Genomic DNA, 137,954 nt, shown 5'->3' with positions numbered 1-137,954 from the left:
ACAGCTTTCCCACCGTTGTCACACTCCCCAGTAGTGACGCCAGTTTCCCATCATGCTTTGATCTGTAGTTTTAAGTTTGCAGTGAAGTTTGCTGTTTTATGTTCCAAAATGCAAATGGCCTTTTGGTCAGTGTTTTTAATGTGTCTGTTAAGAATATGGTGGTTTATGCTAATGTTAATGTCATCTTTGTGTTAGTTTGTAGTTTACACTATAAGTGAGTTGGCTGTCATTTTTCATAATTTTTGCTGTTTTGTATTCAACTCTGACTTTAAGTTCTTCGACATTATGTAACTTATATCCACTCATGCTGCCCCTAAACTTGGATTGCCTGGTCAGAAGTAGTTGTTGTATAAGTAGCTATTAACCTTCCCAACAGTGACACTACACATACTCACATTTCCATTCTTAAACCCCTCACTTCAGTCACTGTCAGACATTTACATTTTCTAACCTCTATATGTAAAGCCAAACAGTGAGAGGAGCTGAATGTTGCCTCCTTATGGTGCGGCCCGGTTTAAGCCATTCAAATTCAGCCTGTGGAGGTGCAGGGCTTTGCATATTCCTCAGTCCTCAGAGACCTCAGCACAGGCAGGCATATCTTTGTCTGCACCTCAGCCTGTGGACCTCAGGGAGTTCTTTGCTCTGATCAGGCCTCAATTTAAACAAGTGAAACAAAAACAGCATTTAAACCAACCAGGTTCCCTCCGTCAGAGATTTATTTGCAAGCTGTTGCCCTTCTGCTCGTGGTTCAGTGGTAAATGCTAATTCCTTAGGTCTACATTATTTCCCAATCTACGCTTTTACCACAAAAAAATCATCCAGTTTACCTGCATTGTAAGTTGTAAAATTAAGAATGTCCTGATCATGTTTTTTTGCCCCCAATCCGGTTGGTTTTATATTGAAAATCTGCCAATAGTGACTCCAGATCCAATACTTATGTTTTCCTAGAACATACAGCTGCACATTGCATACTGTAAGAAGGCCTCTTTCAAGTTATTTTAAAAATACCTGCATCCAAGCTGTTCCTTGATGTTTTTTAGTAGCCTTTTATTTATGTATCTGACAAAATTAAGTTAAAATGACAAACCCTCCCTTTAATCTTGTTGGCCTCCTCACTCTCTCAGGAGAGTATCTTTGTCCGTGTTTGTTTCTGCAGTGCAGCCTGTGTCTTAGTACCTGAATGCACTGTATTCTGTTGACTGTTTATTTTCAGCGTCTGCACGTCTTTTGGGGTGGATTAACCTTCATTAATAAATAAGCCATGTTGCTCGCAGGGCTTTTGTTTCACTTCGCAGTGGTGAGTGTGGCTGCAGATCTCTGCTCCGGTCTCCTCTGCTCTCTTCCTCAAAACAGGGCAGAGTAACACCATGCGTTATAGCGAAAGCTACTTTCACACTAAATAACATAAATAAACATTCTCTTACTGCATTTTCATTTATGGCATGTGGTGTTTCACGGCAGGCGGGGCTTGGCTGCTCTTCTTAAGTTCAGCAGAGGGCAAAGACAGACATCTTAGTGGGACAGAGGTGACAAGGGTTGCGCTCCACGTTGCTCTGCATGAAAGTAAAAACATCTGTATGACAGCTGTCTATAACCTAAGTATTCCCCATCAGTCAAAAATGCCTTGATCAACCAATGTTTGAGATCAGATCGGGACATCCCTATTTAAAATCAAACTCTGCATGGTGCAACACTGAATCTGAATTTCTTTATTGGGGAAAAGTAGGCCAACTGATTACTTGTTTTTTTTCTCCATCTGTTATTTTCTTTTTAATGACACATTCAGGCACTTCAAAAATCTTCGTCAACAATAGATCTAATATAGGCTACCCTCCAGCCCTCTCCCTCACCTCTGTTTCAATCGTCTCACACCCTTCTGAGGAACTATGGGTAAATTAGCCTGCTTAGAAATGGAGAAGTACCTTAATTAAAACTTCATCCTCTCTCCAAATCCCCCCCTCTCCACTTTATCCTTCTCTTCTCATCCTCTTCCCTCCGCCATCTCATCCAGCAGACAGAAGGGAGACGTCGTTGACTTGCACGCTGAGGCCTTCACTTGTTTGCCTGCCTCAATGGAAACTTGCCGTTAGATACAATGACCTTGCAAATTAAAGGGATGACTATCCAAATTAAATCAAGCAAGGCAGCCCCATGCAGGCTCTCAGACTGAGCTTAGCCTGCTCCCTGCTCCCCCCTTCCAACCCTTCAGTCTTTTTCATAAGCAAGAGGTGAGCAGAGAGCGTGAATGGAGGTTTTCTTCGCAGTCCTCCTTGAGATGCTACTTCTTGCTAATTAACTGGTGCTCTTTGTCATCTCCTCTGTGAGTATGAAGCACCTCGGGGAGATTGAATAGAGCTTTTTCAACTGGCAACCCTTGCCAACTGTCTCTTGCTCTCATGCACTCATCATTCTTCTCTCTTTGTCAGATGTTGCAATAGCGATTTAATTGACGGTGCTTTTATTAATTAGGTTTTTTTTTGCTTGCTGTTGATGCCTTTATCGTTGTGAATGTTTTGGAGGGAAACGGATGATTGTGATTGACATTTTTGTGCTTGCCGGTCATTAAAAATGAATTTTCATATGAAAGAGGAGTAAAAACATTAACTTCAAAGTGCGTGTGAGTGTGTTTAACTGTGTGCGTGTGTGTTTAGTCTCTTTGCATGTGAATGCCGCCATGATCCCTGGACTCAGGAGACAGCCTATCACCGCCTGTTATCTCTAATCCTTGAAATATTGTCTCAGTTCAGTGAATGGTGTAAAATTGGAACATATGTGTCATTATTCTGTAAATTTTTCATTATACCCGTGATCGCCTTTTGTCGTCTCATCCAAGCCTCCCTTCACAGAGCATTTCTCACAAGCTGCAAACGTCCCGTATAAAAGTAATTGCAAATTATGTCACTTTTTCAGCAATCATGTAGACATTTCTCAAATTGCATGAATGATCACTGCAGATTTACTTCAAGGAGATGCATGAGTCAAACTATGTATCTCCCTCTACAACAAAAGGTAGTTCTAATTTCCCATCCATCTGCAGGGATCTCGGAGATTGTCAGAGATCCCGCCAGGCTGTGCTGGTTTGGACACACGTCGTAAAGTTAACAGGGTTGGACTCCCAGACTGTGACAGTGAGATTTGCTTCTCCCTTGATCAATTAGTCTCCGCTTGTCCCACTGTATCTGCCTCAGAGGATCTATCAAACCGTAGCCACAAAGGCAAAACGATGGGAAAACATTCCAGGAGAAGCATGGCCATGAAAATAGCTGGAATCACACTGTCCCATGAAAACTAGAGAGTGAAACAACTGGAACCAAAAGCTCTGTCTCTGTGTGTGGCAGGGAAAATAATAGGTCACTCTTTCATAGTTTTCATATCTTGAATATTCCCTTAACCAGTGATACTCAACTTAGGGCACGCGGGCCAAATCTGGCCCCCAATAGAGTGCTGGGTGGCCCCCAACCATTTTCTGCTTTCCAAAAAAAACTCATTGATTCACACTGAGCTTTTTCTTTTCTTTTTTTTCCTCTTTGATGCTCATTTTTACCATACATAAGTTGCCAGTGTGCATAAAACAGCATCAAAATAGAGCTTTTTTTTTTTTAAAAGTGCCAGTGGAGGATCCCCTGTACCCCCAAACAGAGGTCCTAGCTAAGCCCCTAATGCCCATAGTCTTAAAATCCTGAGAAATGTCCTGAAATCCTAGAAATGGCCCTAGAATCCTGGAGATATCCTAAAATCTTAGCATCCTGAAATCCTAGAAATGTCAGGAAATCCTTGAAATACCCTACAATTCAAGAAACATCTTAAATTCTTAGAAATAACCTAAAATCCTAAAAATTACCTAAAATCCAAGAAACTTTTTTAAATCCGAGAAATGTCCTAAAATCATCGAAATGTCCTAAAATGCAAGAAACATCCTAAAATCCTAGAAAGTTCCTAAAATCCTAGAAATGTCCTGAAATCCTAGAAACATTTTAAAATCCTAGCAACATGTATGGGGCTGCTGTGACTAGCCCCCGGCCTCTTGTCATTTTTGGAAAAGTGGTCCCCAAACAAAACAAGTTGAGGATCCCTGCCCTAAACTGAAGGCAAGCTAAAAGAGCAGGTTTAGCTCCTTCCATCCTTAATCCGGTTCATATTTTACCAAATGAAAGTTCTCTTCTCGAAGCTTTACCTCAAGTGATTTTCTGAAACCAAGTGAAAGTTTCGAATTCCTGCTCTGCGGCTTGTTGTCTTTGGAGTGGACTTTCTCTCCAGCCATTGTGCTCTCCTTGACCTTAAGTGTCTTATCATTTGGCCCTGCAGAGCAGAGGTCATTGTGCAATAGGTGACCCTTCCCCCTGCCCGCTCCATTCGACTTTTCTACAAGTACAAGAGGTCTCTAGGAAGACTCTCCAGCTAAAGATAATATACAAAGTGCTCTGAGATAGATCCCAATGCAGCTTTAAGCAACCAGGAATGGAAAAGTTGAAGATTGAAGATTCAAATTTAGAGCATGATTTACATGATTTTACAGATCGTTTGTGGTGGACTGGCTTAACCCCACATCCTGGTCAGAGTGGCCATTTGCAATCCTGGTGTCTTTTTGTTCAGTCAGCTGATAGCGAGGAGAAAAAACTTGAAAGTACTCTTAAGTCTCGCCTGGTCTCTGATCTGGATAAACTTTGTCATTTCTCGCTCATTAAGCTGAAACGGCTCTGCGCTCAACACGGCTTCTAAAACTGAGGAGAGAGGAGGCGTGAAGGAGAAGAAAGGGGGAAATGGACTGCAGGAGATGGTGAAAGGGATAGACGAGTGATGGTTTGGAGAACTGACAGGCAGAAAAGGAGAGTTTAAGACCTGTTGGAGCGGAGGTCACCTCACCTAGGGCCTATTAGATTCCCCATAATGCAATGATAGGATCAATTACAGGCCACACTGGGGCTGAGATCTAGCACAGGCCAATGGCTCCAAATGGATGTATGTGACTTTGAGATGCAGGACTTTGACTGCTCCAGGAATCAGACCTGGGGGGTCTGCTGTGTGGAAAGTCAGTCAGACCAAATTATGTCTGTCTATATGACCAAAGAACCTGACCATGCTGATGGTCATCATGCCTCACAGAGTTTCAACAGGGTAAATGGACCGGCTGATGGTCCACATCCGGGTTGAAGGGAACTGCAGTGACTCTGTTAGCTGCAGCTGCTGGCCGCCAGCAAACTGCCTCCTAATACTGTGGCGTGTCAATCTTTGTGGCTGCTGTCATGGCTTCATCACTGGATGTTTAACATCTTCACTCAAATATATCACAAACTTTGTATGACTAGATTATTGTACGACAAATATAGACAACGAGATAAGGATATGTAGGGAATTCAAAAAGTATGTGGATATTTTCATATTTTCTTTATGTTTTTGCCTGTACAGCAGTACACTGTAAGGATGTCCCGATCGGAAAACGAGGATCAGTATAGGGCAAGTAAATGCATTTTTAACTGATTGGGATCAGTTATTTTGAGCATGCATCGTCCGCCATCACACAGGTGTTGTAAAAGTTGTTGTTTTGGTTTTAGTGGAATGCTCAGACTCCCATAAGTAGAAACTGAATTTTTTCATGTTCACCTTTTGCTGCTGCACCACTTAAAGTGCAATTTTATTGTTTGTTGTTTATTTTTAGTGAACTAGTTTAACTATAATGGTGTAATAAGCAGAGTTGTGACAGATTTTCATTTGTTGTGACTGGAAATGTTAACGTTTAGATCAGGTATAACACTACTACTAAGTGGAATTGTGATTTTATTACTCAGTTATAGAGCTCTGTGCTTTATTAAAATGCTTCACTAGGTAGATTTAAGAGCAATTTCTGAAGACACATTTTAGATGTCTACTGTGTTATTTTATATTAAACTAACAAATGCTGCACCAAGTGGAATTGTGATGAGAGCCATATAACAATATTTTTGTTTGTTTACTTTGTTATTTTGTAAAAAAATAAAAGGATGCAGACATTTTTTCTTGTATTGCATTGCAGAACTGTCAAGCATACATTGAATTGATTTCAATAACTTTGAAGTACTTGAAGTGTGCATTGTGCCGTTGTATTATCCAGGTAAATACAAGTATTGGAGTATTGATAGATACTCAGTATCAAATAACTCTGACATCCCAAGTACATTTGATACGAAATTAAATAATCATAATGATGCCATGCTAGCTCTCAGCTAGGGCTGAAACTGATTCACTCTCAATCTGTTGATTATTCATTTTATTCAATAAGTTCTGGCCATCATAAGTTTCCAGAGCCCAATGTGACCTTTTCATATTACTTTTTTGTCCGACCAACAGTCTAAAGCCAAAGACTTTTAAAGGAATACTTCACCCATAAAATTATCATTTGTATATTTACTAGTAGGGATGTCCAGATAATGTTTTTTTGCCCCTTGATCTTGAATCTTGATCTCAATATTAAGTATCTATGCTGAGTCCTGCTCCAATAATTTTGTTTTCCTGGAACATACAGCTGCACAGTGCACGCTTTAAGAAGGCCTCTTTGAAGTTGTTAATTCAAAGTTAATTAATTGTTTAATTATTTTTTATTTATCAGCCTATTATTATTATTTATTTAGTTATTTTATGAAATTAAGTATAAAATGAAAAAGCCTCCCTTTAATCTTGTTGGCCTCCTCACTGTCTCAAGGGATGTCTCTGTTCCAGTCCAGAGTTTGTTTGCAGCCTGTGTCTCAGTAACCTGAATGATCTGAGTCCTTTTCAGTTTATTTTTGTCATCTGCACATCTTTTTGGGCATATTACCCTTCATTAATAAATAAGGCATGATGGCTTTTTGCTCGTGGAGCTCCCACACTTGCATTGGTGAGATAGGTTGTTGTAAGCTCTTCCCACCTGTCTCTCCTCCGAGCAGGGCAAAGAAACACCATACGCTAGCTGAAAGCAAATCTGAGACTCTTACACTGAGCTGAAATGAAACGAGCACTAATAACTTTAGTAAACAATGTAGATAGACAGTTTAACATTGCGTTTTTGTTTATGGTGTGTGGTGTTTTGTGGTGGGCGGGGCTCAGCTGCTGCTCCTAAGTTCAGCAGAAGGCAGAGACAGAGACAGTTTAGCGGAGAAGAGGTGACGAAGACTGCTCTCTGAAAATATATCATCAGAAAGACTCCAATTATAAACTCTCCTTGAAACTTTTCAAATGAAATCCACACACTCTGAAGGTCGGCAGTCTTTTCTTTGGTCATGTTCATTCATGACAACATAAACACTGAACTCTTGCACCCAGCTCTGTTTTTTTTTCCTCATCGTGAAAGACGATGAGTGAAAAAAGCTAAATGTTCTGTCGTTTTGTTGTTGATCTTCGATTAATCATGAGAGGCCAAGTGCAAGAACCATGTCCAGCCTTGTTTATGCAGGGCTCAGCTAGGGCCTTTTCAAACACACACACACACACACACACACACACACACACACACACACACACACACACACACACACACACACACACACACACAGTGCCTCATGCAAACACACACTTGTGCAGCAGGAGCAGCAGCAGCACTGAAAAGATCACTGGTTTCCTCCTGTTATGCAAATGCATCAAAACGCTTGAGTGAGAATTATATATGAATCCAATGAGGCTTTTTCTCTCTTTTAGAAATGCTTAGCCACAAGTACTGAGAGCCCTCAATGGCAAGCGTCCGCTTCACTCCCTGGCCATGCGTATTATTCAGCTTGACGAGACGCAAACTGACATAAGCACCCAGGCTCACTTTCACCCAATGGCAATCCGATTATATGGCCAACACGGCATCAATGCTGCAGGGCCAACAGGCAGTGAAGTCCGTCAAGCATCCCCTCCTCCACCCAAGCCCCTTCTTTCCCCATTCATACCTTCTTCTTCTTCAACTGCTCTGCACAACGACCCCTCCCACTTACATACACACTTCTTCAAGCTTCCAGCCCCAGTAAACAACAAACCTCCAGGCCAGGCATCAAAATAGAAAGTTTTATCCCAAACAAAACTTCTCTGGGAAATATTTAAATTTTAATTGTTCCTTTTAATGCATGTGTGTGATTAAAACAAGCTTTTTTCCTCATTAAATCATCACTTATGGTGCACATACCTGAAAAAAAATCCAGCAACCGAGCATTTATTGCATTTTTCATCTATCTCAAGCTCGTCCTTGCCGGCTGTGCAGCTCCGCAGAGCACAAAGACAGTATTAAGCAGCTGCATGTGGTGGCCTTCTGAACCCTGTCTAGTGCCTGTTCATTCCATAATAATCAGATATTAGCGGCTATATCTATATCAAACAAGTGCTGCAGGTCGTCCCGACCGGGAGAGTCACCACTAATGTCACGACGGGACTCCTAAGCTAAACCGGTGTTGACAACCACACAGCCTGGCCTTCTTTTCCGTGCTGCGCGGTGACGCTTGGGTCCTCGGACGGGGCACCCGTTGAAGCAGTGGGTGTTTACATGACGCTACCCGAAAAGACTGCCAGGTGCTCAGGGGGGTTGGAGCAGAGAGGCTCCTCTTGCAAATCGCCACCGCATCCGTGAAACCGATGTAGAGATGAGATTAAACTCGCAGAGAGATACATTTGCAATTGATTAACGCTGAGCCACTGTGACAAATTGTATATACTTTTGAGGGAGTGTGTGCGAGTCTTTGTGTGTGTGTGTGTGTGTGTGTGTGTGTGTGTGTGTGTGTGGACTTACTACAATAATGATGCCAGATTATTGGTAAATCTAGATATGTTAGATAAACAACTACTTTTACACCTCATTCATAGTATTTTTGAGCACCAGATGTTTTTTGTCAGAAACCACAGTTAAAGCATTTAGATTTTGAATACATTGTAATGATTTCAGGTAGAGTTTAATGAGCCAGTGGAGGATGTTCCACCTGCCGGCCTGCCCCTTTTAAAACAAGGATTTAGAGGACTACTGTGCTTCCTCTGCACCCCTCTGTTTTGTCTGGTATTAATGAGCAATTAACTTTGCATACAAGGTCACAGACAATAGTATTGGTTGTCAGATTATGCTAATGCCGTTGGCTGTGGCTGCACTAAAGGAGGACAGGGAATCCCTGTGAATAGAGAGGGTTGTGGCCTTTCTCTGAGATGAGAAAATGATATGCAAACTGTACCAACATGCGCTTTAAGAGGATTAGGACACCACTCGACATCCATACTGACAACTGCTAGTAAATGAGCAGCAAAAAGGGAAGGCAAGTGTCCCACCCTGGCGCAGAAAGAGCAATTCTGCTCTGAAACTTTCTTCAGTTGGTAGTAGGACTTGTGTTGTTTGAATTTGGGCAGTTAATGAAAATGTAAATGTGAAACGCTCGTTGTTAATGACTTGATGAGTTGTGAATGTGGGGGGTGAAGATGAGATCAGGAATGATGACAAAAGCCCAACTGAAAGAATTCAGTGTGGGGTGAATCAGCCGAAAGAAAGCGCCCGGGGTGAAACTAAGAAGTTGAACTCCCATGGTCGAGTGAGAGGGAACAGGTGCAGCCAGAGTTCATACAGAGCGCTTTGTGCACTGATATGGCTCTAGTCCATTTTTGGGGAAGAAGGAGGGGCCCATGTTTAATACAAAGTTAATATCGATTTAATGCTTGTCACCGCTCCTCTGAATCTTGTGGCATTGCTAATTCGCTCAGTGTCGAGCAGGGCTTTTGCGCAGCCCGCGCCAGATGCCGCGGGGACCTTCAGTGCCGCCGGCGAGCTGAGGTGAAGCTGCGGCCAAAACACCCCAAGTGGGAGCCACTGCTGAGGTTGAGCCCGGTCACAAACTGAATCCGCTGAAATAGATGTTTGGTTAACTTCACATGGCAGGAGCGAGGATTCATTATACGAACTGTGACATTTTACGGTTTGATGGTCTCAAGACTGAAATAGGCTGGCAAATAATGAACAATTACGCAGAGGTTTTCAGAGATGACTGTAGGTAACTTTATTTTATCTTTCTGTCATATTTCCTGAAACTGTTGCCATATCATGACAGTAGCACACGAGACCAGCCCGTTCTCATTCCCAAATTGTCAATACCACGGCATGGTCAGTGATTTTGGCATCGGGCATTGATGCAAAAATGCAGCTTTGGCAGTGGTAAGATATGCAGCCAGGTGGAGTCAGTTCATACCAAAATATCTTTAAAATATCTTTTTTATAATAATTAATAATATTGCAATAATTGCAATATTTAGTTGCATGTTTTTAATTCCATTATTTCACATTACTAAACAGATATGAAGTACCATATTGATAAGGTAAAGCATGTCTAACCAGTCTGTTAAAGAGAGACTCATGGGTACCCACAGAACCCATTTTCATTCAGACATCTTGGGGTCAGAGGTCAAGGGACCCCTGTTAAATGGCCATGCCAATCTTCCATCACCAAAATTTAGCCTAACTTTGCGGCGTTATCCTGCCCTCTTCGTGAGAAGCTAGCATGACTTGGTTACCACTGGATTCCTCAGGTCTTATGTGATACCAGTATCATCACTCCAGCTGTCAAACTTGGTCCGGTACAGCCTCTTAAAGACCAGAGTGTCGGCCAGCGATTAATGTGATTAAAAAACCGTGTGATCGTTATTAACACATTAAAGCTTACAGCCCTAGTTTATACCTTTTGGAGCAATACGATAAATGGTCGGGTAGCGTCAGTTAGAAACGCTTCCTGTTACGATGTAACGGGAGCTGGAAAGTCTCTATAGGTTGGTTGGAAGGAGAAGACAAGCAGACTCTCACCCAGGAGCCCGCTCTTTGCATCCCACATGAATGCTGAGCCAAACTATTATGTTTTTCCTAAACCTAACCATGTGCTTTAGGAGATAAATGTCAATACCAGGAGTTTTGAGAATGAGTGGTTATATGCACATCGCGTAGGTGCAAAGTTTTTGGAAAACCTGAATGAAAAAAAACAATTGGGATGGAAACGTTGTCTTGAATAAATTTGTGTGGCATGGAGTAAGTGTGCAGGCGTTACCTTCTTTTTTCAATACAAGGAGTTTTACCAACGTATTAAGTTTATTTTGGAAAAGACTTTATGCATCTAACAAGCAGCAACTGTTTATTTTCTGTGAAAACAGAGGTGTGTTTTGATTGGATACAATGCATGTAACAGGTGTAAATTGACACAGCGTCACAGAACGTCAACAACAGGACGATACCTAATGTGTCATATGTAGACACGAAAGTTCACTGACCAAGCGGCAATATTTGATGAGTTGGGATGAGACTGTGTTGATAATACTGATAAACTGGGAAGAAAAAAATAATGGTAAGCACAAAAAAAAGAAAAAATCTACCCCGCCTGAATGTAAACATCCAAACAGAGAAGACGCCCATCTTCTTTTGTGGAAGTTAGTTAAAAACAGGCTTTTTGGCATTGTTCTTCTCCTGTTTACTTGTCTTTGCCATGTATGCTTGTTGTTGCACTAGTTTATGCACAAGTGATTTACACCTGCGTGAGACTCCTCCTGGCTCTGATTGGTTGTTTCGTTCAGGCGCAGCGGATTCTTGTAAATGCCATTAGGAGCACTACCAGAAGCCAAAGGAACATGCTTTTTTGTTTAAGGATATAATGAGAATTTCAGTGCATGTGACAAAGTTATTTTTAAAATAAAAGTTACATGTACTGAACCTTTAAAGCAAAACAAGGACAGAACAATGCTTCATTAGAAGTAGAGGTCTTACTGTCCTATAGGTGCAACAGTTATATTAGCAGCAAGTATCAAAGGGGAAATGCAGCAGGGCACCTTTCTAAGTGCCTTTTTTGATAGTATTGGCTTATTTTTAATGATGTGTTGATAAATAAGCATTGTTTTAATGTAGCCAGTTGCGGTTGAGCAAAGTTTTTATGTACTATTGAATCTATAACAATGCATCATGTTTTGTATGTAAAATATTTATCTATAATGAGTACAGCTTCAAAATAAGTAAATACTAAACTATAAAATTGAAATCTTTAAAGTGCAAATACCATAAAACAGTACTTGACCAATAATTTTCCAGAATTGTTAGTTTATGCAATTTGTCTCACTCAAATTCAACTTTATTTACATAGAAACTTCTGCTTAAGTCTCTTTAATAGCAATATTTACAATTTGACAATATATCTCCAAACTTAAGTGTGGCCAGCCTAACCCTAACCCTAACCCTAACCCTTTATTATTATTTGCAGATATAGATTATATGTGATATCCAAAAACTGTCTCAGTTTTTTTTTATGATATCCAAAAATGCATTGAAAGACAACAGTCTGTATGTGGCAAACATGTAGTGCAACAGAAAACGGTAGAAATCTGTCAGGCTTGACGCGTTAAGTGAAATAAATCGTCCCATTTACCAAACCCTGATGGGGCTGGATGCGGTCTGAAAGGCTGCAGGGGGCTGAGATGGATGGACGGGTGACTGGTGTCATATACGAGGCTGCGACCAGTCAGCACAATCTGTTCACCCCCGGGTTCAGTGAAAAGACGGGGAGTTCCCCTCTCCTCGGTGCGTCCACGTCACCGATAAATAATGAGGGAATAATAAACAGTTAACCACCTGTCGGACCCGCGGTACAATGGGACGGCCCATAGTGAGCCTCTCATGCATGGGTAACATATTTACTCAGCCCCTTTCACTTAACGAAGCAGAAAGAGAGCCGAGACAATAGTTAAGTTCATCTATTTGGTAAACGGGCATGGTCCTGACTGAAAAAATACTACAATCCAATAATATTCGGATATATTCAATAACTGTTTATTATGCAAAATAGTGTGACTATCTGTAAAATCAATAAAATGGTGTCCAGATGAAAATTATAGGTTTATAAGATGTTAAAATACGACATTAAATGTCGTTAAAAAATACAATTATTAATACACACGAGCTGGTACTATAATAGATAAACTCACAAATGCAGCAGAATTGGAAAAAAATGTAAATAATAAATAAATAAATAAAAATGTATTAGACATGGATGATGCACTGTAAAATCTGACCAGCTGATTTTACTATAAACAATTCTAGGAAACAGATAATGAAAAATGTAAGTGAATAGTCTTATTTAATGTTTACTTTTAAGTGTTGAGTTTAGCTGTAATTTAGTTACATTTACTTAATTGTGTGAAGTTGTTGCTACTTAAAAATGACAAGTTTAAATCAATCTTTCTAAGTTTTAGAAACTACAGTAAACCAAGTTTACTGTGCTATTCATCTGTATTCTGCTGGTTGCAAAATGGTCACTAACAGTTGTATTTTCATAAACATATTAAGAAAACAGAATTTGCAGATCTCCTAACTTGGCAAAATCCTCTTTATCATAATCAAGTTCAGTCAGAAAAACTTGGTTTACTGAAGTTGCCAATACTCAGAAAGGTAATTTAACTTGTCATTTGTCAGTTGCAGCAACTTCACACATTAAGATAAATGTAAACTTTAAGTAACTCAACAGTTATACATTATATTTACTTTACTTTTTCAATGCAAACAGTTTCCAAGATTATTGAAAGTAAGATCAATTTGTCAGATTTTACAGTGTGGGCTAGAAAATACCACAAATGCCATGTAAACATTTCTTGAGTCCTATAGGATATTTATGATAAAGTGATGGGACTTTAGTGGGCTCTGACGAGGAGGAGGGGGGGGGGGGGGGTTGGTGGTAATATTTCAGAGATGTGCTTTTAATGGCCTTAATTCAGCCGCAGCCAGCTGTTTTTACTCGGCCTGGTAAAAGAGCGGGGGACGTGGCAAGCTTGCAAAGCTCGTCGAAATTAGTCTCGGTCAGCCAGAGCAGCCTATGCTTCCTGCTAACCATCTGCTTACCGCTCACAAAAGGAGGATTTCGGGCAGCCGAGTAAAGGAATATGGGCTCATAAAAAAGCTTTGAAGGTCTCGTTACTTAGCGGAGGTGTAGCTGCGGTGCCGGCGCGCTGTGTTAACGCCTGTTTGTGCGTCTCCTCATAAAGGAGACGCACCTCTGATAAGCGTTGACTCTCCGCAAAGGGTCATTTCACGGAGGCGTTCCCTTTTAATTATCGGATTGTGGCCAGTTTATATTAGATTGATGTCGAAGCACTTATTTGAGCTGATCCTAAATGACGCAAACTGACTGGCTGGTTTACTGAAGACAGAAATGTCACTCAGGGAATAAAGCTGACAGACTAATGTGGGCAAACAGGTGCCGTGAATAATTCGTCTTTAAATTGAGTTAAAAGTTTGTTTACACGCACTTTTAATAAACTGAGCCCGTTCTGTGTAGGTTCTTTATTGACTGTTATATATAGCCTAAAATGAAATTGAAATCAGTCATGAAATATAATATGATTTTTTAAAAATAATAATAATAATTTTAATATCAGGAGTAGACATGAACAATGAGACTCGCCATAAATTCTTAATACAGTGATATTCCATTTATTTATTATTAAGTCAAAAAGAGTGAAAATTAAAAAAATATATATTTTAGGTGGAGAAACTTGTAGTAATTTAAACTCGTGAATGGAATGAAAGGGTGTGAAATGTGCTGTTGGTCGTTATGTTTGTATATGGGTTTAAAAAAAAAAATGTAACATTTTTAACATTTGAAAAAAAAAGTCGGACGTGTGTCTTGCAATTAACAATTGTACGGTCAATAACATGATTCGAGGTCTGTTTAAATAAACCTATTTAATAAATACAAAATACCAACTCCAGAGCCGTGCTATATATAAAAATAAAATGCATACATTTTTTAATTTAAGAAAATTTAAATACAATTTAGTCAAATAATTTTTAAACATTTCTATTTCTTTTGTTATTTGAATTGTCTGAAACACAAATCAAACTTTTTCTTCAGACTGTTTAATTGTATTACCTTTAATTAGGGTTCAAACTGGCAAAAAATAGGCGTTTTTTCCCCTCTACATGTCTGCAATGCATTTTCGCCTGATTGCTTTGCTTAAACGGGTTTTCAGGGGCAAAGCTGACAGAACACGACTATCAGGCTCCAAGTCGCTTTAATAAGAGTTTTATATGGGGGTCTCAGTGTCCACTCATATGAATGCGTTTTAAATCAAATCACAGATGCACTTTTATTCAGCCGGTTAAAATAGCAGAACAAAACCGTCTTTAGAAATAAAGCTTTTTTTATTCCTCCAGGCTTTTTTTTGAAGCGGGGAGAGGGAAGGAGAGAAAGGCCGAGGGGCGCCTCCTCCGCAGCTGAGGGTGACAGTTAGTTCATGGTTAACAGGATCATGAGCGCACGGCTCAGGCCGCACACTTCTCCTGTGCGCACTGAGCTGCGGCTCCGCGCACTGAATGAAGCCTGTTCAAAAAGAGTGATATTTAACACATCTGTTAAAGCGTTTTGATAGCAGAAATCCGTTTAAGACATTATTCCATGACGAGGGCCAGATTGAGTGTTGAGAATCCTATGAAACCTTAAAACTGATTTACATTTGAGATGCTGTGCAGCGTCTGCAACTAGAATTGACAATAAATATACTTGGTTATTCTAGTGTCATCGTAACAGTGTATAAAAAAACAGTTTAAATCCTACTTTTTAATCCATGGATGTTTTTTCTGTGCAAAAGTCCTTGGCCGCCATAGATTTAATAGTCAAAGTTGTAATGAGGATTTTTTTCCCCCTCAGTCTCTTTATTAAGAAACAAAGAAAACAGAGAACATGTACAATGCATTAAAACACTCAGGAGAAATGGCTTCTATAGACTGAAGTCAATATTTAGTGTGAAACACTGAATCATTCAAACATGACAAAGGATAGTAGATAATCAATATTTAGCTTCAGGCATGTCTTGAATGCAAGCTGGTGTAAATATACCAAAATATTAGTTTTGTAAATCTCATATTGTCTGCCCAAGAGAGTTTAAGATAAGTGGAAAGCGAGGTCAAACTAAACACTCGCAACTTAAGCCTGTTGAAGTTGTTTTATTCTGAAATATTTGCGTTTGATACTGTATATATTTCCTGTGGTTGTATTTTTAGTAAAGAGGTTACTGAGAAATAAATATATGTGATCAATCCAAAATCAAGTTTAAGGTGGAGTCAGACTTTTGCACAGAACTGAATAAAAGAATAATTTTACATTTTAACGAGTATATTTTAGATCCTGCAGAACAGAAAGACAGCCTGAGTGGACAAGAATAAAGTGTCCTTTATAAAGTGCTCATTAAAAGTCCGCATATAATGACCGAATCTGTAAAGATTGCTCTTTAATTAGGCCGCTTGCCTCTGCCAAACAAAACAAATTGAAAGGAAAGTGGTCAACATGCAAAATTGATGACTGAGCCTTCTTTTGTGGTGGGGACATTGTGTGTTGCTTGCTTATGAAGTCTAATGCAATCATAAATTGCGTCCCCCGGCCAATCAGCGGCCCGGGGGATGCTGCATGAAAGCGACCCATGTGGAGAACTTTGTTGAGTCCTATTGTTGAGTCTGTCAGCCCTGAGCGGAGGGCCGGAGGGGGGGCAGGCTGCTATAAAACTCCTCTCCCCAGAGTGAGGAAACCAGAGGAGTTAGCAGCCATTCACACGACTGATTCTCTCCCAGCTGACACGAGGAGTATCTCACATTTCACTTTTTTTTAACCGGGACCATGATGATCCCAAGCGTGATCGCGCCTCCCGCCTTCTACCCGGGGCTGTACCGGCCCGCCGCTGCTCTGCCGCTTCACCAGACGCTGCCGTCCGCCTTTCAAAGTCACTCCAGCTTTCTAGTGGAGGACCTGCTGCGGATAAGCCGCCCCGCCGCCTTCGGTAACCGGACTGTCCCATCGGTGTGCGCCTCGGTGCCCACAGCCACCACCACCTTGTCGTTCAGCGGCGCGCCCGCGGAGCGCGCGGTGGCCACTACCGCGGTAACGCGCGAATCGTGCTCGCCGAAAACGTCAGTGTCGAGCAGCAAGGACCCAACTTTTCTCAAGTTTGGAGTGAGCGCCATCCTCGCCCCTTCACCAAAGACAGGTGAGTAGTCAGACTGCGTGTTTCTGCCTTCACTTTGAGATTTATTTTTTTTTAACTCATGAATGATTTTTAACACGTGTCGTGTTTCTTTATAGCGTCGTCACCTCCTGCACTCCACAGCCTGCACTCCAAAACCTTCCCCATCCCTTGCTTTGACGGAACCTTTCACCCCATATTCAGGACGCCTTATTTACCAGGTAGGTGCAACTTTTACTCACTTCTCCTAAACAGATCAATCTATCCTCAGCCTTTTGAAATCTGTACGGACTAATTGCATTTACATGTAAAACACTCGCACCCTCATATAATTTTTTTTAACCACAAAAGAAGAAATCACTGTCTCATTAATGGGGAGCTCTGGCCCCTGCCCGTACCCACCCACCCCCTAATTAACCAATTATCCCAAATCGTCACGCTCTAAATTTGAGGCGGGGTGGCGAGTTATAGTCCCCCCTGCTTCCCATTGGGGGCGTTTTGGCATTTCCCTGGCCCCGCGTTTTCCCACAGAGCCCGGGGGGCCACCGGGCCGCTGTGACGGGCAACAAAGCCTACAGCACCGTGACCAATTTGGTCAGCTCCCACCGGGCGAACCACCCACACACCCCGGAGAGTGACTTTTACCAGGGGGGGCAAAGGCGTGAACCAGTCATGCACTAATTTCCCTATTAGGCGCTATTGAGAGTTTTCAATATTCTCACAAGACCACATAGCGCGTCGTTGTTCCTGATTCTTCTGCGGCCACAGGGCAGCTACTGTCAGGAGGGAAGTCCAGTTAGCAGGACGTATACAGGAATGTTGGAGCTGAAGTAAACGGAGTTTCAACTGTGTCCAAAATGTCCCAGCTGGAGAAAGTTTGTCCCTGTATGCCGCGCGGCCCATAGGATAAGTTACCACTGACTTCCAGTCCTCACTCCTCTCTGTGCCCTAAACGTTTATTCTCCACGCGGGCCAATCAGCGAGTTGAGATAAAGAATAATCTCTTAGAAAAGTCTATAAAGTCGCTAGTCCGTGCTTTCATTCAGCCAAATCATAATGGAGATGGAGTCTTTTCATGGGCTCAGCTGAATGCCTCAACAAAACAACTCCAGCGTCCTGAATAGCTTTTCGTGTTCATTTAATGAAAATGATTTGAAGGCACGAAGAAGAGAAAAAAAAAAGCGCCATTCCCCTCCACTCTTTACTCCCCCCCTCCGGGCATCAGTATTCTGGTATGCAGTTGTGTTTAGTTTGAAAGTGTAAATCTCCTTTTGTTGCGATAATATATGGCCTTCGCCGCCTGTCCAGAGTCTTTTCTGCGTTAGTTCATTACTACACAATTACCGTTCACGGTTTATTAACTCCTCTATCCGCCCTCACAGGGTTCCTTAAAGGATATGCCACCTCTTTACCATACCAATGCGGTTGGGGACCGGCCAATGTGCTAATTAGTCACCTCGTGCCATTTCACTCAAAACGGAGACGTATTGCACAGATCCAAAAGGGATAAAACTTTCAATAATTACGAGGAGTAAAGAGAAATCATTATGTTCTTGTTTATATTTAAAAAGCGATAATTTCCACATGGTCTTGGCTAAGGAGCATTTCTTCTCTGCTAACATTTTTACCAGAGATCTGCCTAAATAAAACAAAGGTAAAAAGTTCAAATTTCTGTTATGTGTTTTTTATTGTAGCATCTTCATCCGTTGTTCCCATTCCGGGGACTTTTTCGTGGCCCCTGGCCGCCAGAGGGAAACCCCGGAGAGGGATGCTGAGGAGGGCGGTGTTCTCCGATGTGCAGCGCAAAGCTTTGGAGAAAATGTTCCAGAAACAGAAATACATCAGCAAACCCGACAGGAAGAAGCTGGCCTCTAAGCTGGGCCTAAAAGACTCACAGGTAAAAACTCACAAGTGCTTTAAATGTTGAATATGTCGTGCGTAATTTGTGCGTAAAGACGGCGTTGCGCATTTTGCTCTACTCGGACTTTTTTCACTCACCATTTTCAATCCGTCAACAGGTGAAAATCTGGTTCCAAAACAGGCGGATGAAGTGGAGGAACTCAAAGGAACGAGAGCTGTTGTCGTCCGGAGGCTGCCGCGAGCAGACGCTGCCCACCAAAGCCAACCCGCACCCGGATCTCAGCGACGTGGGCAAGAAATCCTCAGCTGAAGAGGAAGATGAGGAGGAAGAGTTCGGTAGAGAGAGAATGAGGGCGGGGTCCAGCATCTCCTCTCCGTCTCTTTCCAGTAAGCACTCGGACTTCTCAGAGTCAGACGAAGAAGAAATAACAGTATCTTAATTTATTTTTTAAAATATAGAGAATATAACCCAACGTTTTGTTTTTATATGAGACTGTGACCAGATCTGTAAGAAGCCGTCGACGTTAAAGAGGACCCCATAAATGTTCAGAAAACAAGTTTCACTCCAGTATTTTGCTTCGACTGCGCACGCGCACTCTACAGGATCTGCTTCTTAGACACAATTTGCTGTTTTGCACAGCTTTGTTTAATTGTACAGTATTTTGTACAATTTTGTATGGAAATTTTATGCCAAGAATATTGAGTTACTTTTACCCTGAATAGAGTTGTTTATTGAAAAATGTAGCTATTTCGTTAATAATTTATATGAATTTGTTTAATAAGTATGTTGTATTATGTGCTGTATATATGTTTATTTCACACGTTTTGTAAAAATACCAAATAAAATTGTAAACAATTCCAAGTAAAGTGTATGTCTTTTTTTGTTTGTTTTTGTTTTATTTGTAGGAATGATTTTGCAAAATTCATTCATAAATAATCATTAATGTTATTGAATCACAATAACTTAAGACTAGTACAGTGATATCAGATTTAATTCTCCGAGCCCTGGACAGACCAGTGATGACAAACTGCATCAATCTGCTCTGATGTAAAGAGACTGTTTCATTGAGTTTGTGAAACTGACAGACAAATGCTTCGACAACATCCACACATCTCAGAGCAGGCGAACAGAGAATCAGTCTCTTTGTGCTTACAAGGACCATAGCAGGAGAGCCTCTATAAACTACACACACACACACACACGAACAAAGAACATGAGCCACAAAACTGAAAAGTCCTCACAGATCTGGTTCCACACTGTACGTCTCAACAGTGCTGACAACCACACACGGGGGCGACAAAATATACGTTCAGCTTTTGGCTTCTGCTTGGAGATCTGAATGAATGTTGCATAGGATCAAAAACACTGAAAGCACAGCCATTTACAGCCATTTAGATAAATAAAGAATCGGCTAATGCACATAGTCTGTTTAGAAAAAGAGTAAGGCATTGTTTGTTACAGTTCAGTCCAGCACCAAGAGACATTTGTGCTACAACAGCCTGTTTGGGCCAATGTGTATGAAGATTTCAAAGGACTGTGAGTCAAAGCAAGAACGTAGAGGTGTAAAATGTGAAGTCACGCAGAAAGTTACAACAAAGATGGCAAACATTAAAGCATAAATCTAGCTTAGGTGAATGTTCCCAGTTGTCGCCCTTTCCTCCTGAAAGGCTGTTTATTTGTGATAACTAGGACTCTTTAAGGGATTTTGTCCCTCCATTGCTTTGTAAAATCAGTCATAAATGTTGGTGTTGACAAATAAAATGTATGCACTTATTTTGGTTTTCTGCTCCATTTCAAAGGTATGTCTTTCTGGTGGAACAACGGTTTCTCAGCTTTGAGGCCAGATATAACCTCCGAGGACCTTGATGAAAAGTACCACATGATGTGTCAGCTCCAAAAGAAGCAAGGATTTTGGTAAGATATATTTTTGTTAAATTGGTTAAGACTGACTCACCAAGCCAATGGTTGGCCACCAGTGCATGTCTGTTAGCCTTTTTTTTTTTTTTTTTTTTTGGTGTGTTCTGCACCATTGGCACCATACAGCTTTTATTCCATCCAATTCAGCATGTTGAATTTTTTTTTAGGCAATATTATTTTTTCAGTTGAGGTAAAATGATTTTACTCACATCACATATCACAATCAAAAAACAGCTTGCATTGATGAAAAAAGTAGCACTTGCACATTCAGAATTTGTCAGTTTTTTTCATTTTTTTTTAACCTGACAAAGATCCAAGTAAGATTTAAACAGTGTCTTCATTAAACTTGTGTGGCGTGGAGTAAGCAGGGCTCCCGCACATTTTCATGGTCAAAATTTCGAAAGTTTTTCATTACTTTAAGGGCTTACATTTAAAATTTCCATGTCCATTTACAATTTTTAACACAACCATTTCTCCAGCTGCATTTTAAAGGTAGTAGTGGGGCACAGCATAAGAAAGGAAAATTGAGGGTTCATGAGCCGACATGTTAATTTACACTGTCACTATTTTGTTTTTCTATTATTAAAACATGCCAGATTCAAACTGTATTCAAACTTAATTTCAGCTGGTTGGAGGGAGAGATGAAACGCTGGGAGTAAGTAACGAAACATACGTGATATTAAAATGTTGTCAGGTTAACTGTCAATCTTAGAGCTTCATTATGTCAACAGCTACAAAAATACATTTTCCATGACATTACATCACGTGGAACATTTCCCACAGAAGATTAAGGTGAAACAAAGTATTTATCACAAAACAAAATTACATGACTTTCCCCAAACTTTTAATATATATTTTTTTAATAATTCTGTGATTTTCCCTGAAAAATATGATTATATGATATTGATATGATATTAATTATGAAGTTACTTGACTTTTCCTCAAGATTATTTTTTAACCTTTCAGCTCTTTAGCACGAACAGTTAATAACTGTTTGTGTTATTGTTTGCTAGCGCACTGAAAATATCATTTGTTGTTTTAACATTGGATCGTGTTTTTAATGTGCCAACTGGCTAACTAATATCTTGAATCCATCCTGTCTGACTTCTAGCTTCTCGTTTTTAATGACCAGTACAGACGACTGCTGCATGCTGGTGTTGAGGGTTATTTCCTCTCACACAGGTGCAGAACATGCTGGTTGGGTATTGGCTGTAGACTTTGTGATGTTCAGGTGCAACTCTGCATGTGCACTGTGCCCTTCTCGCAGATCTTCGCAGTGCAGTGGCAGGTGGGGAGTTTGACTGGGGCGGCACACCTTGCAAACAGTAACGCAGGTGTCCTACGGCAAGCTCATGGAGGACAGAAACCTTCTGTGGAGCAAAAGGGAAAAAAATCGCTTAATCTTGATTTTCAGACTACAGACAATGAATGTTACCACAGGGATAACTGGCTTGTGGTGGCCAAATGTTCATAGTGACATCCCTTTTTGATCCTTCAATGTCGCCGATTACTATCACTGTGTAGCAAAATTCACCAAGCGTTATGTGTTCAGCCACGAATTGGGAACATGAGCTGAGTTTAGACCGTCGTGAGACAGGTTATTTTTACTCTGTTGATGATGTTGCAATTTTAATCCTGCTCAGTACAAGAGACACCGCAAGTTCAGATATTTGGTGTATGTTCTTGGCTTAGGAGCCAATAATGTGAAGCTACTGTTTGAGGGATTATGACTGAACGCCTCAAAGTCAGAATTTCACCTTAGATGTGACAATACCATAGCAGTTGGCCCCGGATAACCAGCCACAGTCGGTGGGCAGAGCCCTTCGTGATAGTGCTGGGGTGCGGCCAGATGATAGTTGCCTCTCCCTCGCTGTGATCTATTGAAAGTCAGCCCTTGATCCAAGCATGTGACAGCCGTGGCCGCAGGCCCCACTGACTACCTGACTTCCTGCTGCTCTGCAAGAATACCAGGGGCGCAAACCCAGTTTCCAAGAAAATGACAAAGTGCCAATGCCCAGGCACCAGGGGGTGTCTTAGCCACGGCGGAGTCAAACTGCAGGTGCCTGGCGTGGGCTGGGGCTGCAGCCTGGGTCCCCTCCACACTCCTGGTACTCTAGCTGAGCACCAGGGGCACAAACTTGGAAAACTATGATAAAGTCCCAAAACCTAAGAGAAGTGCCTGGAAATGGAGGGAGGCCGGCTGTGGGTCACTGGCTGAAGAGGGGTGTAAGGGAGTGGAGGGAGGCTGGCTTGGCCATGGCGGAGTCGGACTGTGGGCTTCTAGAGCAGGCCAGGGCCACAGCCTGGCACCCGTCCACACTCCTGTGCCTAATTGTTACCGCAAGTCTGGCCTGTCCACGAGAATTTTGTTAGAAGCTCTGCAGTATTAAACTGTTTTTGGCTGCATAGTACTATGATTTGTGTACTGAACCACCAGTCATTGGGGTTTGAGAAGTTTCAGTTGGTGTCAGATGGTGTTGCATGAAATCAACAAAGTAAATGAGCACCTTAAAAGAAAAGAAAATGCCTTTTTTTTCTTTTCTTTTTTTTAAAACTAGAAACAAGATGAAGCTAAGGAGCAGCGTTCAAGCATTTGAGGACATTTGGGGCTTAGCCCAGACCTCAGTAGCAGGATATGCAGTTTAAATACTTTTTATGAACTGAAACTGAAACTTTTTTTAAATGTCAATTTTCAAGATTAATTATCAGTTGTGATCTTAAACATAGTAGTTTTAGTTGGTGGTTAGCATTGACTCTAAACAGAACACTTTACAACTGCTGTGCATTGGTTGGTTATGAAAAAATGTTAAATGCATATATTTATTATTATAATATCACATTTATTATACAATTACTTATAAAAAATAATTGATTATTATAAAAAAAATCAGTATAACTGTATTATTCAAGTAAAGTATGGACATAATGACAGATTATTTGATCAGGTCCTTTTTATTATTATTTTTTTTATTGTTACCTATTGTCAACATATATATAGCCTATATATTTAGACCCAGGGCTACTTATATATATTTGGGGTTGAAGCCTCGGATGCCAAGAGCTAATGACGTTACTGAAGCTATGATTAAAACCACTTTTGTGAGATTTAACAATGCATTTTTTCTTTATTAAACTTTACCAGCAGCCATCACCTGCTCATCCCACCCTCCAGACTACATACAGAACTATTATTATTATTATTAATATTACCACTACTACTATTATTATTATTATTTCTTCATTCATAAGTGTGGGTGGTTCAGGTTAGCAGATATTATTAATATCTTGAAAGTGTGTGGAGTGTGAGATCAGTAGTGTGCAGCCCTCAGATGAAGTACGTGAGCTCAGCTGTGTCATGTATTGAGTTTTGGCGACACCTCGTGGTGATGATGTGGAAGTGCATCTCGTGGTTACGCGCGGTCCGGCCCCTTCTTTACGTCGCCATACGTCATCAGGAAGTCCACTGAAACCAAGGCGACATCATGGCAGAATACACAGACCCACGTGAGTGTTGTAAATAGCAAATTGAAACCCCCCAAACTGTAGCTGATAAAAATGTAAGCGCTTATTTTAGCCAGTGAGCAGTTCTGTCGTGTATATATTTAATAAATGTTGTATTTAGTTGTGTCACACGGCGCGTTAGCAGCCTTTTGCCGAGCTGTACCGTTAACGGCTACCTGCAGAAAGTAACAAACGTTAGTTAGTTTACTTTAACACCGCGAAAGTGACTGTGGGAATGCAGCTGTAATGAGTTTTTCCTTTGGCAGGCGATGAGGGAGCTGCTGAGGACATGCCCGAGCTCTCTGACGGTGATGAGGATGAGGTTGATGATGAAGAGCAGTGGCAGTGGATGGAGGAGGACAGTCAGCCAGTTACCTGTCTGTTCTGCGACAGGTGAGATGACTTTGCACTGCCGGATTTACCAAACTGCAGACTTTTATCACAGACATCATTCTTTAGAAGGCAAGGCAAGTTTACTGAGATAGACTCAGAAACAAAGAGCTTTACTGGGGCAATCAATCAATAATTAAGAAAAATTGCAAAAAAAACCAATTTAAAAGATAGTCATTTTTTTTAAAGCAAAAGCAAAAGCCAGAAAGTATAAAGTTGCAAATTTTAAAAACGGTAATGCTACAAGAAAGTCACAATGAACAATAATGTATCAAGTTATCAGTCTGTTTTGCGACAGGTTAAATGACTTTGCATCGCTGGAGGACACTGACTGCAGACATTAATCACAGACATAATTTTTGGAAGGCAAGGCAAGTTTATTTAGATAGCACCACCCAAGTGCTTTACAGGGTCTATATATCTATCTAAGAAACCATGCAAAAAAACTATTTAAAAGACAATGAATAAATGAATTGAAAAAGGAGAGGGGAAAAAAAAACATGAAAAAATCAAAAGCCAGCAAATAAAAGTTGCATAGTTTACAAAAAAAGTTATGTTAATGTGGAGCCACATTGAACAGTAATGTATGAAGCCCTGATTAATGGAGTTTGTTGAGCATAGAAACTAAAAGCTGCCTCACAGTCTGAAAGTGATCTTTTTTTGCTAAGGACATTTTTATATTATTTTATAATATAGCAAATCATGAAATTTCATGCTTTGGGACTTTAAAAACAGTGCACTAGTGTAATTATAGTAAACAGCCTTATATCAGAAAAAAATCAGGTCTAGAAAGGAATTTCCTGGTGCACCGAGTAGCTTAGTTGGAAGAGCGGGCACCCCATGTACAGAGGCTACTTCCCCGCTACGGCGGCCACGGGTTCAATTCCGGCTTCGCTTGCATGTCAATCCCCTCTCTCTCCCCCTTTCACACTTAAGCTTTCCTATCAAATAAAGATTTAATGCCCCCCAAAAAATCTAAAAAAGTGCGTTTTGAAATGGAATTTCCTATAAAGTTTCACTTCACCAACATGATGATCAGATTTTTTTATATAACAATGCAATTAATCTGAGAGTGTGTTTTTCATTTTCATTTTAGTTTTCATTTAACATGTGTTTACACATTAATCAAAGAGATTTTTTTGACTGTGTGATTTGTGTAATTTTGTAATTTTGATTTTTAGGTCGCTGAGCTCTGTGGCTGCCACCCTGCAGCACTGCACGGCTGAGCACCAGATCAGCCTCGTAGACGTGATAAGAAAACACAGTAAGTAGATGCAGATACTCGCTGCTTTGCTGAAACACCAGCGGATCGTTCAGTTTTGTTAAAATGATTAAAATGACCCTTCTTTTCCTCATCAGATTTAGACGACTACGGTTACATAAAGATGATCAACTTCATTCGGTCAACAGTAAGTACTGTCTGTAATATGATCTGAGTTAATGTTCGCACCCTTTACTTGTACATGCACTTAATGTTTTTGTGCTGGACATGTATATTTTGATGTTTGCACTTTTTATTCATCTCTTGTGTTCATGGGGATTGTTCATACTTGAATTTTTTCTTTTTTGTAATAATCAAATCTGTTTATAGAAATGTGGTGCCTCCTGTCTGACGGGGCTGCCGGATGCTCCTCTACCCTGGGAGAGTGAAGACTTCCTGCGACCGGTCCTACAGGACGACCCCCTGCTGCAGACAGGTACAGCAGCTCCTTTAACTTTCATTACACATATTTTAGTTTTTAATTTTTGCGCAACTGACTGCAGTCGGACCTACATGATATTTGTATTTGAGATGTGAAGATAAGTTGTCACTCACAAACTCTCATGCTTACATTTTGGGTCTCTGCTCTGATCCAGATGAAAGAGGTGAAAAGGGTTCGGCGCACTTCAAATAAACTAGCTTGTACAAAGTGGCATCCAAACAATATAAAGCAGAAGTCTTATTTGCTCTGAATGGTCACAGTGGAAGGCAGGGAGAAAAGTGTGTTGTGACAGGAGGGGCGAGAAATGGGGACAAGAGCGCACACTTTTGGACAGTCTTTACCAGAAGTTATTCATGGTGTTGCACTCAGTTGTATTTGCAAAAAGTGACAGTCGTAGTTGTGTAAAGAGAGCTGGAAAGAGAAGTTTAGACCAGTATAGTTCACAAAATAATTTGTTGTGGAATTTTGTAGATGTCATCTTTGTGGTGTAGCTGTTGTAATGCCTCTGCGCCGGTGACAGCCGTGGCTGGAGGCTTTAGTTTCGGGTCTCTCTGTGTCTCATTCTTGTGAACGCAATACCTCAAGAAAGCCTCACAGGGATTTCCATAAATCTGGATGATGAACTGATTAGATTTAGGTGGTCAAAGGTCACTGTGACCTCACAAAAGATGTTTTCGTCCATAACTCAATAATGCATACGGTAATTATGACAATTTTGCACAAATGTCAAATGATGACATGGGGTCAGATACTGAATTGGTGACTTTAATCTTGGGTGTCCACCTTGAAACTGTTGAAAATTTGTGTGAGGCTGGCATATTTTAGAATGCGTACCTTGTTTGCAGTAACATCCATATTTGATACATTGTTTAGTGTTTTAGCTACGTATGAGTCTGGACAGACATGGATGTAAACTGCAACTTCACTGTTGGGCGAAGGCATACAACTTCAAGGTGGTAATTCTAGTTTACTTATACTACAGTAAATATATATTTTGCTACATCCACTTAAAAAACTCTCAGAGAAGTAGCAGGATTCAGTTTTGTGTTAAGGTGCAGAGTGAGCATTTGTAGAGTGAAGTGACAGATATTCTGGTTGAGAAAATGCAAGCGTGACGTAGAGATCTGTCTCTGTCACCTGTGTCAGTCACTGTGTTGACCCTTTGTGTTCAGCCTATATGGTTTACATCTCTGTTTGTCTCCCGCTCTCTGTGTTTCTTGAAGACCCTGAGGAGCTCTGTGAGGGGTTGAGCCCGTCAGCCTGCCCCTCATCGGGGGCCGAGTCCCATGATGCTCTGCGGCAGAGGGCACAAGCCGCTGAGGAAAGAGCCCGAAGCTCAGAGGAGGCGCTTGCCAGAGCCATGGATGACCTGCACAAACTCAAGTCAGTGACATTTCTGCGATTTTTTAGCATCCATAGGTGTAGGGATGGGGATCGAAGCCGGGTTCTGTTGAAGACCCGGCTCCACTTTTTTGAAAACCCGTAAATGAACAACATTTGAGCTAATCAATACTGCTATCGAGTCCTGCGGGTCCTGCAGTGTAACATTACAACTCGAGCAGAGTCACGATATTTAAATCCAGTCACTGGTTCACATACATTGATTGTCCAATGAAGTTTTTTAACTGCCAGCCAACAGGTATTAAACCAAGCGAGAAGAAATCTGTTGGTCAGTTACTTTCAAGGATGGTTGAAAATGCAGAGAGGTCTAATATTTGGCTACATTTTACAATTTTTGTTGGAAAGTAATTTATTTAATAAACTTTGTAGCAAGTCTCGTCAGTTAAAAATAATGATCCAATGTTGGAATCCGAGTTGAAATCCGCAGGAAAAATAAATAAACAAGGTGCCATGAGGTTTCACCGTGATGTGTTCAAGGTCGGCTCAGTAAACTGACAATTAGGCAAAAGTAAATAAAACGTCATCAAGATGTGTTCAAATGTAGCATCAAGAAAAAGAAATTTGGTGTTTTGGCAGGAAACTTGAATAAAACAGTTGTTTGGGTGAGATGTTTGTTTTAACAGCATTATAAAATGGATAGTAGAGATGCAATTACAACCTGTTAACTGTCCTATCATGAGCTCTAACCATTATATATTACATAATTAAAACTACTGATGCAGAGATTTTTAAATATTTTGATAAATATTTAAATTAAAATTAAAATACAATTATTTGTTTCCTAATTACTAAAAACATGACTGAAAGTGACAGTAGACATTAACCAACGCTTAAAATGAAATAATATTAGTTCTGCTAAAACGTATTTTTGCCTCGTCTTTACACCAAATAATAGAAAAGTATCAAGGGTGGTATTGATAAAAACTCGGATTGTTAAGGAGTCTTGATAATGGTATCAATATCAATAAAAATTAACGATCCCCATCCCTACCTAGACATGATAACGTTTATTTCATGTCAATACAGAGTAGATTTTTTTACTTAGCAATGATCACGAGATGCAGTGTGTTGCTCTACTTCTGCACTACCCTCCAGGGGCCAGCAGGGGGACACAATGAACCCAGTATTGCAGAAACACCAACTAGCGTACCTTGTGGAAGAAGTTTGGAGTAAGGGGAAAGATTTAAAAAAAAAAGGGGGGAAGGGAAAATTCCACTGCAGCATGGAGGTTAAAGTGAGGAGGGGAGGTAGGAAGGGGGGCAATAAGGGAAAATTACAGAAAGAGTGAGGGTGGTGGGAGGCGGGTGGAGGGTTGTTGGAAGAGAGTTGGAAAGATTAATGCCTCCCATCTCCTCCATTTACTGCTACGTCCTGCATGAAGGTTGTGTGTGCTTTCTGCTTTCTGGCTGCTGCTTTTGTCCCATGTCCTAATACGAGAAGTGAAACGCAGATCTGTCTGGTGTTCTCTCAGGCTGCTGGCTCAAGGTTTGGTGCTGAACGCAGAAACCCGCAAATCTGGTAACCTGGGTGCTGTGGCCGAGCTCCGAGAGGACGAGGACGAGGCCTACTTCAGCTCCTACGGCCATTATAGCATCCATGAGGAAATGCTGAAGGTCTGAGTTGTGCAAACACACACGTATAACACACGCACGCACGCACGCACACACATTGACAAGGCCTGCAGGTTTCATTACAGTCTTGTGAGCCCCCCCCCCGCCACGGGCACAGCAGTCTCTGCAGAGGAAAAGTGGGTTCATCAGCGTACGTCTTGGCTGAAAGATTTCCATGTAGCACATAAATGAAAATGATCATCTTTATGCACACATTGATACTGAGGACAAGACATTTTCTCAAAAGTGACACATCAGCAATAAGCGCTGAGCTCTCATGTGAGACGCCAGCAGTGCCGCTGCATGGCGGATGCTGGAAACGTGGAAATAAATTTTTACTCTGCTCAAGCGCCGAAACCTGAAAGTGTCAGCAAGCTGAGGGGTGTGTGTCTGTGTTTGTGTGTGCTTGTGTGTGCTTGTGTGTGTGCGGGGGGGTCAGCTCTGTCTCCTCCCTCCTTGTTCTACTTACCGCAGTGCTTAGACATATTCCCGTTGGCTTTCCTGATTGGTGCTAAGCACTGTTAAGTTTTGCGTCATGTGTTTGTACGTCAGGCTGTAAACTCCGTCAAAGCCTCAGGAGGGGCAGCGAACACGTGACGGGGGGCTTTGCAGTAGAATGTGGCCAACTCTTTTGCAGGTCGTCGTGGAGTGCATCACCTATGACGCACTCTGTATGTGTGTGTATGTGAAACTATGACGTGACATTGACGTTTGCCACTGATGTCAAAAATTAAGTTGTCACTGATTAATAAAAAATGTACAGTGGCCAGTCAGTGAGACATGAAGGATAATCTTTTCAAAGTAAACCTGCCTCACCTCGCTTGTTTTTGAGTTTGTGGTTTCACATAGTGATAAAATTGAGGCTGAAATTTTAACTGTTTTTACACATAAAATTTGGATTTGATGACCAATTTTCAGCAGTTATAGCCTTCATTTTACACAACATTAACTTAAGCAACAGGGGCAAGTTTTTGGTTTAAAACAACGGCACATTGCAGCACATGGCAATATTCGTTATTGGTTCCTGTAATCTTTTCCCCCTAACACGATCCTGATGTAAGAGATGGGAGACAAAATCCTAAGTTGTTGTTCTTTGCAAACATGCATTCAAAAGTACAGTTCAGACAGCCGCAGCCTGAGTTGGAATGGAGGGATGGACACGAAGAACAATCAGAGCGGCAATAACTTTCTCAATGCACATAAGGGCATGTATGTATTGTATTTTGATACATTTGAACCTGTATCTGCCAACATGCCTTAACTGCCTGCAGACAGCTTTGACAAATCAGAAGCTCCTCATCTGTTCTTTACAACGGAACTCTGTGATGTTCAGAGACTCGTGAGGCAATGCCACGAACTTCCAACATTTGATGTGCAGCTGCAGTGTTGGTCAGAAAAACAGCAATTAAATGTTTTCCCCAAATCATTCAAACCTAAGTTCAAATGCTTTTCAAGTTTTTTTCTGCAGTATAAATTCAGAGAGTATTAGGGTTGGAGGATGTATTGACTATATTGACTAAAACAAGATAATCGAGATAAAATGATTGTTATGCCACAGTCAGTTTTGGAGTGATGCTGTCGTTTTGCCTTGTGTTATAAATCCAGCACACCTCTTTCTTTTTAAACAATGCGCTCAGTGTTGCCAACTTGGTGACTTCATTGCTAAATTTTTCCATTTTTCAAACCCTCTCAGTGACTTTATTTCTAAAACACAACTAGCAAAACATTTAGCAATTTAATCAGACTTTCCGGGGAAAAATAAGAAATGTGTTCAAATATTTTATACTGTAATTTATTCCCAGGTATGCTGCTAAGAATAATCCGCTTGTGCCATTTTTGTATTTATATAATATATATTATTCATTTGAATTTTTCTAATTTTTCATTCATTTTTTATTTGTTTTTCTGTGGAATTACTTTTAAACTTCAATAAAATCCATTGTTAAAAAGACAGTTACAAAAAAGTTCAATAAATGCATGATGTTTCTGACGAGTAATCTCGTTAAATAACTGTGATTTCAGTATTCACCAAAAATAATGACAATGATTTTTGCCATAATTAAACAGCCATAAATGACAAAAATATCGGGGCTTATTCGACTGTTGCAGCTGAGTCAGTCTTTGCTCATAATATTCACATCTCTTCAGGATTTCATAATAGAAAACTTTTTTATGTAAATATCTTCCAAGAGCTCAGTATTAAATAAAACTTCCTCATTTCTGCTGTGCCTTCCACTAAAGCATGTTACTGTCATTTCAACGGATTCCGTAGCTTTTGCTCCAGAGACGAGTCGCCGGGGTTTGTGGGTAGATTTGATTGGCAGGTTAATTAGCAAGTCTTGACCTGACCTCCGCTAGAAATTTCAGGCTCTCTCCCAGTCGTTTAAATCACAGAGATTTGCTCTGAAATTTCCAAGAATCCCCCCACAGTGTGTTTTGATATACTGTTATCTGCACCTGTGTAGAAGAAGCTTTGCATGCCATGCTCTGAGAGTTTTTTTTCCTTGGGGGCTGATAAGACCGATGTTAAATTCGACTTTATATCACAATGTAAGCATGGTAGTACAAGCAGTTGTAGAAGTAAAAAAAAAAAAAATATCGCTATTTATCTGCAAAGGGTTAGATTCCCTCAGCCCTTAGAAGCTGTGAAGTGATTTCAAATTATTTTTACCAACTTTAACTGTAATACGAGATCCAGCCGGCCACCATTGTTTCACACAAAGCACTCATTATTAAGTCATTCACCGGCGGGAGTGTAGCATTGTGATAGTTGTTGGTTTTCACCTCATGAGCAAACGCACCCTTTTTCTGTGTTTTCTCTGGTCATGTAGCACCAATTTCAAAAGCATCTTTCTGCTGCATAGACGGCCTAGTTTTATGTGAGGGCCTTCTTTACATCTGTGTAATATTTATTAAATTGTTTCACTGAAGAATCATTGGTGTGTACTTTTCCTAATTCTCAACTGTTCTCTCTGTAGGATAAGGTGCGCACAGAGAGTTACCGCGACTTCATGTACCGCAACCCTGAGGTGTTCAAAGACAAGGTGAGTCTACTGAACAAATGCAAACAGATATTAATGTGTGTGTACAGTATGTGCAGGACAGCTGGTTTAGTGTACAGCCGAGCCTGTTAACAGAAACAGGCGTGTGCATTTTGCAGGCAAGACATTAATAAGGCGATGGTGTCTGATTTAAAACACAGTGTGATTTTATTAGCGCCATGACCGTCGACTGCAGAGCGCTGATAACAGACACATGCAATCCACCACCAAACCCATAACAACATCCCCCCCTTCGAAACAAAAAACCCCTTCCAACTCGCCCCCACCTCTCTCTTTGCCATCGCCTGTAGTTGCAGGAAGCAGCGGCCTGTATCATGACCATCCATTATACGGGCGGCTGCTGGTTAGTGCCGGGATGAGACTGTAGAGGAGGGAGGCAGGTTTTGTTGATGGGAACGTACATTATCCCTGTCACAGCGAAACATTCAGCAGAGAGGGGAAGTGTCACCTTCTACAGGAAGTTCTAGATAGAGAACAAAACAGGATATTCTTGTTTCAGTACTGTTGGGGGGGGGGGTGTTACAGAAAGATGGAGAAAGGAGTGAGGAGCTGTGTCATGTTGTGTCAGTACTGTGTTGGCGACCCTCTGTGAATCCATAAAGGCAGCGGGATGCTTACAGCGAAGCTAAAGTCGCCTTAAATAGAGACACGTATAAACACAGCGTTACATATAGAGGCGGGTATAGTCACTACAGCTGTGCCTCGGCCATTTAACACCAGTCAGGGGGAAAGATGAGCAAATTAAGTGTAACCTATGGGAACCTGAAATAGAAGTGACTCAACAACAATGGCTAAAGTGGAAAAAGTTACTTGGGGACTTGAGCATTCAGAAGCAATTTCATCAGTAGAGATGCTGGGGACTTGGACCGAGCTCAGCGTGCTGAATACACAGACTATTGATTTGGATGACTTGAGCTCCAGGTATTAGTACAAGGCTGCAAGCCAAAGCATCTAGAGATCATCAGGGCTGTGTGTTAGCCAGAATCTGGCTCTATAATAGTTATCATGATAGAAAGGTGACAGTTCAAAATGTTGTGAAACGCTATAATATTGTAAGCCGGGTCATGGGTCCATTCTGAATGGACAGCAACTGACCTGTGAATGTGTCAGGCTTGTCAAAAAAACCAAAAAAACCCTCACATTTATTTTGAAAGAAGGAACGCAGAATGATTACAAAGTGACAAACACTGTAATTTTTTTTTTTTTTTAATTGCTGATCATCTCCCCCCGTCAGCTACCACCACACATAGTAGCGTCTAATTCTGTGGGAAACACTTTAATGTGCAAGTGTTGCAGCTCTTCCTAAAAATGTAAAAATGAATGGCAACCCTGTTTACACTACAACTAAAGCCAACAGTTTAGTTTCATCCTAATAAAGCCACTTAAATTAATTTTCAAATTAATTTGAGCACTTTTTTTGTCAGTGGTCATTTCTTAACCCTCACCCCGACCTCCTTCACCTCCCGTCCTGCAGGTGGTGCTCGATGTGGGCTGTGGGACCGGCATACTGTCCATGTTCGCTGTCAGAGCTGGGGCCAAGAAGGTCATCGCAGTGGACCAATCAGCAATCATCTATCAGGCCATGGACATAGTCAGGTGAGACACAGACTACAGTCAGTCACCTTTTACAGATATGTGTATAAATCTGTGTTTTCTTTCACTGGGATACACTGGAGCTTGATGAAATTCAGTTTATGGAGCTCACAGCATTAAAAAACTCAACTCGTATTTTAATCAGCAGTTAACATGCTAGCAGATTAGCCCAGTGGCAGTAGTGCTAGCTTGGACCCTCGCCTTGCATGCCGTAGCGGCCCTGAGGGCCAAGAGAGTAGCTGGATCTCCTTTCCTTTTTGTGTGCAGCAGAGGATTATGGGAATGGAGGTCTGTGTGACCTCCAGCCACCTTTTCATTTGTTGCAGCTGGTTGACTTCAATAGAGCTGCTGTCAGTCCCGTGGCCATAATGCACATAATTTACACCTACGGTCTGACTCATTCACCCCTCGCCTCTTCTCCCCTGCAGTACAGTCTGAGGCCTGCAGACACACACACACACACACACACACACACACACACACACACACACACACACACACACACACACACACAAACATGTAGATGACCCCCCGTTGGCATCTTTAATACAGTCGTCAGTCCAATTTCAGGTGCTGTGAGTTTCCAGTTTTCTAGCAGCTTGCTCTCCACAGTGGAGTCATTTAACCTCTACCTGAGCCTCCACTGTCCCCACATCTGCCTGCAACCAACCAGTGCCTCCATCACACCCCTGCCTCTAAAATGCATTTTTGAGTTAGGGCCCATTATGACTGCTATTATTACCGTTATGTAAGAGAGTGTCGTATAAGCAAAACAACGGGGTTTGCTGAAGGAAAAGGACGTTTTAATTTTACAGCCCACTGACTCGCTGTTGGAGTGTGTGCTGGCATGCAGGCTGCATCGCAGGTTTGCCAGCGGTGAAGATTCAGCTAAAGAAAGATGTGTAACCCCGCCCCCACTCCTACACACTCACACGTACACACGAATACACACTAACATACAGAAACGCACACAGACGTTTGCCCTTGGCTCCCTTTACTTCTACTGTTCAGTTGGTTTGTGATTTTAAAGCTTTTAGTTTTGTGTGTGTGTGTGTGTGTGTGTGGCCTCTGTGTGTCCGCCACTTCCCTCTTGATGTTAATATCAGGATTGTAATTAAAGTGGCTCCTGTTGGTTGGGCAGGAGCATCCATCTCCTGTCTCCACTCCGTCGCCGAAGTTTAAATGAAAAGCTCGATGTGACTTCCTTCCTTCACAGTCACTTCCTTAATGGATAATGTCTAAATACGTTTTTTTAATGGCTCGAACTGATGGATTATCCAATAGAATGCTTTGAATTGTGACAACAAAGTGGAAAAAACAGGACATGTTAGGTAGATGAGTGAAATCAAACTTTTGATTTAAACTAAAGATAGACAGATTATCAGTTTGGATGTTTATCAGCCGATATTTGACTTAGGTTGAATGATGCTGATCAGCATTTTACCAGCCAGTTGCGTTCTCGCCTTTCCCACTGCACAAAACACCCATTCACACCTGCCAGCATCTGGCTTTTGTATGTAACAGGAAAGGTTATAAATGGCATTGACTCCCAGGACAAGTGACTCTGCAGTAGTCATAGGTATTTATCAGCTCCAGCTCTGGTCAGCTTCAAATCAGCGTTAATGGAAATACAACATATGGATGGATGCGCTAATTTCAGCCCCTTTGCTGGCACCATGCAGTGACAGGCTGCCACAAAAACACTGTCTGTCTCCGTCCAAGCAGCGCTTGAACGATGTTTCACACTAGTCAGCACTGAGTTGGGGAGAGACTGAACTAACCACCATAACATTTTCACTTGTCTCCATGCTGTTTTCAGCTGTTTACTAACCTGTTTAACGGGCCGTCCGTGAAGTGACACACCAGTAAAGAAAAAGAAAGAAAACAACTCAAAGGCATACCACTGCATAAACGTGCTAATTTTGTCAGGAGAGGGGTACATAAATGCATGTAATTCAGAACAACCTAGCAAACTGGGGTTCTCACGATGTACTAGTATTGACAATTATCATTTTATTTAAAAACAAAATACAGATATCATATTAATTAACATATATATGATAATATCATGTAAATAATCCAGTGCCTTTTAAATCATTTTCGTTTCTTTCGGTTTTCGTTTTGTCTCCCTCCTGCAATTACATCTGGTTTGTCCGCTGCAGCTGTCCTATCTAACAGAGGCAAAAAGCAAAGAAAAACACACAAAAAACTTTGAAAAAGAGATGAATTTAGATGAATTTCACTGATAGTGTGGGCATTTTTTTTCTTGTCAGATTTTCTCAAGATTTGCGGATAAAATTGTTATTTTGAACTCCACAATAATTTTGAAGTGAAAATCTGATATCAAACCAGCCCTCGTTCAAATGTTAGTATTATTTTATTCCCAAAAATGGGATAAAGATTAAATGTGATGATAATATAATATTAAAATAAAAATGAAATAAAATAAAAAAAAATTTATGTCAAAAGGTTATAGAGCTATTTAACAGGTCAGTTTTTTTCTCTGATGTAACAGTTTCTGTTTAAGTAATTAAAAAATCATTCTTTAAATCTTATTTTTTTATTGTATATTGCATCAAGAATTTTGATTTTTTTAAATCTTTTAATAAAAACAAATGCCTGAATTCTGAGAAAAAGCAAATTTGTGTGATAAAAGATAGATTCACAGTAATTATTTGTAAACACTGATTTACCTTTGATGAAATGTACAACCTGTCTCTCTCTCTCTCTCACACACACACACACACACACACACACACACACACACACACACACACACACACACACACACACACAAAGCCACACAGATACTGACTCTCTCCCCAGAGTCCTGACATTGTCCTCTAAATTACCCCAATAATGAGATTACAGTGTTTCCCTCTCGTGAAAGGTGTAGGAGGTGGGGGTTGTGGGTGAGGGGTGCAGGTGGGGGGTGGGGGAGTTGGATCCTGGGAGGCGGTGATAGCAGCGGTAGCAGAGCAGCAGAGAGGGGAGAGACAGTTCAAGATAAGGATCGCTGCCACAGAAATGCACTCTGGGCCGCTGTGAGTAATTGTTCTGTCCTCGGTAACATTAGCTGTCATGATAATGGAATATTCACAGAGATTGATACCCAGACTGGCCGGTCTGAAAGGAAGGATCATTTAAACAGCAGCGCTGATCTCACCGTCCCTACCTGAGCCTGACACCTCTGCAGACCGACAGTTACCATTTTCTCCCTTTCACACTCCCAACATGGCCCAGGAAAGACTGCAAATATGCTGTACTTGACAAGTTTGAAAAATTGCCCATATATGTATGTAAATTGATTGCTGCCGTGTGGATATGCTGTATATCTCGATGTATACCATTTTATCACCCATTTTGTAAAGTTTGTAGTTAATGTGACTCTGACTGAATGTTACACTAACAAAGGGTCAAATGACTACACGTAATGTAAAAGGGGTCGTGAACCTTTAGAGCCTGCAGTTCCCCTCAGCTCTACAGAGCATTTTCAGCATCTTTTAGCTCATTGTTTTGGTTCACTCTTATTGTCCTCACCAACCTTCTGGAACGTCCTCCCTCCAAACATCCGCAGCTCAGACTCACTCCACTAATTTCAAAATCAACTCAAAACCCAACTTTTCAAAAAAGCCTACAAAAGCTGTCTCCCACTGCATCTTAAAATCTGAACGGTCATATCCTCTATATGTTGTATTTGTTTTCTGTTCTTTGTATTTTTCATGTAAGCGTATTTCAGTGTTGTTCAGCGTCTTTGGATACTTAGAAAAGTGCCATATAAGTCCTATCTACTATTATTAGAATTTATAATAATAAAAAGTTCAGATAAAACCACTGTTTGCTACCTGTCCTCCACCAGATACCAGGCAGACAAAGTTTACAACTGGCAGGTGAACCTGGTAGAGCGTTTTGCATCTAAAAAAGCATATGCTTACCTCAGAAGTAGCTAAAGACCAGCTCCAAAAATTAGAGACAATATTGCACTTAAAATCAACAATTGACCTGAAGCACTGAATGCTAATGTTCTTTTGAAAAATCATTGAAATAATATAATAACTGGGAATCACAGCCTGCTACTGAACCATCGATTTGTTGTCATGTTTTTAAGTCCTCTGACTCTTCCATGTTTCCCGCAGATCCAACCAGCTGGAGGACAAGATCACTCTGATCAAAGGCCGCATAGAGGACATCACACTGCCTGTGGAGAAGGTGGACATCATCATCTCAGAATGGATGGTCAGTACTTGTTAACACACACATGTGCATACTGTGGCAGGTAAATTTTTGCCTTTTACTCCTAAAGCTTTGTAAAATCTAGGGCTGCCCCGCGAGAGTTGGAGATTCAAATAATTAGTCAGATGACCCACAGTGGACTTAGATTCTTCAAGTCAAGCCCTCAGGGGTCTTTTTTATGTTTTTTTGTCAGTCATCGTGCATTGTACGTCTTTGATCCCCATATTTTGCAGCAGAGCGAGTGCTCCTTACTTTGATGCTCCTGTATGGTAGCGGAAGTTGTGTACATGGAGGCTTTTTTATGACATTGTTGGAGTATACAGTGGGCAGCATAGGTGTTTGGATGAATGGTTTGGAAGGGGAATAGTGTATGAAAAGTGTGTGAATAAACATATACAGAGTGGCCAGTTGTTAATATTCACGAATAGCTATAGCCTGGACATCATCACACTTCAAACCCAGAATACATCGACAGTCATCGGAGATGTTTTACTTGTCATAGCACGAACATTATAGTTTTAAGTAGTAACATTATAGTCTAATAAGTAATTGAAAGAATTAATGGCAACTTTAAAAACTTTTTTTAAAAAATTTGTTTAATTTTAATTTCATTTTATTTCATTTATTTTATTTATAAGGACAACACACATTAGTCAACATTTCTCTAAATGTGCCAGTATTGGCCATCAGGCTAATTTTCAACTGTAGTTCTTTGGCAAGATGTTTCTAAACCTATAAAATGATAGAATTCATATAACAACGGCAGCAGGACACCATAAAGAGAGCAACAGCTACAACAAACAGGAAGTCCTAAGACAGAACACGAGCCATGCAGAGTAACAAGAAACAGCAGAACACCAGTACAAAACAACAGCACAGCAACAATGTATAGCTTTTTAGCACAAATAGATACACAACTAAGCATAACATACAGAGCAGCAGTAGCCACAAGAAACAGCAATGGACAGAAGCAAAGATAAAATACAAGAGTCATAACGCAGACATTAATAAAATGTTAAAAGATGCAGTTACAGGTAAACAATATGTTTGTGTGCACTTAAACGCAGGCAGGCCATGCAACACAAAGTTAGGCAGGTTGTCAATAAAATAGATATTTCATACATACATATTACTACTATTACCAATAATAATAATAATAATAATAGCCACTTAGATGCCAAAAGTGACAAGCATTAGTATACAAAATCAGATAAAACAACGAAAAATAAAAGCATATTAAAAGTAATAAAAAATAAGAGCTTGAAAGCAAGTATAGCAACCTGCAACAAGTTACTTAAAAGTCATAATTATTCCTAAAAAGGAAAGTACTTTTTTTATCCACGCAAAGCTGGCCACCTGGAAACGGGCAGAAGACATAAAGGCAACTCAACAGCAGGTTAGCCAGTATAACAACAGTAGTGTTTTAATAAACAGTTCACAGTTTTAGTAGGTCTCTACAAAAAAAGCTTAAAAAAAACTTTTTGTCAGTATAGCTACAGACACATCTACTTTTTTGCTTACACGAGTGCTATGAAAATACCTTGGAACCCAGCAGTCTTAAAACTGTACCAAAAAATGAAGACGCTCACCTTCCTCGTCGAGCTGGTCCTTCAGCAGCCAATGAGGGCGCCAGCAGCAGTGACGCATGTTTTAAACATGGCTTAAACAGGGGCTAAACTCGACCATGAGCTCCTCTGAATACCTAACCAGGAAGAGCAGTCTTCCTTCCCTTTGATGCCCATTTATCAGGGAGATTCTCTGTGGCGATACAGGCGGGACGGCCAAAGTTGAACGCACCGCTGAAGTCATCCCTAATTCATGAGCATCCCGTATCTGTCCCCCCTCCACCTCCCCCATCCATCGTGAAACCCCAGGGTCACGAGCAGGGGTCGCCAGCCAGAGCCTTCCCATCCTCTCAGTAGGGAAATTGAAATTCGGTGGTTGACGTGCCGGTGGAGCGGTGAAGGATAGGGGGCGTAATCTCTGATGACACTGGCTCACAGAGCTCTAATAAATCTAAGAATCCTCCAGTCACTTCTCATCATGGTGCCGATGGCAGATGTTTCTCAGAGTGGCCAGAACCTCAAAAGCTGCCCTCTGTTGTCACAGGTGAAGATATTCTGGCCACTGTAAATGACCTTCGACTGGTTTATCTTATAGCCAGGTAGTGTCTTATTACCACAGGGAGATACTGGAGATGTCGTGTGTAATTTCTTTTTTTTTCGCTTCTGATACCTTGTTTTCAGAATGTATCATATAAATCACTTTTCTTGTCATAATTCTAAGTGAATTTTCTCCATCACTGAATTTATCCATTTTTAACCCTTTCATACATGAAAATCTCTCTCTCTCTCTCTCTCTCTCTCTCTGTCTCTCTGTCTCTCTCTCTCTCTCTACACACATATATATAGCTGCAATGAGCTGCAGCACTAAATATGATCAAAAGGACAATTGTTAGGTAACTTTTTAATTAAAAAAATGTACCTTTGTTGCTGCGCTGGAAATGGATATACCAGTTGCTCTTTTTTAATGCATGCCGAATCTAACCTCTGCTCAAAATGCACGCACATGCACACCCACTACACATACACAGACTGGAGGCTGGCCAAGGCCTCCAACAGAGAATGGCCAAATTGGGTCAAAACAACGGCAGAAATGCACAAGGGGGAATTGTGTAACTCAGAATAGATGAACGTCCTGTGTTACTTAGGTGCAGAGAGGTTACAGACTTTGTATTCGATCCAGAAGTTTCTTGGAGTCTGCGTTTGACAAAATACTAACGAAAATGAGAAGGGAAAAACTCAATTGGAAGATAAGATGTGAAAACTAAGAACCTTTCACACAGCTACACTGTTAGTCTAGGTAGAAAATGTAATGTAATGGTCTGGTGAGTTTGTTTGTCAGTGAACAGTGTGATTAATCAGAAATTTGTAGTATGAATAGGTCTACAAGTCCGTGCTCTGTGGATCATGAGAAAGAGCCCCGGGCTTACTTTGGCAAAGAAAAGCATCACTCCTTAAAAAAAAAAAAAGCAAAACTCATCTATCATCACGTGTGTTGTGATTGAAAATGTTGTTCTCTGGCCCGGAAAGTAGTATATATTGAGTGGAAGACATTCAGTGAAAAATGTTTGGAGCTTTTGAAAGGTATTAATTTCAGAGAGACTGGGGACAAATGCAGCACAGAATTAAGCGTGGTGCATTAACTTTACAGTATTTGAATTAGGGATGTTCATGATTAATTGACCAACATTACACCATAGGGCTACTAAACTCCACAGGTAACCTTGTTAACAAGTTGAACCTATGCGTTTTTGGATACAATTGGCACCATCACATACCTCCCTTTGCCTAACCTGGAGGGTATAAATAGTGTTAAATTTGTTGTCTGGTATTGAAAGAATACTCTTAACAATTTGCTTACTTTGTATTTTCCTCTGAGGTAAATGAGAAAAGCACCCTCCAACAATTAACAAATCCAACGTATATATACTTCTATATGTGTATTCAACGTGTTTGGTTGGAAAATGGGACACTGTGTTTTTGCTTTACCAAGCAGTTGGTTTTTTGTTGGTTGGTAATTTTTTTGAATAACAGCTGGACTCAGTGACTGCACCCAGCGTCCTTGAAGTCCTGACTCGATTGTAAACATTTTTGTAAACCTAAACAAATCTTGGTGACATTTGGACATTTTGTTAACCAGTTTTCAAGCTGAAAGAGCTGGTGAGTAAACAAGACAGTTTTGTTTCCCCATCTTCAGACTGACATCATGTCCTCTCGAGTGGTTTTCAGTGTTCCCTTACCAAACATATCTGCTTGAATCTAATGTCATTTTAAGTTCACACCGATGCGTAGCCTTGCCACCATACTGGTTTTTCCGGGGTTTAAAAAGTGGAGCAGCACAAAGTTAAACTAAACAGCCTCCATAGCACTGTCCATCTCGTCTGTAGTGCTCGCCGTTGTTGTCATTGCTCCTAATTGGTTACGGTGCATCACTAAACAACAGCTTGGCACTGATTGGCTAATGGAGTCCCACCAAGGCACTCATTGATTGTTCTTTCTGAGAACTCACTGTTACATGTCATGATGCCAGACAGATTGATCAGCTGAATTAAAGATCTGAACCTCGGCAAGTAGTCCAGAACAGGAATCGTTCATTGGCATATTATTTTGAAGTTTTACAGTAGGCCCCTCCTTTTAGTCTTTGTGCTGAACTACATGTCGCATACCTTAAAGTGACACCAATAGAGTACTTTACCTGATATCTTTGTCCTACTTTATTCCATCCACCATGTGAATGGAAGCACCCAGTGGCATAAAATGCCACCAGACACCACAGGTGTGTAGTAAAGCCATACTTTTGCAGTGTTGGTTGCATCACAGCTTGCTGGACTGCCAACTCAGTCAAATACACTATGCTCGACTTCACAACACCATTGACTGTATGGGCTGTAGCTGCTGTGGCAGTTGGTCAATCACGCCACATGAAACTGAAGAACACTTGCGGTTATTGGCTGCGAGTAAAAACATAGAAATAGTCTTTTTTTCTAGATCTGTGTACAGAAAGGATCAATTGCAGTTATTGTTTGACTGGAGGAGTTTCAATACCACTTAACTTCATAGGTTATTTCATTTGATACCATAAAGGTATCGAGTACCGATAGCAGCTCTAGTTACCTCTCCCTTGAATGCAGAGATGTTTTTGTTTTTTTAGCTAAGATCCTGATTGCAATGACGCTTAATGATTTTATATGATTTAATCAGCCATCTTTACTACTGCAGTTTTCAGATTCACAAAACTTAATTGTCTCTCTCAAAGTGCAAAACAAACACACACAAAGGGTGTCCGGTGGCTTAGTGGATAAAGCAGGCGCCCAATGAATAATGGCACTGTCCATGCCACAGCGGGTGCAGGTTCGAGTCCAGCTCACAGCCCTTTGCTGCATGTCATTCCCCCTCTCTCCCCCTTTCACACTCCTGATCTGTCTTATCTAATAAGGCAAAAATGCCAAAAAATGATCTTTAAAAAAAAAACCTCACATAATAAACATAAAGCAGGTGTTCCTAAAAACAGAATAAATAACTAATATGAATAATTTAGGCAGAATAAAAATTATAATATACTACTGTGTGCAAAGCGGCATAGTGTTCATGTAGATGTGTGGATGATTACCACTGATATAAGATGTTTATGGCAGTGGGAAGGAACTCTCTCATGTTGCAATAGATATTTATAATCTGTAATTATGGACAAGTATTGACATCTGTATTACTCACATTTTATTGGTGCTTTAAAATTGGCCATCAGATATTTATTTGTTTGAAAAATGTCATCATAACCAATAGAAATTGAGCTATAAACAACAGATGTCAGAAATAATGATAAAAAATGGTTTAAGAAGGGAAGAGTACACTATCCATATATAATCAAATTGAAGCTTTAAAGACATAACCTCGCATGTTTTATTATGAAGTAACAAGTTACGTTCCTGATAATTAAGGTTGTTATGCAGGAGAAACGAAAGATTATATCACTGAAGTCCAGCTGTCAGAACTGTTGGAGTGAGCAGACAGACAGTGGTTACAGGGCTAATAGACAGAGATGGGTGATGAATGTGGTGTATCTGTGGTGGTGGAGGTGGTGGAGGAGAGGCAAGCAAATGAGTGTCTGTCTGCCGTGGCAGTGTTTGAGAGACTGCCTTTAGCAGCACCACTGTCATTTCATAACTCAAAACATTGATCGGTTCTGTTTCTCAGCACACCGAAAAACAAACAGTCCAGAGCAGATAAGAGAGTGGGGGGCTGACGGGGGGGAGGAAGGCTCAGTCTCCCAAAGGCTAAATAAAGATTGTCACTCCAAGATAAATCACAGGTGATGGGCCTGGTAGCCTGATAGTGTTTAATGGCATGGACGCACAAATACAAAGTACATGAGAGTAGACTGTCAAGAGAAGAGTAAGCTTTAACAAACTTTCGTTACATAGTACAAGACATCAAATGCTATTGACAAACTATAAACAAGACGATTACATTAATTGTCCTTTGCATTTAATGGAAAAGGCTGTCCTAAATGCGTTAACGTGGACACAACTACGCATTTCTGAGTCCATTTTAGTAGTAGAGAATTTATTTTCCAAATGTGGATAACTTTAATAATGTAGACAACATGATGTCTATTAGATCTAGGTGGTAAAATGAAGTTTAGATAGTGGGACATATTTTAGCAGTGTTTTCTATGCACACTCTCTGCACACAGGCGGAGTCTTGATGGCTGTCAGCTGGTCTGTGTTCACTCAGTGGCATACGTCATTGTCCTTCTTCCTAGTTTTGTATTTCAACTCTCCAGAAAAGCAATAATTTTATCACATTGACATTAACTAATGGGCCTCAATGTGCACCAGTCAAATGACCTGACACAGCCCATTTGTGTTGCACTTAAGTGTCCAATGTTGGTGCCGTGGTCTAAAATTTAGGGAGTAATTAATTAGGGAGAAATCAAAGAAGAGAAATCCCAGATACCACTAGGAGAGGGAAAAAAGGTAAATACAGCCCAGAGACATGCAGTTTTTTGAGAAGGTTTGTGTCATGTCATCTAATATTTAAATTCTGAACCTTCTTGAAACCGTCTTGAAATTAAGTTATACCCCATGCATATGAAATTTTCAATCCCACACTTTCACAAAACAACTTATATGCATACCTTATACGATAAGCTTGCTGTCTTTCTTACGAGTCCTCCCATCCTTTCTCTTTTCTTTGTGTTCTAAAATCTCTCGGACAACTTGTTATCTCAAGCCAAAAAAGTATTGGCTACATCCTGAATCAACTTTTTTTTTTCCATTTCTGCTGTTGATCAAACCTGCAAGTATTATCAGCTTGTTGTCTCATTGTAGTGGCCTTTTTTGTCCTTTCCTGAGCATTTTCGACTTGCTTAAAAGTAGAGACAGTCTTGTATAAAAAAATATGCAGCATTTTATAAAGTTTCATCATTTTGAGGGAACTTTATAAAATGCTGCAGTAGCCCCTATAATGCCAGCTTCCCACTGCAAGGTACGGCTCGACTCTACTCAACTCGCCTTTTTTGCCTTTTCATTAGCAAAAGTTGTGGATAGTAACGGTAACTTTTCTTGGTACCCCTTCAGTTGAACTTCCAAGTGAGCTGAGCTGATACTAGAAGGTGGACTCCACTGATCATCATTAGAACCATCATACGCACAATACGGGACAGCCTGCACAAACCTGCCACTTTTAAATAGCCAAGCTGCCGTCAACAGCGATTGCAATTTTTGGAATCACTTGACACAGGTTATTTGTGTCAAAAATGGCAGCTCACAAAACTATACAATACACTATGCCTTGCACTGTGCACACTATGCAGTACAATTGATGAAGTGCGGGTGTTTTGGTTGCTGATGAAAGGATTAAGTGAGTGTCATGTTAAGATGATGCTATGGCAGTTTAATGTGGCATTGCTAAGTTGGATAGGCTGGGAATTCTACTTACTCTAATGGGCTACTATCTGCAGTGGAAAATGAAATAGAGAAAAGGACCTTATACCAAAAGCGAGTCGAGTTGAGTTAAGTCAAATCCAGACAAATGTAGAGTGAGTCATAAGTCTGCAGGCATAACACTGAGGATTTGGACTTAAAGGGATACTTAAACCAATTTTCAGCCAGTTCTGTGTCACCTCCATGTGGGGAGTGTGTGCAGGTGAACGGTGTTAAGTTACTCCACATGCTGGCAGGACCTTGAACTCCTTTCCTGTTCCATGAGCAAAAATCTGCTATCTTCTGGCTTTTGGTTTGGATCTCCAGGAGCTGGCAACAAGAGGGCCAACTTAGCACCATTTATCTCCCCACACTCACCAAACCAATGTGACAAAGAGCTGGCTGAAAATCTGCAAAGTATCCCTTTAAATATTCGGTCCAAGTGTGAAATTGCCTTTATAATTCCTCATTATTTTGAACACAAACTGCTAAAACAGAAAAGTATGATAGAAACAAATTGTTGACTTTTCCTTGAAATAGTATGTAGTCTTTTACTGTAGATGCTGACCCTGCATCATATATGGTCTTCTTGATAACAGTTTACAGAGGCAAGGCCAGTGTCCCTGAGTTTTTGAGGTATGTACTGTGGTAACTCACCTTGAAGAAACTCTCCCAGAATGTCAGATTGTTTTCAGCAACAGTGAGTCTGTTTCATTAAAATGTGAAAGGAACCCTGAACATGAAAAGTTTCAAAGAGCTCTCTTAAACTCCTCTGCTTCTGAGGATTTCTTTGTGCCCACATCTGTGATATTCTACCTTGAGGTGAATGTAGTTTGAGTGCAAAACAAGTATCAGCGGCACACACTTATAAATACACACACAAAGTCCGAATCACTGTGTGCGGTAGAGGTGTGAAGTCAAATTAATGGCAGCCCTTCCTCTTTAGCCTCATTATCAGTTCTGGGAGACTCACCTGCCCAAGAAGAGGGCGGTAGTCATCAGTCATCCTGTCCTTCAGTGTGACTGACTGTCAGTCACACACACAAACACACAGGAAAGCACACACACACACACACACACACACACACACACACACACACACACACACACACACACTCTCACACTCTCACACAAAAACACACGCACACAACAACACAAAGACGAAGTACAGCAAGCTGTCTTTGTAACTAAACATCTGATGCATCTAAATGAGCAGGGAATATAATGAAAGTTATTTTCATTTTTGATGGACTTTCATTTGCTTCTCTAAAATAAATCAAGGGTATTTTTTTGGTAAGTTTGGTAAGATTTTTAGAAAATATTAGGTGTTTCAGTTGGGGGGGTCATTAACTGACCAAGCAGGATAGCTTACAGAAACATTGTGCACTAGTCCACCTTCCACCCTCTCTTCACCTTTCTCTGTCTCATTGTTTCACTTACTTTTTGTATACAGTTGTTGACCAAGAAAATCTGATTATGTCTGACATATTTAAATCATTCCAATCCTAATGTTTTCCTTTGAGAATATGTAAGTCCAACACTGTGTCCTAAAAGTACAAAAGCAAGCGTCTCTTTTGGGTTGGGCTTCAAAAAGAAACTTGACCCATGCAGCACTTCCACAAACAGGAACAACTCATCTTCCAGTTAGGTGAAACTCATCTTCCAGTTAGATGAAACAAGGCAGCCATTAGGTGCTGATTATTTTAGTGAATGAAAACACAAGAAATGGTTAAAGCACAGAGAAAAAAATGCAAATGTTACCTGGTAATGTATTTTTTAAATCCAGTGATTCATTGGTTATCCACATCACAGGCTTATATAACAAGTCAGAGAGATGTGTTTCCTGTTCCTGCACCACCACTCTGTTTTTATGCGACTTTATTTTTTTCTCCCTTTGCGCCCAGTGAGGCATAGGCATATGGTCATAAAGGCAGCCATTTACTGTGAGCAAGGTGGTATATAAAGACCCATAATGCAATTCAGCACAATATCTACTGTATGTATCCTTAATACAATGTTGCATTTCACTCAAAACATGTGAAGGAAAGGGGTAACTCCTCTCTGGTTTGAATAACTCTGCTGCAGCACATGCAGAACCTGAACCAGATGACCTGAAATATCCCTCAAACAGACATTCTCATAAACCCAAACCCATAATCCTGCACTGCTCAGTTGACATTGTTTTTGTGGAGAGAAATGGCCTCCATGTTCCCTCAAAATGATGAATTTAATAACAGCTTGTGAATGCTTGGACAAGTACACAGCCAAATACAAGTATATTAGGATTTTTATAGTGTATGTGTCAATTCACAGCTATAACTTTTTATTACTCAGAGGCAGACATTATTTTAGTTTTATGCTGCTGACTTAGACTATGACCTTAAAACCAAATGAGATTTCATCTTAAGGTGCCTTTTCCAAAATTCAAACAGTAAGTCAATGTGATGTGTGCCTGTGTTTAATATCAGATGATCTGGTCTTGACATCTACTGCTTCGTCCCTCATTACCGCCATGAACAGCCTATAACTAGATTTTTATTCGTGTTATGCTGTTTTTATTCATTAATTGGTTCATTAGTATTTAGTTAAAGACTTTAAGGAACCTAAAATAAACGGAGATCTTGAAGAGTAACTTTACTGGTTTTAACAGACTACATCACATCACCCCAGTTCTGGCTTCTCTCAGCTGGCTCCATGTTCATTTTACAATTGGTTTTAAAATTAAACTGATCGCTTTTAAAGCTTGGCAGGGTCTGACCAAAAGCTACATAGCAGAAATATTGACCCCAGATGAGCCAGTTCAGGCCTTAGATCTTCGGGCGGGGCCCATCTAGCAGCTCCAAAGTGGAGGCTTAAATCTAAAGGTGATCGTGCCTTTGTCATCAGGGCCCCTCGGCTTTTGAACGACCTGCCTGAGGAGATAAGGCTTAGTGACCTCTTTTAAATCACTTCTCAAAGCCCATCTTCATAGGCTTGTTTATATCTGATGTTGTCTTTTTACTCTTTTTATTGGTATTCATTTGTATTGACATATTGCGCCTTGCATTTTGCATTTTTTTCTGTCTTGTTTCGATTTAATTGTTGTCTCACTCAAGTGGCAATATCGTATCAATACACAGACGCCAAGTATTGATTTTTTTTGTTTCAGAAATGATTAATATTACAATTACAAATAAAAATTTTGGTAGCCTACTACAGTTTTTTCTTCAGTCCAATAGATACAATTTACTGCAATAACAATGAGTGAAGTGAAGATGGAACATACCAAGAACTTTGTCTTAATAGATAAAACATGTTTTACTTTGGAGACATAATTTGCAGTTAAAAGGAGTAATAAATCACAATATTTTGCAATGTTATTGCAATGCTCTGTATATTGCAACATGTTTAAAATCACAATAATATTGTATCATGACTTGAGTATTGTGATAATATCGTATCGTGGGGCCTCTGGTGATTCAACCCTACCTGTTTCTGCCTTTGCATTATCTGTTAAAGCACTTGGTAAACTCTTTTAAAGGTGCAACAAAACTAATGTTATTATTATTATTATTATTATTATTTCACTGCCCTCTGTGGTTGAAAGTTTCCCTTCTGTCCATTAAGTCAAAGACACAACTGCATGAGCTGCACAGCCAGTGTCTGTCTGACAAGATGAAATTTGGGAAATAAAGATCTCGTACCTTGAAACTGGATGAAAGATGAAGATAATGGATGCATCCACATCCTAGTAAATTTCTGACATTTTCTTTCAATTCTATTATGTCTTGAAATATTTATATACTTGATTGAAATGTTTTCCCACCATGGAAACCTTGTACCATCATCTAAAATCACATGATGATCGTAGTGATTTCAGACAAGCCCTTTCTAATAACCTTGTAGCAAATTACTCTGCTGTTACACGGCTGTATCTCTCCCCTCTACCTCTCATTTGCATGCCTTTAAATGGAAATTAGGCTGATATTGGAACCTGCGTAATGTACACTCTCCCAGCATTAACACACGGAAATCTATTACTCGGATGTGTGTGATATGTTTATGCTAATTTGGAGCCACCTGACTATAGACTTGTACAGAGGAGGCTTGTTGACGAAGAGGCGCTGCCTTCAGTACTCGGCGAAGCGTGGAAGTAATCCCAGGAACACACACATTCATGCATGCACACCATCTCCTTTATTTTGCCTCGGCTCTCCGGGGACTGGAAGTGATGATGATCTGCAGTAATTGAGGAAGACGTATGTTGAATGCAGTAGGAGAGAGGAGGTACTGGAGGGCGGAGGAAAGTGTAAACTGCTGATGCAGATTTTGTACCAAAACGCCTCTTGGTACCTATAATTGACAGGCACTCTGTCTCCTGTGGGTTGATGGACATGAAAATCTGTAGCTTGTAGCACACTAAGCCCTCTAAACACTCTGCCTCCAGCAACTTAAGACAGGAAAACATTCAGGAATAATTATAAAAGTTATCTGTGTAGAGTTTATAAAGAAAACTCAGACTTTATTGCGTTTGTGCTAAGTTTAACTCTGTGACAACTCTTTGAAAAAGCTTAAATTCTATACTCAAGTAACACAGCTGTAAAAGTGTATTTGCGATTTTTCTTTGTGTGTGTTTGTATTGGTGCATATGTAGATGTGTATGTGAGTGTGTGTGGTGGCCCACTCAGGGGAATGTGTTTTATATGCTAATTTTGTTAATGTGTATAAGCTGCTCCAGCCCATTCTCATTAGGTTTTCATTAGTCTCTTTTATGGAAATGCACAGTGACTATACTGCGGAGCATCGCCTGCACCAGCCGGCCTGCCTGACAGTAAAGCTGAGCTGCGTCCTCACGCTCACACCATGGCCCGTCTGTGTCATCAAGCCCATAGACAGGCAGATCGACTTGAGGAAATGGTATCAAAGAAGTTAGTAAATCAGTCTAGTGTTCAGATTTAATCTTGTTTTTGTGAATAAAGATAAAAAGGAGTGAGATTAATGAGAAAGTTGGGCAGCTGTAGTCTTCTTTTTTGTAGCAATTTTCACCTGGAAAAAACACTTCTAAACCAGGTGGATCAGTCAACTTTGATTTATTGGTATTAATCAACCAACATGTCGACAGCAGATGCATCGAGATGCTTTTGTGATACAGAGCAAATGAATGGCACAGACCTTAACATTAACTTTAAGATTTTTCAATATTTCGTGCTTTTTTACTGAAAAAGATGATGATCAGTATTAGTTCCAGCTGTATAGAGATACCCACTTTTAATCCTTTTTGTGCGGGGGGTCTGGCGACGGAGTTAGCAGTTTAACATAAGATGCTGTCATATTGTGTGAAATTATGTTTATTTTTACTAACCCCTGTGGCCACACGTTTTGACAAATAAATGCAGGTGCCAATTAAATAATCTAGTTCATTTTTAGAACAGTTCTTTGGTTATAATACCTCATCAAGCCCCAAAGTCCTTGGCTATCCGCTTGAGTAAAGAGAGTTAGCTACCAAATTGGGCATACAAATAAAAATGTTTACATTTTTGTCAACGGACATGCTACACATTGTTAGCTTGGCTAGATTCTCCATAATTCAATCGTTGCTCATTTTACTAAAACCATAAGCATCCAGGTGTAATTAATTTAAAATTACAGGCATTGTGGTGGTGACTCCCTACCTTTAAAGAGGTCATAGAAATTTAATTTAATTATTTATGTGTCTTTACATTTCTTTAGTCCGCAAGGGTCCACTGATCAAAAGAACTGAAATGGGGGCGCAAACTGTACAAAAAGTGTTTTTTTTGTTGTGTTTTTTTTTTTTTTTTCTTGATCTGGGTACAAAAGTTTGACTTGAGAATGTTTCGATGCTATTTAGTATTGGTTATTGATTGTTATACTTACTTTAAAGGCACTGAGTACCCATCCTCTGCCCTGTCATTACATTTGGAAACTTTTTACTATCTTACTGAAAGTCAGAGTACTCTTTTAGGACTCACTGCAACATTATATGAAATGGCTAGCTTTTGTGTCGCAACAGGCCCAGTTGTCTTGTTATACATCATTAACCCCTCTTGTAGGCTGGCAAACCTACACCAAACTAGTCTTTAGATGGAAGTTTGGCATTAAAACTTTGGCATGTCGAGGTGTATGTTGTCCATTACAATGTCTTTATCTCTTATGCAGGAAGCCAATCTAGATTCTATAACAGAGTCCAAAATATTGAATCACTTAAATCACAAACTTCACTGGTCAGACATGAAACTTGAAGTAATGACTCATCTTTGCTCTGTCCTGCAGCTTTTTGTTGAATTCGTAGTCTCAGTAGAAATTATCATAAAACTTGAACTTTTAATTAAAGTGCTGAGACACTGTCGGTGTGAGTGCAGTGAAACTGTGAGAGATATTACTTTTGAGCGCCGTGTTCTCGTCATTGTAATATCAGCACTGACTGGCCTGAGGGATGCCTGTGTGACTGCAACACCTTACTCGTACAGTAGGTGTGACTTAAACAACATGTAGACATCTAGCCATCTGTGCTCTGATTGTCTACACAGATACTGCCCAAAAGTGCTACATCATCCAGTTTTGATTCAACTTTTAACCCCTTTAACACAACACACACTCGTATTGCTCTGCACACAGAATGTGCTTTTAAAAATCAAGCTTTAAAAAATATCATACATTAATATTCTTTTCTACTTTCATTGAACGTACTTTTTTAACTGAACGGTATTGAGTATTGATTTTGTTTACACAGTGTATTTTAGACTTATTGTAGGAACTGAGCTGGAAATTCCACATTTACACAAAAACACACAATCTTGCCAAAATGTATGCCACATGCATGAAGACAGCCAAAATTATCAAAAAATGAACAATGAAAAGTGCCTGAAATGCACCAAACAGCCCCTAAGTGTTAAGGATGACACCGGATTACCTGCATTGTTCAGGAGAGACAACATGTTCACTGATCGATTCTTGCTGCTGATTATTTATGTAGAGCGTGAAGTATTCTGGCAAGATTTAATCAAACTTCAGTACTTCAGTACTTTTGCTTCAGTTCCAGGCCTCCTTACATCCTAGCGGCTCAGCAGTGGGTCTACATTTCTGTGTTTTTGGGTAATTAACATTGCAGATATATAAATTAGGGGGATGTGGTACATGCTACTGGGAGGACATTGAAGGCAGCAGGGAAGGCAGTGATCCTGGAGCAGTGTTGATGATAAAAGTAAGGTGTGACTCTGCTTTCGGGCATCTCTCTCATATCCTCTTCCCTTCAAGAGAAGCAGTGTCCCGTGAAATTGGGATCTAAATTACGAGGCTGGTGTTCTCTGTGTGAGGGTTTTAAAAACGACCCACTCGGCTGCTAAGGACATAGACTGGACCACAACAGTCAGCAGCACCGAAATTCGCGGGCCTGACTTTGGTGCGAGACCAGTCCACCGTCGATAAACAGAGAGAATGTTTCCCTTTATCGCCTCTCGGAGGATGAGTCCGTTATATCAGCTTCATCGCTGTCATCATTATCAGCTCAGGCCCATGACAGAGATGGTGACGATTTTGGAGTTGGCGATAAATCAGGACTGTTTCTCCTGTTTGTCTGCCACGTGCTCTCCTCTCCTTTCTCCAATAAAAGGTTGTCTTTATTTGAATAATAAGGCTCTTATCTCAGTGAATTACTATTCTGCTGGCCACTGCATCCTCTCTACATCACTCTGTCTCGCTCTTCCTCTCTCCTTCTCCTCTACTTTCTCTTCATCATACAAACACCCCCCTCACACACACACACACACACACACACACACACACACACACGTCTCTTCATTTAGTCTTTATCTTTTGTCCTGGCTCTCACCTCTCCTTGTCTCTCTTTTCTCCACACTGAAGAGAAAGTAGAGATACTTGGGCCATTTTGTTTTCTTATTTTTCACATTTATTGTTCACACTACAAACTTAATCAGTTGCGTCACTGTAGAGCGGCTTACATTTTTGCTTGGATGGGTCTGGTGCTCCAAAATAGCAAACCTGTGCTTAATCTGCTTATCGGAGGTGTGCTGGTTAAAGGATTGGAGAAATGACGAGAAGGGGCCAGCGGGCCGATTGGCAGCTTGAGAGCTGTGTGTTGGGTTGCCATCTTTTTTTTTGCCAGTTTTATTTTGAGGTCCTTTAAGCCTTTTGTGTTCATATTCTTGACTAGTTAATATGTTCCTTAATTTTGCTTATACTTCAGTTCCCTTCATTCTTTGCCCAGGTCTTTTCTGCTGCAGTGAGGACATGGCTTCTGTACATGGGGCACCCACTCTACCAACTGAGCTAATGGGCGCCCCTGCCCAGGTTTATTTAGTTATTAGTTACCTACCTTACTCCCTAGACTTAATGTGATAATGTGACAGTGGTAGAAGGACATTTCCTAACAACTAAACTTCCCAGAAATGATAAAAAAAAAAACACAATACCACTAGTTAAGTGTTTTGTTATCATATTAAGTTGTTTGCTCTGTCATTAAATATTTTAGTTAAAAAGTAGTCATAAATTATTTTTTTCACTACTTAGAGTCATGCCCTAAAAAAAGCAAAACATTCTTATTTATTTTCGCATCATTCACAAACCATATAAATGCTCTTTAAACTCTATCATATAGTCTTAAGCAAAGACATTTCTGTCTTTGATTTACTTTAATTTGGGCTTTACTTCTATAGCTAAGACCATCAGTTTCACAGGTTGCATTAATATTGTACTAAAAAAAATGCTGTGATCTTGAAACAAGGTGAGAAGAAATATTTAACTCACTGGCAAAACTGGGCTGTCAAGGCAGTAGAAATACCAAAATACTTCGGAAATTGGTCCTACACACACGCATACACACACACACACACACACACACACACACACACACACACACACACACACACACACACACACACACACATATATATATACACACGTATATATTGAACTTAATGATACCATAACTCTGGAAAAAGGTTGCAGACAGGCCAGAGGTGGAAAAGAAATAAAAGACATAAAAATATAAAAGAAAAACAGAAAAAGCACATAAAAAACACAAAACACATTTTTTAAGAAATAACAACCAATAAACCAGGTGGAATTAATTAAAAGCAAGAGCATAGAAATGGGTCTTGAGCCGCTTCTTAAAACTATCTACAGAGGTTGCTTTGCTTATATGTGTGGGCAGTCTGTTCCAGACCATCGGTGCATTAAAAAAACAGCTCTTTTGAACATTATTGTTTCACTACAAAAAAGTGGTTTAGGTAATCTGATGACACTATTTTTAAAGATGTTGCCATGTTCTGAGAGGTTTGGTGGATACCTTATCGTTACCAGTAAAACCTGATAGTCTGAGCTCTTCCTCCCTTGAACACCTTCTCTCTCCTCTATACTGAACCTGTACAGCTGCAAAATACAGATTAATGAACATTGTCAGGTCATGGGTGAACTGATGATTAAGCACTAATGTGATTTATTCCAGAATGAATGTCAGTATCAAAAAGCCCATCAGAGCTGCACCAGAAATCCATATCAAGGCATGTAAGGCTTCATAAATTTATAGTCAACATGAGGACAAATTCATCATAGTGATGGAAAATGATGGGGACGAAATATCCAGACTGAAAACTGAGGGAGTTGTACTTAAGTCATTATTTCCTAATGCTTTTGTTTTAATGCTAAAACACAGAAAGCACTGACGGATGTTTTTGTTCCCGAAGGAGCAGTCAGTCAGTGTTGTCACAGCTTAGAAAGGACAGACATGGGTCATCAGTTACAGTGCAAAATGCACATGTAGTGATTTTGCTCCACCTCCTTGTCCCAGATGGAGATATGCCCTCCCATATCTTTGAACCCATCCAAATATTGTGCACATAAAAACTAAAGTGAAGGGGCCGGCGTTGCAGCGCGGGCTGATCTGATTGGTTTATCTGCTGGTCGGAGGGGTAGGAGGTTGAAAAAGCCATTCGTCAGCAGTACCTGCCACTCAGGTCGAAGCCAACAAGATGTGGACAAAACTCAATTTCAGCTTTAATGGAATAATACCACGGTTAATGTGCCGTCTGCTGGAGCGGAACAGGAAGTCAACCCAGGGTCAAACCTCTGGATGTCGGGTGGCGGACCACGTGGGCACATCACTCAGTTTACCCTCACGGTTAATTCAGATTTCCACCATAGGGATGTTGAATTTAGAAATAATTGAGTAGTCCAGCTGTTCTGTCGTCTGCATGCAACCTGCTTTGAACTGCCAAAAAAAACAGCAAATGATCTAATAGCAGCTTTGTCCTTTTCTCAGTGAACGTGTTCCTGAAGATAATGTGTATTTCTTTTCTTTCCAGGGTTACTTCTTGCTGTTTGAGTCCATGTTGGACTCCGTCCTGTATGCCAGAGACCTCTACCTGGCTGACGGTGGCTCACGTAAGTTCTATCTTCTCCTCATCACAAAATAAAGCATCATGGATAAGTACATCAAAGTTGGTGATTGTCTCTGAGGTGCAGTACTCTCAGGCATCCTTTAATTCCTCCATAATGTATTTGTGAATGAGTGCTTCATTTTAAGAGTAATGAAACACTGCCTTCCAAACCGTCCCTGTGTACTACATGTATTTGAAAAGTAGCTGAGTGGGTATGGGGAAGTGGGAGGAGTGTCAAGAGTGTTAAGTGTCTGCTCTGTTAACACTACAGTGACACAGTAAGCCCACTTGCCACTGTTTAGGGGCATAAACATCTTTTTGTACAGTTGGTCAGACTACATTTAATTTTTATTTTATATATATATATATATATTTATTTATTTTCATTTTTTATTAGTGAGTGCAAAACAACAGAATAACAAAACAGAGTATTTGATAGGGAACACATACATGGTGGTAGATGGAGACAGAAATATACACAAGACTGGACAAGACAGAACAAAACAGGACAAACAAACAAGCAAACAAACAATAACGAACATACAAAGAAAGGATCTGGCATGGTGGTATCCTTTCTGTTATTAATATGCAAACCAGTTTTTTCACTATGCAATGGGTGGGTCGTGAGGTCACTTGTGTATATGTGTTTAGGTGCATGTGTGTCTGCAGCTAAGAAAGAAGAGAGAAGATGGACAGAGCAAATAATAATCATTGGGAAATCTAGGATTTGGGATATATATGTGTGTGTATATGTATATATATATAATATTGCATATACATAATAGTGAATATAATAATAACATTTTTAAAAAGGAGAAAAAATAAAATAAAAAAAATTGGTAAACTAAAAAGGTAAACTAAAAATAAATTACTTAAGAGGGAAAATAAAAAAAACAGAGGAGTTGGCATCCCTTGTCACTCTCTAGGTCAGACAGCTCTGAAGCCTGCTTGTGCTGAATCAAAGGCTCAGTGCAGCAAGTAAACATAATACCATGTAATGGCACTGTAAACAATACAGACTAACAAACACATCTTTCACCTGGAAAAAGTGCTGCACTGTCTCTTCCAACACTCAAACACTGCGAAAAGACTAAAGTAAGGTTTACCACAGCATCTCCTCTACCTGCTGCTGTTTAATTATCAGCTGATAGAGATTTAACGCCAGGCTGCCGCTTCATGTATCACCTGCACTCCATTTAAGTGACTTTCCCTGCACTTACCACTGCATAACAAGCAGCAGGCTTCCTAACTGAATGGAGAACATCTCCTGAAGATCTGTTGTGATCACATTTTTGGCAGGTCAGCTTTTTAGCAGCGATTACATTTCCAAATAAGGAAAGACATCTAACTTTTCTTTAAAACTTTTATACCAACAATCAAATTCTCAACATGAACACTTTAAAAGCTTAAAAGAATCTACTGCTGCTGAAGAGTTGCACTGGTGCAGTTTGATACTCAGGTCAGATTTACTCTAAATTTCATTTATCAGCTGGGTGTCAAATTGTACACATGTCAATACAAGCAGCAAACACTGCAGTACTTCCCTCAGTATATACAGTACAATCAAAGTTTATATGATCTACGAAACATGAGAAAAGCCTGAAACCTAAGGAAGAGATTGGAAGATTTTACTCTCAAACACAAACTTTTTTTAAATGAATTTTTTTTTAATGTTTGTGGGTTTTTGTTTTGTTTTTTTTAGACCAGACCAAATTGAAGTTGAGATTTAGTCTTGAACCTCACGGGTCTATCAATGGCTGTAGATCAAAATGCCATTGGACGCAACTGTATAAACCTACAACCAATAAGAGCAACAAAACATGACATAGGTGTGAGTGATGGATGAATGTAAACAGACTACAGCATGCAGAGATGAGCTCTGATGGTGCTGCAGCAATATCAGTGTTGCTGTTTTTGAACGTAGTACTTTACCATAAAGTTCCACATCAGCTGTGGCCATCTTGGTTGTTTTCAAAAATGCTTCCTCAGTGCTCGTCTTTGCTAAACTAGGTTTATGCTTACTAGAGCATCGCAGCGTGAGGGTGTGAGAGCCAAAAACTATGTAATCAAGTATCTTAAGTTTCAGCATTAAAGCTCTGCAAGTCTTCAGTCATTGTCTCAAACACGCCCCATATTATACGAACAGCCGTAATTGGGCCCTCCTGGGCCAGTCAGAGCCAGAGCAAATCAAATATGAGGCCACGGATTTGTTTGATTCCAAGGTTATGGAGAGGCGGTTTCAGCCTTCTAATCAGAGCGATACTCAGTGGTGATGTAACAAACAGCTCAGGGGGAGCAGTTCAATCAGCTGGGAGGCTCAGCGGCTCGCCTCAACCTGACACACAGCTGTTTTTAAGACATCATGTCCCAGTATGGCTGGCCTGAAGGATGGGCAGAGGGGGGAAACCTGCACACTGCAGTCGAGTTTTGGCTTTGTCTTTGCAGTTTTTGCATGGTGGTTTTGATTTGAACTCATTTGCTGCTCAGAATTTAGTTTTGAAACCTATTTGACAATGAAAATGTCATTTTAAGCTGTACAGTAATTCACATTTTACAATTCCAACAAAAAGCATTTAAAAAAAATGACAAAACAGAAGCAAAATATATAAAATTAATATAATATAAACTTGATTTTAAAGTTTGAGAGTCAAATTGAACAGATAACAGTTTTCACACATATGCAAAGATCGTTTGCTTTAGTAGGGACGTGCCTCTGGACGTGCCTCTCTGTGTGTGTGTGTGTGTGTGTGTGTGTGTGTGTGTGTGTGTGTGTGTGTGTGTGTGAGGGAGAGAGAGAGTGTGTGTGTGTGAGGGAGAGAGAGAGTGTGTGCATGTGTGTGTGTGTGTGTGTGTGTCTGTGTCAGTGTCCTGGGTCATCCCAACCCCACCACTGACCAGATTTAATGGCTTGTGCCAAATGTGACCCAACTATGGAGCGGTTCCACCACACTGCCTTTAGTGGCTCCTTGGGACATGAGGGAGAGGTCACACACGCAGATTGACAGCCAGAATGACCCCACCTATAAGGACAGATGTGTTAGCACGGGAGATTGGACAGGCGAAGGTGTGATCAGACTGAGGCAGAAAGTGACAGGTCAGAGGACACCGTATGGTTCGTCACAAGCCTTTAACCCTGATGCTCCCAGAACGAGCTGTTCTCTCTGGACCTGCTGCCACTCAAAACCAGGATAGATGTCTGGCAGCCCCATCAACGTCAGCCGGTGGAGCTGCTATGATATGGGAACATAAAATCAAAATTGGGACAGTTTTTTTATGCTCTAAACACTAAATTTAAAAGGCCTGGACAAATGAAAAGTCCCACCATGATGGCGTCTTCTTTTTATATTATGTTAAAATATGTTTAAAGAGAAAATTGAAATTTAGTTGGCCAATTTTTATATGCATTATTTACCATGTTAAGCAGGTTTCTGCTCTGTGGTCCCTACCCGTGTTTAATTATTATTTTTGAAAAAGTTGAGTGACATTAATGAGCCTTGATGATAATAATAATAATATCTTTTTCAACATGAGGATGTTCAGCCTATGACTGTCTGTCCCAGAATCTCTGGAACAAAAACCCTCCACATTCATGTCAATAATGATAGAAATGTTTTTAATACAATAGTGTGCACTTTTTTCTTAAGTCAGCTTACTTCTGATTGGTTTGTGCTGACAGACCCGCTCTCACTTCCAATTTGTCAAATACTGACGTTTGGTCAGTGACCCTCTCCATCAGACACAGATGAACAGAGGCACCCTTTAGCGTCATTATGAGACACACTGGGTGTTGGCGTTTTTTGAACACAGCATAAAAAATGAGAATGCAAAGGGCAGATGTGAGGAGAAGTGGATGGGTCAGACTCTGGACTTCCACCTTGGAGCAGCTGTTTGACTGAATGTCAGTCAACTTATTTCAGTAACAGAGCAGTGTGCTAGTATGTGTAGCATACGCTAGAGACATATGCCACAAGACATTATATTACATCAGGAAGAAACAGCCAAACCATGTTTTTTCCAAACCTAACCGTGTGCTTTTGCTGCCTAGGTCTAAGGATGTAACCCTAAAAACAAACCTCTTTACCTACATTTTAGGTTTATTTTGAGTGCATGCAATTAACAAGTAGAAACTGTACTTTTTTGTAAAAAATGTTTATTTTGGAAAAAGACAGCATGTAATGAGCATAAATTGACATACCGTCTCAGAACGTCTAAAGCCGATGCAGGAGTCTTTAAGGTGTCATAATTTGATGTGGGGGGCCACTGACCAGCTGTTGCCATTTGATGAGTTAGGAGCTGTCTTGACTGGACTGTGAACTGATTAGTTGGATTTCTGTTTTCATGTCATTGGTTGTTGCTGCTGTTCTCAGTATAATTATATAAAACAGATAGAATTCTTCTAATAATCCTATTTATAATCATAACTCAGTCAGAGACTCATTATTTCACTAATTTGATTTGTTCAGTTTACTCCCCATACCTAACTCACACACATGGTGCCAGGGACTTAAAAGAGGTTAGTTACCTGTGGTAATACTTTGAGCGGAGGCTCCTCCATGTTGTTGTTTTTCTTCAGAAGTTAACATGCCCACGGCAGTATTTATGTGCAAATCTGCGAAGCAAATACTCCTGCTTTTCAGTCCAGCCACACTGCACCTTAATGCAATAACCAAAACAAAGGTACAAACCTTAACTCTAATTTATTGCTTGTTGATCCTGATAATCTTATTGTGTCACATTAGATTTAAGTTTATTTTTTGATTTTGAGTGTGTGTGTGCATATGGCCGGCTCTGCCGCACTGCTACTTATGTGTGTTTAAGCTACATTAGAAGAGAGTTACAGCGGCTCCCTCATTCTCCCCACTACATTAACCTCCCCTTCATCCTTAAATGTGTCCCCGCATGCCTGGCACAGCACAGCGTCCAGGGAAAAGGGATCTGTTTTGTCCCATGCCCCCTCCCACTGCCGTCTTTCCCTCTTTCACAGCCGACCAATGTGGGAGATGGAGAGAGCAAGAGAGGGGTGGGGGGGCATGACAAACGGGCTGTGAGCAGCGAGTCGAGAAGGACGCAGATGTCAAAGCCATGAATCTGGGGACACCCGTGTGCCCCCCCCCCCTCCTCGTCTTTTCCCTCTCCATCCACACCACAGCCCCCCCCACTCGTCTCTCTGTGTCAGTTTTTCCGTGTGTCTCTTAAACGGGCTTGTCCCGATTCTGCCCACTCAGCAGCTCCTCTTCTCACCTGGCCCTCATAATTACTCACTCGGTTCAATAATCAGAGTAAAATGAAATGACAAATCTGCTGTTTACGTGCATTTTTGTGTGTAAATATGTGTGTGCGCAGTCATTAGGTATGGTGACACTCACAGGGTCACAAGCAGGCTTCAGCCAATAATGAGAGGCCATGAGTTGCCCATCACTGAGCTGTCGCCATCCATTCACACATTTTATGACCCCATGTGTCGAAGGTTATGTGAGCACTAACACACATGCCAGGTAAAATAAATAAAATGTGCTCAGTGGAAGGCTTATATTTTTCAAAACTATAAAAAATGTCTGTAAAAAAAGTTTTTAGTTTGTTGGTTTGGGCCAAGTTAGTGTTACAGCCGCTGAAATGGATTCAGTTATCTTGATAATTCTATAATTCTTCTATCCCCCTCTTCTTCTTCTTCTTCTTGTAAAAACACTTCACAAGTGCTACATAAATGAGGTTTTTTGGTTTTATGGCAGAAATTTCTCAAACCAATCATGCATTATGCTTTATTGCTGCTGCTAACCTGTTAATGTTGTTGTGTTCCTTGATGCTAACAGTTTGTTATGGCAGTCCACTTAACTGTTTAATATTTTTTAATCTGCTATTGCTGCTGTTAAGTACTTCTGCAGCTTTATGCTCATATCATCTGCCTGGTTTCTTTACCTTAATTTTTGCTCCCTTTCTTACCCTGTAAATTATTACAGTATTAAAGTATTTGTATTGCCTGTTGAAATCAGTATCTGCTGCTAACAGCCTATTAACTCCAATTAGCAGCTATCACAGCAAAACGTTTGTTGTTACTGTTGACTATGGATGTTGGTAACTACTATTGCTGTTGCTAATGGCTGCTACTCAGATTGATGATTTAATGTTAGGCTATATACCCGTATTTTAACCCTCTTATATGTTGTCTTGAGTATGGATGAGGGATGCCTTAATGATTTTCAAGCAGTTTTGTATTATAACATGGTGGGCAGTATGTGTCAGTGAACTGTGGTAAACGTCCCTCCATCTTACCAGCAGCCACATCTCCCTGCTCATATTCTCACTACCTCTAGGGCTGTTGCTCGAATTATAGATTGTACCTCCCTGTTTTCATATGCCCGCCACCATGGACACAAAGAGTATAGAGGCAGATCAAGACAAACGTTCCTGTCGTTCTCTCTCTCTCAAACTCAGGCCAATTGATTTAACTGTAAAACTAGGCAGTGCTGATCAAAATGGAAAATGGCTGTAACATGACAATCTGTTAACAAATGGTGGCGCCATACGGTTTCCTCTATTGTAAAACCTGAGAGTGTTAATGGTCAAGCTAGATTCAACCTGTTTGCACTAGCGAGGATGCCTCGCTCTAAATTTTCTCCCTAGAAGTTATCATAAAGCGACAGTTAGGTATGTTTGACATATCAGTAAACTATGCAGATTATTCTTTTCAACTGTTCTGTTATGAGTGTCTCTAATTGGAATATATTATTACAATACTAGGCCTACTTTTGGCAGTGAGTTTTATGGTAAAATATTAAGCTAGACATATCCTCATGAGGGTGTTCTGAACTCTGGTTTAGGCCCTAGGCCCTTGTGTTGGCTAATGTTACTTCACAGTAGGGATACCAGTGGCTTCAAGCATTTCAGCTCTGACTTAATCACCAAGCATATTAACCATACAAAGGAATCTATTCAAATGTGAAAAAACAATGAAAAGGACATTAAGACTCACGTTTAATGCTCATTTAAGACAGGGATAATGTTTATTCAATGGACAGTGTTATATAATACGAGGAGCTATAGTAATCATTGGCCATGCTCAGTCTTCAAAGCTTTGAAAAATGAAAGTAGAAACGCAGTTCTTCAGGGACTGATGGACATCTTCTGTCTTCAAAGAAAAATAGTTTTTCTGAGGCTGCAGGTTCAGTCGGCTAAAAAACAATCAGAGGCTTGTTTGACCAAAATACAGCCAGGTGATTTTCAGCAGCAGTCATTTCTCTAAGGTGATAGAGACACTGTCAACTGTGAAACCGTGTGTTTAACTGTTCTGGCCACTGGCAAAAGCTTCAAACCCCTCAAAATGAATCTGTATCATGTGTTTCACAAACAACTCAGAAACTCTTCCATCCCAAGTAATGACTGTGTTTGGGGGAATAACATCATTTTTTATTTACCACAAAGCAAAGTTATCAGTGTTGCTGGTAAATAAGAAAAAGAGCTCAAGTGCAGGCAGAGTAACATTATTATTGATGGTGTGCTACTTTCATTAGCACGCCTACCTGAAGTAATGAAGGGGATAATGGACAAAAGGGTGTCTGTGGTTGCCCTTGTCTTTGTGTTTGCTCGAAAAAGAAAATGAGGCGGCCATTTTTTATCTCCCCTGTGGTAATGTAATTTGTGCAGCAGAGAAAGTTGACTCATTCAACTTGGAGTGCCAGTGAAGTGGCTCAAAATGTCAGCCATTTATGGCTCACAGTATGAAGGAGATGCACACCTGCCAGCCATGGCCATCCCAATGGAAATATTCCAAGTAGAGCTGTTCGGTATGATGAAAAATGTTGTCTGCCAATAAGAAAACATCTATCGTTTCATATTGTGCTATATTTTTTATCTCATTTGCGTCATCTAACAATGCATTGCATCCATCCATGTGGCTGAAAGGGGCGTCTACACAACACACCAATACAAACATTAATTTGTTTTTCCCTCTCTCTCCAGTTACCCTCTGCCTTTCACAGACACACACACAAAAAGCAGGGCTTTTGCAGAACTCCAAACCGTGATTATTTAGTCACATTTTGTGACCATGGTGCACTACTGCAATTTGCAAATACTATTAATATATGAACGGGATGAATCCATTTACAGCGGAAAAACTTGACTGAACCGAGTCCTAGCCATTGGGACATACTGGAATGCCAACTCCATCCAAAGTCTTCAAGGAATATTTCACCCCCCTAATGACAATTTTATATCAATTATGTACCTCATGTTATGTTCAATTTATGTTTTTTTTTTCTTGAAAGCCTCTGGTAATTGAAGAATCCGTTAACAGAGAAAGTTTTTGATTGATTGGACCCATAACAGAACATCAGTTTACAGACTCACACACAACACATGCAGTATAATCAAAGTCTCATTTATCCAAATATATGCTCAGAACTTCCCAAACATACAGTGCTTCCTGACAGGAAACTGAACTGAAAGTAAAACTTGTCCATGCTTTCTTTAAAGCCAGACTCCATTGACAAAAACAGCAATTCTCACTTGCAGAATAAGAGAGCTGCTGGTCTACCACTGCCTTGATCGGTAGTTAGTTTGTGTTATTTTGTGACTTTGGTGTATCTGAACTAACCCTTTAAAACAGAGAAGTCACATGATAATACAACCACACCAACTGACCAAGGCAGTGGTAGACCAGTAGCTCCCAAGTTTCAACTTTCACTTTAGTTCCCCTTTGGACAGGACTTTTGGAAGAACTGAGCTCACGACAGAATAAATGAGTCTTGGATTATACTGTAAGAGTTGTGTGAGAGTTTGGAAAAGGATTGTTTATTGTAGTTTTGCTCTTGTTAAGCACAGCTGCCTATGACCTCAATTCATCAAGATTTTTTTTTCCATTTCAAGATTCTTTAACTGGTGGCATGTGAGAAAAAAAGGTTTTCTTCACAAATTCAACATATCATGGTGTTAATATAGAAATGGTCATTTCCTTTGACACCGAGCCTCAGTGCTTGACCTCACTGATGGTGTTGGTTGGAGAGCAGAGTTCTCCAGCCAGGTTCAGAGGTCATGTGGAGAGTCTTTTCTGAAGAGGCTGTTATGACAATCATCTCATTAGTGTTCACAGGACAATGGGGTCTTGTACAGTCATATATGGCAATGTCCAGGTGTCCAAATTTTACCCATCAAGTGTTAGTGAGTGTACAAAATGTAAAGTATGAAGTATTGAACCAGGACAAAATGGTCATCAGTCCATGTTTTGCGCACATGTGATGGATACAGCCATTACAGCAGCCTCATGAAATTGATGCAAAGCTCCACACCCACAAGATGTTAAGGCGTTCTCTGATTAAATTTGTTGAATGCTTTTCAAGCCATTAAATTTGTTGATATTAAGCATGCCTCAACACTGCGAGGAGACGTGTATGGGACCCAAATGTTTCCTTTAGTTATGATTAATGATCCTTAGTTTAGAGGAAAACAAGTGCCTGAAGGGATTCACTCATCGCTGACCACTGAAACTACATTTTGAGATGCATTGACCTCCAAAGATATGATGCATTTGTTTGGTGCTCTTGGGTTGTTTTATTGGGGGTTTTTTTGGTTGTTTTTTTTAATGTTTAATACTTTGGTTGACGCAACATGTAGGTTCAGTTCAAGTGCATTGTCGATAGACCTTAGTAATACAGCAACTGATACAACAGATGATTCAAAAACTTACTAAATATTACACTTTTTAACATCTGATAGGCCTGATAGATGAAGACAGAACATAGCAAGATGCAGAAATAGAGAAGTCAGCTTTGTAGGGCGATGGGGGCTCAGAAGGTAGAGCGCAGCATTGATGCTTCGATCCCTGGCTCCTTCTGTTCACATGTCACAATGTAAAAGGGGCAAATATCCCCCAACACAGGCAGGGACTGTAAGAAATGTCTACAATTAAGGTGCATCTTTACTGACAAAATGTTCCAGCCAGGAATCCATCTCCTACCAGCTCAGAATTAAGATTCTCTGTTGGTTGTGGATTTTGGGATTTTTTTTTGCGGTGGTACTCTTTAACGGCTGGTTGCCTTTCCTTCCTTTGGCTGTGGGCCAAATAACATTGCTTACAGCGCTGCCAGGGGTGAACAGCACCACAGGAACTACTGTAACATGTCACAGGTAGTCTCCCCCCACCAGTTTAACTCTCTCTTTTTTTCTGTGTGCTTCTACTTTCTTATTTTCTGTAGTTTCTGGTTGACCAAGTTATTTATTGGTGAACTCAAGCATTTTAATCACCCTACCAGCACACCAAAGCAAACTGAATAACAGTTTACTTTAATAATTATATGTCAGTGTGCACCGACAAGCAGTCCAGGAGAACTGCAGTGCGGAGAGGGTTGTTACAGTTATATGGGAATACATGGTCATTTTTTTGTGGTAGATAAATTTTAAAACTAGTGGGCGACTTCTTACTTGTAAAACAATGACAATGAAAAATAATATTTTTTTGTACTTATTATTTATGTATGTTCAGTCCTTGACTCCCTTTAATCCTGTTTTTTCTCCACAGTCTATCCAGACCTCTGTAACATCAGCCTGGCAGCAGTTGGAGACACGCAAAAGCACCGGGACCACATTGCATTCTGGGACGACGTATACGGCTTCAACATGGCGTGCATGAAGAAGGTTGTGGTACCTGAGGCAGCGGTGGAGGTGGTGAATGCCGACACACTCATCTCTGAACCTACAGTCATACAGGTAAACATGCTTGTTCTTTATGTACTGTGACAGTTACCTGTAACAGTTAACTGATAATCAGTATACCTGAACTGATAATAGAATGTAATAGAGTGACTTGTCTACTAATTTGACATATCAATGGACATGGAAACAATGTGGATTTTCACAATGCCTTTGCACGCTGCTCTTAAAAAGGAGGATATCTGAAAATTAAAATGATTAACAACATAGTTCAAATAATTTCTGGAGTGTTAAGAAATATCTAGTTTGTTTCTACATTTTAAAATATTTTTCTTAATATGTTTTATTCTTATTTTGTATATTCTGATGAAAAAAACAGCTTTTTTAATGACACAATGTCAATACTTTTATCAGTAATTATGGTTTATTGACCTACATAGCCTTTTATTATAGGTTGTACAGCTTTTAGGGATATGAAGCAAATGAAAATAGTTGGAGAAACATCATTAAAATCTGCATGAATAACAGTGTAGGCACTGATGAACCATTTTCAGTTGGCCCTAAGGCTAAGGCCTTTGCAAACCAAGTCTTAATTTAATGAATACGTTTTTAAAATTTTTTTAGCCATCCTCCGATAAAAATTGTTTATGCACAGAAATCTTGCACACTGAGTCAGATGTGATTTGTTGTTCTATTCGTTGCAAAAAATTCACAATACAAGGCAAAATGGAGTTGTCAAACAGTGACTTTGTCATCCTCATACTGTAGAGTAGTAAAAGAGACGCGTCAAAATTAAGGGGACTTTTACCTGCCGATAAAGGAGCTGCTGAATTATCCCGAACGTGTCCAGGTCTAGTTCATGATGTCAGTTTGATACGTGTTAGCAATACTGGAATTGACCATTAAAAAGAAGACCTCCTATTTCCATGATCCAATTGAACTGGCAATATGTCTGGTAGGGACACACACACACACACACACACACACACACACACACACAGATACAGAAAAATGCAGAAAAACGAAACCTGTCCTGAAAACTTTAATGACAGACAAAAGTTTGGGAGTTTGTGTTTATTTTTCTAAGTGTGACAATTACAGTGAAAAATACAGACTTGGTGTACAAAGGCCTAAAATATTTGTTGCCGACTCTTCCGTTTTTTTCCTGTAGCAGTGATCAGATTGGATTATCAGTTGTGTCACCTGTAGATGAAACCAAGTGTCTGATAGCTAACACCTGTATCAATGAGTCGTATCGGCAAACCAATATGTCCGTCTGATCCTAATGTTCAAAGATGTCAGAAGCTACAAGTAGGAAAAAATAGAGTTTGCGGCGCCTGAGCTGGTAGGCTCCAGACAGGGAGGAAGAGCAGGAGTTAGCTGTGGAGAGAGAGATAGGGCTCTGAAGGTGTGTGCGTGTGTGTGCGTGTGTGTGTGTGTGTGTGTGTGTGTGTGTGTGTGTGTGTGTGTGTGTGTGTGTGTGTGTGTGTGTGTGTGTGTGTGTGTGTGTGTGTGTGTGAGAGATGCTGTGGAGCTGGGTGATTGATCTGTCTAATCCTTGTTTAAGTTCCTCTTAAGGAAACTTCATTACTCTCAGCCCCCTGTGGATAGAGCGGTTTTCACTGAGCTGATGGGAGAGCACACACATTACACAGAGATAAAACAAACACACACACACACTCTGAAACATATAAAAGCACAGATACCTCTTCTGAAAATTACTGTGTGGGAATGTTCCTCCCGCTTGTCTCTCATGCCATCGTGTGTTTGTTTGCCTGTTCGCCCGTTTGCTAAGTAGCATGTCCTCCTCACGTGTGTGGATGTGATGAATGAGGGGAGAACTTGATATAATGGAATTTGAATCCTCTAATCGATAGTTGCTCCCCTCCAGTGACAAATAGACAGCCCCTCTGCCCAAATTACATGGACTCTCATCTATTGCGTCCCGTTGATACGATCCAATAGCATTCCATTAAGGCTGGCTGCTATTCCGTAAAATTGAGAGCCCTTTCATGGAATTATAAATTCCTGCAAAACAGATGAGTTTTTCTTCTGAGTGAGAACAGACAGCAATGTTCATAATGAGGAATGTTTAACTTGCAGCTTTAAACCTGCCTTATATGATGTGTTTCATGCCCAGAGTCATTATTTTTAACAGTTTACAAAGTAATTAGCTGTAGAGTGTGTCGCTTGCTTAATCTGTGATGCTCATGTAAACCTGCCAGGAATTACACATATTTATTGTGTCATCAGGGTTGTTGAGTTGATGTCACTGGGTGTTTTTTACCTACTTTGTATGCATTATACCAACATTAGTAGGCCATGTTTATACTAGAAGGGCCCCACTAAATAAAAAATGCGTTCATACAATAACATTGTGAGAACGATCCTTGTGTACATGTATCCACAAAAACAACCGAGAACATTGTAGTATGCATGCCAGGCCAGTAGTTGATGGTGTAACTTTGTAATGACACACTATAGAAGAACACCACACGCATGCTCTTAAAGGCGTTTTTCTACAGAGTGGTTAATAAAGCAAAAAGACAATGGCGAAAGCATGCATGAAAACCAACAGTGTTGGTAAACTCAGTAGAGTCAGCAGCGCAAACACAGCTCAGAAGTCTGCCATTGTTATTATTGTTGTCTTTCTACTCACGTATGGCTATTTGTTTGAAATGTAATGTGCATGCCCAAATGCAGCCGTGACGTCACTGTTTTCACACGATCCGGGCATCGCTAGTTTACATGGCAACAGAGGGGGTGGCGTATTCAAAAATTACACTTTGGTTTCAAAAGTTTGCATTTTCAGGCCTCCAAAATGCCGATATCATGTGAATAAAAGGCCAAGCTATGACAGAAGTTTTACATTTCATGCAAGAACTGTTGCCATGTATACGGCCTCGTATTTTTTTGTCAGGTGTTCTGCAAAAACATTTTTCTGTCCATTTCTCATTGTAATCTCAGGGACAAAAGGAGGCATTTGTTCAGATACTGAATTGTTGATATTATCTTGAAACTGCTGATTGCATAGATCTCCTGCACTGCCAGGTGAAACGTGTTTGAAGCATCCGTGTTTTCACAAGCATAGATGTAAACTGTAAATGTAACTTGACTGGTTCACAGAGGCATACAAACCAGCGGCGGTAATTCTCATTAATTTGTGATTTAGTAGAATTTAGTTGTTCAAACATCCACCTGCTGCTAGCCAAGAGAGCCACATAGCTGTCTGGAGCTAATGCAGCAAATTGCCAAATTTCTGTTGGACATAGTGCAGTCAACTTTTCTCCAGGGTGTAAAAGTAGCCCATGCAGTGCAGCACAGTGAACTGAAATCGTATGATCCTTGCTTGTTTACCATTAAATCAGATCCATTACACCAGCTCATGGGGCACGTAACAATAACAACTTTTGTAGTCAGGGGTCATCAACAGGGTATTTTTAAGCAAAACTGCCAGCAAGTCAGACTCCCACAACTGAATTCAATTTTCTAAAATTGTATTTTTCATTTGTAGAATGTAGAGATAAGATTTTTGAAGTTGTTTTTCTAATATGATGGATAGAAAAACAGAAAATTGGAGAGGTTTCATTTCTATTTGTGTGTTTTGCGCAGGATTCCAATTTATATCTGATTGGCTGGCCAATCAACTGATTAGCGTGCATGGACCATGGCTTCTTCCCATTTCCTGATTTGTAATTGCCATCATTGCATTTGTTGTTTATTTGTTTTCAGGGTTTCACAATTGATTCCTGCAAAAACTTCAAAATCTGACTCAGAATCCTTCTGTTTCAACTTCATGATTGTTTTGTATTTTGCATTGTTCTTTTTTTAAAACTGTATATCCTGTTTTTGTTTGTTTTCAACTTTTAACAGATGATCGACTGTAACAGAGTTTGTCTGTCAGAGCTGGAGTTTGCATCCGATTTCTGCCTGAAGATAACAAACACCACAGAATGCACGGTAAGTACTTACATGTAGACACCGCTTACAGACTGAGACACCAGCAATGCTATCACTATGCAGAAGTTTGTAGGGTTTGTTAAATAAATAAAGTTTGAGTTTTTAAACGAAGTATAGTATTATACATTTGTACTATATGTAGTATTTTGTCTGCATGCTGTGCCTCTACAGCAATCAAGTACCACCCTTGTGAGACTAAAGCTTAATTGTTTAAAAAAGAAATATTTGATCAGAAAATCAAACTTTATGTTGCTGAGATCTCAAATGCAAAAACTAATTATTTTGAAGAAAAACTTGTCTAATATGGGAAAAAACTGACCTGGGAAACAAAAATGTTCCCAGGTGAGCTATTTTCAGTCTTAATTTAGTCCAAATGCTAAATTTTTAAGGCCACACAAAGAAAAATGATCTGAAACAAAAGTTTGCACATCCACTGTTGACTGAACCTGTCATTTATCATTTATTTTGTGAATGATCGAGGCAGTACGAACAGCAGAGACATCAGTCAGCTCACGTTGATGGATTGTGCTTCTGTAGTTAAGAGGATGTCGGCCAGTTGGATATTTAATAGAGTCTCAAATCGAATCAGAGCAGAGAGGCTAATGTGACTTTGAATCACATGTCATACAACATAGTGAATGTTCGTAGCCCGCTTGCCCTGTCATTCTCTTTTAAACACCAACACACACTCGCTTACACAATCACAAGCCACATCTCACGTTGGAGTCTGGAATAGTTGCAGTTTTTTCGCCTTCCCTTTAGATTTTCGTTCTGGTAGCACGGTGTATACACTGAACCAAAACTAATTTCTCTTTTTTTAAATTAAGTCTTTATGTTTTAACCTTCTCCGCTTGTATACTTCACTTGTCATACATCACTTGTAACACAGGTTAGCGTACTGTAAATAGAATAACCTAGAGACCACAAGGTACAAGATTTTCATCCATTTGGTAGCAAAGACAAGTTAATGAGTAGTTCTCTTCTAGACATAGTTGATCCACTTTCCTGTGTGCCTTTGAGCAAGACGCATAAAGCTCCTATTACATTTGAGCATTGCTGAGGCATTTGCTGTTGAGCCTGTGAATCATCCAGAATAATCAGGACATTGTCAGATATGATTATCTGCTTGGCTCAACACGGTGCAGGGTAAGTGATACCCTTTGTTTGTTTTTGGTTTTTGAGGATTTGACGGTTTAAAATGCATAATTTCACTGCATGAATAAAAGAGGAATAACGTCTAGTTTGAGTTTTTATGGAGGCTGTATACAGATGCTCTTTCGCTCTTTTTAGCCTGAAACCAAATGCCTGAAAATGTAACTACACATCGGGTGTACAGTGGCCATGTGGAGCCAACAAGAACCATAAACGTTCACCTTGGCCTACTTTGTGTCATTCCCACTTGATTGTGGTCTGGTCGTGTTTACTGATTGTGAAGACAGGACTTTGGAAACAAGCTCAATATTCTCTCCCTTTTCTTTTATGCTCGACACATTTTTATCTTGCTATGTAACACTAAAGTAATCACTTTTTATATGATGTATTAATTGTTTGACCTGATAATGCACAATTTTTCCTTACAATTAACTAACAAGAGTGTTAGTTAAGGCTAAACAATTAATCTAAATTTTAGCAAAATCACAATATGGCCTGCTACAAAATGCGTGTCAAAATTCCATTATAAATACTGTAGTGCCGAAGAGATGTCCTGGTCCACACATCATATTCTGCAGACTTAGGAAACATCACTTTTTTGGTACAGATTGCAACAAAAATCACACCATAATCATTTCAGCAGATTTTTCAATAAGAATGAGAATAATGATTTAAAATTATTATTCCCTCTACTTATGCAAATGATAACAATTGCAAAACAATTGCAATTAGATTTCTTTTCCAAATCGTTCAGCCCTAGTTTTGGTGGTACTCTGTTTAAACCACAGACTATATAAAAGAAGTAGACGAAACCTCGAGCTCTCAAAAGTGAAGCTAATGCAGAAGCGCATTAAACCTGCATTCTTTTAATGGTCAGCAGGGGGCAACTTAACTGGCTGCAAATAGAAGTCCAGTTATAATCTATGAGAAAATCATCTGACTTCTCACTTGATTTATTACCTCAATGAACATTTTATTTAGTTCATGGTCTCAATCGGTAGTTTTGAGTCTTCTTCAGTAGAGCATAATGTACATTTGTTAATTGTGGTTCCATTTAGAGTAAAATAGATGATGAAGCGGGATGTACTTTTGGGCATGGCTACCTTGTAACTGACAAGTAGCCACCATGATGGCCTATTGTTTGGGATTCTCGCCTGCTCCATCTTCTCATCCAAATGTTGTTACTTGTGGCTCCAAAAAACCAAGATGGCGACAACTAAAATGCCAAACTTGAGGCTTTTATACAAAACATTTTGTACAGTCCTTCGTTAAAATTGATTTTTACACAAATAAACCAAAACAAATGAATTAGAACTCTGCTCTGTAATAGAAAACAACAGAAAATAAATGCTGTTAACATAAAAACGATTAAATAAAGAAACTCAGACATTACATGACTCATCTGAAACCTGGCTGAACCCTTTGAGTCATGGTGTGCAGGTCAGCTTGACCAACGACTGCAACACCAAACTGAAGTGTGTGTCCTCAGTGAGGGTCAGCTACAGGCACCAAAGCATGGAGAATGGTTTATGAGTCTATTTGGTGAGGTGCTCGCGGCCACCAAAACCCCCCACACCCCCCCTCCAGCCATTCAACACTTCCCCCTGAACTTCCTCCAACAGCTGAGCCACATTTCTATGTGATACCAGCAACGACCTGCCGACTACAGAGCAGCCTCGCGACTGCAGGCTGTGACGCTGTGCACCATGAGGAGTGATCTGTCTGTAGAAAAGCCCATTGTGTCGGCGCAGCTTTGTGTTGTGCTGCAGTGTTACTGCACTGTCTGGTGTATTGGTTTAATGGATAATCAATAGGTGGTTATTATCTGGCCTGTGCTCCCTGGGTAGGGCCGGTGAATTTAATGGGATTTGTAAACATCCTCTCATTTTTCCTGTCTTTTCTGTGCTGTAATTGAAAAAATCCAGTTTCTATGGCTTGGATGTAAGTCCAGTCATGTTAGGAGTCCAGCAAAAGTAAAACAGATGATGGGATTGTATGGTACAAATATGTGATTTTTCTGTTTGTTAAAGCTATTTTAGGTGCTTTTTTTGCTATGTTATGCTCCTAAACATCCTCAATAGGTGTGCTGATGTGTAAAATATGTCTGATTATTTCTATACATGAGATGAATGTATAGCAGTTGTGCTATCAGGTATATTTCATCCAGGTGGTAATAATGCAAGTGTCCTGTGCAGAAGGTATCGCTTTGCAGAGACTCTCCTCCTGCATCCAGGCTGCTTGTCCCAGGATTTACAGATGGATTATTGACCTGCAGGAATAGGGTGACACTATGGTAGAGATACTGATCTGTAGTCAGTATTGGCTGCAGCTCCTCAGTAGTAGTTAAGGTTAGGATGTGTGAAGGGTAAACCGCTCCTGGACCAGTGCTCGGGGATCGGTGAGGGAGAGCCGCTGCGCCTCCCGTCCTGTGATGGAGCGCCTGCTTTTGTTCTCCTGTCGACAGTCCATTCATCAGCTCAGCCTGCCTAACCTTGCATTAAATGAACAGCACAACCCCTGCGTCTGCGCTGTTCACGCACAAGACAAATCCTCTCACTCTTGCTTTTTTTTAATATCCCTCCTTTCCTAGCCTTTCTTTCACATCTGCGCCTTGTATACACCATGTCATAGCCACATACAGGATATATATGTGCTAAAACTTTCATTAAAACTTGGATTCTCTCAGGGCATCTATACCTTTTTTCTTTTAGCCTCCACAGCTCTGTGATCCATTCACCTGAAGTGTAGAACAGGTAGCAAAAATGCCTCATCCCCCTCCTAAAGGCTGAAAATGATGTATGCTGATGGTGTTCCAGGAGAGAATAAGTTTCTGTGTGTAATTAATTTTAACGCTGCTGTCTCACCGCTGCTGATGTAGCTACTGTAGCGCTACAGAGAAGAAATGTCTCCGCAATCCATCTCTGACCTGCTTTCCATCAAATTTAAATAGTGTGTGTGTGTGAGGGGGGGGGTGGCCTTCTGGACTGACGGGGCAGGCACTCGTCAACTTCAAGGACAGTTTTCAGCACATTAAGAAGGGTATGTTTAATGGAAAAGTCCGCTCTCTGAAGCTCAACAGCATAAAGCACATAGTGTTCAGAGTTAGGATATCAGCTGGATGTCATCAAGAATCTTTTCTGCCGACTATTTCCAGTTGACTATCAATAAATACTGATTATATCAAAATCCTATAATATAAAGGGGAAGTGCGCTGATTTGACACAAATAATTTAAGTGTGTAGGAGAAGTTACTTAAAGGCTGAAGACTACAGGTTTAAAATTAAAAACTTTCTGAGGGTGTGGAGTTATAAAATATTTAGCTTACCAGTCTGCAGCCCTTCTCTTCATTGAGGCTTGAGGCTACATTAGCTGCTATTAGCATAAAGCCTCGTTCAGACCATAACCTGTAAAAAAAAAAATAATGGATGTAGCCACACTAGCGTCACTCATTGCTCATTTCCATCTAATTCCCAAATTTTGATTTGTGGGTGGAGCTGTGGAGTTGCCTTTAACTCTAAACCACAATATAATCCAAACAGTTGAATTTAATAGAAATACACCCTCTGTACAGCTGTCAGCTGTAATCAAAAGAAGGTGTTTGAGATTCTTCTTGTGAATCTGTGTGTGTGTGTGTGTGTGTGTGTGTGTGTGTGTGTGTGTGTGTGTGTGTGTGTGTGTGTGTGTTATTGTAGCACAATGTGACCCTGGAGACACCTTTGGTAACAGAAGCTGTTTTGAGTATTTTGCCAGGTGTCTGTCAGTGGACAAATTTGGATAACGTAAGTTTGTCACAACAGTGCAAGATGGATTCATGAAACTTTACAGGTGTGGATTTAAGATCACAATAAAGACAGAGTTCGAGGATGGGTGTGGTCCAAGCAAGAGGGCCTGGAGGTAGCGATGTAGGAAGTAGGGAAGAGCTCAGTTGGCCCCCTATTTTATGCCCTCTGGCCCACATTTGTTTCAGGTTGCACATTGCTGTATTACAGCTGGTGTGATCTCATCACAAGATGGTCTCTAGTTTTAATTTGAAATGAAGTCTTTTGGAAAAGCTGCCCTGATGCTTGATGAGTTTGCATTTTCCAAATCATGTTAACAGTGGTTCATAAAAAAGTTATAACGACTAAGTCATAAAATGGGAGAAAAAATGAGAATATCACTCGGGTTAACAAAAACTCAAATTCCCCTTTGTGTAGTTGTGTGCATGCCTATAGGTTCACACCTCACATATTCATTTTTTGTTAAAAAACCTGCCTCTCTCTACCATCTCTCACCTCGAATTTATCTGTGCTCAGTGTTTTTATTCCTTGAGATTACCTGACCAAAGCTCAGCGATGCGGCTAACCACAGACAGTTTTGCACAGCATGAATCTGGACCTTCTCCAGCTGTTACAATACAGTTGTTTGTGTGTTTGTCTGAGAGGCATCGTGAGTGAGTAACACTGACTGGAGGTGCGCTACAGACCAGGCTAACTCGCCCTCTACCTCACTGGAGTGGCAGCAGTCGGGTGGAGAGGCTGAGGGGAGAGATGGAGGAGGTGGAGGAGGGGGGAATTCACACTAACCCGCCCGTGAGGTGGTCGTGCTTGAAGCTTCCACGCCTGGATAAACCCCATCAAAAGCGCATTAGCCCTCTCCTCTCCGCCCCTCCCTCCCTCCCCTCAGCGCCCCTCCCTTTCCCTCCCGTAACCCCCCCCACGTCGTATAATGGTATCTGGCCAGGCCACGCAGCTCGCTGACACACAGCCGTGCAAAAGGGGAGCGATGATGAATTGCTCCCTGTTGGTGTTATCCATGATGATAATTATTAATTTTCCCCCCGCTCTTCCTGGAGAATGGGGGCCGGAGAGCTGCAGTGTTGTGGAGCCTCCTCCGTGGGCCGTCAGGAAGCCCACTGTCATCACTTATTGCAGACAGAGTCGGGGCCCAAGGCTAAATGCTGATGAAAATGAAAAGCGCTCATTCTGATTTGTCCTGTTTTTGGTGTGTGGGTGTGTGTATGTGTCTCCGTGTTTTAAGTTTACCCTTTCTTTTCGTCATCCCCTCTGTTTGGCTCTCTCGTTTCTTTAACCCTCCTCTCCATCGTGTGCTTGGACACAAAGGCCTTCACCTTTCAGGGACTACAAAGATGCTCAGATATAACATTTTTGCAGGGTTGTTAAAAGTATCATAAATTAATGAAAAAAAAATGTTCTTGAGCATAGGTCTGTGAGGGCACAAAAATAGCTTAGTGTGCCAAGTTTGTAAGAGAACTAAGGTGGCCAACGTAAAAACAAAATAGACCCTATCTAGAGCCAGGGTTTGGTTTGTCCATTCTGGGCTTCTGTGGAGCAACATGGCAGACACTGTGGAAAAAGACCCCCTCTGTATATAGATAGAAATGGTAGGGATGTAAATAACTGGTTTCATCACAATGCAATATTATATCAATACAATAATACGATATTTGCTGATTTCACAAAGTATGCCATGGTACGATACGAAATGAGCTCAGAGGCTAGCTGTCTTTCCCTCTACTCATAACTTTAATTTACATATATTATTTATGCTTTCTCTTACTCACCACTGGTTTAAGTCACTGCGTCTTCTGACAGAACAGCTGATGATTTATTCCTGAGTAAATAATGTTATCCTCATGGTCTTTCTCTTGGCTGCTTGTCATCATCTGCGTGACGCTGTCTGACGGTGACGCAGAATTTCAAAATAAAGGCGCATCTGAAAAAGGATGATATGGATTGATGTTTTCACTTTGCATCGATGATCAATGTAAATTGGTGGATTGTTACACCCCTGATAAATTTTTCATTCTATGGTACCAAAAGCACAACAATTGTTACTATCAGTTAATTAAAACCTAATGAAAACATAGTTATAAATATAATTAAAAAAATTATGCCAATAAAGGCCCCTTAATCCTATCATCCTCATAATCCACACTTGACCTTTAGCACCTCATCTAGTCTTTAGTTGTGTGAGGTCAGGAGCATTTGAGCAGGGCCTTTGCAGGTCCTGTTGTTAGAGTTCGTCCTTGTTAAAGAACTTTTGTTCAAGGAGGTCACGTGCCTGTGTAGTGATGATTAGGTCCTCATAACTTTTCTCAGCCTTGGTTTGCATAATTGCACTTTTGCCATCAGAGGAAGTAGTCTTTTAAAATCAAAGGCCAGGATTCAGCTTTGGTATTTGGACTGATCCCAAAGATAAAAATCTAATATCTTTGGGGTAGAATACACACACACACAAATACGTATATTGCTGTTATCCCAGATTAGCAGTCTAGTGAAGATATTTCCGAGGATTGTGTTGATTTTTGTTAAATTGTGTCAAGCCCAAGCTATCAGAAAGCCATGGTTAGTGGTGGGAATTGAAAAGATTATATTGATATCAAAAACATTATGGATTCTGCTTCTTGATCCAATTCACTTATTTATTCCTGAACAATTTTCTGTGTGGAAAAAGCAGACCTAAGCAGGTTTTCAGCATTATTATGAAATAGGATGTTTACCCTTGGGCGTGCTGCTTGGTTGGGAAATGGTGACACTCGTTTGGTGTCAAATACACAGCAGTCGTAGAATTTAAGCCCATGTTGCCTAGACATATATTTCAGCATATTGCTGCTGTTTCCACCCTGTCTTTAAATTATGATTTTAGACATTACAGCATCACTGTTTACATTGTTACAGTGTTTACAAGGGTTGCACATTTTGTAATCCGTTCTCAGCCTTAATCGTAGTGGTGATCAACCTAAATGACTTTGTGTAATGCCTCTTTTAGCTCATTTATCAGACAACACATTTGCTATCTTATTTCCAAAAAACATGGTTGTTTTCAGCTGTTTTCTACCAGCTAAGCAACAAAACACAGACAAATTTAGCAAATAAGTAAACAGCTACTGAAGAAAGTAAAAAAAAACTCGCAGCTTGAGACTTTCCTCACGAGTTATGAAAAATGAAACTATTGGTCTTCATCAGGTGAACACACAGGTGACTGAATGCTAATGTTGCTCTGCGTTTGTTGGACATAGATGGTAAAATGTTTGCTCATATGTGGGAGGTTGTGTATCTATCTGCTTGTTTTGGTATTTTCCTTCCCCCCCTAGTGGCCAAAGATTAATTAATGTTGCTTTAAGGATATTTAGCAACTGCTGCAATGTTCACTTTCCATTCTTCATTTTTGAGGGATGGGGTCACCAGAGAGCAATTAAGCAACAGTCAGGAACACCAGTACACACTTTTTTAGGTGTTTTAATTGTATTCTATTAAGTGAAGATAGCTGAACTGCTTTTGCTGTTAAATGACAGTTTTCAGTTCCCATCTGGAGATTGAATTTGAATCTTGGTATCCCGTTTTACTGGCTGTTGTAAAAACTATCATTAAGTCTTTTCAAATGGCCCCAAGAAGTTTGATCAACTCTCTTCCCTCAGCCCAGTTTAAATCAGAAAGCATTAAAAGCCTGTGATCAGCCAGACTCGGTACAGTTCACATCAGGTATGAGTCATCAAGGTCTTTATTGCTTATCTTAACAATTTCACATCTTTTGTGTTTTATGCATGAGGCAGTTACATTCCTTTTTTTCCCCCCTTTTAAATATGATTTTAATGGAGCAGCGAGGCGCCGAGCTTCTCCGCCGGTTTTGTATTTGCAAGTTTCACTCTGTGGCCTAAATTTTAATTGCCCATCTCGCTGCTGTGTGAAAGTTGCACAATGCAGAAGTGACAATCAATCTCGCTTACGAGGCGTTGTCATCAGCGAGGCGCGATGAGGATGATCTCTGCCTCCCCGGCTGAGAGAGGTGAATCCGCTCTGCCTGACGAGTAATTACGGCTAATTTCCTAATTACCTCAGTAGCGAGCGTCTCTGTAGCGTTCATTAAAAGCCATAATTGCATTGGGTTGACATGCTCTTTTATCCACTTTGGGTTCTTTTCTGGCGGTTCAGTTGTGAGCTAGCACGCTGCCCCTGCCTGTCTGAGTCGATAAAGGTTGATTGAAGCCTCAGCGCGGGGAGTGTGTTGAACACGGCTTCTGACGGGATGATGATTATCGAGTCTGCATGTGTGTATCTTTGTGTGTATAGATCCATTATGAAAAAAAGTGCTAGTTTTACCTGCAGAAATTATTGAATATCATTTGGGAGACTTTTATAGAAGCTGGTAGCAGATGGTGCTGTATTTTGTGATACAAATCAATAAAAAACCCTGTAAAAGAAACTTCCTCCCCAGTTTTTACATTTTTATAGTCACTCTCCTTCTCCTGTTTCTTCCTTTCTTTCAACTTTCTCCATGTTGCCCATTTTTCTCTCTTTACTTCTCTTCCCTCCTCTGTTTACCTCTTTCCCTCTCTTGCATTGATTCGGCTCTTCTTTGTCTCAGAGAGCTGGCCTCCAAGTTGTCAGCTGCGTCAGGATTAAAAGCTATTAGTTCTGCATCATTGCCACTACAAGTGCGCTCCTGAGATTGATAGAGTGCCTCTCTTCCTCCAGTGGGGGGAGAAATGGGAGGAAAACAAGCCCGGGGGGTGGTTTTTACCTCACATATCTGACAACGGTCACCTACAGGCACTCTGGCCCTGGACTTTCCCTCAGTTTGTTTTAGATGGGTGAATTGGTTTTTCACACAGTAGTGTTTATAGCTCTGTAAATCCATTATCAGCAGGCAGCATATTTTAAAAGAGACTACATTTCTGTGTGGGCATTCTGTGAACTGAAAGCAAAATATGAAGGGGAAGAAGCCAGTTATTTCTGGTTACATTAAAGATGTAAAAAAGCTTTAATTAAGCGTCAGACTGGCTACAGTATCTGTCTTTGGTTTACACAAAATCTAACTAACAATGGATTCCCTGCACAGATTTATCAGCTGTCTAATTTCCTTTCCACTAGTGGCTATTATTCAAATGAACTAAAATCACATTAGTTTATTTTTTCCTGAACCGATTCCTCCTCTGTGCTGGGTGTTTCCACATCGCTGCAACACTGTCACCAGAATAGCCGCCTTTGCTAATTTCATGTACCAAGCAGGGTTTCTTTTTTTATTGTCAGCAAAATTGCCTCGATGTTGTTGGCGGCAGCCTCATAATTTATGTCTTTTGTCCAGTGACAAGTCTCCCAGATGAGGTGAGAGGGAGCACATGGGAGCTGTTGTTGACTCAGCCTAAACGAGAAACCAAGTTGGTTTGCGAGAGGAAGGAGGGTTGAAGAGTGCAGATCTCACATGAGTCGTATTGATAACCACTGTGTGTGTTATAGGGCAGCCAGTACTGTTCTCCAGACCACACACACACACACACACACACACACACACACATACACACATACACACTCCCCCAGCAACAATGGCATGGCAAGCAAGTTAATTTGAATTCTAGGGCTGACGTCTACCAAAAAAATCTTGGTTGACTAGATTCTACCTACTCTTACACTAATCTTTTGGTCAATGGGGGGAAAAATCTGCATGTTATCTCTAGATAAATTTGTCAAAGCGCACTGAGTGCACTCTGTCTGGTAGCACTGTGTGTCCACCAAAGCGTTGTTTTTCTATCACAGGACTCAGTATAAACGCATGTCCAGGTCAAGCAAACTCTGTGTCTGTGAGTGAAAAGCCTCATGCAGTTGTCTGTTTGGGCAAGTGAAAAATAAATGTAAGGTATGTAACTTTATCTGAAAATAGATTGTATACTGTGTCGCTAAGGCAGAACTTTTCCAGCTAAGCTGTGTGCAAGAGTTTATCTCATCACTAAGCGTTAAACAAGATTGATGACAAAAATCATACTGGACAATTTAAAGCCTCATTCCCACTGCACCAAAAGCCTGCGAACATCCGTTAGCATCTGGCTTTTCTAATTTAGTGACAATGCTTCCGATCAGCATTCACACACGGGTCAAATAACTCTGCAGTAGACACAGGTATTTATCGCCTCTGGCTCCGATTGGCGTTGATGGGAACACAACACCTGTGTGAACGCGGTAATTTCAGCTCCTAAACGGCGAGATGCAATGACGCGCCAGCACTAATTATCGTCAATCTCCCCCCAAGCTGCGCTCAAATATTGTTCCAAGTTAGTCTGCACTGAGTTTGAAATAAATACTGAACAATTAAGAGATATATAAAGAGAAGTAACAACCGTAAAGTTTTCACAGACCTGCGCTCCTGCCGCTGTCTACTGTTTACCTGCTCATCGCATGGACACACACACACACACACAAAACAGACAGACACGCCAGCTGACAGAAAGGCTGACTCATGTGCTCCAGCGGTGTGTTCACTGGCAGTGGGGATACAGCCAGTTGCCCATATTTACCAGGTTTACCCGTGTTTGAAAAACCTGCATGCACGTGCTAATTTTGGTGCAAAAGGGGCATATGTGTTAATTCTTTGGTCCACAACGTCATACATGACATTAACATTCTCTCGTAGAATATCTCTGGAACATCGTATGTCTTTAAGAGACTTAATTCTCTTTTGCCCAAAAGCTGGCATTAACTGTTTTGCCATTCTGATGCGATCGTTTCCCTTTTAGAAATATTTAAATCCATCCTTGAACTGCAGTGTATTTTTGGAGACTTAGTAATATAGATCCATAGTGATAAATCTGAAAGTGAAAATCTTCTGTGATTATTTATCAGTTTTCCAATTGAAAAAATGACAGTTGAAGAACATCTTTCAACACATCTTTTTATCTAGCTGTCCAATCACATTGGTGGAGGGGCGGAAAAAATACCACAAAGGCTAACCATAAAATAGGCATAGCGCCACCAAATATTTTTAGTATTGTACTGTTGCAACAGGTACATAACTTGACAGACATTAACCTTAAATGTTGATCTATTTATTGTTTCCATCACAGACAGTACTATTCAATGTGGGTGGGGTAGTTATTGGATAGTAATAGCAGCATCACTGTTACGTCCAGCGTCACTATATTTGCTCTTCACGGGCGATGCAGAGGAACATCTGCACCTTGTTGATCGTCCTCAGGCTGGAGTGCTTATAGTCTCTTTCACAATTGATAAGATATTTAAAAATAGCAGGTATGTGCATTTTGTCCTTGAGCAAGTGTTACAATTCTCTCTTGACCAATCAACAGACTGCAGTGCTTCTAGCCCCACCCTTTAATATCAAATCAGTGTGCTAAGTACCTGAGCAGAAATGGGAGAAAAAGTGGGACAAAATGCAACAGTTCTTTTGGTACCATCCACACATTTTGACACTGAAAATTCAACAAACGGGGAGGCCTTGAGCTCACCTGCTAGAGTATGCACCCCATATGCCGAGGCCTTTGCAGCGGCCCGGGTTCTTTTCCAGCCTGTGGCCCTTTGCTGTGTGTCATTCCCCCTCTCTCTCCCACATTTCCTGTCATTCTTTAGCTGTCCTATCAATAAAGGGAAAATCCCCAAAAAATAATCTTAAAAAAAAAGTAAATTCAAAAAAGACTGTTCTATTGTGTAACAGACTGAACTGAACCAGACTGTCAGAAAAATAGGCTATACATGTACAAGCAATTAACAACAGCAACTTGCATTGTGAGCTGAGAAAAATATGCTCTGGTGGATACACGGCCTTATGAAAGTAACACCAGCAATTTTCTGACCCATCTGACTTTGGTCGGACATGAACATATCCATCAGCTGACCGGAACGTGTCAGCCTGACTGCATTCTTTTGTCTCCTTTATGGTAGTTAGCTCTGTAATGTTAACTGTAAATTTTTAAACAGTAAATTTTATTCTTGATTTGATTTTACTGTCCTATTCCTAAACACAGCAGCTCATTAGCTTACTTTGCTCATGAAGGCCCTGAGACTTGTTCTGCCTCCTGCCTCTTTCTCAGCTCTGCATGTCAGAGTTGCAGGCTAGTCAAACAAATCCAGGGGTTTATTGTACTGTCACATTCTAACACCTCCCTCATATTTCATTGCAGGCAATTGTCGGCTACTTTGACATTTTCTTTGACAAAGGCTGCAGCAACAAGGTAAGCAGGAGCGGTAACAGCCAAGCCATTTAACGGAAACTCAATTATGTTCACGCTTTAGTGTGTTCCCCCTCCCTGAGGCGTTTGCTGGCAATCGACGGCCGTCCTAGCCGACTGCTGATATAAGCACTAACCCAGCAGAGCCGGCCAGTTGGAACAGCCGATGCCAAGCTCTGTGAGCAACACAGATACACCTTCTGATTGCACTTCCTATTTTACCTGAGACTCACACTGCATGTTGTGGATGATCCAGAAAATGTGCATCTCACTGGGATTGAAGACAATGTAGCATATATATATATCTGTTTGCTTCATACATACAGTTCAGTTAGGTTTTCATTTATAATGCATACTAAGCTATACATTATTTCAACACAGAAGTGTAGGTGTGGATTGACTGTAATAGAAACCATGAAATAGAGGATTGATTCCCAGCTTTTGTGCAGCTTTGTTTTCATTTAAACAAGACTCCTTCATGACATCAAGTAAGTTTTGACAATGTGACACTTGGCTGGAATCCCTCCAGGTATAATACTCTCCACTTTATTTTTTTTCTTTTAACATTAAATGGCATGAATGTTAATAGCATACTTTCTCAGACTCAAATTAAGATTAATTTATTCAGGTTTTTATATATTTTACCTGAACACGCCTAAAACGTCTTTAAAAAGTTTTACATCAGTTTAAACAGATTTTTAAATTTATTTCATGTCCATCAGCATCCAGAGGTTATTCTGTTTTTGCCTAATGCCAAAATGTGACTCTCTTTCCACATATTATCACACCAGGTGATGTTCTCCACGGGTCCTCAGGTCACAAAGACGCATTGGAAGCAGACTATCTTCCTACTAGAGAGACCGTTCTCTGTTCAAACAGGTCAGTAACACACAGACCACATGGTTAGGAAACATTGGTGTGTTGTTTAATTTTTGTCAACTTTCATGTGGATATTCGTGGGACAAAGAGTTCATATGTGGTTATTTTTCATTTTGCGTTTCATTGAGGTTTGTGTTGTATGTGTTTACTTTCTTTCATGATTTTATTTTCCTCGTGGATCTCGCCGGTGCGTCATAGCGAGCTGCGGCAGGTAATCTGTCTGTGGTGGAGATGTAGTCAGGCTGGTTGACACCTGTTATCTGTCACCCACAGAGACAGCGAGGGATCAAAACAAATCACATTCAGCCATCAGAGACAGCATGTAAAACTTCATCTGATAGCCGGTTGCAGGCCTCTGAATCATGACACGCTGCAAACTGAGCGCTCTGTAACTGACCAGTGAAATATTTATAGATTCTCTCTTTATGTATCAGCAGATCACAGTGTTTTAAACTGACGCAGCTGGTGGCAAGGTGTAGCTACATGGATGCATGAAATAACTTTCTGCAGGTTCAAACTCCGGCAAACATCACAGAGCATTTGATGTGAAGTTCAGCATAATGTTGTTGATCTGTAGCAAATATTTTATCAACCAGCCATGAACAGAGAAACTTAAACACAAATATATTTTTATGCCACCATGCTAGTGATAGGCATGACTCTAGGCATTAGGTTTCAGGTTGTCTGTTCTGCCCATTCACATACATATCTCTTGAACGCCTTGAGGAAATGTCTTCAAATTTGGCACAAACGTCCACTTCGACTCAACGATAAACATATTAGATTTTGGTTGTCAGAGGTCAAAAATTAAGGTAACTGTGATTTCCTTTTTCTCATCGTGAGCATGATATCTTAAGAACACGTTCATGTCATTTTCCTTTAAATTTGGCACAAATGTTTCGACTCAGTGATGACCTGGTGAGAATTTGGTGTTCAAAGGTCAAGGTCTGTGTGACCTTCCGTCCATCTCATTTTCTTGAATGCAATAATTCAAGAACACCTTGTTGGAATTTTTTTCAAATTTGGCACAAATGTCCACTCAGACTCAACAGTGATCTGATTATAATTTGGTGGCAAAAGGTCAAGGTCCCTGTGACCTTGCCTCGGTCTCATTCTTGTTAATGTTATACCTAAAGGCCATGAAGGAATCTCTTCAAATTTGGCACAAATGCCCACTGGGACTTTTGTATTTTTTAGAAAGATAGAAAATTTGAAATGGTCAAAATCAGAATTTACAGGTCAGACTATTAAAAAAAAACAGCCTAGAAAATTGCATTAGGATTCTCTGATCTATAGTATAAATTGCAAAAACTGAGATGCAAAATAAAAAGACACATCAGTATCTTATCAAAGCTTTTCATCTTTGAGACCTTTTAATATCAGAAAGTTTTCACTCTCTGTTGAAGAACTTATTCACTACCAAGTTCTTCGGCTATTTCCAAGAAAATTGAACACATAAATGCTCTACTTCATGTCTTCAAGAGCATTTATCCCAGGAGGGACTGTTCCAAGCCTGAGTGGCTTGGATCAGTAAATGTTACAGCTTTGATTAACTGAATACAGAACAAATCCCTTTTGTTATTATTGCTGGTGTTACAGTTCATGGCATAAATGTGTCCTGATAAATTTTCTGCGTTCCCTAAACACTATAACGACTATAAACACATTACAGTCGTTGTGTAAAAGATCCTAACTTCGGTACGCTCTGTTCCTCTGTGTGCGTTATCATAATGGGAATCACAGATGTGTCAGCTGATGTGGGGATGGATGAGCCTCGGGCCGGCTGTCCACTCGCTGACCAGATATTAGATGGAGTCTACTGTAATAAATGACCTTCAGAGGGACGGAGGCGCTTGAAGTCCGGCAGTCCGTAGCCACGCTCAGCCCTCTCCCGGACGATAAGCACGTCAAAACCTCTGACGCGGCTTAAACGCTATCGTAGGCTTCGTGCTCCGCTGGGTCAGATAAACGCAGCTGAGTCTGAAGACGACAGTATGCTAACACAGGACAGAAGTGGGGAAACTGCAGAGCGAAACAGACAGATTTCATTTGATTATCTGGTGCAGAGTGTTGGCCTCTGTTCCCTGTTTCACTTGTGCAGAGCGGAGAAACATAATGAATGCAGATGCTTTCATACAAGGCTCGAGGGGGCACTGAACATGAATCATATGCTATGGCCTTCACAGCCACCAGTTTCAAAGCAGCTGAATACAGCTGAACATCTATGGATGATAGTGGAGTAATGTGACACATCACCGTAACACTGAAAGAGGGAATATCTTCTCTTTTCATTCCTCCAGTAGTATTTCAGAGACTTGGAAAATCTATAGGCAGGTTTCCGTTACAGATTTGCCCAAAACTAAAACGATATTTTCGAAGTGTCGATAAAACACAATTGCGAGATGGCTGCATTTCCACTGAGTGATGTTCTGCAACTTCTCCTCTCACAAAAACATTCCAAGAAGCATGACAATGGCTCTTCAAAACATTAGCAGGTGTATCTCTGGTTGCAGCCACCGCACTAGCCATGATTATTTCCAATCGAAGGCGACGTAGGCATGTTATGCGAGCGATAATGGAAAGGCAAGCCCCTTATTCACGGGATTGGCCACTTATGAGGGATTTCTTGGAGATGATAGTCCACGATTTCACAGAGGAATTGTGGATTCAAAACTTCCAGATTAGCCACTCAACTTTTAAAGAGTAATGCGATGCAATAACACCTCTTGTAGCAACTCTTTGACCCTTTGTCATACATTATATCACCTATAAAAGCGGGGGAAAAAAACCTGTTTCTCCATTGCAGTTTTGCGAAAAATGTTTTTTCCGAACCACCTGGATCAATTGCTGTCTTACAAAATTGTTAGTTCAACATACACAAATTGTCTTTATTTTTTTGTTAACCGTGTGCCTGATGTTACGGTCAGCAGGGCATTTTGAGATTACGTTGAAGCATATCATACGTCACAGCACGCATGTTCAAAGTCTGAGCTCAGATACAGCCAGTTTTGATCTAACTGGGTCTAGTTTCTCCATCTGTCTGTGCTTTATATGAGTACCAAGTCAAGGATGAGGAGGAAAAAGTTGTAAAGGAAGAGCAAATTTAAGGCGGAAGTGTGTAAGTGAGGGAATGAGCGGCAGGTTATTGATGTGCTCGCTCCACTCGGGCACCCCGACAGTCCCCAGCCTCCTCCGGGGGCCGTAAACCAGAAATTGAGTTTTTAACAGCATTCACCGGCTGCCTGCTAGGCTCCTATGGTGTACTTTACAACACACACACACACACACACACACACACACACAAACATGCGCACACACACTGCTCCTTTACACACTCAAATTCACAAGAGTACTTGCATACTTCTATACTAAACTCCCCCCAGCTGTAAGAGAAAAGTTTTAAAGTCACCTTGAAGATGACAAACTCTCTTAAACACACACACAGTGGCCTCTCCTCCAGAGTGTTGACTGAGAAGCACCTTCAGCTCTGATCGGCTGTAGTGAGGGCCGGGCATAAACATCCAGTGGTTTGTTTTAATACCGACTCTGTCTGTGGTGATTTATCATGGCGGAGACTGAATCCTATTTGATGTGTTTGTACGAGTGCAGCAGTAATTAACTCGGAGGCTGTGCTTCTGTGGGAGGTGCCGGCAGAAGAGAGAAAAGGCACGCAGCAGGCTGGAACAAAACATCCCTGCAAATCCTCCCGGCTGGCAGCGTAATAAATTAAACAGCGAATCATTTGTCATGCTCTGGTGTGTTTGTGTAGCTCCAGTATTGAAGAGGAGGGTCCTTTTTCACAGCTTTACCTACTTAATGTAACCAGAGAAAGGAGGTCACACTTCTTTTTTTGTTTTTGCAAGAAAGTCCCATGGTCCTCGAGGTGAGGCAGTGGCCTGGTTACCTTCACCATGGGCATTTGTTCTTGTCAGGACTTTTCATTGGACAGTCAGGTGGTTTTTGTTCCCACCCACTTTTCTGAGTCACCTCCCTCGTCCTGAGTGTTGCTGTAGCTCCTCTAAAATCACGCTTTTCTCCCGCCCTCACCTGTCCAGGCTCAGTTCACTCACTCACCTCGTTGCCTCGTTTGAACTGCGAAGGACCTTGAGCAGTCCAACAGTAGCTGCAAAGCCGAGCCTCAGGTTCTTCAGGGCTGTAACTCTACACACAGGATGGTTCTCTGTCTATACAGTACTTGTAGTATTTGGACCATCAGCCCTGCTTCTGAACAGAAAGGTTTGAGACGTAAAACCAGATTAAATGATGTCAAAGAGATGTGGCTGAAATGTGGCCATGAGCATCACTAGCTTTATTTACATGCACACTTTTCTTTTTTCAGTCTGATTGAATATTTTAGGTTGGCTGTTTACATGGGATGTTCTCTAATATGTTCTGGTGTTTATATGTGCCGACGCATGTAAACGGAGCACCTGTGTGACATGCACAAAAATTATGAATATTGTAACTTGACAGGGCTGCCAACTCTCACATTGACCATGAGAAACATGCAACTGACACTTTTCACACACGCTCACACCACAACAGAATTTTCTTGCAGTGAAAAATAGAAAGATAACTTCTGACAGCAGCACAGCACTCTCTCCCTCTCCTCTTGTGCACCCGGGCAGGGGTGAGTAAGTTACTATGGTAACGGGGCAGCTGTTTTTGCAATGATCCTTGTTGTAGAGGGGGCTGCTAACTCTCGAGAAACCAGAAACGCGAATGGTGCCATCTTCAGCTTGTAATTTTATTGTCCATTCTGGGCTACTGTAGAAACATGGCACTGCAACATACCGATCTCCATGAACAAGGACCCGCTCCCTGTGTTGATATAAACTGCTCATTCCAAGGTTAAGAAAACACAAAGATTCTTACTTTCAGGGGATCATACTAAGGGAACATACTTAATGTATTATACTCCATTTCTGCCATTATATCCCCCAAAATCCTACACAGAACCTTAAATACTGAAGTACTTCAGTTCAGTCCACTCTTTCCCCTCACTGTGGAGCTGCGGATATGGTAAGTGTGAGCTAAATGGTTAAAAGGACAACAGTTTAAATGAATCGCTAATGTGAGCCGTGTATTTCCAGTGTAATTTCATGGAGAAAGGTTGCGTTGGACCGTTTCTGTGGGCCTGGTTGTGCTTAATGACACTGGCATGTTGATGTACGACATCGTGGTGAAAGCCCGGCTCCATTCCCCGACTCATTTCCACACATGGTTAACTCTTTCTTCCAGCATCTGAGTGGCCAGTTTCCTGAAGCCTCTTCCACGGGGAGTTTGGTCTGTCTGATTACAGCAGAACTGCTGCAGTCGTTGTCTGACATTCAGTCGGTAGTTCTGTTTGTATGTTTCAGTACTTTAATTTGACACATCAGGGGTTAGTTTGACAGTTTCTGCAAAGTTTTGAGAGCTGCCGTCTTGGGTACCACACTGCTTTTTTTCTTGCCATTGTGTTTTAAGAAAAGGTCAGCAAAGGTCAAGCAATTATTACTTTAACCTTTCGCGGTCTATTGCCAACTTGAGTTTGTCTGCAGTCATCCGCTGCCTCCCATGAGCACCAGGCTCTGATGCATTTCCTAAATTATAGCTAGTGTGAAATTGAAGCTTCTTGTTCTCCTTTCCTATATAGTAAATGAAAGCAAAAATAGTTTTTTGTTTTTTGGGGATCCTTGTCTTTATAGACATTGGATATTTACATATCAGTTCTGCTTTTTTCTGTCTTTCCGTTAAAGACAATATTCCTACTAAACTGTTTACATGGCTCATGAAAATTGACATGTAAATATTCTCCTTAACATGCAGCCATGTATAATTTGATTAACGAGCCCTAGCATGTCATTTATCACGTACAACTATAGAAAGGTGGAATGGCTGTAGCCTTTTTTTTCTATTTTGCTTCTTTGCGTCAGAAAAGGGATTTCAAAGTTTTCTCCCAGTGGCGGACTTGTTCAACCATGCAAACACAGTTTCCCTCTTTCTTTCTTTTAAACATCTTCTTCTAAAGGTTGACGTTCCAATATTTTCAAATATCCAAAAACCTGTTGATATTCAAGACTTTAATAATGTTTAACGACTGACTAAACCCTCCACTTTTGGCTTGAGTGCCTCCTACCTGGAATGTAAAAAATGCTCAAAAATGGGCAGGGCTGGGAGGGGGGGCAGTGAGGCAGGTTCCTGATCAATCATACGAGAGCTGCTCATTGGCTCATGAAGCAAAGAAAGCTGAGCGAGGCCAAGTGGCCAAGAACGACTGACTTCCTGTTTTGTGCTTTGCTAGCTTGAATGGCGACCTAAAAAAATTTGATCTTGTGGCTCTCTTAGACGTGCCAATTATTATCAGACTGCGAGGCTTAAATCTAGATTGTGAAATGAGTAATTTTGCGGGGGTTTTGACGCCCACAAGAAATTATCGACTGTTTTACAGATGTCTCTCTACCGATTGGAAAAAGTCGTTCTTGGCCTGTAGGCATCAGGTGATGGACCTGGATGGTAGAATTTCATTTTCAGCCACTATGTATAATTTGCATCAAAGCTGGTGCAATTCCTGGGGAATTGGGAAGCAACAGGGGGCTCATTTGGTGATAAAAGCAGGCTCTTGCTACCAGGAACAGCCAATAGCAAAATTCAATCGCAATAGCAAAGTTTCAGCCTTTAGAGGGCCTTTAGTTTGACCAGAATCAGTCAATAACACAACTAAATACCAATATATTTATTGATTTTCACCTGAAAAAGTGGTTTTGGGGTTACTCTTTAAAAGTAGATCTGTTACTCCTTCTGACCAGAAATTTGGGCTTTTCTTTTGAGCATACATCTCTACTACAGCCTTGCAAAATGAACATAAGTTGTTTTTTGTACAACACAACCATGATAACACACAGAGCTGACCATTAACATGCATTAGGCTGTGTGTCACAAGCTGCAGTAAAACCCCCAACTTGCCTGTCCAAAGAATGCTCCTAAAATTGGAACAATATCAGCATATCCCACGTCTTTATTGGAAAATGCTAATTCAGAATTAGGAAAATCTTAAATATCCAAACAGAGTACACTGTTTACATGATCCGTTCTGTGAGTCGCATCCACTCAAACCCACACAAAAGCCTTCATACACCAGGGTTTAGCCAAACAGAAAACACAAACCAGGCATTTGTGTTAGTGACCTTTTCTGTTACACTTGGGTTGTCTTGCGTCCATAGTGTCAACCACTGGCCCAGTTCATTAAGTTGGTGATGGAGTGGGGGGTCAGACAGTGTCTTTAACATTCTTATTTCAGGCTACATCTTTGTCCAGCCTGGCAGCATTTCTTTCTGTTGGCTACAGTAAAAAAACAAAAAATACTGCTCAAAGCTCTGACAGTGTTTTGCTAGATAGACAGGATAGTCAGAAATGTGACCATGAGTTTGGTCAAGATTTTAAATTTAATTCTCTGTTGTCTCGACATGCCAACCAAGAGACATTAATTTCTTCTGTTGATCTTGAAAAAGTCGTGCACAAATCATGTAATCTATCAAAACAACTGTAGCTAAGCTGTTTTTACCTCTGCCAATATTTCTGATTCGGTTTGTTAGTTGGTTTGTTTTTAAGCAGGATTATGGAAAAAACACTGTCCATATTTTGATGAAATTTTGTATAAGGGTTCAGCATGGGCCAAGGACGAACCCAAAAAGTTTTGAGGCGGGTCCAAATGATGAGGCAGAAATACTTTCTTCACTTTTGTTAATACATTATGGGTCATTTGGCCTTGGTCGAGATCTGCACGCTCTGAGTGCCCTTATAGTTCTTTAAAAGGTTGCATCTGGTTTTGGTTGTTTCTTGGCTTCAAATGCCACTTTGTAACATTATTTTGAGTCTACCGCCTCATGGACAAAAGGACTTCAATAGATAAATACTATATTCAGCTCCCAAATTGGAAAAATACTGATGTTACTTTAGAATTGGAGCTCTTGTTCATTTGTTACGCTCTGGTTTCTGCTGTAGCTCCCACAGTGTGAACGCTGCATCCGTCTGTCCTCTCTGCAGTGGACTGACAGACCCAGTGAGCGGCGCCAGCAGCAAAGACTCAGTGACAGTGCCGTTGGCATGGTAACGAGTGAGACGTGACAGCAGTGATGGCCGGCGCTTTGACAGAAAAAGAGCTGCAGTCAGCATTTTTCTCTCCTCGTCCTCCTCTAACCTCCAGCAATGAAGAGCGTGTAGCACGTAGAGGAGGGTGGGGGGGTGAGGATGCTTGTTTGCCGTGTGGATAAACATTCATTTACCTCCAGCAGTCAAACGTGAAGTTAATCAGAGTGATTATGCGTCATAATCATCAGCGTCTTCTCCCAGCCTCCTGGTTGCTCATGCATCGTACTGTAAACGCAATTCTTTCTCGCTGCCATCTGGAGTATTCTGCATGTCTGCATCATACACACACACACACACACACACACACACACACACACACACACACACACACAGCCTTGCTTATTAACATACATTAAGCCACATTGCCTTTGCACACATCATTTCTATAAGCACCAGTGTATGTCTGCTTATACTGCAGAGGCCTGAGCTCAGCAGCTCTGTACTGCTGCAGGGCATCTGGAAGATTTCTTTTTATGAGCAGTTATTAATTTCCTTTTTATTGCGAACACACCGATCGATGTTGTCTGCCTTTTCATGTTTTTTTAAGCATCTGATATAAGGCGAATAGGTTATGGTCATGATATACGGAGGAGATTTATCAAATGGAAATCAAACGAATAACAGTTTTATTTACCTGAACTCTTTCTAAGGTGAACAAAAACTGAATCCAGCCACTTCTTCCCAAATAACCTGTAGGGGAAAGTAATGCACAGGAGCAAACATGAATAACTTTCCCAAAACAAATGCATCTGATTTCCAAGGAGATAAACCTCCACAAAAACTCAACTTTGGGTTACATGTTCCTTCATTACCATGAACACACATGCTGTAGTTTATTTTTATTCAGTCCCACATAGAACCATCCTGCTGCTGTCAGTACTCAGTAGCACACTAAAAGTGTATTCATCTGCAGCTAAAAATAGTTCCCAACATGTTCTACTTACGTTCTGCATTCTTTTTGAGTGTTTGCTAAAACCTACAGTGCCCAGCAGTTTTAGGAAATTGCTGAGCCTTTCTTAAATATTAAACTGAGTGTTTCCACAGAGATTTTTTTTCACCTCTAGCAGAAGTTGTTAGAAAGTGTCCTGTACATGCACACTGTATTGCACAGGAGGCAAGTTATCATGTGTCTTTACTTTTCTGTGAGCTGTTTGCAGTGCATGTAATCATGTTATAGTTTGATATGGAGCCATGAAACACTGACAGTATGTCTTCATATGGCCTATATGCAGTATTTTCATCATAATTTTCAATAATTTGGTCTCTTTCCAAGTGGACTAGAAATAAATCAGACTTTTCCTGGCTTCCCGCCATCTTTAAAAATGCCATCTGACAACAGCCCTTCAAAACTTCAGATAAAAAACAATTATTTTCTGTCTGGCCCTGACACACCAAGCCAATGGTAATGTCTGATGCCCGAGTTTTTGCGGTGTGTCCTGCACCGTCGGCAATAGTCAGCCATTGTCAGGTTTTTCGTGGTGTCAGAGACAGCAGAGCCCATTGGTAAATGACATCACTTTGACTGGCAGCTCAGCTCGATGCACAAGAAGAGAAATGGAAGTGAGGAAAGTAAACAAGCGATTAAAGTAAAAAGGGCATGAGATTTAAATAAGATTGTTATAATGGGTATGAGGTTTTTTAGTCATTGATCTCATGAGCAGAAACAGTTCATTATTGTTTGTTATTGTTCACAAGTGCACAAAAAATATCTTTTTTTTTCCAACATTGGGTTGTGCTGTTAATGTGCTAACCTGCTAACGAGCATTTTAAATCTATCAATGTATGGGTTCCCTTTTTGAATGACGAATACAGGCTATGACGTCCTGCTGATATATTGAGTTACTTCCACTCACGAAGGTGCATTTGGCATATTTGCTAGTTGGCCGTTGGCTGTATCCAATGATGTGTTCAGTGCAACTTTTTGGCCAAGACACAGTTACAATACGTTACGATTTGATATGATTCTATACGATGCGATACATTACAACATGATAACAATGTAATATGATATGATATCCTTTATTGTCCCTGTAGGGAAAATTGTTTTGGACTCAGATGCTGCACCTATAAATGCCTTTACAATTACAATAAAACAAACTACTTATGAACAAAACAGCACTAGGTGCCCCAAGTCACACCAATAAATTGCACTTAATCCAGCGGCAAATACAAAATGTTGCACACACCCTGCACATAACATATGTTGTACACACACACTGGTAAAACATCATGAAACTATTGCACAATTCCTGCAACCTTAAGAAGCATTGTGACTTCGGCCTTTGTCTCCACTAGTTCTTTGATGTCAGTTTGGAGTATCTGGGCCTATAAGGCCTGCCTTAATCTTATTTGCAGGCAAATGTTTTGCGTTTATCTTTATGGATTTCAATTCCTCTCTTGTGAGTGTTTCTCTCAGTCCTTCTCTTTTGTTTTTATTTCAAGATTTCCTATTTGAACGTTGCTTTATTGTCAAGTCCTTCGAGAAACTTTGGTGTGAGAATGAACTTTAAATAACCTTTGATTTAAAAGCCTTTAAAACTCTTGTCTGAAGTTTCTTTTTAATTGAACCAAAGTTATACTTTTTGCTCAAAGTGAACATTTAGACAGTTCATTCCAACGAAACCCTGCAGCAGCTGCTTTTCATGATTATCAGACCTTTAAACACTAAGGAGGGACTCTCCAGTGCAGAGCTTTCCTGTCTCCAGTGTGAAACTAATGACTAACCAAACTAATGTGTACTGATACTGGTATTTCTCTTCTCATTTCCTCAGGGGAGGAGCTCAAGGGAAAGATCACCGTGCGTAAAAACAAGAAGGACCCTCGCTCACTGTTCGTCACCTTTGACCTACGAGACAGGAAGCAGACTTACAGCCTGCAATAACATCAGCTATCACATGGTACAAAACCCAGAAAATATAGCCGACTTTTTAACTGACCAGTCATGTATTCACATGTGGGAGCAGGATAAAAATTCAACACTTGATTTTGATCTTTCAAATGTTAGGATAGTTTTTGTGCCTTGTAATAAAAAAAAGTATGACATTTTCACCTTATGATTGTTTTGCAAAGCATATGGGAACATGATTAGCTCATTGAAACCTGAGAAAATTGACTTGATTTCTTTCAAAAACATGGAAGGAAGGAATTGAGCAACAAAAAAGACATTACCCCCAAATTAGCAAGGAATTGGTAAAAAAAAACACAAGAAAATTGACCAATAAAAGAAAAAAGTAAAAAAAGAAAAGAAAAACAAGAAAAATTACTTGATACTTATACAGTTTTCACTTGTTTTTTTCCCCCCATTGACATTTTTTCCTGAACTGTTTCAAAAACAAAATTATATATTTACTCATTCCTTGCAGCGTGTAGAACTTTTCTTACCAAGTTGCTCATTGTCTTTTTCCCCAAAATTAGCTCAGAGTTCAAAGATTTCAATACTTGTGACAGGCATCTGAAAGCAGCACAAGAAAAGTGACATTGCCCCAGGTTTCAAAGGGATTTCAAATGGCTATGTTTGGTCGAAAAGCAACTTTTTTTGTATAGGTTACAATATCCTTGTTTTAAGGGCATTAAAATGACTCTATTTGGATCTCAAGCAGATCCCAGCTTTGCATTAAAGTACAGTCATATAAATGCTGTTAAAACAAGTTATCTGTAATCTGGATGTCTGAAATTATCAACTTTTGGCTCCAGTTTAGCACAGTTTTAACCTTAAATGTCTTTAGATCTGCAAAAAACAACACTTGCTTTGTGGATCAGACCCCTTTTATTATGCACTATTTTACACGAGTCCCTGACTGATCAAAATATCCAACAAAAGAAAAATCACCAAGAAGAAGTGGCTGCCAGTTCTTTGTTTACCAGATTGTGCGCTTTTGCCAAGTATTTCTCTTAATTCCCATCCATGTTCTCCTCCTTATTGTCCTACTTTGAGCTACGCGAGATCTCACCGGGTGCATCATCCATCTTCCATGAGTTTACTGGGACAATACGAAATGATTTTAAGCTTAAAAAAGGCTGACTGAAGCCTCTTTGCATACTTCATTGAGCAGCTCTGCTTACAATTAAAGATTTTTCCCTTCCTTCTCGGCCTGAGATGATGAATCCCGGACTCTGAGAAAGTGTAGCGGCCTGTGAGGAGGAGGAGCAGACTGAGGGGCTGGCTGCCTGTCTTATTGGTGATTTGACATTCACCAATTTGCTTCAGTGTCCTTTCTGCCATTATTTTAATACAGTCTGGTCTGCGAGGTGACATCAGATAGGGCTCACAAAAACAGGCTTTTCAGTGCAGAGAGTGAAAATGTGAGCATGTTTTTGAAAGTTGGCTTGAAAGGAAACTATCCACTGGACTGCAGTTGTATCTGAAATGTCCTGTCAACTCTTCAACCACAGTCCATTGAGTAGTTTCATTTTATTCCTGATGTTATACCTGGATGAGTGGGATGAATCTACACAGACTTTTTGAAAGCCTAACGTGTTGAATTCCTGCAGTGCCATGCCGTTTTATATATTTTGGTGTCTAAAAAAACTTGCAAGATTTATTTATCCTTTTATGTAACTGACAGGAATTCATCTTCACAAGCCAAAACTGTTGATTTTGTGATGCTTCAAAATCAAACAATGTTTTTAACAAGCTATCTTTGTTAAGAATGCAGATGTGAATGTTGTCTCACAGGCAGAGGCGTAGCAGCAAATTCTGGGCCCTGTGGTAAAGCAGTCTGTGTGGGCCCCCTGCCCATTCTCTTTCATGCACCTTTTGATTATTTTTTTTTTTTACAAGTTAGTTTGCTTTTTTGGCCTTTCTTTCTATTTTCTTTTTTAGCAACTCTGATTTCCAGCATTATACATTGGTGCCCCAGCAGCAAAAGCGGTTACAGTCCACATTCAGCCTTATGAACTCATAAAATGCAGCCACCTTGACAGTGCTTTTGGCATAAAATTGTGAAGCCAAAAGCCAACTTTCACATCTGCAAAACGAGTTGTGGTGTCATTTTACACCGACAGACGGCCGGATGGCACCTGCTGCGTCCGCACGATATACGGACAGACCCTGTTGCTTGCATATGAAATGCGGCAGGACAGCGTAAGGTTGAAACGCTGTTGGTAATGACTTAATATGAGGGGCAGTGGATTGGTCCAACAAACCCTAGATTTTCATGTGGAAGGCCGGTGTTTCCTTCCTGTCTGAATATGATCTTCCTGGCGTTGTTTGCCATGTGCTTTTGTTGCCTTGACATAATCACATGCAGCGTAATCCCACCATGTGCTTGTGTTGATACCACTGTAGCGGCATCCCGGAACGTAAATAGCAGATGCAGAATGATACCTCGAGCTGTGTTTCAAGACAAATTCAAATGCATGGGGTGCAGTAAACCATTTTAAGCATTTAAGAGGTGAAAGGTGCCTCAGAGAGCTTCCACTATTTTTTTAAATTCTAAACTCAGTCTTTCTACTCATTTAATCATCCAATTTTCATTTAGTTATGGCACTGTTCACTAAAAAATAACAAGTTGCAAACTAAATCAAACTTTTAAATCCAAGCTTTTTGAAGGCCAACCTCCCATTGGGGCCATGGGTAATCAGCCCCATTTTTGCCACCATGAAGACGCCCCTGCTCACAAGCTGACAATCAGTTTCTAATGCACATATAATGACGTCTTTTTCAGAATCAGTTGTATAAACCTCATGCCTCATAGCTAATGGATAAGAAGAAATTTCCCTATTTATCACATAAAAAGTGAAAAATATTTTCAAAGTTTTGCTTAACTAAAACCGACTTAGACATTTTCGATTAAAGGGGAAAAAAACAAAAGTTTGATGAAATTTACTTCATATTCTCTTTGAAACAAAACATGTGCATAAAAAGAACAGGCGCCGTTAAATAACTGCCATTGTTAGTGCAATTACGAGACATTTTAACTGCTTTTTCTGTAGTTGCACAAATCGCCTGAACTTAAATAGTAAAGTGTGAATGCTCTGACAGCCAGGACTGATGAGGATGATGATGATGATGATGATGATGATGATGATGCTGATGATGATGAGCCGGGGGGCCTTTGGATGACCTCCTCCGCTGAATCAGTGCTTTCCAGGCGCTTCAGATGGATGCGGCTTCTTATCACTCAGGCGACAGTGGGAGTGATCAATTAATTATACGAGCTGGTGTAATTAACGAGCACGTGGAGACGCTGAGAAACCCCTCCGCGAGGCGGTTAGTTCAGCTCTACGATCAAGAGTTAGGCACCAAATATAAATATATATATATATATATATATATATATATATATACACAGATTTAATGTAGGAAACTAAAATCAAGAAACTAGCGGAGCATAGTTTTATTTATTTGTCACATCTGCAATACACGTGGTCTTTATTTTGCTACACGTGTGTTAAACCCCGAAAATCATGTTCTGCTACTTCTTTTAGTGGTGTACGTGCGCGGCAGTCCGTGTGTTCAGCGGACTCTGGAAGACGAGCAGAAATCAATTACAATTATTCTCTGTTGACAATGTAATTAAACTCAAGGCGGCGGCTAATACACCCTCTGCAGCCTCTTATCTGGAGCGGACGGAGATTTACAAGCGCAGGGAGCTCCGCGTGCATAGCGAGTGAACGGCCCCGAGTGGGACTCTGCGTGTCCCGGTTTACCCACACACACTGATCCCAGCCGGGAGACAAACCTCCACAACTATCGTGAAATCAGCGCAGGTAAAAATTGTAGAAAACTGCATGGGTCACTTTATTTGAATGAGAAAGTAGAAAAACGCAAATGAGGATTTAGATTAAAAAAATATTTTATATATATATATATATATATATATATATATATATATATATATATATATATATATATATATATATATATATATATATTATATATTTAAAATAAGTTTTATGTTCCAGCCCTGTGGGATTTGGGTGACTGCATTGAAAAAAAAACCAATATGGTAAAAAAAAAAAAAAAAAATGTATAACTGATAGTGTGCAGGGGCGCATCACCAAATTCCGGACCCTGTGCATAAGCAGCCTGCCCCCACTCGCCACCCCCCTCGCTCGATCCATGCCTCTCTCACGCACCTTTAAAGTGGTCTTTTTACAATGTTAGTGTATTTTCTTTCTCTGTTGTGTTTTTGGAACCCAGTGTAAGCAGCATAAACCATCTCTTGACTCTGCCTGCCTTTAAAATGAATTCAAGTGCAGGGGTGGGCTAAACCATTTTGCACCTTTAAGGGGTAAGAGAGTATCCGGTAGCTTCCACACTTTTTTAATGCAAAGTTCAGTCTTTCATCTGATATATTCAGTCAATTATGGCTCTAATTAGACATAAAATGGCAACTAAAGCTAAACTTTTCATTTTAGGCTTTTTAAGGGGCCCACTTCTGCTGTGGCCTTCCCACTACAACTCCCCTGGTGCAAAGAGACATTTTTTCTGCCTTGTAGTTGCCAGTGGTCAAACAGTTAAGCAGAAGCAAATTTAGCTTGCCTATTATATATATTTATTTTTTTTTAAAAAAAAGCTTAATTATTAATTTTTTGACATTGCACTTTAACACATTTTCCCATAAAATTACAGTAAACTACCGGCAGCTGTAGTTGCCAGGATACTATCATTATTTCACTACCGTAATTTACTTAAATAGTATTTTACCGTTAAATTGATTACAGTATTCTGCGGTAGAATGTGAGTTTTACAGTGTAACATTGTGATTGATGATGGTTGCATGTGGCTTCTGTCCCTCCGTCATGCCAACTTCGGTTAAAATAAAAATAGGCCCACTGCCTTATAAGATTTACAGTGTTTAATCGTAGTTGGGTGTAATGGTACATTACTATTAGGATTTGGACTTATTCTAACATAATTTTTTATACTGCAGACAGTTTTCAATTATTATTATTATTATTATTATTATTGGCCTATCTGTTCCATGTTCCGCCTGGATTTATCGTACGTATCAACAGAAGGCCTAGCGAGCGAAACAGTTTGGTTGCTAGGCAACTAACTGGTAATTTTCGTTATTTCGTGTCTAATTGGACTGTCAAGTCTGAGATTAGCGTCCAGTGTGCAGCCAGTTTGACGCAGTTCAGAGGAGTGGGCTGGAGCTAGTTCGCTTTATTAAGACGAAATGTTTCCGTATCGTTGCAATTTGTCAAACATTTGTCCGGTGTGTGTGTGTGTGTGTGTGTGTGTGTGTGTGTGTGTGTGTGTGTGTGTGTGTGTGTGTGTGTGTGTGTGTGTGCGTGTGTGAGAGAGAGAGTGTCTGTTTGCGTTTTATGTCTTGTCGATGTGTTTGTGTATTTTGTCTTTACTTCATGTGTTCTGTATGGAGGCCTAAAATTATTTTTAATTTTTGAGACGAAACGAGGTCGCCATATGCCCTTCTAGCTTTCGCATAAACCCCCACACACAGGACTTGCATATGCATTATCCGCTTAAAAGGAGACTTGGAGGATGGTATGCGCAATGCAGTGTTTTAGAATCACCAGCACTTCAGCATGGCACCTTTTCCCCCTCCACTGTCACTGCTTCCAGGCCAGGCTCCAGTGGTTGGCTCCGGTTCCTCCTGACACACGTGATTTAAGAAAAAAAGACCCCCTTCTTGCGTAAGACTTTAACAAATGAGTAGCTTTATGAAGACCTCGCCCACTTTTTTTTTTAGTAAATTGGATCAATGCTCCTATCGGTGACGCACGAAAAACGTATAGAGCCTGGAGCGGGCCGTGCGTAAAACCCGCCAAGTGGAAAAACTATTTATAGTCCAGACCATTTATAGCAAGTCTTTAACACTTTGTTTTACTTATACAGCTGAAATGTATATATGCATATGTATGGTATGTGTATGTATAATAATACTCAAAGAATAATCGCATTATTTGAAATTTTACAACTTCAAATAATACAAATCATAATAAATAATAGACAGTACAACTAATGCGCTCGTTGCTCATAGTGCAGATTCTGCATTTTTCAGGCCTAAATTTTGAACATGGAACAAAAAAAGGGGGAAAAGATTTTTTGTTTTCATAAAACAAAAAATCCTGTGGACTGCAAATGCATTTCTCCCAGGAGTGACTACTGTAATTGTGACTGTACAATAGAAACTCGACTCAGCACAGTGCAAATAGTATAGTGCACTCTGATGCATTAGATCTTCACCAATAAAAGCCTAAACCTGGAAATCTTTATCCCAAACGAGCTGTTGTGTGTGTGCGCGTGTCGGATGCGTCCGTGTATGTGTGTAAGCATCCTACACATCCCTAGAGACAAGTGTATTAATCAGCTTTGAAAGAGTCCGTCCAGCGCTCACGCATGCCGTGCGTAACAGAACGCACACAATCCACGCACGCACAACACGCGCCATCGTCGTCTTGGCTCCGGTTGTCCCTTTAAAAATCCGAATCCAAGGCCAATGATTTATCAAACTCCTATTATCAAGAAAATGTCACGCGAAGGGCACCTTGCTCTGCACTGACGCAAACGCCGGTCTTTCCCACGGAGCTATAGAAAAGCTTTGGTGCTTTGCGCGAATACGACCAGTCCGCTTCCAGTCCTCTCTCCGTCTTTTTACAGCTGTTTCCAGCCTGCCAGCAGACACCTGCAAAAAAATGGTAAGTGTCCGAAAACATTTTCTTCACTTTTCATCTACAATTCATTCTGTTTAGTGAAGTTATTCTTGGCTGTTTTCATGATAATTTTACACTTTTTAAAGGGAGTTTGGCACGTTGCGCTGTCTGTGGTGCTGAAATGCAGCTGCAGCTGCACATTCAAACTTTTTTTCGCTTATTTCTTCCACCAGACAGCTTCCCTTTCCTCTTTTAGTCGGATTTGGTGCTACTTTTTCAGAAGTTTAAATGCAATTAAAGTTTCACTTTAGTCCATGATTGATCTTTTCCGATTTTTGATTTTCTTTTTCTCTCTCCCTTTCTGAGAAGAAAAGATTACAACCAGGTGAAGTTATTTTTTCACACCAACCAGCAACATAACTAATGAATCAACTATTTTTTAATGGACACCAACCCCTCTGTTTTTTTTTTTGTTTTGTTTTTTTGTTTTTTTGTTTTAGTAACTGGAGGGTTATTTTCCGGTTGCTTTCCCACCCCCCTCAAAGCTAAATTTCAGGCAGTCATTTGTAATTCCGCCGCCCCGGGTCCGCTCAGTGCTGTAACGCCGGTGATCTTGCATGCCTGCCGGGGAGAGCGGAGCCACCGAGAGACCCGCAGCAGCTTGTCTATTGCCCATAAAATCAGTGGATGTGTGTGGCTGAATGACATGAGGGGGAAATGGGGCGTAAAATTAAAGAATCTTGCAGAAAGCGAGAACTGGAGAGGCAAAGCAACCCCCTCCCTCCAACACACACACACACACACACACGCACACACACACACACACACACATCAGCGCACCCGGTAGACTGAGCTGAAACTATAGAGCAGCCAGAGCCAGAACATGCTGCAGAAAAACGTTGCAGAAAGAGAATTAAGCATTTTTATCCCCAAAGCAGAGATGGGCTGCATCAGCCTCACAGCTTCATGCTTTCTTTGGTTCTGCTGCCTTTTTGCATGCTGATCTGTCACTCCAATGTTCCAGGATTTCTCTGACCAGAGAGAAATGGCCAAACAGCCGGCCAGCGCTCCCACCGGCTACATCCCGGCGCAGCAGCCAGACGGAGCTGCGGGACTTACAACAAACAAACCGGACAACACGGCTGCATGCCCGCCGCCCGCCCCTCGCCATCACCCGGCGCCTCAGCCGCCGCCTCCCTGCAACGAGAGCAAAACTTTTTGTCCCACGGAAAATAAACCGGGAGAACTGGACAGCAATAAAGCGTATGGGACGTTTAAAAGCACCCCGCCGGCGGCCCCCGGAGCCGTGGCCGTCAACTCGGCCTTCAGGAAGGATTCCACCGGTTCGGCCCGCGGGGGGTCCGCCCAGTACGGCGACCCACTCCGGGCCACTGCGGAGCAGAACAACACTGCGGGCAACTGGACGGCTATGAGCCAGACCACCATCATACTGGGAACAGATGGGAACACGTCTGTTCAGCCCGGCACCGTGGCGGGGGTAAGTCAGCTAAATGAACCGTTTCCTTAACGAAGAGCGGCTGGTCTGAGAGCGCAGCAGAGAGGCTGCATGTGTGGATGTTTCCGTGTGTTGCTGATAAAACAGCTGACTGGATTAACCTACTGCCTCCAAAACAGGGAAGGTGCAAACCCCTGGGAGCTCTTACCGTTCGTGTAGAGCTTTTGTAGATCAGTGCTGCTAATGTATGATGGAGTGAAAGAGGGAAATCCAGAGTCTGGTGTTGTAATGTGTAGCCCCTAAAATGTGATCTGCAGGCGCTGGTTTGTGGTTTTGTCTCTGCACTGGCGTGCGTAAAAGTCAGTCATATCATAGCTTAAAAATGAGCGATCGTCATGAGAGCACAGCATTTTATTTTCTTCCTGTTCTGGTTATTCCACATGGTAGAGATACATGTATCATGCACAGACTGCTGATAAATTGATGCTATAAATTGTGCAGACCAACATACGCAAAACTCAAAGGCTGAATTCTTGCATGTAAAGAACAGGACTTTGGGTGGATCCTGGGTTTTGGGTGTCCTTTGCTCTGCGCAGCGTTCCTCTGCACCAATCTGATCAAAACTTTCAAATCTGCTTATATCAGCTAAATATCCGAAAGCAAAACGAAATCATTATATATGAATCAGTGTTACGGATGAAAAGAGAACGTGGCCGGAACTGTTTGTGTTTTTGTAGCCTATATAAACTGATTTCGGTCGATTTGTTGTGCTTGATTTTTTTGCTCACAGTTAAACTGGTTACATGATTAGTGATTAACAGGATTCATTTCTACTCTCGCGGTGTTTGTCGGTGTTCCCTGCTCCCAGCAGACACACTTGGTATGGCCCAGCAGCCCAGGTGTTATCCGGCTGATAGACAGCAGCACTGTAGTGCACGAGACTGCGGATTGTTTCCAATCCCCGCGAGGGCACCCCCACCCCTCACACACATTTACACATTCCCATGCATGGTGCTGTTTATGGTTAATATTCATTCAGCCTCTTTTATGAATGTGCTCAGATCCCGCGGTGCAGTTGTCATTATTTTTGGTCGTATTTACGCACATAGTATGAATGGACCATTCTCATTTTTTGATCGTTGCATTTGAGATTTAGGGGGTCATTTTTAGCGGTTTGGTAGAAATAATGGGCCTGTAAGTGCAGCTGAAGATGAGTTTTATGTGCAGGCTTATTATTGGAAAGCTGGTGCTACGCATCTGTAACGTGAACGAAATTAACACGAAAGAGAATTAGCGAGCAAAACTGCCTTCAAAAACATTTTAATTCTCTGATGGGGAGTTTTTGAAGAACATATTTTTTGTTTGAGTTTTCTAAAAAGATTTGCATTTTTGTGGCTGTTGATTTATACATTATTATATATTCGTTATAATTTTCGCCTTTAAGGCCCAGGCTCACTGCTTTTATTTCATTTATATTATTTTATTTATTTTGCTTTTAATATTTTAACTTGGAGTGAGTGTGACAAAGATGATGTTTCATTATGGAGAGTAAAAGATTTTGTCTTCTTAGGCTGACGATGATGACGAGGGGGGAGATGAGAATAAGGCCAGAGGAAACTGGTCCAATAAACTGGATTTTATTCTGTCCATGGTTGGCTATGCGGTGGGACTGGGGAATGTGTGGAGGTTCCCTTATCTTGCCTTCCAAAATGGTGGAGGTAAGAGTCTTGGGTCAATGTTATTTAATTTACCGAGAAACAAACAAATAAAAAAAAAAAATCAGTTCAGAATATGCGAATTTGCCTCGCTTTAAGTCAGGGTCAAAATAATTTCTTAATGCGTTTTTATACGTTTAATTCCAATTGTAGACCTTTTATCAGGATAAAAATACTACAGTGAGAATTATTTAAATTAAAAATTGCTCATACAGGCAAGGTTTTTTTCAGTTTTTTAGTTTTATAGTCTATAGAAAAACGATTAAAAGAAAGATAAAATAAGGAAAAACGTACTAAAATAATGTATTTACACCACTGGGGAATCTGTGAAAAAAATGTCACAATAAAAAAATATGTATTTGAATTATAAACATATATTTAGAAATAAAAATTAATACAGGAATAATCATTATCTATTGAATCTATTATATCTATTATCATTATCTATTTGTTCAGCTAAACTGGAAGCTAATTACACACAATTTATGTTTTTTATTCATTAATACATTTAATGATCCATACTGTGTTATGTTTAAATGTGAGCAGATGAGAGGCAGACACCAGCAGGCTACATAATTTATATTTTATTTAAATATAGTGTGAATGTTAGTGGCTTTTAAACGGCGCTGTGCTGTTTGATTTCCTTGCAGGAGCTTTTTTGATCCCCTATCTGACAATGCTGGGCATTGCCGGCATCCCAATCTTTTTGCTGGAGGTGTCCCTGGGCCAGTTCGCCAGCCAGGGGCCCGTGTCAGTGTGGAAATGCATCCCAGCTCTGCAAGGTAAACTGCCACAACTAACCAAGTAAAAATAACATTCAAAAATAAAACTCACGAGTTCTCTACTTTTCTTAAGAGTAATTTATATATTTCGTCTCATTTATTTATTTTAGGTTGCGGGATTGCCATGTTGATAATATCTGTCTTGATAGCCATATACTATAATATTATAATGTGCTGGACACTGTACTACCTGTTCGCTTCGTTGAAGGGCTCACTGCCATGGGCTAACTGTAGGAATGAGTGGAACACGGTGGAATGTAAGGACAAAGACATGCTGCTGTTAGGTAAGACACACACCTTCACACACACTCAAACACACACACACACACACACACACACACACACACACACACACACACACACACACACACACACACACACCCAAAAGCACCTCTCTCTCCACAATGCGCAATGCGTCATGACTCCTCAGCTGATGTGTCCTGCAGTATAATGAATCCTGACCTGTGATCTCTGCGGTGTTTTCACTTCCAAAAAAACTTTAAATCCAGAGCATTTATTATTTTTTTAAAAGATTTAGGCCAACGACATGCAAGGAGGGCCTCAATGTGATGCATTACATTTAAACAGATTTTTTATTTTTTTTGTGTGGTAATGTTAGAATCTTTATACTTTAAGCTGCAATATACAGCTGAATCAATCTTTCTTGGTTTGATTTTCAATGAAACTGGGGCTGAAATCATGTTTTCACTGTGAGAAAATGTGCTTGCACAGGCACGGAGGTGTTTGATGTCGACCTGCGTCGAATGAATATCGAAATTTCGTTCATTTGGTGTAATATTTGCCGTTAGCGATTCTGTAAATTCAGCACAAAAACTGCTTGCTTGACAAATTTACTGTACAGGCTGAGCTGCTGCAGTGCTGCAGTGCGCCCGAGACTGACCCCTGCAGGCTGATTGTGCAACTGCAGGCCCGTTCAACACTGTAGTCTCTCTCCCACTCACTCTACTTCATAAAGGAACATGGAAATATGAGCAAAACACAGGTGTAGATTTCATAGGGAAAGCAGTGGACACATAATCCTTCATTTTAAGAACATGTGCATTGCGCCCCCCAAATAAAAAACATGAAAATTCATGCAGAAAAGGCACAAAGCGGTGCAAAAAAAATCACCAGAATGCAGGAAATAAAGTGCTTTGGTGTGTGTCTCCGATGCTGAAACAAAACTTGTCTTTAGAAGAAAATTACATATAAAGGAGAAATTTTGGACAAAAAAGAGAAAATTTCCTGATAACAGTGTTGAATTAAGTAATTATTCAACCTTTTATATATTATTATGTGAGGTGGACAAACTGATATGAACACATTTTTAATTGGCTAGTCCTGCAAAAATAAGAAATATGAGTTGTTTTCTAATTTTCACATTTTTGTGTCAAAAATATTTGTATTTAGGTGAATTTTTTAGGCCATATTTTCTGGCGCTGTGGCATTATATTTAGTGTTTTTATGCTATTTTTCAACCTAATTTATTTACAGTCTTTCTCTGCCTGTGAGGTGTTGAGTCATTCATTTATAAAAGATAAAATCACAGATTTTTCCTCAGAGACTGTTTGTATTTTGTCTTGAAATAAAAAAAAAAATCAGAGTGCAAAGCACTATAGCCTACATGTTTTTTGCATTAAAAGCAGCATTAAAAATAATGGCAGTTCTGGAAAAATGTATAAAAACCTTTTTTGTCTTTGCACTTTGTCTAATGTGTCTGCATGAAAAATTGTGCAGTCAAAGGAAAAACAGGTTTCCTTATCTTATCTATCCTTGAGTATCTGAAATGAGGCAGATTCAGTGTAATAATTTCTCTTACTCACATTTGGCTGTATATTGAAAATAACAAAAACAAGGCTGGGTCCAGTTCTCACAAGGAACCACACCACTGCTCTCTCCAGGACAGCCTCCTTCCTCCAAATCAGATCCATCTGTTTGCTCCCACTTTGCTTTTGAGCGCACATTAAGCTCTGCCAGTCTCTCCCAGTTGACGTGTGTTGGTTTCTGATTGGAACAGACGCGTGCATCCTGCAGGACAGAAACATTACCTCCATCAAGAACTCCTCTTTCTGTCTGTCCGCAAACGCTGTGGGAAACCTGACGAAACTGATAAACATGACTGTGGACGGCAACAAGACCTATGTCAGCCCCAGTGAGGAGTACTTCAAGTGAGTACAGCTTCTGGTTAATGAAAGAACAGTTTAAAGTGTGATTTATTTAAATAGAAACCTGAACAGTTTGGTTTACAGGTCTGGTTTTCATATTTCTGTTTATGTCCACAGAGGAGATATCAAATGTGACATTTTCAAAACTGTTTCAAAATGCAAAATGTTTAATGGCACTTAGACAAGGTTTTGTCATAATTATTATGTTAAAGTTTTCATTTTTCTTTTTAATTGCAGTTGCTTTATAAAAGGTTTTCTCAGAGCACATTTGGTCACATTTGGTCATGAAATGGACCAATCAATCAAAAATGTTTACACACAAGATCTCCAAAATTACAGTTTGACAATAGCTTCGCCTGACACTGTTCTACAAAAAAAAAAAAAATCCTAAACTTCTTCCCTTGAAACAAGTGTAAAAGTCTGCCTTTGCAGTAAAAGTATTAACAATCATTTCCAATAAAAAGCGCTAGTGTTACATGGATAAATCCGAAAATTATAGATCAAATAAAAACCTGTTTCAGTTACAGTCATCACATGTGATCTCTTTAAATGAGACAGAGCAAGGCGATCATCTGCAAAAGATGAAGAAAAATGACAACTGATTACATACAGTATAAGTTCTCAAATCAAGATTTTTGTGTAAGAAACAGGTTGAAGTTATAAAAATATTAAAAATAAAATAAGACTTCCTCACTAGGAAATGTTAGAATTGTAGGATGTAATAATAATAATACTAATATACAAAAATTACGTAGTAAGATAAAGTATTTGTAGTGTACAGATTTCCACTGTTGGTTTCTATATTGCATATATATTTCTATTGTATCTATTTGATCTGTTTTGGTTTATTAAGTGTTTTCAGGCTGATGTTTACTGTCTGAATCACACCTGCAGGTACAATGTGTTGCACATCTCTAAAGGAATCGAATATCCAGGAGACATCCGCTGGCCTCTGGCAGGCTGCCTGCTGCTGGCCTGGATCATCGTCTACGCCTCTTTAGCCAAAGGAATCAAGTCATCAGGAAAGGTAACAAAACAACACAAAGTCCTCAAAAACAATCCTCAGATCTCTTCTGCTGTTTGCACCTTTGTTCAACTGCAGATGAAAAACTGTGGTTTGGGTTCTCATAGCCAGTTTAAAATTAGATGTCGGGTTTCAGCCTCAATGCCTGCCTAAACTCGTCTTGGCATAAATTACCACAGAGAACGCAGGAACCTCCACTTATTTCAACTCACTTTATTGAAATGATGATCACTGTACTATTAGATTGAAAACCTCAAAGAAAAAGAAAAAAACAAATCATGTAAGTTAATTCAGCCAAAAAAATCATTTCTTGAATGACATAAATCATGTCAGGTACATCAACCAACCTATGTCTTTAATAAAATCGCCAGATTTAAATCAAATTGAAATATTGTTTTATCATGTTGAATACCATATTTAATTTAATCAATGTCATGCTGCACCAAATATTTATTAAATGTATTTATTGCATAAAAAATCATTTCTGATATGTATTAATATAATATTTTACAGAATATTTTTGCTTTTTTTAAAATGATATTCACAATAATTGTTAAAGAGAGTCTTTTAATTCATGGCTTGACATTAGAAAATGCCCAGATTCATTAATCTTTGATTTCTTTTTATTCTAGGAACTTGGTTTGTATTTCTGTCAGTGTCATCCTTTGAGGTTTTGTTCCGAAATGTGAAGTTAACTACAGCTTGTGTTACCTAAAATTGCTGAGTACATAAAAATAATTCTTTATATACTAAGAAGATGCTCTTGCTGAATGCAGAAACGCAGGGAGAAATGCAGAGAACAGGATTAAATAACTCTCCCTGCATCACTCAAAAATAGAATTTTGTTTAATCCGTGTGTTTTTTTTATTTTCCTCACTTCATTGAGCGGAGACATCATGCAGGGGGGACGTTTTAATTTGCATTGATTGCACCCAGGATTTAGAGATTATTCAGATGGAATTCTTGTATAATGTTGCCCTCTACTGGACAGAGATGTGACACACACACTGTGGCAACGTTTAGAGACTTCAGTTGGCAGTTAACCCTTTGAAACTGGGGGCAACAAAACTCATGCTGCTTTCAGACACCTTTTCACAAATATTCAGACCTGTGAACTGTGAAGCAGGCGTCCCATGAATAAAGGCAGTGTCTTTGCCGCAGCGGCTTGAGGTTCAACTCCCACTCAAGGCCCTTTGCTGCATGTTGACCCTCTCTCTCCCCCTTCCACGCTATTAAGCTGTCCTATCCAATAAAGGCTAAAATGCCAAAAGATAATTAAAAAAAAAAAAACAGCCAATAACAACCAAACTGCTGAAACTCTGAGAGTCGGTCAAAAAAAAAAAAACAAACACTGATGGGGCGCCTAATAATCTCCATGTTTGGTGTTGTATTAAAGTTTATGTTACAGTTTGCTTTGCTGAGTTTTAAAAAGACCATACAGATACACAAAAAAACCCATATATTGAAACCATTTGAAACATGTTTGTCATTGCGGTTTATGTTGTCATAAGAGCTGTCTTCAGTGATGGAAAACCACGCCAATGTTTACTCTTGTTTTGTTATTGCTGTATCACTTCTTTTCTTTGCTGCTGAATAATGTTCTTAGTGGGAGCTGGAGCTCAACTTCTTAGTCCTCTCATTTTGGACCTTTTTAGACCAAATCACAGTTTTTGTTAACAATAACCTCTGAATAATTTCACCACCTTGCCTTTTCATCAGACAGCTCTTTCTGACAGGTAATTGAAGCCGTTATCTCAAAGCCGTCATTGACAAAAACAGTTATTTTAGAACATGGGAGTTGTTGGGTACCGCTGCGGTGATCAGTTAGCGTGTGAGGTACAGCAGTGAAAATATCCCTAATAGAGTGTACACTTAAGGTAGTAGACGTTGGACATCTTACACAACACAGATGTTAAATTTTGGTTTGAGTGAAAATCTGGTTTCTCTTTTAGGCCAAATGATTTATGACTAAATGTTATACACCAAGATCACATTGGCATGAGACGTTTGGAAGATGTTGCATTAAGGTTACTTAAAAACACAACTTAAAACCAACTAAATGTCATCTTTTGTCAGTAATCTACGTTAAATTGATGCTGGCATTAGACGTCCTGACATTGAATGTTGGTCACCTGATGTCACAATCAAAATTCAACCAAATATCAACGACCAGCAATGCTGGGTGGTCAGCTGGGTTTTAGGTTGCTAAATATATTTTGTATTCACTGTGTTTCAACTAAATATCTTTAAAAGTCACAGTTGCACCTTTCTGACAGAACAGAAATGAACAAGTTTGCTGATTTCACATATCTCTGCAATTCAAAACAATTACCAGTCATCTACCTGGAAGTGTTAGCGTGTCAACACGGTGGTTTGGTTTATAACTAGACAGCATGGGCCAGAGCTGGTTAGTGTGCTCATTTCAGCTGATATCTCTGCAACACAATATATATACAGCTCTTCAGCACTGTTACTTCTTCACATTTCATTCATAATGTTAGTTCATCTTTAGTGTTTTCAACTAAATTTAAAGCCATGTCTCACACATTGCACCTTCAAGACCACTTTAATCATGATCTATATGTGAGAAAATCCAAATTACAAGACTGTCACTGTGAGAAAAACGACATGATGTGTGAAAGATGTGATTGTGGCCTGTATTACAAAGTTGCTGTTTGTTTTGATCAGCTGACATGCAGGAAATAATCCCTCAAAACCATATAAAAAATTAAGGCATTATTGTAACAGCAAGATAAAATTTATGTTTAATGCTAAAATGACTGTACTAAAAATGTCATTATAAAAGAAATGAAAAGAGAAATGAATATGGCGTACATGCAAAAAGCGAGAAGTAAAAAAAAGAAATGTGAAGATGCGTAAACAGACTCTTAAGAGGAAGAATAATCTTCTTTATAGAGCCTTTCACTTCCAGTGTATTGTACCTTCAGGGAAATTTGTGGTTTGTGATATTGGGCTATTTAATAAGACTGACTTCACTATCGTCAGTTTCACTTTTTTGTGTGCTATTCTCTCTTTGTCTCTATCTTCTCTCTCATTTTTCCCATATCTCTCCTCTTGTCTGCTCAGGTGGTGTATTTCACAGCCACATTTCCCTATGTGGTGCTGGTCATCCTGCTCATCAGAGGAGTGACCCTCCCTGGTGCCTTTGACGGCATCCTCTACTTTATCACACCAAAGTGGGAGAAACTGAGTGATGCAAAGGTACATAATGTCTGCTCTTTACATTCCACTACAATATGTTTTGCACTGTTTGTTCCTCCCTGCTCTTTACCTGCAGCTCTCCCTCTCCTCCTCTGTCAGGTGTGGAAAGACGCAGCCACTCAGATCTTCTTCTCTCTGTCGGCTGCTTGGGGAGGCCTCATCACTCTCTCCTCCTACAATAAATTTCACAATAACTGCTACAGGTAAACACACAAAAGGTAAACCATGCTTCTGGCAGAAATATTCAAACTGTCACCATAGACACACTGTATCTGTATGTCTCATAGAAATAATAAATGCCACTCTTTGCAGCCAGTAGTTCAGTGTTTCTTTCATTACAATTTCACAAAAACATTTTGCATAAAAAAGCACAACGCCCTCTGGTGTGCATATTCTGTACATGCCTAACACATTTCAGAGCCCTCCATTTGCAATATTTAATCCTGCCACTAGATGGTGCCAATGCATCTCTTATCTGTGTGTGCACTAGTCATTTATTTCCTATGTAAAATAAGATAGTATTTGCATATTACATAGCACTTGTTATATGTGGCATGTTTTGAAAATTGCTGCATAATTTCAGGCCCTAAAGCAGATATGTGCTTATTTAGCTCTTTTTTCTCTCTTTCTTCTTTTTCCCCTGCAGGGATACTATTATTGTGACGTGTACAAACAGTGCCACCAGTATATTTGCTGGGTTTGTCATCTTCTCAGTCATTGGTTTCATGGCACATGAGTTGAAAGTGCCGATAGAGAAGGTGGCAGATGAAGGTAAGACACCAAAGCAGCAGGCGGCGGCGGCAGCAGCAGGCCGGCGCTGCTAACTCAGACACACCTGACAGTTTGAGCTTTGGATTTGCTGTTTGCTGTGGAGATGGTGTACGTGCATCGTCGTTTACGTGTGTGTGTGTGTGTGTGTGTGTGTGTGTGTGTGTGTGTGTGTGTGTGTGTATGTGTGTGTCAGGTCCAGGCATAGCATTCGTGGTGTATCCAGAGGCTCTGACCAGACTTCCTCTGTCTCCTTTTTGGGCGATCATCTTCTTCCTCATGCTCCTGACTCTTGGCCTGGATACCATGGTAACCACTGCTTCTTCAATGTGTGTGTGTGTGTGTGTGTGTATGTGTGTGTGTCTACACTTACACTCTAACACTGCTGTTCATAAGTCAGGAATTGCTGCCACAAAGGCTTGAGTGGTTCTGGTCAAAAGACAGGTGCACTTTGTGTTTTTAAATTACTTTTTATGCTTTTAAATTGTAGAAAGTCCTCTTCACAAATAGATGTTATTTTGTATGAATGGTTTGTTTTGTACAAAGAGAACAAAACACGGTGCAATGGTTCAACCAGAATGATGACTGAAAGGGCAGAAAGAGACAAAGAGGTTCAATGAGAACAGAAGGAATCAGCCGTCACTGGTAAAATAAACTGGAAATTTAATATCAAAATGTGTGCAGATTTAAAAAGGGACTCCTGTTTTAATGTCAAGTGCACAACAATTTCTATAGCTGCCTGGTCTTTAAACGTCACATTAGATACAGAAGGGTGGGCAGGCGTTTCTCCTAAGTTTGACACCAGTCAACATCCCTGAAATTACCCGATGATAAAGTCAGGTCAAATACTACTACACTTAAGAAACATTGATATATGACATGAAATGTGCAAATATAGCATATTTGTGTTTTGCAAAAATGTTCAATGTCAACATTTTCTTCCGTCAACTGAGCTGGAAACTGAAATCAATCCTCTTATCTGAATCTCATCCAGACACAAAAGAAAACATGCTTCCTGAAATACTTTTATTGGTCACTTGGGGGCAGAATAACTCCACAACACCTTGTCAAAACCCCAACATTTGCTCTGGTTTTATCTCCGGTTGGGACTCTCCACTAACTAAAATATCTGAGCTGCTTTGCATTCCACTTTCTTCAGTAGCTGTTTGCTAAATTTGCTTAGTTTTGTTTGGTTTGCTTTTGTTTGGTGCTGGGCAGGTAGTGTACAGCGTGTTAATAAGGGTTATTTTTTTGTTGTTGTTGCTAAAAACAGCTGCCTGATGCTGTGAGAAGCGAAGATGAAGATCGCTGAGACTGAACCAACAATAAATGTGCAGTAAAACCAAAAATAATGGGCTAATAGGGGCTAAAAAGCTCAGTGCAGCTGCAGAGTTGATGATAATTCTCTGTGGGTCTGTCACTTTAAATTCACATTACGCATTGTGAGGCTGCCTTCTACCAGCATTAATGTTATAAGTTGAATTGCTTAAAGGCTGTGGGTAAGGAGAGCACAGGGACAATGTCTTCTACTTTATCATCCAACCTTGACCTTAAGAAGAAAGTGCACCACATCATGTAGTTCCTTATTTTAACATAAAGGGTAGCATACAATATAATGTATGAATTTACCATTAATGAAATTAATTTACTTGTCTAAATAAATCAGAGACTAGCATAAGGTTGTCTTTCAAGTTCTTCCCCTTCTACAGATGAAATATCCTCATTTCAAAATCTCTTGAAAATAAATATCACCTTACATTAATATCAAAAATATTACAGAAGTGGCGATCTAAGAAAATGATCTTTTCTTTAAGATTAGTCTTAGATGAGGGTAAATAGATGACTATAATCACCTACAAATGAGTGAGTGTTTGTTTTGCATTTCTAAAAGCATTTGTAAGTTCTTTTTTTTTAGATTTATGAGAAAACACTGTTTCTGTTGTGACTGCAAAGCCAGACAGTCTGTTGGTGAAGATCTCTTAAGTTTAATATCTGCAACCTTTATGAGAGAGTCTCAAAGTAAACACTCAACTTCGGCGTCGGCACCCAGCTATGTGTCAACGCTGCAAACATTGACCCAATTAACATAATTACCCATACACACCACCCACTGTGACTGATTTCAGCTCAAGTGCTGGAGCTCTCCAGGTACTCGAGCGGAGGGGGGTCTGTGTGATTGTAGTGAGTGAAATTAAGTTGACCTTAAAGTTTTGCAACAACAACACTGAAGTAAACCTAAGTTTAAGTACAGTTTAAATACATTTGAGTGAGGTTGTTGTAATTTTCCCAGGTTAATTTCTAGAAAGGAAGAGGCAGATATGGAGGCTTGAGTGTGCCACCAGAATATTTATAGACTTTTCATTCATTCATTAAGAAACCACTTATCCTGTCATGGGTCATGGGATGGCTGGAGCCTATGTTTAGTGTGTTTAATTTTAATCTGTTGAAAAATGTATCAATCTGAAAAAGCTGTTGTTGATGTATTGATAGCATATGCATTATAACAATACACTCAATTTTAAAAAAATGGAGCTCCATGGAGAGCTTTAGTATCTTAAACGTCATTGTTTTGATTTTACATGCTAATTAATAACATGGAGCTTTAAGCAGCTAAAGGGCCACATATTACTCTCACTGTGTAAGCAGACCTGAACTATGTTTATTGTGAGGTGGCGCCCTCTAGTGGCCATGATAATTATTACAGGAGAAAAGGAGGAAGTGATGTGAAGCCGAATAAAAAGCGACATGGTCTACATAATGTTGTGCAAATTTTAAAGAGGCTCCTTACGGGTGGGCAAGAGTGTATTGGTCAAACAAACACAGGACTTTCACCCAGAAGATTGATGTTCTCATCCCGAAGTCAAGGTTGACTTCTTTTCATAATTACATTGCCTAGTATGCAAGTATGTCACATGCTATATTAGTGATGTATGTGAGGTTACGTATGTACATATGCTATTGGCAAACATACTTATTGTTTGTTTTTGAGCTTTTTCCCAAACTTAACGATGTAGTGTTGTTGCCTAAATCAAAGCAGGTAGTTTTGGAGTGGAAAAACTTCATTTTAATGACGTTAAGGAAGTGTTTAAAATGGTCTTAAGTGGCCATAGGAGGAGCTGCATTTTTCAGCACTTCCATGTTGGCTTCATTTTTCGGTTGCAGGGGTTGCTGCTTGATGGAAAACTGCAGAAGTCTACATTTTCTTTTATGCTGTTTTTCTGAAGATTTGGTTGATGCTACGTTTGCATGGGAATCCAACTACTTTTGAAGTGACTTCTTTTTAGTACAACTCAATGCACTACTACGCTTCTAAGTTACAAAACTCTTAATTGTGTTTGCACTGCACTGATTAATTCTTGTTGTAACTTCAGTGAACAAACACTTCAATCTCCAGGATGTTTTCAAAGTCCAGAGCACCTCCAGATACAATCCCGGGCAAACAATTCCAGATAAAACACCAGCTCCTTTAAGTGCACTGTGACGCTCCTGAGCCGAGCAGAGGAGCAGAGGGCACAGCGGTGCATTAAGACACAAGTCAACAGTAACAGTAAATGATGATGTTACTTTGCCTTGGCAGCGGCGGCTCCAAGGAGAGGGCTGGTGGCTTTGTTGTAGAGAGCAGCTCGGCGGTAATAGGCTTGGGATGTTGACGGGAAATTAGTTTTGGGAGCTCAGGAGGAAGTAGAGGAGTGGGGAGGAGGCAGATCGCTTGGTGCCAGTGGGTTTCTACAGCACGCACACACATACACAAACTATAGCAAGCTCCCCCAATGTGCCTGTTTTTATATTCATCCACTGCTGTCCTCTGGGTTCTGAGCCCATTTTACCATCATGTTACATTTGCTAATGAAATCTCCTCAGGATTAGGATGATGTTCTTTATTTGTTTTGGAAATAAATGAAATTATGGTAAAAATGTGTTTATTGGGTGAATTGAAGACAAACACCTTATAAGAGTGGATACTGAATTTTGAGAGCAGCAGCTGCTCTGAGTCAAATGAAACAAACCTGCTGACTGAAGCGTTTTCAGTAGAAACGCTGCTGCAAATTGGGTTGACAATTTTCACTAATTCTATAATGGATGCAGCCAGTCAGGATTGATGGTGACGTGTTTTCCACAGTTAGCTGTTGAAGCGTTTTTTAAAGGTCCAGTGTGTAGAATTTAGGGGAATATTTGGCAAAATATGGAATATATTATAATAAGTAGGTTTTCTTTCATTCATCGTCACCTGAAAATAAGAATAGTTGTGTTTTCATTGCTTTAGAATGAGACATTTAAATCTACAGAGGGAGTGTGTCCTTGTCTATGAAGATTGTCATATTGTACCACCATGTTGCTATAGTAGCTCATAACAGACATTCTTGTTTTCACTTTTGGCACTATAGTTAGCGGCCACTCTGCGATTACAGTATTGGAAAAACACTAACTTATGAACATAAAACTGCTTTATTCAGTGTTTTTACCGGTTTAAATCACTTATGTTCATTTGGGAGAGGAAGAAACCTCTGCATAAATTCAGCTTTACATAAAAAAGTTGTTCGAGAGAAAAGGTGAACACACATTAGCAGGTGCATGGCAAGATGGCCATCTTGCGAACAGGGTAAGAAACATTTATCTGTAATGTGAGACTGCTTTATGCAGTGGTGTTGTTAAAATCCCTGTTTTTTTTGTTTTGGGGAAGAGACATTTGAGGATATTTCAGCTCCCCAGTGAAAACCTCCTGAACGTCTGGATCTTATATTATCAGAGAAAAATGATCAGCAAAAATTAGCAGGTAATGGGCTAACTGCCTGTCCCCAACATGGCAAACATTATTGGAAAAAGACTGATGTTTTAAGGCAAAACTGCTTTATTAGGCGTTTTTGGTGGTTTAAATTACTTGGTTTGTTTGTTTTTGAGAGGAAGGTAACTCTGTGGATAATTTGACTCCCAGTAAAAACCCTCTGAACTTCTGAATAAGAAATAGGTAAGCTGAAATTAGTAGGTGCTCTGCAAACGGGCCATCTTTAACATGTCAAACAATGTTGAAGAAACACTGATTTGTAACATGGAACCACTGTTTTTTAGTGTTTTTACCAGTTTTAATCCCCTGAGCTGTTTGTTTTGGAGAGGAAGAAACCTCTGCAGATAATTTAGCTCCTGAAAAAAAAAAACCCTGAACACAAATTTCTTATCAAGAGAAATTTAAGTTGATTGCAATAAGCAGTTCTCACCACTAGATGTCACTTAATCCCCCTAAATCATAGACTCTGGACTTTTAAATTTTAAGGGATTTCCTTTTTATTATTTAAAAGAATTTAATTTAAATTTGTGTTATTTTTGAGGCAAAATCTATTTGAGCAGTGTCTTGATTAAACATCTTTAATCATACGAGTGATTAAACAGAGAGAAAATGACTTCTTCCTCCCTAATCCCTCTTCTCCCCCCCTCTCCTTTTTTCTCTGTCTCCTTCCCATTCCTCCATTCTTCCTCCCACTCTGTCCCAGTTTGCCACCATCGAGACCATCGTAACCTCTGTGTCAGACGAGTTCCCCAAATACTTGAGGAAGCATAAACCGCTCTTCACCCTGGTCTGCTGCGTTTCCTTCTTCATCCTGGGATTTCCCATGATCACAGAGGTACGAAGCGAACACACATCTTTATACACACTCATGCAATGTCCCTGGGAGACTCTAAAGCATTCTCCCTGCACCCCGCGACTCTTTCTTTGAATAAACCGACAGATTTCTGCATGTAAAGCAAAGTCGCAGCCTTCAGAGGACAGGCTCAGTGAGTGGAACAAGAGAGGCCGAGTCTTATTAAAATCCTCCCCGACAGCTTCAGAGCGCAAAATCCAGCAGAAAGTAGGATTCATACATGTCATTTCTTTTGATCTGGAACAAGTCAGTGTGAAAGTTATGACTCGAGTCAGAGGTGGAAGAAAGTGAGGGATAAGGGTAGGGAAGTCATCATAAGAAGAAGCTTTGAGTAGATTTGTAATATTTAGCGTGTTTGTGTTTGTGACAGAGTGGGATGTTCATGCTTCAGCTGGTGGACACATTCGCAGCCTCCTACTCTCTGGTCATCATTGCGATTTTCGAGCTGGTGGGGATTTCCTACCTCTATGGTGAGTACAGCTGATCCTGTTTGATCTCATGACCTTTGACTAACAGGACTGAAAGTCTGATGTCACGCTCGTGCCGACTAGAGGCTAAGTTAATGTTAGATCCCATAATATGAAAATAAGCAAACAACATGCTGACATTTTTGTTATAGATGGAGGAGAGTACATTTCTTCAGGGAAAATCATTAGGATCCCTAATAAGGATATTTATACCAAAGTGATTGTAATCCATTTGTTTTTGTCAGCATATCTTGTTAAAGGAATATTTCAGATTTTTTGATGTGGGGTTGCATGAGGTACTTATCCAAAGTGGGTGCATTATCTACAGTAGATGACGTTTGCACGCTCCCAATTTGTAGAAGCAGGCACTTCTACGCAAGTTAACCTCTAAAAACCTGAGCAAATTGTTGGGAGACATTGGGAGAAGGTAATGTGCAACTTCACAAGAAATTACTTAAAATTAACATGAAATGTATTAAAAAAGAAAAAAAAGACTTGAAAAAAATTGCACAAAAAAGATTTAAAAACAAGAATGAAATAAAAGGGAATGACCTGAAAAAGGTGCTAATATACAATAACGCATGCATATTTCTGTGATGTGATTTTAAACATGTAAATATTATTGTTGTATTTTATGAAAATTTCCACTATTCTTTTGATAAACTTCTAATAATTTCTTCGCTCCTTTTCAAAAACAGACAAACAACAGATTTTCAGGTCATTTTCTTGTCCAATTTTCCTGATTTCTTGTAGTTTGCAAAGCCCCTGATGCCAAGTTGCTCATTGCCTTTTTCCTCAAGATTTTTAAAAGAATAAAGGTTAAACAGTATTTTATTGAGTATGGGGCAACAGAAAATATATTTTACACAGCATCGGTTCCCTGTTGAAAGAAACTGTCTAACTATTCTAACAGAAGAACGCATTTAAAGTGATATCGATTTTTTTTAAATGGCTAAAATGCATTTTACTGCTGCCCCCGTGTATTGCAGTATGTTGCTTAGTTCCTGTGGCGGTACTCCTGCCTACTTCTCCAAAGTGGGTCTTTCAACTAATATCAACTGTAGGTAATACACTGACTATGGATAACCTCATACAGCCTCACTTCAAAATTTTTTTTTGCAGTATCCTTTTAAGGACCAGCATGTTTGATAGACTGACAGACCTAAATCGCCCTCTTTAGAATATATTGTATGTACGTCAAAAATTCTACTTAAAATCCGCTCTTTCATCAAATGTCAGATATTATAACCTCAATTACATCATTGTTGATATCCTCCAACACAGCTGCAGGAATGTTTTTATGTTAGAAGGCAAATTCTTTGCTAAGATTTGAAGCTTAACACTGGATCCTACACGTGCCACTTGCAGCTTGATAGCATCTTTTTTTAGACCCACAATACACAGAAATACCTGTGTTTCAAATGCCACAGGCTCAGTTAGTGACGCGATCTTCCTGATGAAAATTTGTAGTCTCGGAGCCCCAAATGAGAAACTTTTTTATGTCACCAGGGGAATTTCCTCAGACTTAACAAAACTCCTCCACAGCCACATAAGACACTATAGAACAATTTTTGCGGGCCACATAGTCCTCTCTATGACATGTGAACTGCCTTTTACGTGTACAATCAACGGGGTGACTCTTTAATTTTGTAATTTGTTAGTCTTGGACTTAGCAAAGAGTTTTTAGTGTCCAATGAGGATTTGAATGCTGTTTCAGTGGCTTCTATTCTGAAACAAAAACAACCTGGGCAAAACATTGAATTCTTTTGGGGCTTTTGGATCTTTTGGGGCGTGATAAAAGGTTTAAATCTAAAAATCTTTCATTTGAATTTCAGCTCATTAAACCAGCTGCAGCAGCTTTGATACAAAAACACTTGAAACACTAACTGTTTGAACAAAATGATCACAACAGTGCGTAAAAGGGGCTGATCATCCAGAAGTCTTTCATGTTGAATAGTAATTCTCACCTCTTTTTCTCTGATGTGTACAAAATGTTATTCCAGCTGTGACCACTAGGTGTCTCTGTTGCGATGTCTAAGTCTCTCTCTCTCTCTCTATCTCTCTCTCTCTATCTCTCTCTCTCTCTCTCTCTCTCTCTCTCTCTCACACACACACACACACACACACACACACACACACACACACACAAACAGGCGGAGAGCTCACAGTCCTGTTCCTCAGATGTGGATAACTGAGTTATCCAGATTTGAATGGCACTGATGTCAATGAGTCTGCATTTTCTGGGGTCCTCAGTGGTGGTTTAGTTTATATCTTGCCAACTGCTGTTACTGCAACAAGTCCTTAAACCCAAACCTATACAAGGGCAGGCTTATAGACATTTAGGTGGTTCATGATTGACTCAGATTTTTTACTGTTAAATGCAAACATGAAGTCTTTTTCCAATTCAACTGCTCATTTCGTAGATTTTCAACAACAGTTTTTATTATGATTTCAGGAAAGAACATGCAGGTCCTTGAAAACCCATTATGGTCTGTTAGTGTTATTACCACACCTAAACTTTTGTAACAAAGAGTTGCATGTACTTGTGATAAATTATAAACAATTTCAGGGTCTGTACACAAAAAAGAAGCATGCCAAATGTAGTCTGACATACTATGAGCAGAAATATTGAAATGCCGCAATGGAGCCAGAATGGTGGTTAATTTAAAATTAAAATTTGTAAATTGAGAGCTTAAACTCATTAAATTATGAAATGCAGAAATCCCTTTGCTAAAAAATGTTAATCAGTTGCTTTTAAACGGACTGTTCACAAGCTGTGTTTTTTGCGCCCTCAGATCCACTGTTTTCAATGAGTGCGGTTACATGGTCGTGAATAACTTCTTTATGAGGCTTATCCTTCTTATGATCATATTTGAGATATGGCGTTTACACGAGTACAGAGTAATCAGGTTATTCATATTCTGTGTATACATCTCAGTTTCTTTCAGAGTACTCCAGCTAGCATATTTGGGTTTCTCAGATATGGAATATGTTGTTTATATGCTCAAATGCATAAAGGGGATATTCCAAAAATCTGATCATAAACAGGTTATTCATGTCCATGTAAACGCACTGAATGTAGATGCAAGGAAAGTGCCCTAAAAAGATAGAGGCTTTACGTGTGGCAAGCTAGTATTCCCATATTTTTCGGCTGTGATGGCAGCACTATGAGATAAACAAAGCTCACCTTTTGGAACAAACCAACACATACTGCATGTCAACTGATGAGGAACAACCTATCATAGCTGGCAGATATATTTCCTTTCTGCCATAAATATCAGTCTATAGCCCTGTTTGCATGGGACCAGGATTACCTGGAGACCTCATGTAATTTTGAAAACAATCCCCCCATGTCTGTGTCTCATGTGGAGCATTTTTCTCGGGATAAGTTATGTCTGTATTTTACTCAAATTTACTGACATTATTCCCCCACGCAGAAACCCCCCACCACAAAACAAACCCAAATCAGCAGCAAATCACAGAGATGCTGATTCACACGGGACTAATATTACCCCATGACCTTCGTGTTTGTCAAAATTTGGTAGATAATTTGCCCTGGAATTTTTGCTTTACAGATTACAGACATGGCCGATTCCTACAGGATTAAAATCACAGACATCCTCTGTAGTTATTACAAATAACACGTGATACTGGTCCCATATGAGTAGGATTTCTGATATATATGGAGAAGTTGATCATTTTAGTGCAAGGCTACCCACAGCTTTATGATCTGTTGCACAGTCAACATCTTAGCCCCAATGAACACTAAAAAAAAATGCCTAGAAGAAGATAAGAGCCAAACTAAGGATTTTTTTATAAGTAGGCAATGATATGGTGCTGGTTATGGTTACTTGGCAACATTCAGAGCAACCTGCCTCTGCGCCCTAAAGTTGGCACAAGAGTAGCACCCAGCACCCGACCTCATGTTTTCCAGGCAGTAAAAAGCCCAATGCAGCATATGTCTCAGCCCTAAGAGGTTTTTACTGAGGTTTAGGCTTATAATGATTTCTTAAAAGTCTCTCACATGTCCATAGAGGAGATCCTCGCCTCGTCATGCACTGACATCACTCATAGTCTACATTCACTGGTATAATCCAACAGCCTGAAAATAGTGAGTAGGGCAAAATGATACCCTTTACAATGCAGGTTCACACATAAAATGAGACTTATGTCCATGAATCTAGTGGCCCATTGCATGCTGGTAAGGCACCCAATATACCTACCTCATGTAACTGTAATCGCACAAGCAGCGATAAGCCAATGTATGAATGCTGATCATGTTTTTAAGTCATTTTTGCCTTTATTTCAAAATAAGAGTGCAGTATTATTCAGTATATTATTGCATCCCGATAACAGCTTGTTAATCTAAATAAATTAAGCTGCACTTGAAGAACGGAGACCAGGTGTGTATCAGGAGGTTGTTACCAAGGAGCAAAGCAAACAGCTTTCCCCCAGTGTGTCAGAGCATCAGTGCAGGTGACATATTGAAATGATTGTGTGGCTCTGCCTCCTCATGTCACTCACTGTTATCCGTCAATAAAGCCGGGAGAATGAAGCCATCTGCTCCCAAGCTTTTTCTCAGGAACGACAGAAACTGATGCTCTCTCTGTTTCTTCCTCTCTCTCCCTCTCCCTCTCTCTCTCTCTCTCTCTCTCACGAACACACACACACACACACACACACACACAAGGATGGATTGAATTTGCTGGTCCTTTTTTAAGGGACCTCATTAAACCCAGGTCACTCTCCCATGTCTCCTTTTTTATTTCATTCCTCTTCTTTTTTTGTCTCTGCAGGTCTGCAGAGGTTTTGCGAGGACATTGAAATGATGATTGGTTTCCAGCCAAACCAATTCTGGAGAATCTGCTGGGCCTTTGTGACTCCGACCATTCTGACGGTATGTTTGTTTTTTTTTTCCTTGTCTCATTCGCTCTCACAGACACGCATCGACATGTGCAGCTTAAAATGTTTCCATTTTCACTGCCCCCCTCCTTCAAGTCCATTGATTTGCAATTGGACAGGAACTGAGGAAAGATTGCTCCTGTTGCACTGAAATCGAAAATTATTTCCTCCTTCAAATTCCTGTTGTGACACCAAGTCTCAAGTTGTTTGTGTTTTTAAAAATTGTCACTGCCAAAAAGTTAGTGCGATGTCAGTTCAGATGCTGTAGGCATTTATTTCCAGAAAACACAATTCCACTTATTTGTCATAATGCCGTGCAGCAGAAGCTGTAAATTGTAAAGCACCAGGTTCAGCAGCATGTCAGCGTTGGACACTGGCCAGCATTCATGTTAGTAATTGTAATGGAAACCAGTGTAGCTCCAAAGCAGAAGTAACGATAACAAATGGAGCAGCAGTCGGGCCGGCTGGTCATCTCGCTGCTCTCGAGGGAGATCACATTTCCTCGGGGAGCTCATTGATGCACAACCCCGGGCTAATCTATTTCTGTCTGCCCCCTTTTTCAGTTTGTTTTCATTTTCCTGCTGTTATTCTAATCCTCCTCAGCCAAATTTGCAGTAGATAGGAGGTAGGTTTTATTTAATACTCACTGCACATATCGTAAAAAAGGAGGGCCTCATTTTCAACCATCCTCTTCTTTTATGGATCAGTGGACGCAGCTTTAGCTGTATGTCCTGATTTCAGTAGTCATTGGGAATAAATCCACTGCACAGTCGTTTAGTGCAGATTACATCATGCTACAAAAATAGTAGAAAATTATTTTAAGACTTTTACCAATGAGGATTTGCCCCAGAAGGTTGCAGAAATTTAGTAATAAATGACTTTAGTAGTAATAACTAAAATTTATTTTTACACTTTAATATCTTGCTAGCTTCGGATGTACGGCAGAGCAATTTGTTTCAATTCAGTATTGTGGATTTTTCTGCGAAGTTTGCACTGAACTCTAGTAAAATGTTACTGTTACCAGTACACAGTGACGATCTGCAGCATCTATATATACACACAGCTAATACCTGAATTGTGTTAATACAAATTTGTACCTCACTAAGGCTTGCTCTAATAGATTGCTGGAGGAACAAGTCTTTAAACCCAGAATATAATTTAGCCTTGGGGACTCCTGGTTCCCTCGTCTTGAAGTAAATGTTTTTTTTAATAGGTTTTTTTTAAGATGCCTAAAAAACTTCTGTGGTTAACACAAGCTTAACAGTTTTTCATGTTTTGTTTCTACGACATAAAACATGTTGATGAATACCCCACATAGGAATTTTGAAGCCTTTACGTGTCTTAAAACAGATGGTTGCTAACAAGTGGCTAAAGGAGACCAAGGTGTCATCAAGCCAAGCCACGCCAAACGCAGCTTTGTGCATGTGACCATGTTGTACTTCATTTATAGCCCAGCGTTAGCTTTTTACTTCGGGGATCGCATTTAGCTTTCATAAATCATAAAAGTGGCATTCATTGGTGAAGATTATCTTGATGAGCCAAACAGTATCATAAACTTTTGTTTGCCACAGTTAATATTTTATCTGTCTTTTTGTTGAGGGAACTAGGGCAATGTTTTCAGCACTGGCCTATATAAAATGTAATCTCGGCACCACTTGCCTGTAACCCAATTAGCGAAAAAAGTCTGTAAATTAAAAAAGCGATATATAGTAACCCTTTGAAACCTGGAATAACATCAGTTTTCTTGTGCTGCATTCAGACACCTTTCACAGACATTAAACCTTCAAAACCTGAGAACTTTGGTTTGATTTCCTTTGGAAACATGGTTAAAAAGGCAGTGAGCAACTTTGTTAGAGATGTCCCAGAAATTGCAAGAAATTAGGAAAAGATGACAAGAAAATTAGCTGAAAATTAGCTCTACAAAAGACAAATATTTTCAAAATGTGGTAAATGTCCAGAAAATATATATTATCATTATGATTATTATTATCTATATTTTTTCTTGCCTTTTTTCAAAACTGCCAAAATGTAAAAATGTTTTTAATTGTTTTATTATTCTTTACATGTAAAAGAAAATGCTGCCTCTATGAAATCATGTATTTGCAGCTTGTGTTGCAAACTAAAGCTAAGGAGCAAAATCAGTGCATTTAATGCTGTTAAAGATTGTTTCACACATTTGCAAATTTGCCTTCTAAGTCAAGTTACAGCCTCACACGCCTCATCATTAGCAATGATTTACTCTAAACTGCAGTGCTGCAGGAAACAAATTTCTAATGATAAATGATGTACTCTTTTAAAAAAAGGAGGGTAATTTTCTGTGAAGCTCTGCAAACATAACGATTTTTGACAGTTTGTAATACCTGACCAGCACAATAACAGCCTTGTGGCCCCTGAGCAGCGTCACTGGAGCAGAAGCTGAAGTGACGCTGCTCAAGGACACTGCGGCAGTAAAGTAGCAGAGAAGGCATGTCATCGAACGTACATTTCTTGGGTTCCCGGGTCTGTGCAGGGCATCTTGGGACTGAGTCTGTACCAGTGGAAGGTGATGACATATGAGGACTACACCTACCCCACCTGGTCCATGGTCTTAGGCTGGCTCATGGTCATCTGCTCCGTCATCTGGATCCCCATCATGTTCGGCATTAAGATGCACCTCGCCCCCGGCTCCTTAATTGAGGTAATAACTGAGATAAAGCCGTGACCAGACACTGTCACGTAAGTTTTTGTGTTGATCTGTTTGGGGCGCACGCACATACACAGACACACACACACTCTGTCGGAGAAATCAATAGTCTCATCCTGCGGTCATTAGCGGAGAGAGGCGGGCTGCTGGCTGAGTATTAATTTGGACATTTTTCTGGGAGTCCAGCAGGTCCCTTTTAAATACTCAGATTAATAGATGATGATGATGGCTCGCTCTCTCCAAACGTCTCTGTTCCCTCAGCAGCTCTGACGGCAACCTCAATCACATACCACTCTCCAATCTTACGTTTTAATCTCTTTTCTTCTTTCTTTGACTGTAATAAATGCATAATCTTCATAGTTTTCAGTCATATATTAGGGTGATTCTGTTTGTGTGGTACCGCTGCAGAACAACTTCACTGATTTTATGTTTTACAAGCAGAGGGGATAACCCAATAACTTTTATAGCATTTTTTAATTTGAGGTTTGATTTTTTTTTTTTTAAAGAGAGGCATCAAATCAGTCTTTACATCAGGAGCTTTTTGTTAAAATAGGGATAGGACAATACATGGTTATGGATTTAGATTAAAACATACACTTATAGTAAGCTGATCGTGGTGAATTTCCATTATCGGGATAATCTGAAATATTATGTCCAGCAGCACCCAAAGTGAGCGATGGCCAGGCTTTCAACAAGACTGTAAATTCAATATAAATATCAATATCAATATAAATAAATTCAAGGTGCCTATGCACCGACCTCAAAAAATTCAAAACATTTTAATCAATTAATCATGCCTGAGTTAGGAAAACATCCCTGTTGCCGGAAGAAAATGTTGGCATTGTAGATTACACTTGCTGATTTCATACATAGTTTATTAATGGTACTAAATTGATGTCACATACTGTATATATAATCTGACTTTGTCATCAAGGGGTGGAGTGGTTGGTGGAGATGCCTGCTGAACTGTAGAGCAAAACCAACAAACAATACTGGTTGTCTTCTGATGACCCTTCACTGTGTTTTTACCAGTGTTTGTGGTACCAAGCCTAGGAGGCTTTTACTAACACACTGTGGCGTTTCCAAATGGCTTTTGAGCCACAGAATCTGGTTGTTGAACGCACACTGCAATGATTTCCAGTGGAATTTGTGTTTTTTCAGACACTTGGCGGTTTTTCCCAGCTGAGTTAAGCCCCTGGTTGTTTTTCACCAGCACATTGCAGCGTTTCCCAGTGGCGTTTGAGCCTCTTAAACCAAAGAATGATCTTTTCCTAACCATAACCCCGTGCTTTTTGTGCCCAAACCTCACCACACCTTTACTGCAGTGTTGTTGAGAAATGTTCAAATGTGAACATATTTCTGGCAATGGGATTGAGAGAAAACAATCCTGTGGTCCCCCCACTACAGATATGAGTTAAGTATGTGCTTTTCCTGCACAAATCCATGTGTGCCTCCTCTCCTCTCCTTTCCTCTCCTCTCCTCTCCTTTCCTCTCCTCTCCTCTCCATTTGTACTCTTGACTTATGTCCCTCATCTCTCCTCTCCTCTCCTCTCCTCTCCTCTCCTCTCCTCTCCATTTGTACTCTTGACTTATGCCCTTCATCTCTCCTCTCCTTTCCTCTCCTCTCCTCTCCCAGCGTCTGAAGCTGGTCTGCTCCCCTCAGCCCGACTGGGGTCCCTTCTTGATGAAGCACCGTGGAGAACGCTACAAGAACATGATTGATCCTTTGGGAACCAACTCCTTGGGCCTCAAACTGCCCCCCAAGGACTTCCAGCTCGGCTCCTACCAGTAGCAGGTGCCCGGGCAGCACCACACACATCACCTCCGACCCCTGCAGGGGTGCACCAGGAGGAGGGCGACCTCCACCTCTTCTTCTCCCTCCTCCTACTCTCTCCTTTTCCTCCCTATACTTCACTCTCTTTACTTCCTGTTTCCCCTCCTGTAACGTGGATGTGGAAACAGGCTTCCTCTCCCCTTCCTTCTCTTCCTCCTCACCACTCCCTCTCTTCTCTCATGGAGGAGTGGCTGCCCAGGTGGAGTCTACTCCTCCGCTGCTGCTTCGTACTCGGTTAACGGGCTATCACCGCCCCCCACACATGACCACTGATTACTTCAGAACCCTTCCCAGGGATCTTTATTCCAAGAGAAAATTGTGTCATAAAATGACACAGCTCAGACTGCACTTGCAATATTAGACTCAACCATAGCTGCTCCCTATGGAGTCCTGTGCGTGCGTGTGTATGTGTGTGTGTACGTGTGTTTGTGTGTGCGCGTGCCGTCATATTTGTGTGTAGAGATAATGAATCATCTCGGTGCAAGCAGACACAGGATAACAAAAAGAAAACTGAGCGACAGAGAAGCAGCGGTTCAACGAGCTCGACGGGGATCTGGTGTTTTGTTCCATCTGTGTACAAATTTCCAGCGGCAATACAAATAATATCAACTGCCTCGGGAAGAAAAAAAAGAAAAAAAACAACAACACATTGGTATCACATTTTGTTCCTATCCAGCAGTATATATGTATATTCACAGTAGCTACTGCTCAGTTGCTCTTGCTTTTTCAAAAATAGATTACACAATCTGCAATTTGTGCCTCCTATGTCCCGATAGAGTAGTGAACGCATCCTGATTACCACATACAGTAGATATACTTTGGCCTGGACGACTCTGCAGTATGATAGAAGCTATTTTTTCCTCACTGAATCCGAGGGACCATTTGTGATACCCTCTCTCTTTGCCTATTTATTAAGTCATATTCCTGTTCTCCTCTATTGTATTATCCTAGAAATTAAAGGACACATTCCTGATGTAGGAAACCATTAGAGTAGTCAGTCCTTCCTTTAGCAACGTGGCCATTTAACCTTTTTAAGTCCGGTTAACAACCTGACCTGATAGTCACTCTGTGCATATATTTTAGACGGTATATTTATCTCCGTATGTGTTGTGAACTTGTCAAAGCATCTGTGCAAACCATCTTTACAATGTGCATCACATCAGTAGAGTAACAGTGTAAAATATATAATATATTCATACATATAGAGTTATATATGTATAACCTCCAGCAGAGGAGAGAAAATGAGAGGGTGAGTGTGTGTTCATGTCTCTCTGAACCCCATGTTTCTCTTGCTAGCTGTGTAATATCTTGTACAAAGTCTACACTTCTTCACAAAAAAAAGAAAACTTCAAGTAGTAAGTGTGTGTGTTGTCGCGTCCTCACATTGTTAGGAGCAGCTGCTATGTGTGAGTAGATGAAGATTAGACTAGAAAATGGCCTCCTTCTTTCCTGGAAGTGTACTTTGTCTCTTGTTGTTTGTGGTAGACCTCTGGAGACCTCTTCGCCATTTCAGACTCTTGCTTCTCTGTGTGTCCTCGTGAAAAACAGGGTCTCAGGTATACTCGATTTCCGTCAGACTACTCCAGTAGTTGCGGGAATAATAGCATTCAGTGCATAGGAAACAGAGAGTAGAGCCATCTTAATGCTATATTAAATTGGAGGCAGTGTAGGAGTGTGTTGCAAAGCATCAGAATCAACGTCCTGATGACCTCAATGCAGTGTCACTTTGCTTTTTACTTGCAGTTGCTTAAATGCACCTTGCAGTTGATTATACAGGAGTGACATAGCCTGTTTTGACTAACTGTGTGCGGTGCTAAATCAAGCGTGTTGCTCTTCTTAACATAGATAGATGGAAAATTAGTTAAGATTATTTAAGAAAATCTCATTTGGAATGCCTTGTGATTTATATTTTATTGGCTCTTGAGCCCATTTGTTGGCCGCTGATACACTCAGTACGTTTACATGCTCAGTTTAGGCCATTTAATTGGACAACTGTCCTTGTCCCAGTAAAATTCAAACCTGCTAGGGGGGTTAGGTTGAATAAATAATACAAAAGGAAGAAAGAAAAAAGAAACTAATTGCAAATTTAATGCACATCTATAATAGTACAATGTATTTAAGAATCACAAAGCATTTACAAACAATACACATGGAAAGAAGTGTTTCTTTTCTTGTCCAGTCCAAGTCCAAAGATAACACAGCAGTTAAGATCATTTTCAATTACATATCTTACAGTTCATACATGATAGTACAGTTTTTATGGACTTTTTATTGTTACATGATTTAAAAGTTTTAATGTAATTTTCAAAATCTTTGTGAAAAACAGAAAAGAGGGGCCTTACATCAAACAAGTTAGCAAGCGGCAAACGGGTTGCAGGTCAAACAGTGAAAATTTGGATACATTTTTGGCACTGCACATTTCATATGTACTGTACTAATTATTGTTGATACCTTTGTCTTGTTTTGTTTTCTTCCCTTCTTGTTTTTTTTTCCAGCATTCACTTACAAATTAGTGCTGTGTGCAGCGACTAGGAGCATGTGCAGAATGCCTGGGATAGTTCAGGTCCGACTTAGGCGTATACATGATAGAGTAAATTGACCCCCAACCGCATTATCTAGTTGTGTTAGTCTGACCTTGAGATGTTCAACTGTGTATGATTTCAGTTGGACTTACATGTTTAAATGTATTTTAAAAAATAACACAACAATTTAACTTTTTCTAACGTCATGTAAACGTACTGACAAACTGTTTTTTATTTATATTAAGCAGAAAATTGAAAGGCTTTCCGTGCCTTGCTCGCACTTTGGTCCATCACAACAGAAGTCTAATTACTGCAGTTTAAAACACATGTCCCTTTACGTTGTGCTGTTAAGACATCATCAGCACAAATGAGCTACTCTAGCATTTCCAGGGGCTTTAAAAGTCCAGATGTAAAAGTCCAGTGCAGCTCAGCAGGCGTCAGACTGGCTTTGCAGCCCTTTTAAATGTGACATGACAGGCAGCCAACTTTTACTTTGTGGACTGCCAACCAATTACCTACACAGGAACACCATGTATGCACTCAGAGGCAATTAGTCCTGTCCACACTCTGACCAGTTGGATATTCATTTCCATGTTGACACTGAGTTCTGATTGGCTTTATTATGCTTTTAACACTGCAGACATTTACTTGATGAGTGGTTTAAATGGGAGTTGCAGGTATAGATGCAATTACAGTCACTCAGAGGTTTAAGGGTCTCCCTAAGCATTTCTCTAAGCCATGTCTTTTCATAATCTTGACGTGAAAATAGCACAGATATGAGGTTGTAGACAAAACATAATCAGTTAATGAGCACAGAAGCCCTGTTGTTAAATAGCTTGCTTGCTCCACAGTGTCGCTTTTGTTAGGCTCTATTTGTTTAAACGTGATAATAATGTATGTCTGTGTATGCTTGTGTGCGTGTGTGTGTCTCTGTATTAGTTTCCCTGAACCCCACTTAACTGTCAATCAGATGTTTGCATGGCCAGAGTAGATCGCTGAAAGAAACCAAGGAGATTTACAGGACTTTCCTTTTCTAGAATGCCTCAGCCTAAAGCTCCTCTATCCCTTTTCTGATGGACAGAAAACCACCAATTGTGAATTTGAGCAACTTTTAACACTAATATGCTTCGAAAAAATTCAATCGCAATCACTCACTTGAGAGCAGGGGTGGCCAATGGAGCAGGTTTGAAATAATGTGTTGGATGAAGAGGACAGTATGCTCTTTGTAGTAAGAGTATTGAAAGGCCTTTTATGCCCTGAGATAGATTTTAATAATTTCCCTTAGGGTTACAGCTAAATTGCTATAAGTTCTGTGTTTTGTGTCCTCTGTGTTTCCATTTCTACTGGGCTTCTCTGCTTTTGATTTATGAAAAAAAAAAAAAAAGCTTAGGGTTCAGTTATAACCACATTGCCTCATAAAATATAACACTGAAGAGCTTGCATGTGCAGTTTGTGTTGCTGTAACTCAGTGTCCATGTATAGTAATCCTTGTCCTTTCTCTCTCGATAGTATAAGTCCGTGCATGTTTATGTTAAGGAGCTTTTCGTTCTGCATAAAGTTAAGAGACGGAGGGTTGCTGTCCTTCTTACAGAGGAGGAAGAAGAAAAAAAAGTAACTGTCAATTCACTTTGCCTACAAGTCGACTTTGGGCAGTATAGGTAACCAAAGAAAGAGTACTTTATCTAGGGTTGTAGTGGAAAAAGAAAACAAACTAAAGAAGAAAAAAGGAGTGTATCATCTGCGTATAGGAGGTTGAGATACTGCCATTCATACCCCATGTAGTGTTCCTCGATGTTTGCCAATACGTTACAAAACATCTTCAGGTAACCATTGGCCTTATAGATGTCCTCTAATGGTAGAATATTGTATGTATTTCAAAAATAACACCACAGAATAGCTTATCGTCTGTCTCATATGGTACCGGTATTCCTATTGTTATGTCTGTTGTGTCTTTTTGGCACTTTATTCTCTGACCTATGAATGCATAGGTTAAATTTCTAATTACTTGAGTAATGTCATATATTTCTGTGTGTTCTATGTGAGGTACTGCTGCCTATGGATATAGATATGTGCCTCCAACAACCCATGACATCCTTTGATTTGAAAATAGAGAGTAGATATATAACAAATATGTTTTAAAAATCGGTGTGAGATGTAAAAAAAAGAAGAAAAAACAAAAATGAAATATATATCATATATGTGAAATGCATTTATTTATTTTCAATGTCATCAATCTTTGAGGCCCTACCTCAGATTTTGTATTTATGTATAGAAATGCAATTGGATTATAGTATCTTTGCCAATAATAATATATCGCTATTATATCATGAAATGTATAACCTATGAATCAATAAATAAATGTTATTGTTTTCTTTGTTGTCACTGTTTTTTAGACAAGGCCCCTGTTGTGTAAATGGAGCTATAAACAATAATGACAAGGGAATTATGTTAACACAATAAGTCCCCTCTGTGACCTATCAATCAACTTTTATATTCAGCTGTTAAATAAGTGAAGGCATCATGGCTGTGTGTTTATGCTACATGCTGTTTGTTGTTCACAGGAAAATCATGATCAAAGAGGAGGAGACTGAAAGAAAAAGACAATGTGAGAGCTCCTGCAGGCATGCTGTTTGTTGGTACATATCATGTGCTGCTGGCTGTGACAGACAAGCTTGCATATTTCATGTTAAACTAATTTGCAATTTAAATCCCTTTGCATGGAGCATACCCTTTAGTACAGTATATCATGTACACAAGTAAAAGGTAGAAGCAGAACCCCCTTATTTATTGACTTGTAATGAAAAGGCAGGGAGGTAAAGTGAATGCAGTTTTGCAAAACATGTTTTGGACGAAAATAGTTCATAACAACATCTGATTGTGCCTCACTCCAAAACAATACACACAACAAGTCACATTGAGATTAAAACCTCTTTTGTGAGTCAGACCTTGCAAAGACGGGGTCATATAGCAGCTTAAAAAAACAGGACAACATCAAATCACAACAATGACAATAGGTATGTGAAAATACATTACTAAATAGAGAATATTAAAGGGCAGCAATATTTAATCCAGAAATAGTTAGTTAAATAAAGCAGTGGCAGCTAGAGTGATCACTTTATTATAAGTTTAATATCATTTAAAGAGACAAGAGTTTCTGGTTTGATCTAGAGTGCATAGTCTAAAGAGCATGGTGCAAGTGTATTTAGGGCATATGAAATGCAAAGTAAGGACTAAGAGAAAAAGGGGTTGTAATCAGTCCCTCAATTAATCATAGCATGTTTAGGTGTAACATGAATTATTGCTAATTAGCATTAAACAAAAATACAAAAACAGCTTATAATCACAGCAATATCATAAGTTCTGCAGGTGTCTTGCTAAAACAAGTACTAGGCAAACTGAAAATGTGATGTAATGATGGAGGTAGATAACAGCTTTTAATATATTTTAGTCTAGATTGAAGTGGTGGACTGCCTGACCAATAGACCAACTTGGCCATTCATAGCTGCTAATATCGCTAAATAAATAACTAAATCACACACTTTTTAAAAATAATTTTGGAATCCAAATATTGCATTTAAAGTACATAGATTCTGAAAATGTGAATTTGTTCTTCCCAAGTCCATTGGAATTAACAGCTTGAGTTAACTGAGGGAACTGATCAGTGAAGTCACCTTGTATAGTCTCTGCACCATCAGTGCAACCTTGGAATGACAGTGATGGAGCAAAGTGTCACTTTCAAACTTCTAACGAAAAAAGTAAAAAAAGAATATTACCCAAAGAAAATATTATAAGATTGGCAACAAAGATTACACATTTCCCTTGAAGTTAGCATGTAGCTACATGTAGCAGTGTCCTTTCAACTGGAAAACAGCTGTAACAGAATATAGCAGCACTTTCTACTTTGGAAAAATTACCACTATAAACCTCTGAACCAAAATCTTCATAACCTGACATGTTCCAGCAGGAATATGATCCAAAATCGGGAAAAAAAATGCATCGGCAACATAGATTACATGTTTCCTCGAGGTTAGCATGTAGTCACATGTAGCAGTGTTTGTAATGTAAACCCTTGTAGTAACGTGCCTGGAACAGATGACCTTATTAAGAAATGTGTCAAGAACTGGCATCAGCTTGTCTCAAAAGTAGAAAAAATGTTGGAAACCTGCAGAGCCTGAGGTTTTTTCTCACAGGGGTTACTGTTACATATGTTTATCTAATTTATATGAAACTTTGGACACGTTACAAAAGGAACATCCAACATTGTAACATTATGACAGAAAAAAAGTAAAGTTTTAAATCGCCAAAGTTTCACTTCACTCAGAGTATTGAGGTTAACAAGGTAACTACTCTTTTTACTCCCACATAGCATTAAGAATCAAGACAAAAATTCACATTTCCCCATTATCTTTAGCCATCTCTTCACTGATAATCCTTTAGAAAGTCCTAACAGTCACCCAACGGGGGCAAAGAGACTCTTCTTTGGAGCACGAGGACAAACTCTGAATTAAATCTGTGATTTCTGCATCTAGACTCCAATAGAACCCTTTCACCGTGGTGAGTCAAATTATTATTATTCATGTCATTATTTGTTGATATTTTGTACTTGTGATTGATTTAAGCAACTGTAGTTTAATCCCCAGAGGGATATTCATCGTGAGTAGCCAGATGAGCCTCCTGAATTTACACCCAAAATACCTCCCGCTCCTTCCACTTCAGCTGCAGCTGTTTGACAGATTTACCCAGGGGATGAGCAATTAAAGTAAGGAGGATTTTTTTTTTGCTAAAAGACAAATTCAGCCACAAATCTAAATTACAGAAATTGCACGAAGTTTCGTTCTTTACCTAAATGACACAATTTGTTTAAATGACGCAATTTACCCAGATAAACATGGGACTAAAATTAGCATTTGGTTATTCGCAGTGGAATTTTTACTTCACTCTCCAAGGAAGTATTCACACAAGATTCAGGAAACAAAATACCCCAGCAATTATTACCCACCAGGGGGGAAATTCTCTTTGTTTTAAGATATAGCATCATTTACCGTCTGTTGAAAGCACTTAGACCTGAAAGTTTTATCCAAGAAAAGTGCTGCCATCTGTACTGTCAGCTCTGTCCTTCTTGTCACAACCTGCTAATGTAAGATCAAAGATCTCTGCAGGAGAGAAAAATAAAGTTTGATGTGTTCAAGAACACTTTGTCTCCTTTTGCAGGTGGTGACATTCAGACATTTATCATTCTGACCGCAGTCTCGCCGACAGCCAGTTTGTTTACTTCAACATCAGTTAAAAGTTGCCTGGCCCTCAGCTTGAAGACACAAGACCCGGCTCACAGTTTCCTGCCTGTATTCAGCTGACAAGAAAATCCTTCATGATTTATTTCATCAGCTGATGAAAGGTGATGAGATGCGGCAGGAAGTGAGCTGACCTTGAGAAGCTGAAAACTATGACTACACCAGCATTATTTCCTTAAATGCTTTTAAAGGGCATGTCCATCATTCTGGAGATTCCACATAGTTTTCCTACAGAATCAAGTCTCAACATTCAAATATTGGTCGAAGTATATATGATAGTGCCAAAATGGTATTTTCTCAAACCCTTCAAAAAATGTTTTCCTGTGTGACCTGACTAGATTTCTGCATGATTACATTTCTAGCTATAATCTTTCTAGCCTGCCTAATGTGCCTCTTCATGACAGCGCCAAGTTATTTGTGATAAGTATTTGTTATGGATCTTCCAAATTAGCTATAATTCTCTAACCCCCTATCCAGCATGGAAGCTAAGCAATGTACTGCTGGGGACCTGCATTAATTTAAATCCGAAAGTCACACAATATTACAATCAAACCAATGGTAGGCAGCATAGTCCAGCAACTCCTGTGTTCTGTGAATTGAAATTATTGTTTTTGTCCGAGTAGTCTGGTGGTTTTGAAGAGTGATTTAACAGATTCAGTTCCCCATCAGAAAGGGCTGTTTGATAGTCAAGTAAAGCTGTGAAAATATCACACTGACTATTGATAAGTACTTCATATAACCCCACGTCAAAAAATCCAAACTAATCCTTTCAGTTATTATTATTATAATGAACAATCATTGCCCACTGCTTTTTGCTAATTTAATTTGACCCCAAAAAGAATGCAGATGGATCCAATTTTAAAATGACCCATTCAGTGTTATGATGTAGCCCTGTCTCCTAGAAATTATGTTTCTTTACAACTAATACAAAACAGCGGATGAAGAGGGAAATGTAATGCTGAGCTAATTACCTTTTCTGTAAACGTTATGAGAAATTGTTAATGCTAATTAAAGTACCTAGGAAGTCACAAAAATGTTGATACTGAATGTAATGCATTCAAAATGAATGCAAAACGTTAGCTGACAGCATATTTCCTTTGTTTCCACCAAAACAGTTAA

The 137,954-nt window shown here is 40.1% G+C and overlaps 3 protein-coding genes across 4 annotated transcripts; all 3 read left to right on the top strand.

The window, feature by feature from the left end:
- Nucleotides 1–16,517: 16,517 nt before the first annotated feature.
- On the top strand, nucleotides 16,518–19,616 carry dbx1a (developing brain homeobox 1a). The gene is made up of 4 exons (XM_042490414.2): nucleotides 16,518–16,956; nucleotides 17,052–17,153; nucleotides 18,627–18,829; nucleotides 18,951–19,616. The coding sequence occupies exons 1-4, from the start codon at nucleotides 16,590–16,592 to the stop codon at nucleotides 19,230–19,232; spliced, it is 954 nt and encodes a 317-aa protein (XP_042346348.1). The 5' UTR covers nucleotides 16,518–16,589; the 3' UTR covers nucleotides 19,233–19,616.
- Nucleotides 19,617–24,071: 4,455 nt separating this feature from the next.
- On the top strand, nucleotides 24,072–95,850 carry prmt3 (protein arginine methyltransferase 3). The gene is made up of 16 exons (XM_042487014.2): nucleotides 24,072–24,214; nucleotides 24,478–24,604; nucleotides 25,783–25,865; nucleotides 25,961–26,010; nucleotides 26,193–26,298; nucleotides 27,528–27,687; nucleotides 29,177–29,318; nucleotides 32,294–32,359; nucleotides 33,852–33,973; nucleotides 38,107–38,206; nucleotides 56,009–56,087; nucleotides 66,597–66,784; nucleotides 70,601–70,687; nucleotides 83,748–83,798; nucleotides 84,587–84,674; nucleotides 95,576–95,850. Exons 1-16 carry the CDS (start codon nucleotides 24,193–24,195, stop codon nucleotides 95,683–95,685), a joined length of 1,581 nt encoding a protein of 526 aa, XP_042342948.1. The 5' UTR covers nucleotides 24,072–24,192; the 3' UTR covers nucleotides 95,686–95,850.
- Nucleotides 95,851–99,704: 3,854 nt separating this feature from the next.
- Nucleotides 99,705–133,959, top strand: slc6a5 (solute carrier family 6 member 5). 2 transcript variants are annotated; one of them, XM_088070313.1, is made up of 16 exons: nucleotides 99,705–102,413; nucleotides 103,393–103,866; nucleotides 105,395–105,542; nucleotides 106,190–106,321; nucleotides 106,432–106,605; nucleotides 108,339–108,489; nucleotides 109,381–109,513; nucleotides 112,598–112,732; nucleotides 112,832–112,935; nucleotides 113,379–113,503; nucleotides 113,697–113,809; nucleotides 118,987–119,118; nucleotides 119,507–119,606; nucleotides 124,400–124,500; nucleotides 127,015–127,182; nucleotides 128,825–133,959. In XM_088070313.1, exons 1-16 carry the CDS (start codon nucleotides 102,411–102,413, stop codon nucleotides 128,978–128,980), a joined length of 2,349 nt encoding a protein of 782 aa, XP_087926439.1. In that variant the 5' UTR covers nucleotides 99,705–102,410; the 3' UTR covers nucleotides 128,981–133,959. The 2 variants fall into 2 exon arrangements, with proteins under 2 accessions (XP_087926439.1, XP_042341650.1); XM_042485716.2 differs by lacking the exon at nucleotides 99,705–102,413 and having other exon boundaries at nucleotides 102,440–103,866.
- Nucleotides 133,960–137,954: the final 3,995 nt, after the last annotated feature.

Source organism: Plectropomus leopardus, chromosome 1, assembly GCF_026936395.1.
Source record: "Plectropomus leopardus strain MGB_pleo_1.0 chromosome 1, ASM2693639v1, whole genome shotgun sequence".
Taxonomy (NCBI): domain Eukaryota; kingdom Metazoa; phylum Chordata; class Actinopteri; order Perciformes; family Serranidae; genus Plectropomus; species Plectropomus leopardus.
This window is presented reverse-complemented; position numbering and strand designations above follow the sequence as displayed.

Excerpts from the sequence above, each read along its gene's own strand:
- dbx1a (XM_042490414.2), top strand. The coding sequence starts at position 16,590 with ATGATGATCCCAAGCGTGATCGCGCCTCCCGCCTTCTACCCGGGGCTG. Across the intron at positions 16,957-17,051 it reads CGCCCCTTCACCAAAGACAG|CGTCGTCACCTCCTGCACTC; the intron begins GTGAGTAGTCAG and ends GTTTCTTTATAG. Across the intron at positions 17,154-18,626 it reads CAGGACGCCTTATTTACCAG|CATCTTCATCCGTTGTTCCC; the intron begins GTAGGTGCAACT and ends TTTTTATTGTAG.
- prmt3 (XM_042487014.2), top strand. The coding sequence starts at position 24,193 with ATGGCAGAATACACAGACCCAC. Across the intron at positions 66,785-70,600 it reads CTGAACCTACAGTCATACAG|ATGATCGACTGTAACAGAGT; the intron begins GTAAACATGCTT and ends AACTTTTAACAG. Across the intron at positions 84,675-95,575 it reads ACCGTTCTCTGTTCAAACAG|GGGAGGAGCTCAAGGGAAAG; the intron begins GTCAGTAACACA and ends TCATTTCCTCAG.
- slc6a5 (XM_042485716.2), top strand. The coding sequence starts at position 103,384 with ATGTTCCAGGATTTCTCTGACCAGAGAGAAATGGCCAAACAGCCGGCC. Across the intron at positions 105,543-106,189 it reads TGCCTTCCAAAATGGTGGAG|GAGCTTTTTTGATCCCCTAT; the intron begins GTAAGAGTCTTG and ends ATTTCCTTGCAG. Across the intron at positions 113,504-113,696 it reads AGAGAAGGTGGCAGATGAAG|GTCCAGGCATAGCATTCGTG; the intron begins GTAAGACACCAA and ends TGTGTGTGTCAG.